Source organism: Vidua macroura, chromosome 6 (assembly GCF_024509145.1).
Source record: "Vidua macroura isolate BioBank_ID:100142 chromosome 6, ASM2450914v1, whole genome shotgun sequence".
NCBI lineage: Eukaryota > Metazoa > Chordata > Aves > Passeriformes > Viduidae > Vidua > Vidua macroura.
This window is the reverse complement of record NC_071576.1, coordinates 29,196,377-29,340,555: the sequence shown is the minus strand read 5'-3', so window position 1 is coordinate 29,340,555 and position 144,179 is coordinate 29,196,377. Positions and strand designations below refer to the sequence as shown.

The window sequence follows — 144,179 nt, the reverse complement described above, 5'->3', positions numbered from 1 at the left end:
CTTAGGAATAGACTTGTAAAATAGTTTGTGCTCTCTCCTTTAGGATCATGTGGCAGATCTAAGTCTAGATCTGAATCTATATGGGATTGACCTTGGTAGAGGAGTACAGAATCTCTCTGAATTAGTTTTTAAACTTAGAAGACCATATCTTTCAGAGAGAAAAGTAAATACATTAATGAATAGAATGATAGAGAATCCATCTTGACATGTCCTTCCAGTAGCTAGCTGTTCACATCACTAAAAATGCAAATAAACCTTCTGTGAAAATACCTGTTTTCAGCTTCCAGGCTGGATCCTTTCATACCTTTCTAGACTAGCCTGAGAACCCATTCTGTACCAGCTGTTTAGCCCCTTTGATCAAATCATCCTCTAATTTTTTTAGAGTTAGTGTGACTAGATATTACCTAGAACTTTTTTCTACTGGGAATGTTTTTCTGCTCTTTAAGGTGAAGGCCCTATTTGGACATTAAGAAAGTAGATATGGCAGACAACTGATGTCAGCAAAATGCCTTCAGGATGAACACTTGTGGCTTTGTCTGCTTACTTATGCTCTCCAGAAAAAAACAGGAGAGCAATTACTTGACTAGTGAATTCCAAAAAGCCCAAATCCCTATTTTCCATCAAAACTCTCTATCTTAAACACAACAGAAATCAGTTTAAGAGCAAAACTTTCAGGAACCACAGATACCAAAATATTTTCCTAAAAATATTAGCATTCCATCCAAGAATTATAAATAATTTTACTAGCAATCACACCCCATTTACGAACTAAGTATTCTCTTGCCTAAAGTCACAGTACTGTTCAGGAACTGATCTGGAAATAGGAGCAAACCTTCTCTTTAAATGGCTATCAGAGAGTGCATCAAGGGTTTTATATATGGTGGTTTAGTATACCTATTTAAACCACAAGTGAAATTTTTAAAAGCTGATCTCTCATTTAAATACTGAAATCAGGATTTCAATGGGTGTAGGCACACACAAATGATGGCTTCTGAAAACTAAGACATCCCAGAGAAAAATGCACTGAGATTTAAAACTAACTGTTTAACCATCACTTAAATGAAAGAGTTTCAGGGATGGGGAGGGAGGTTCCCTTTGCCATGATTTTTTTAAACTGAGTTCTAAATATATTGACTACTGAAATCTTATTTTTATTTTCTTTATGTCTAAGGATGTTTGGCCAGATGTGATTTCATCACCCGGCCCTTAGCATCAATAGACCAAATAAGTCTAACACTAGTGAATGAATAAATGCATACTTGTGGACATCCCGTGTCCTATTTTCATGCGGATGAAATTATGGGTTTTCTCAACAGCTGCTCATATGCACCAATAGTGCCCTCTGCAGTGTTATATAGTAGTTATATGCAGATAGCAGAGTTTTGAATGTTAAGGAGCCAAAGTGTGAGAAGAATATGCTATACAGTAATACAGAAACCAGAAGTATATATTTGATTCTCAAAGACTTAAAAATCAACAGCGAGATGCAATATGATTGCTGTTTGAATTAAGGGGCAAGCTGCTACAATGAAATCAGCTGCCAAAATAAATTAGAAGGCTGATGCTACATTATGATGGTAGCATGACATTGCTAGGAATACACATGGCTAAAGTGATTCAGCACCCAGTGATGACCTTGGAGGGCCTATTCGAATTATAAATGTTCTTGGTTTTGTGACGGTATTATTCTTACTCTCTGTTTTGAGCTCTGTCATCATCTCAGCTATTGATTTAATTTACTCCACTGGCTTTATCCTGCTTAACCACAGTAATCCCAAACCTGCTTACTCCCACATTCCTTTCTCCCATACCTAATAAAGTTATGCTGAATACATGTGCTGAATATTTGTCCTACTGTTTGTTTCTCATCAAAATCCTAAAACTGATACTTACACCTTTACACCATCAGCAGTAGAGAAGCACTCACTGCAAGACCCATAAATACCCCAAGATACCAATGCTAAGAGACAGGATATCTGCTCTGGCATTAGCTCACACTGGTCAACTGCTAAACTACTCATTGCTTGGTGTCAGATTTGCTTCCTGGATCATCTTGTGTCATGTCTTCTCCAGGAAATTGTCTTAATCAAGGCTGGGAATGGGGGATGCATAGCACTAACATGTCAGTTCCATCCAACTAGATTCGATTTTATAGGCTTTTATGTTTAAAAAATTTCTTCAAACACCTATGGGAAATGTTTTGCATATGCTTCTCATTTGCAAAACCTGAGGAGAAATCTCTAACATAGACCTGTTTGGATAATAAAATTACAAGAGAAGTGAAGTTTTCAGGTTAGAGAAGGCTGTGCAGAATATAAGAGATCATACATGAGTGCTGTTTGAAAGAAAAGACTAGGAAGGTGTTCTGCATTAGAGGGTAAATAAGGGAAGAAGTTCAGAATGAAGTAACTTGCTTATCAAGATTGTTTGCATATTCTTACAGAGAGTTATTTTGAGCTCTTGGACATTAAAATAACCTGTTTAGTACTATTGCAATTTTAGGCAAACCATAATATCAAAATGCAGAAATGTTTTTGCACTTCTGTTTATGTACAGGGTACATAGATGATAATCTGGGAAGTAGCAATTTTAAAATGTTTTAAATTCCTGAGATAATTTAGAAATAAACCGACAAAGTTAATGTTTTGGTCTAGCTGATTCTATGATTAAGATCAGGAGTAAAATGCACATAAAGATTTGACAAGTTATCCAGAATAATGTAAGAATAATGTCACATGAAAGAACAAAAAGGCATATTTCCATTGTCTTGGGAAAACACCTAAGACTGGATGGGGAACAGACAACTCAGAGTGAGAAGGTAACAAGTGTGAAGATGGCAGCCTGAGACATACTTTCTTGACTCCCTGAATTTACCAGTGAAGCTCAGTAAGATGCCACAAATCCAGGGCTTTGAAGGGGCCAAAGGTCGCTCAAGCATTTTTAGCACTTGAGATAAACAAAACTGCATAATGCCTCAGGATTTCCAGAATGGCAGCAGGCTAATCAAAATAATGTTTTTGTCCTAAAAAGAGCGGGCACATTATTGCCAGCAGGATGAAAATTTGTGAAACATGCTTGGATTCTCGGAAAAAAAAATAAAATCATAGACATGACTGGCAGTGAATGTAGGAGACCGAGTTGGATGGTTGGTTTGTGTAAGAGGTTTTGTTTGTGCAATCCTTTCACACATGGTTGAATTTTTATGGCCCTATCCAGGCTTAAAATTTAACTCTTACTCAGAGGTCACCTCCCACAGGACAGTATCCTGCAGCTACCAGTTGGTTTGCAGTAAGAATAACTTCTAGTAAGTCCAAGTATTTGGAACATTTCAGTAGACTGGACATTTAAAGAGGACCTTCACTTTCTGCATACATGGCTCTAAACTTTAATAACTATTTTAATAATTTTTATAACCTCTGGTCAAGTGAAAATCTGTTCAGCTCAATTTTTTCTCTCTGTTTAGGGCTGCTTTTTAAAAAGGCAATTTGTAAGACCATGAATAGAAGGCCCTGAGAAAATGGAGAACATTGGTTTCTAGCCAACACAGCTGCCTCAGGCTTTGGCCATAAGATGCTTCTCTTGGATTTTGGCCTACTACTGAGATAGCAGTGTTTTTATTAAGCTACAGTATACTCTAGGGCTGGTCAGAAAATCAAGAAGTTGGTGAGGTGGCAGTGGTGACCAAGGTGAGTCCAGGGCTGAGGGTTGCATTGAGCTGTGCACGGAGTTCCTGAGCTCAGGGACACCTGAGCAATGGCCCTACACCCCATGAGGACCTGGAGACCCTTGACAGCCAACAAGGCAAAATCAGTGCCATGGAAAGGGCCCTTCGGGTCCTGGTTGATGGCAAGTTGAACATGAGTCAGCAGTGCCCTGGCAGCCAGGAGGGCCACCTGTGTCCTGTGGGGCATCAGGCACAGCATCACAGCCGGGCAAGGGAGGGGATTGTCCTTCTCTGCTCTGCCCTGGTGGCCTCAGCTTGAGGCCTGTGTGCATTTTTGGGCACCACAATATAAGAAAGATATTAAGCTATTAGAGAGCATCCAAAGGAAAGCAACAAAGATGTTGAAGGGTGCTGAGGTATGAGGAGCAGCTGAAGTCACTCACCATATTCTGTGATTCTGTGAAATTTCTGTCCGTATATGCAAAAAGAATCCAAAACAACAGGAAATCTCAAGACCACCCTAAAATCACTTTTTAAAAGTTTGATGCCTGATAATATTTTTGCTTTTCCAAAACCAAAGTAGGCTGCTCCAGGGGCTCACTCCTGCACATAATTTACTAGGCTTTATTTACAGCTCCTGTTCTGTGCATGGAGTCTAAATAGTCACTGGCACACAAATGGGTAGCCAAAACTTGACAGCTGCATTAGAAGCTACAGTAAGGAAAGGTCTGGCCAAGATATAAGCATATCCTTTGAAAGTTATCTGCTCATCTGAAGTTGCACCTCTGATCCAGCTGAGGGGATCTCAATGGATAATTTAGCTGATTTTTGCTGAATGTGAGTCAGCACTGCGCTCTTGTGGCGACAGGCCTGTGTGTGTACCAGGCACAGAGAGGGATCACAGCCAACAGGCCTGGGAAGCGGCTGCTCACTGCTGCTTCCTTGGTACCCAGGAGGCCACTTCTGGTGTACCCAGTCCAGGCTGAGACCTCAGAACAAAGATACAGAGCAGGTGGAGAAAGACCTCTGGAGGGCCACCAAGATGACAAGGAGGATGCAAAGCATGCTCTTTGACAAGGAGCTGAAGGAGCTAGATTTCTTGAGCCTTTAAGGAAGAGGCTGAGGGGAGCAGCTGCAATCTTCCTAAGATTGTCTGAAGGAGAGTCAAAGAGAATCTGCAACTGAAAACAAATCTGGGGTTTGGTTTGTTAGTAAAAGAACTGTCACTCCCTTTCTGTGTTTCCTCAAATTTTGGAATTCTAAACAAATGCAAACATTTAGCTTATATGTAATAAAGCATTGCCTTCTTCATACTCTCAAGATTTACTAAATAGCATTGGTAATGAACCAACAGCAGTCAGGCATCAGAGGCTGAAGGTCCTTTCTAATTGACTGACACTTGCCCATTTAGATCACATTCCTCATCAGAAATGACATAATGGGACAGATAGTTAAGCTGAAAGATAGCTTTGGAAAGGATAATTTTTGACATGTTTGGACAACTGTATTTGCACTAATAGCCACCTCAAGGTTTGAATAGTATGGCAAATGCCTCACTGCCATTGGTGATAGAGCAGGAGTTAAGGAAGTTAACTCTGACTACTTAAACATATACTAAGTAATTTTATGTCTGCTCATGTAGTTTTAATTATCTGCTTCTCTAGTTTAGCTTTGCCTTCTGTTATTAACAGTATCTGAATTATTGTTGATACAATCCTTAACAGCTTTCACTTGAGAGCTATTTATCTGCTCCAGCAAATATAACTTCCTCATCTATATTTTTAAGCTCCAACTTACTGCTGCCTATATTTAACGAAAATGCCCAATCATATATTTATAAACCAGAGAATGGAAACTCTGAGCTCCTGGTGTGACTTATATGTCTACAGTCCTATGATTCACTAGCAAAGGTGCAGCTTCCCTACATCCCATCTACGTGAGGGCTGTGAGTACATTTATCTCCTGAAAATATCCCCTCACTTCATTATTTATTTTGTCTTGTCTTATCCCTAAGGCAAAATATCTGAATTTGCACCCAGATATATCTGCTAGGAAAATACCATCTGATGCTGTGGCCTATTTTTCTGCAGTAAAACTCTATTCTTTCTGATGGAAATGAAACAGTAAGGCCTTCCAGTTAAGGCCTACCTTGTTCTGCCTATTTTTGCATCACTAAGTGAAATAGAACTTTATTCCATTACTTCAATATGACTAATTGAATTAATATACAAGTTATATCTAACTGCTTAAGTTGGTGATTGCTAAAATATTGGGAAGAAATGCAATCTGCCTGTAATCCTCAATCAAAATAATCCAACAAAAAGCACTTCTTATGGCATGTAAGCATGTATTGGGATGGGGCTAGAAATCATAATACTAGATGATCACGTCCTTCATCACTTTTCTATAGCATTGAGAATGTTTTTCATTAAATGTCAGCCTTGACTGAATCTGATGGAGAACAACAAGTGAACAACCTGATTTTGTAAAATCTTTTAGGATACAGTAAGTTTATACTTTTTTTAAATTATCTTCTTTATCATATTTGTAATGAAAAAATAATCAGGTTTTATTTGATTTTTGTCTGCAATAAATCTTGGTCAAAAATTGAACCTGCATGACATTTTAAAGCCTCATATACTCTATGAATTATAATGCTACTTTTTATTGCTTTGGCCTTTTCAGTATTCAGCAATTTATCTGACTGATCACTTTTGCTTTCCTCTGTTTATAGCTTCATTGACTTCCCCGGTCATAATCCTAAGTAATCATATAAATATAGATTTTACATAGAACAAAATAAACAAAGCTTTCAAAATTAAAATTAGATCAGAAATAAAACCATACAGCTACTTCTCAAGTAGTCTCAAGTTGATACTGTGTCATGTGTAAGAAGGTCTCACACACATTGCCACACAATAAAATGTCAACTTGAGAACTGAACTAAATAGCTAGAAATTTATATTCACTGCAGAATCAAAACTGAGTATACCTTGAGTATTGCCACAATGTGCAACCCCCACCTCCATTTTACAAGATAACAATGAGCTGTGAGCTATATTAAGTGCTATGCCCAAGTATAATCCCTTTCTTCAAATGCAATTGTGTTCTGAGTTCGCACTGACAGATCTGAAGGGAACATACACACCAACCTAATACAACCCAGTAGCTTGTAGCATGAGGCTGCCTTTTATGAGCACATACCGTGCCAATTAAATGCCATAGATTTTCTATACTTTCTCACAATTGCCTATGAGGTCAGGAAATAATCCACCTTAAAAATTATTTCCTTAAAAACACTCACTACACAACCAATAGAATAGTTCAGTTTACTCAAGTGGATATGAATCCCAGCAGTCTTGCTGCCTTATGCTGTTGAGTACTGTGTGGGAGCCAATGTTGGCTGACTTGATCAGGAAAACTTTCTGGAAGATAATGTATTGCAACTACATAGTAACAATACACATTAAAAACTTGATACTTTCCAAAATACCTGGAGACATTACTGAAATTAACGCTGAGAAATTTACAGTGAGAAAACAGAAGACTATTGATCATATCCACTAAAGTGAGTTGACACTGTTCTGGTGATCCCTCTGAAGTGTATAGTCCTACCCACACACAGAAGAAAGAACAGAACTACTTGAGATAGTAGAGGGAAATGACAGGATGGAGACCTGGGAAATAGTATCTCAATACAGCCTTGGTATTTCATGAAGCAGTATTATGTCTTGTTTTTTGCTTGCTTGTTCTTTTGGTATTCTCCAGAATTTTGTTTTCTGAGGCGTTTAACAATATATGTGGCACCATCTAGTGGCCTCATAAAAATTTACTTAAATTGTGACCTGTTTTATAACAGTAATAGTTTTTAGAGACATCTAATGAGTTACTTAGGTATAGAAACCCTGATAAGCAAAACCTTGAACTTTTAATCAAAGCTGGCATGAAAGTTTTATCATTGACGAAAATTCAGAACCACGTGTTAGAAGCTTCTAATATAACACCTGTAATAATTTATCACTTTCTGATACTCGAATCTTGGATATCTGAATAAACGTGAATGCAAAGAGGATGCAGCATTCTTCTTTGTGGTGAAATTCCATTTATTCCATTCAAATAAATGGCAAAGCCAAAGGAGAAATTTACTAATTGGACTCTCATTTGATGCCCAGTTCTTGGATTTCTGCTGCAGTATTAACTCACTGATTCTAATATATATAATACAATGTATTACAGATCACACCTTATGTGTTATTGGCTTCTGAGTCATAGGTTTTTCCTTCTCCTCAGATCGCTCATCTTTGAAAACTAGATTAATGCTTTAGACTGGTAATGTAATGGATTTCTCCCTAAAATTCTTTTCAGAGCTTCCCTAAACTGAACTGATTTGTAGATCTGTATATCTGTCCTCAGCCACTGAGTAGTTTGCATACTTCTAAAATAATGCAGTTATATTGCTACTTTTCCTATGTCAGCTTTTCCTCAGTCTCACCTCACTTCTCAGGTAGGAAGTGAAGATTAGGTAATTCTGTGTCTTACCATCCTCATATACACACACATATATATAACACAAACTAAGTTACTGCTTTCCTAAAAAACATTGCTCTTCTTTAGGACTGATAAAATTGTCTTTCTGTATTATGCAGAACAAGATGCATGAAAGCAAGAATGTATTTGTACATAGTAGTAGTAGGTGAAATTACAAGAAAATTTTCAAGCTATACAAGGAAGATCTGCAATAGATGTAATTGTCACTGCAAAATCTTCATTTTAAACTGTCTTTATGAATGAAAACTATTTTCTACTGCAAGTTCCATTAAGTCTGTGCGCCTACACAAAATCTTTAGAAAGCAAATGTACTATTCCTTATTGTCTTTTCTCTGATTCATTTGTGGGGTTTATGAGAAGGTGTTTAAAATAATGATGTTATCTGTAATCCTAAACACTCAGCAAGGCACCAAAAACCTTCATATCAATTGAAAGTTTCTGAGCAAGGTTATTAAAAATCTGTAGAGTAATTATGTAACTTCTAGACACTACATGAATGGTGAAAGCAACCTGTATAAAAAGGAAGCTCATAAATTCCTGTTCATGTTGACTGACAAAATGATAGACTAAGATCAAAATTGCCTTCATAACAAAAAGTTAGATTACTTAAAGCTGTGAAGAGTTAAGGAATTTTCCTTCGATATTTCTTCTGCATGTGTCCATGGTCTGGTGCAGACAATCCCAGTCTCACTCAACCTGTACTTTGGAGCAACTTACCTTCAGGTTAGAAATGGTTAATCTCTCAGAAAAAACAATCTGTTTGTGTGATGTGCTACATTTACTCTGCTGCACTGCTTCTATCTAGCTTGGAGGTAGCTAGCTTAGAGACATTTTTAGTTTGTCCTATGCTATGGAGCTGGTTTATCCTAAATCTCCTTATCTGAGTGAAGTACAGTGTGTGGATTCAGCAGTCACACTTGAAATAGCAACTATTTACAATCTTGATTTTCCAAAAAAATAAAAAAGAAATTCCTCTCTGCCTTTTCTCTTATTTGCAGTCTGTACAAGTCTGCAACTGCCTTCAAATGTAATTATTGTTCAATTATTTTTCTCTAGAATTCCTATAGTATGAAACAGCACTCCTTCCTTATTGATTTCTAAATCTTTCTAAATTTGATCTCTTGTTAAGATAAATTTTCCATCATTAAATGACAATGAACAATGAAATGAAAAATAATTTAAGTAAAACCTTTCTAAAAATTTAGCTACCACATAGTGAGTCAAGCCCATATATATGCATTCTCTCCTCATTTAAAGCATCTTCAAACTAAACTAGCTGCTGTTGGCTTTGTTGCTACATCAGATTTAACTTAGGAAAGGTCATGGTAATGAAAACTGACAAGTGGGAATTCTCTGATTCAGAAACATCTAGAAATTCCCATGACAGGTAAAAAAAATCTAGTAATCTGCAAGCACCAGAGATGGCCATGTAGCTGGGATGAAAAATAAAGACTCCTTTCTGTCGGCAAGAAATACTCATGACTTTGCTAGAGGCAATTGAAAAGAAGGTTGAAACAAATCCAGAGGTGGCAAAATGTATAAAGTATAGACGTCAGAAGTCTTTATGAATACTTAATTTCAGAAGGATATGAATATCATGGCGTTCCATGTGAAACAACAGATGTGAAAATCAGACCCCAGAGTAATGGCAGTTTAGCATTTGAACTTTCCAAATGGAATAATGGAATAATTCTTGCATATATTCAGTCTTATTAAAATTTTCCTTACTCCTCTGGAGAAAATTTCAAGGAATCCAATACTAGAAATTGTTTGCTAAGTTACTTGAGGCTGTACTTTCAAATCCTAGGAACAATTCATTATGGTTCCCTACATCCACTTTGCTCAAGCTTTTAGAAATCAGCTAATGTAACTCATGTAATGTTAGCAGCCAATGAATTTACAGGAACACATTATTTTCTCAGTTGTTAGATTGTGAGGCTGGAGGCATAAGGCTCATAGGAGTTTGGGATGCCAACCTGCTGCAGCGCTTGGTTTCTTTTTGTCTGTTCTGCTGCCCAGTGCAACTCACAATGATCTTATAAAAATTGAGAGAGAGAAAGAGAGAAAGGCTAGCAGGAATTAGCCAGTGTAAATTCCCTTTGCACTTGCATGCAGTGCTGAAACCTGAGACACGGAATAAAATCTGCTGGCTGATTTGAAGCCTTGTTTATATTAGTAAAAATGTGAAGCTACAAGGATCACAAACAATAACCAAATGAATGACCAGAATGACCAAATCCACTGCTGTTCAGGAGTTACAGTCCAAAATTCTGTATGGTCATTGTGGGATAACCCATGTCAGCAGCTCGGCCCTACTCAGCCACTTATTCTTTCCAAGAATGGGGAAGAGAATTGGGACAGTAAAAATGAGAAAAATTATGCCTTGTGCATTAACAGTTTAATAGGTAAAGCAAAATCTGGGTATGCATGAAAAGTAAAATAAGAATTTATTCATCAATTCCCCTGGGCAGGCAGGTGTTCAGCAATCCCCAGGAAAGCAGAGCTGCATCACACAGGATGATTACTTGGGAAAACACCGTTATCTTGGAATGCTCCCCCTTTCCTCTTCTTTCACCCAGGTTTTCTTGGTGAGCATGATGTTTGTGAGCATGACCCCTTTGGTCATTTGAGGTCAGCTGTCCTGACTGTGTCTCCTCACAGATTCGTGTACTCCCCAGCCCACTTGCTGGCGAGGAGGTGAGAAAAACAGAAAAAATCTTCATGCTGTGCATGCACTGCTCAACAATGGCTAAAGCATTCCTGAGTTACCAACGTTGTTTTCATCACAGATCAGAAATACAGATCCACAATATGAAGAAAAATAGCTCTATCTTAGCCCAAACCAGTACAGTCATACAGAAATTATATAATAATATAATGATTTTGTCACAGGCAGACTCAAGGTTACACAGCAGTGTTTCAAAATTAATGAGGTTAAAATTGCAAACACCTGCTTGGACTTTCTGACCCAATATAGCATGACTGTGTGAGAGAAGGGAGATAAAAGGAAGAGCAGTTCTTCTCTGGCTCCATGCTGGGATCTTTCCAGACCTCCTTTGTCTACCAGCAGGAGGATGAGGGAAAACAAAGCCAGGGAGTGGGATAAATTTTCTCATTACTGAGGCTGAGAAGATTGTATAATCTCAACAGACCAGGTGGTGCCTGGGGGAGCTGCTCTGCAATCACTGTGATTTTTGTGTCTCTTTTGCTGCCTTAGGCAACTGCTTACATGGTCTGGGCCTACAGCTGCCCCCTGCCTTGGCAGATATGCTCCATATAATTAATATGCCAGGCTTACAAATTTCACTGCGGAGATGTCTCATTGTTAATTATGTTTTTGATTTACAAGTATGAAAAACTGTATTATTTTGAATGACTATTAAACTAAAAAATGTTTGTTTGTTTATAGACAATATGCCAGTGACACAGAAGATACTGCAAAAAGATAAGTGCTCATAGTTGCTGCTTCTCTGTTAAGAAGCACTAAGAATCCCACTGCCATCCTGACAGGGAGTCATGAGAACTGTGCTGACTTCCCAGAGCTGAGGTGTTGCTGAGAGAGTGCCGCTACTTGTCAAGATCACAGACAACTCTCAGTTGCTGTTCTTTCATATGGGCATGAATGACAGTGCAAGCTGGAACCTGGGCAAAGTTAAGGAAAACTACAAAGTCCTGGGAGCACAAGCATGAAGTATTGGTGCATAAGTTACTTTTTCTTTCATTTTTCTGGTTAGAGAAAAGGGTGCAGCCAGAAATAGATGGATAATGCAAATCAACTACTGGCTTTGAGGGGTAGGTTCACAAGGTTTTTGGGTTTTATAACAACAGGGATTCTTCAGTGACTATAGCCTGTTAGAGAGGGATGGGATCCACTTCTCTAGAAGAGACAAGGCAATCTTTGGCAGCAGACTGGCCAACGTGGTATGATGGGCTTTAAACCTAAGGACTTGGGGGACAAGGTCCAAGGTGGCAATGCTCATGCCATGGCAACAAACTGGGGATAAACCAAGCCAACTAGAGCAGTGGCAAATATTCCTGAGCTACCTCCCAAGATGAGAACCAGAAGAGACTGTTAGAGGTGGTTACGTGGAGTGTATGCATACATGCACATAACAGCCTGGGGGAAAACCAGGAGGAACTGGAGCTCCACATGCACTCAGAAAGTTATGATCTCATAGGAATAACTGAAATTTGGTGCGCTGACTCACATGAAGGATTATGTTGAATGGCTATACTTTTTAATAGAGAGAGGCAGAAAAGAAGAGGAGGACTCACTCTCTGTGTTATGGAGAACCTTGGATGTGCATTTGTTGGAAGAACATTACAGCAGTTCACACATCATCCATCACATTTCCAGAATGCATAGAGGACTGCTTCTTCTTAAAAACATCAGATGTGAGAAGCAGGAATGAAGTGCTGCTGGACTTGCTACTCACAAACCAAGAAAAACTGTGTAATATCTCAGTTACTGATAGTCTTGGCTGCAGTGATCACAATATTGTGGAGTTCGGAATCCTGATGAGTACACTGAAGGTTTTTACTATGACACAGGTTTTAGATTTTAGAAGAGCAGATGCCAACTCAGAGCTCACATAAGGGGTGTTTGATGAGACACTTCCATGAAGAATAAAGGAGCTATAAAGTGATGGGAATTTTGCAAGAACCCTCTCCTAGAAACAGAAAAGCAGTTTATCCTCTTTAAAAGTAAGGGAAGCAGGTGGCACAAGCGACCTCCTTGGCTTAACTGTGAGTTTCTGAATCTGCCCTAAACCAAAAAAGAAGCAATTCAGGGATGGATGAGCAGATGTACACCTGTTGGGAACTACAAAGGTATTTTGGAGTTTTCTCAGTAGTTAGAGATAGTCCTGTTCTTAACTGTCTCTTCACTGAAGTAATTCTGAGATATGTCATCTACATGCTAAAGAAAAAAGATCTGAAATAGATATAAATAAATATTGGGTCTGAGTCCAGATAATATGTGAAGGGGACCACTCAAGTGCTTTAATAAAAAAGATAAAACTGCATGTGGTTAATTATGACTGGAAAATGACACATTCTTCTTGTCATAATTTCATTTTCTTAAAACCACAGATAACAGGTCTGCAGTGGAACATGTTGCTATGAATTAGTTCAGTGGTTGTTCCTGTTTCATTATGAGGATTGAAGCTTTCAGCAAATGTCATGACAATTAGCATTTTATGCAGTGCCATGAAGAAATGGCTGTCGGAAAAATTAACAGCTTTTCTAAAAGTCAACCTTTTCTAAAAGGCACCTTTTCCCTGTCTCTATGAAACCACTGGTCACTCTGGAATATTAAGTGACATCATTGCTGCAACAATTATGTCTCTGTGTGATGTTTGGCTTGGGCACTTGGTCATTACAGAACCGACACTGCCAACAGTTGTGATAGCAGTCTTCACCACTGCACGCGGGTATGGTTCAATCGTCCATTTCCAAATGGCAAATAGGTCTACTTCAGGGAAAGTAATCTTTTAATAGTAATATTTTCTCTTTTAATTTGCTCCAGAGATACTTGCTCTAAGACATTGTTTGTGCAGGAGCATGTACTGATTGGTGATTCCTTCTTGCTTTCCACCATGAATGTCTCTAGTCCCTCTCTGACAAAGCTGTAAAGACAGCCTCTTCATGCATGAAACCTGTGCATCCATTATAAATGTTCCCATTGGCAAACACTGAAACCTGATGCTCTCTCACCAATATGGTCATGTGAAGGAGAAAAATAGAGCTGCACTTCAATAAAAGCTCTGCTCTCTGTGTTTATAAGATCTATGGTAGCCAACGTTAGCAACATCAGAAAACTCAAAACTGTGTTTTATTCCATATTTGCTTCTTTTGGACTCAAGAAACAATTTTGCCAGAGAGAGCCTGCCAACAACAAACGGCCCCAAAACACATGACAGAGTTATACATGCAAAGAAAAACCTCAGCCCATTCTGGAAGTGCATGCACCACTGATGTTACCTACAGCTATCACAATAATGTAACTATGCCAGTAAAATGAAGATGATTTTGACATCAACTGACACTAAGCAGTGTTTGACAGGGCAAAACATCAAAGAAAAATACAGTTTCTGACCAGAATGCTTGGAACATTTAATAGAAAGTATATTCTTTAGGTTGACCATAAAACTGTGCAATGCATTTCATCAAACTTTACAGCCCTCTAACCATGAGTCTCTTCTCAGAAGAGTCAGCTTCCTTATTGTAAAATATCCATTTCAACTGGGAATACACAAAAATTTATTACCTGTTTTACAACAACTCAGAACTACATCTGTGCTCTTACATAGGCCATGTCTGGAAATAAAACCTCAACCTATTGGTCTACACAGCTGTAATGAGAAGCATATGCTACACGATATGCAAATATGAGACTGGCTTTTAACAGAATGAACACACATCTGGTTTCAGAAAGAGTCCATGCTAATTCCTCTGTTCCACTAAAAGCAGTGACAGAACTGAGACACTCACTATTTCAAAGCAAAGGGGTAATTTAGAGCATTTCACAGGTTTAGTTTTCCTGACTCTTGAATGAAATGTATTTATTAGCTGTCCCAGAGTCATCCCCTGTGTTTCCTTGGCCCTGCCTGGTTCAGGCAGTCAGGCACTGTGAGGCACACCTGCAGCAGCAGAGGTGAGCTGTGAAGGAAAACATCTCCATGGGGTGGCCAGTCCTTCAAAAAACTTATTGTCATCATCATTTTTTGTCATAAGAAGGCAAATTGCAAAAATTGAACTTACAAACTTTTAGGACATTTAGGTTATACTCATATTGCAAAGCTCTGTCTGTACACATCACTTTAATTTACAAATCAGAAATATTCTGTTTCTTTAAAATGTGTTCATTTAACATTCACTCACACTGCAAGAAAATAAATACAAAGTTCTCTCATTGTCACCACATTTCACAGTGCATACTGAGATATTTTATCCCATAATAGTAAACAGAAATACTGTATAAGTAGGTCGCAGACCTCTTACCACAGGGTTTCTTCATTCATATTAGCACTCTGAGCTTGACTGCTGCTTCTTTTTGTACATCTGTACCCAGGCAACAGGTCATTAAGTTAGTTTTATGATATGTAAATATCCACTGTAATTTGTCAGCTAGAGTAGATTTTAATAAACACCACTTTTTTGAAAACTAGCGTAACTGAAATGTTTACCTATGACAAGATTACTAATAGCCAGTACAAGTAGCTTAGAAAGAAGACAGTAAATAAGCTCTGTAATTGGAAATGTTATGTGTTCTGTTGGAAGAAAATGTCATTTTACCAATTACTTCAGAGTTATTGGACAGATTTCACTCCACAGGCCAGATAATTTCTTTGCAGAACAAGTGCAGTAGTAGGTAAGTGACAGTAGAAGATGATGCCAAATTGTACTGAGACAAGTTCAGGACTGAGCCAAATCTGCTGTGTGCAATGGCTCTGATTCTTAAGAACAATCACTGCAACTACGCACACAAGATAACGTTAAACACTGACACATTTTTTTTTTTCAGAGCTGGGAAAAACACAATGCATAAAGTAAGGACATTATTTGCTTAAAACGAATTACTAAAAATAGTTACAATAGGGGCAGCTTTGCTGTCATTATTTTATTGTAGCATAACTGAGCTGCTGTTTTCATTCAAGTAAATAGGCAAGTTATAAGCTGGTTCTCCTTTTGTTTTAAATTAAGATACTAGAGGCTCTTTTATTATTTGGTTTTGTTCAATATTTCATCCCCATTGTTTTCCAGTTGCATTGGACATATATCAACTTACACATCAGAATTTAACACGAACTTCAGAGATTTATTTTCTTACTTCTGGGCTTACAATCTTTATTTTATGACTCGCTGGCTCTCCCCTCATCACAGCTTGAAATGGAGTAAAATTGAATAGGACTTCTTGTGACAATCTGCTAAACACACAGAAGAACAATACAATAGAGATGTTGGAGTTTACTTCTGATACTAAAAATTATTCCTAAAGTGGCTTTTGAAAATAACACTAACTGATTTAAAACTATTGTTCAGAATTCTATTAATGGACATAACTTACCACCAAACCCTCTTGATGAATGCTATTGATGATAACAATATTACATTGGAACAAACTAGGAGCTAGAGAACGTTGCATGAACTGTCAGAGTTCATTTTGCTGGGACGCTGGTAAAGTTTGCCTTGTAAAATTTTATACACCTAACAAAGAACTTTAGTTAGAAAACAATTGTCTCTAGGAGTCTTTTAGACAGTAGTAAGCAATATTTCTGTTCTGAATTATCTTCCAGAGGACTCAGAGCCTTTTTGCTACTGTGCACAGGCAGAGTCCAGTCTCTTTGCAGTTAAAACCAGGGAGATGGGGTTCAAGACTTCCAGCCTTTAGGTTCCAGACACTGGCCAACACTTCAACCTGAGCTAGAGAATCCACCCACTGGTTTCACATAATTCCTGGTTCCTGTTCAGGGTCAGTAGCCTCACAGGCAACTTGACTTAATTGCCAGTTTTACACCTTTCATTATACATGTTTTGGCACTTGGCAGACACATGAAATGTATGCAGGTCTTTTCAGCTAAAAAAACTTGAAAACTGTATAGTGTGCAGTATCTAATGTGTAGGAGAGTTTTCCCTGCATATTTTGAACAATTATTCTTTACATGAAAAAGATTTTCTTTCCAAATAATCTTCTCTTTCTACTTCCTACTACTACTACTACTATTGCTACTACTATTATTACTACTGCTATAATTATTACTACTATTATTATTATTACTATTATTATTATTATTAAAGAAATCTGAACTATTGTGTTTCTGAAAGCTCCTAGCACTTTAATAGAGGTGTTGTACATGACTGGTAGCTGTGGTACAGCTGGTAGAATAGCTGTATAATTTCTTCCTTCCTCATAAAGGTACAGAGGCCAAACATTGCCACAAGTAAGGGAAATATTGTTTATTTTTAAATTACCGGATAGTTTTCTAATTTTAATCCAAAGACAGTAAAACAGTTTTTGAAAAGCACTAAAGCCTCACTATCTTTTCCAGATGTTACCATTACAGAGGGGCTATATCAACTAAAAGATGTTGATATCTAATGTGGTTGCTTAAGTGCTTACTGCCAAACTTGACAGAATAAATTAAGATGCAGTAATTTTCGTGCACTCTTATTTTTGCCACCAGGCTTGCCTCAGTGAAAGAAATCCTTGCCAAACATAACTAACTGCAGCTACAACTCTCATCTAGCCTCTTATGAGGTGAGGGCATAGTTGATTTCATCTGTGGTACTTGGCATTCCTGAGAATCCCTTGTTCAATAACTGTGAAAGAGGACATTCCTTCACCCAGAGCTTAATGGACAATGACTGTAATGGGAAGTTACAGCAGCTTTTTTTTTTTTTTTTTTTCCTCTTGTCTGGGGAGGCTTCATTTAACATCAACCTTCAAGCAGAAAAGTGACTTTCCTGCAGGAAAAATCTAAAAGGATCTCTCTTGGTTGAAGACTTTCCATTTTGTACAAAACAAATATCACTGACACAGAAACAGAATCTCAGGTATAAAAGTGTGACCACTCTGCAGAAGGTCTAAGGTTACAAAAGCCTCCTAGTTGTGCTTTCGCCATAGATAAACAAAAGGGAGCTTAAATGCGTATTTTTTCATGCCATCATAGAATATAAATTAGAGTTTTTAACATTTTAAGCAGAATAAAACTGAAAATAGGAAAGCAATTTTTTTAAATATCCAGGCCTGATTCCAGAGAACTCACCCAAGTCACAGAAAACTAGGTGCAGTTCCTTCTGGTCCTGAGGGAGTTCCTCCTCCCTCAACTCTGTCCAGTCTGCTCCCCATTTCTCTTCATGGCAGTAGGATCTCCTCTTGGTCTTCACTTCTCCAGGCTGGTCAAGCCCAGTCCGTGTTGCCTCTCTATCATGATCTAAGAAGTTGCATTCTTTCTGGGTAAAAATAAAAAATGTCAAAGGACATCAAGAGCGAGTCTGAGAACATTTGTTTATTAAATGGGTGTCTCACTCTTAGATTTTTTTCTATAAGAAAGCTACTGATGCACAAGAGGGCAGTATGTCACAGGGAAATCTAGCATTGGCATTACACTGTACACTGCTGCTGTTTCTGGCAAAAAAAATTATTTGGGGCTGATATATCACCTCAGTTATTTTAAATCCAGCCATTGAGCCAATTTAATGAGCCCAAGGAACTAAGCAAATTAACCATGTTTTCCTTCATTTTTTCCAGACTTTACATCTTTATTGACTATAGAGGCTTTTTAAATACCATTTCATACTAATGCATATAGGGAATTCTGCCAGGAGTGACAATATTACAGTGCTGCTGCAAGCTGCAGCCAAAGTGTGATCATGGCAACGATTGCCTCGGCAGAAAGTGCTGGCTCTGATGATTCAAGGTCACCTCTCAGTCACAGCAGATGGACTTCCAAAAAGTGGTGTTTCACCACCCTAAGGAATCCAGAATTGAGTTTTTCCTCCTGTGTAATTTCAGAAGATTTAAAGTCGATTTGTGATGAATATTCAGATGGAGTATTTTAACTTACCTGCACATGAAATTAACTTTCGTTGTGTCTGGGATTCAATATGACAAATTAATTTCGGTCTTACTGCATTTTTAAGCTTCTTGAGACACCAAACTATGTAATTATCACCGTCTTGTCTATTCAGTGTTCTGTTTTACATTTTGAGAACACCTCTGTGGTGCAGTAATGACATTACTAATATGTCTGGTTTTATGGTATATAAAAGCTGGGACTGTCCACAAACATGTTTATGCTGCAGGTCTGGAGAGCAATATTTGAATGCTGTCATAATTCATTATCTTAAAGACCATTGTAAACTTTTACCCATAGAGTAAAACATCCAAGTACATCAACATTCCTCATGATACCTCTTCTACTGAGGCCAGTGACTGGGCTTTTATAAGCCAACATACAGGTGCACTAAAATCACAGTGAAAGAAAGCCTATGAAGTATCTTCTCAAAACATCTGGCTCACACCAATATTGTTATTCAAAACGGATAAGTGCAAAATGAACAAATTGTCAGTGCCCTACATTAGAAATCCTTTAAAGGAACCAATATTACAGAAATGTAGAACACTGACATGCTGGGGCGAAAAAGACAAAAAACTAGCTAATGGAATATCACTAATTTGCTTTTAAAGTATCGTTCTCAGGATTCACTGCATGTGGAATCCTGACAAATATAATAATGCTCTTCCTGTTGGGCAAGCTATTCATTATTTTGTACTCTTCAGTTCAAATGTTGCCTTAACAAAAGAGTATTGTGCCCAGACTCTCAGCAGAGAGAAGGGCAATGAGGAGGGGGAAGGAAAAGCAAAGCTTAAATTTCTTCTGCTGTGTCTTAGGTGTTTTGGTCTTTAATCTCTTTTTCAAAAACAGACTGTAGTCAGTGCAGCCACAAGACATCCTCAGCAACCTTGGAACACTAGTGGAACATTAATTTGAAAATATGTTTGGAAACTTATTTAAAGATACCTTTTTTTGCAAGAAGAATCATTGAAATTGCAATCTTCCCTTCCATACAATCCTTTCCAGAGGATAAATTCTCCACACTGGCAGATGCAGTCACTCAAGTGAATATAGCTCATTTGACATCAAGTAGCTTGCAAAATAGAAAGAATACACCATCCAGCAAATAGACATGCTTGAAATGAGAACGATCTTGCATTCTTAGGTACCATGAAGCTGAAAAACTATTCTCTTAAATTTCCTACTTTATTCCCTGAAGCTGGGAAATTTCTAAACTGGGCTGAAAAACCATTTAAGCTATATGAAAGGAATCAGTTCCTGAATGCTTAGAAATATAAATCAGCCTGTTCATTTGAAAACATTTTCAAACTTGACACTTTTTATGGATATTCCTTTGCCCAATAGGTAATTAGAACCCTTACTCTAATCACATTTTCTACCATACAGTACAAAACTGTCTTCTTCATATCACACTTCCAGTATAAAACCTCTTAGTAGTCTCCACTTGGGATAGTCGGAGTAATTTGAATTTTTTCAGTGCTTCATTTCTTTGTCTTCAAAGAAACTGCTTTGAATTCAGTCATGTATTTATTTCTGGTGTGTGAGACTGGAAATATTTCTGACAAATCTGAAAACACAATCACTGCTAAGTTTTCAAGATCTATCCTCAAGCTGAGAAAAAATCCAGTCAAGACCCACATCTAAGCTTTTCTTCCCTTTCAGTAATTTGTGTTAAACCTGGATGCAAATTTAGCAGCATTTATGTTAGCTTCATCTACTCCAATTTGTAATAGAGACAAAACTACGTTATCCTATCCTGTGCTTTCACATACTTGTAGTAAAACCTTGATATAGATGAAAATATAACTGCAAATGTCAGTCAGTTGGCATGAAAATAAAAGCTGAACGCCTATTTCTAAAATATTAATTTTTATTCTCGCCAGTGGAATTTTCTTATTTTTGCACACATACACTATAAATACCTATTATTAGATTGCTAAAACATCTCACTTTTAATCTTTTTAAAAATTCATTGAAACATATATTATTTTTATTGGGTAAGTATTATTAGAAAATACATGTTTTAAAAGCAATTATTTTATCATAGGACTAAAAATCTAACATATTCCCTATTTCTTTCCCCAAGAAGAGAAGTCCCTGGTAAACATGACTAAAGTTGGTGATGGGGCAGTACTAATAGGAAGGTTCTGGAAAGTTCACTTACACTCAGTCTACATCTATTTGCAGAAAATACAATGTTGGCTGTTTGCATTGTAAGGTTGCCAGCGTCTGTATATGCAGAACTGGCAAATAGAAAATGCCTCAATCACAGGCAGTTCACAAACATAGGCTTTAACAAAAAAGCTTCCTCAGTCTGTGGAACCACCTCAACAATCATTTCCTCGATAACCACCAGACCACAAAAATGGCAAGATCCATGGATTTCTCAGAAATGTTGCCACAGAGCAATGGAAATCTCTCTGCTCTGGACGTCATTCTTCTGTAAAAGACTATGTGGGGGGGGGTTTGCAACTTCTTCTCATACAATCTCATTGATTCAAAATTTGCACTCTTAGAAGAGCAGCTGTCCCTTTTCAATTGGTGGAGTTGGTAAAGATGTCTCTTTTGAAATTACCTTTTGGATTTTTTAAAATTATTTCTATTTTCAAGGTGCTTTGCATAATTTTCTCATGTTTCCCTGTCAATGATATTTCAAAATCCTACCCCATTGCTCATTTTCTTTCTATTTTATATATTATGTGGCTATACTTATTTAATTCAGGGTTACAGAGAACTGAGCGGCACCTATAGTTTCTCCCACAACGTCTTGTATTTATTCAGTTCACAGCTCTCCAGGTGAAACTGAAAAACAATTTTAGTGTGAGACTAAAGACTGTCAACTGTGACAATGAAGAAGGAAAGTCAGATGTTGTATTGAAGCTCATTATATTATAACCACTATATAAAAGATTAGTGTACTTTATAAGCATTAGTACTCATTTCCACCATTATCTGTTATTGTGTTTTGCAAAGACCATCGAGTTACCAAGAAAGATTTTGCAATGTGTCAATTTGCAAGGAATTCCATCCAGCTTCTAGTGTATATTCTGTTATCCACATTGCCCTGCACAGGGGAGAGGAATAATTGCCTTTCTGACTTTGTCTCCTAACCACGTGAATAGCATAGTACATGATCAGGTTAAAAAGCATTTTGGTGATGTCCATGGAATGTCCATGTAAACCTGAGTCCTACAGTTAGAAAGGCCTAATAAATTACCTGGTAATTACTGCTGTCCACACACCCTTCTCCCAAGACCAGGAAAACTCTCCAGTGTGGAAACCTGATGGGATTTATCAGGTGATATGCCCAGACACTGGAATGGGACTGAACAAAAACACACACCTTTATTCATATATATTCATATATATTCATAATCAGGTACAATTCCTGTGCTAATTTATGAGCATAGACAAATACTTTGTCATTGGAATATATCACAGAGCACAATAATATGTTCTTAAAAAAAACACTCAACAAAAAAATCAGGTGAATGAGAAATGATGAAATGAATGGAAATTGCATATATCCCATGATTTCATCTGGAAATGTATTGAATGAAGAAAAAAAATGTGGCTAAGGAAGAAGACCATAATTCACGGTTTACCTTTTTAGTATATACATTTTTTCATCTCATTGTATTATTTTTATGTTTTAAAAGATGCAGTAATGTGCTTTCAGAAAAAAAAAATCTTCTGAATGTTCTATTGTAGAAAACAAAAGGAAAAACTGGGCAGAGGATGGCTCATGAATTTCAAAAATAACTCATGAATTTGCAAATGTGCCTGCTTAGTGCAGATTGTGGGAACACCTCCTCAGACATCATGCTCTATAATGCACTTCAACATGGTTACTTGAGAGGTAGTAAATGAATTGCAGTCCTTGTCCCCTATGTTTAATCAAAAGCAAACAGTCAAAATTGTGCCAGGCTTAATTCACAAGAAAAAAAAAAAATAAAAAGCACAGAGGAAATTAATGCGAGCATATCAAGTCTCTAAAAAGATGCCATGAACCTTTCTAGGACATCAGCGTTTGCACAGCAAACCATCCAGAGGCTGGAAACCAATTTAAGAAAATAGAAAGTATCTATCGTTTGCACCAGCTGGGCTGCGGTGTGGTGACACAATAAAATGTTCAATCTGAACAGCTATTAGCAGGATGTCACAACAGACTTTATTTCAGAATCTTCAGGGCTTATGACTGTATTTTATAATAAAAAGTACAGTTAGAGGTTGACTCGTTCTCCAAACAGAAAAAATATTAATAGCCTTCCTTATTCAGCTAGCCTTTTGCTTTACTCATTATATTTTGATTAAGTATTAAAATACAGAGCTTCTGAACTATACCTCTGTCGCTGTTGAGGCAGGACGGGAACAGAAAAACTCCAGTTAGAAGGTGAGAAGGAAAACTCTACTGATTTATTTCAAATACATCACTCTATTTATAGAGAACATTGTGCAGACTAATTTCATTGGTCTTAAAGTACAAACATCTCACACCATTGGTGCGCTCTGAATGACGCACAGTGGCAGAACATATCTATAAACAATGTGAACAACAAGAGAGATAGAGAATTATTTACATTCCTTTGAAACTCTTTCCCAGGCCCAGCCTGGTTAGAAACCTCTCTTTTTCTCTCTGACTGAACTGAGAATATCCATATACCTCGAAAAAAGAATATAGAAATCTCAGATGTGTCTCCACCAGCTTCAGTGAGAGGCAATATCTGCCTATCTTTTTATAATACCGGGATTTTAAGGTCACCACTTTTTTTTTCCCCTGAGCTCTAATTTTTTTTTTTTTTAAAACATATTTCTTTCTTTTTAAAATAGGATAACCAGACTGCAAACTAAGAAATTCAGTGTTTTCAGAATAGCAAAAACCAACTATATGAAAGTAAATTAAAAAATAATTAGAAAATTTCTGATTATTCTTTTATTTAACTGGCCACTGTGAGTACTTCTAAAAGCAAAATGAAAATGATAAATAACATTTTTAATACCTATTGTCACACACCCAGTCTTAGTTGTTCTCCTAACGGATTACACAATAACAGTATAGAATAATACAGATGTTAGTCTGTATACAAGAATGCTTTCTCAGTTCCTGCAAGCTGATCCATGTGAATGTCATGAGAGCTGCACATGCATACAAGTGTTTTTCAGAATTCAGCTGTGCTGTCAAGGTCTGACTACACTAATTTCCTTACAGCATCTAATAGAAGTCTAGCATTTTGGAAAAAGAATTGTAATTAATTATTGAAATAATATTACTGGTTTCAAAATATTTGATACATCTCTAGAAATTCCAGTTGCTAGAGACCTGTGATTATGAAATGCTTTTGTCCTTCCTTGAGAAACATGCCTTTCACAATGTCCAAGGTTGAAGGAAAGCTTGTATACATGACTTCATTGTATACTGGCAGCTCAACACTAGTCTGAAAAAAAAATCATAGAATGGTTTGGGTTAGGAGGGCCCTTAAAGATCATCCAATTCCAACCCCTCTCTCTTGGGCAGCAACAGCTCTCACTAGACAGGTTACTCAGAGTGCCATCCAGTCTGGTCTTGAACACTTCCAGGAATAGGGAGTCAACAGTCTATCTGGGCAATGTGTGCCAGCACTTCTCTACCCTTACAAAAAAGCATTTCTTCCTAATCCCCAATCAAAACCAACCCTGCTTCATCTTTAGGCCATCTCCCCCTGTCCTGTTGCTACATGCCCTTGTGAAAAGTCCCTCTCCAGACTTCTTGTTACCCCCTTTAGGTGCTGGAAGGTGCTGGAAGGTCTTCCCAGAGCCTTCTCTTCTCCAGGCTGAACAGCCCCAGCTCTCTCAGCCTGTCTTCATAGGAAGAGGTGCCCCAGCCTTGTAATCAACTTGGTGGCCCTTCTCTGGACTTGTTCCAATAGATCAATGTCTTTCTTGTGTTGGAGGCTCCAGAGATGGATGCAGCACTCCGGGTAGGATTCACAAGAGTGGAGCAGAGGGGCAGAATCCCCTCCCTCACACTGCTGGGCACGCTGCTTTGAATGCAGCCCAGGATGCTGTTGGCTTTCTGGGCTGTGAGCACAAATTGTCAAATCTCCTTGAGGTTTTAATCCAAAACCAGCCCCAAAGAAAAAAAAATGACTAAATGACTTTTCTGCTACTAAACTTTCCAGAAACCACATATTACTGCAAGAAGTATTTCCCTGCAGATCTGTGATATTTTATGCTTTTCATAATGCACATTTACTATTTGGCATTTAGCTGCATGTAAGGAAACAACAAAGCAGCAATTTTTGGTTTTGTTTTTAATGTCGTGTTTAGGCTGTCAGTCCCTACTTTGTATGTGATCCATCATCCAAACTATTCTGAACAGTGAATGATGAGTTTGGCTACGATTTCTCTGTGGTGTTTATCCCTGAATATAGTCCAAGTCCTTCTCAAGTAGTATTGATTTTTCAGAGCACTTACTAGGGTGGGAAACAATATTTCCCACTTTATTTGTAGACTAAAAAAGCCCCCACATTATTACTTTTAGGTTCATGAATTGGAAAATTTATGGGACCTCAGTTTTTGAGCATCATAACATTTTCTAATACTCACTGTGGTTGAAGGGCAGCTGTATCGGTGTATACTCGGAAAAGTGAACCTTGAGGCATTAGAAAGAAATGCATTGGATTAAATAGGGACAGAATCACACTCACATCAGATGAAATAACAGGGACAGAAACCCATTCCCCAAGGAAATCATTACCTGCCTGAACCCTGCAGTCATCTTTTCTCATTCTTCAGCCACTGTATCTAAAAGGCCTAAAAGATGGATGAAAATTCCACAGTTATATCTGCAATACAATCATGCCTGGAACTAAGCCAGAGATCTGTGGAGAAAAGTTGGTGACGTGACTGCAAATACTGAACCATAAACCTAAGAAAGTTAATTACAGTTTGATAGTACATAAACAGACTGGCTCTTTCTAACTATCAAAAGCCTGATCTTGCAAATTTAGGGTCTATGTACACATATAGATATGCACATGTGCATATTATCTGCATATTTATATCAAACTTGCATACACACAAAAGCATCTCAAAAATGCTGACTTAAATGTATTAACAAGATTACCATTTCTTTATTGCTATAGGCATTTCATCTCTTTCAACCTATTCTACCTATGATAAAGAATATCACATCCAATTAAAATTGCAATGAGAATTTGATCAGGGAGGATGTGGCTATACATTGTGATCAAGCTTGTTGAAGAGGAGAGTCTTGCTTTTACAAAATGCATAATGGGATCCCAAAAAACCAAATGTGGTCAGAATCTAGCTTGAATCTCCTGCCTAAATGCTATCTACATATCTCATCATTAACATCCAAGACTACAGTGAAATTATTTAAGAAATTGAATGTGAAAAGTCTAAAGGAAACTGAGAGAGCTAGCAAGAAAACCTGTCACATTTTTTTGTGCCTAACCTTTGACCTCTATCTTAAAGGGATGTATTCTTTCATTTCTGTCAGAATTTGCTTCTTGGTCTACACTGAATCAGTTGCAATTTTAGATAAGAAAGTGTAGAGTTGTCTTCAGCTTCTGCATAGTTAGCTAGGAGGACAAAGTTGTTAATCAGGACATCTTAAGCCAAATTCTCCCCTCATGTACATTAGTGCAAACACATAACTCACTGAAGATAACATGGAAGTAGTTTTAATCATGAACAAAATTAATTTAAATGTGTGGGCTTATTCCTATAAATCCAAAGGTGATTTATGCCTTCGGATTTGAATTATCACCTTCTCCAAAAAGCAAGATCTGCTTTATGAAAACAGCAGGTTACCAATGACAAGTAAAAATCCAGAAACCCTGAACTCGGTAAGTATTATGTGACAAAATCATTCACTGACAGTCACAGAGCTGCATCAGGTAGAAATGTAACCCCTTAAGCATATTTCTACAAATAGCTTTGAAGTGTTATCCTGTTAAATTCAAACACCATTGGTAGAAAGGACAATTTTTTTGCTCTTGATTTTTGGATACATTTTAACAGGAAGAGGAAAAAAAGATTTCAGCAAAAGTACCCACTGTTCCAATCGCTTGCAAAACAGTAGGAGTCATTTTAATGGACATGATTTAAAGTAGAGCTTTACCAAGCATGACCTTCAATTTAAAACTGAAAAATATAATGAAGTAATTCTCATGTTAAAATATAGCTAAGAAAAATGCATAAAATAAGAGCATAGAGTTCAAATATTTAAACTTAAGAATAATTCTTTAATGCACTGTCTTACCAGACAATTAATCTTGTTTCTTTCAGAAAGTGAAAAGAAACCAATCACAGCCACTAATTCACTCATTTCTGAGCACTTTTGGTTTTGTAAAATAAAGCTAATAGCAATTGAATTTAATCTTTTGGCATTTACTAACCCCCCTTACTTCCATTCACAGGAGTTAAAGATATGGTGCATTGGATAAGAGGTCAGAACCACATGTTTAATTGCAAGGTTAATCTTGTATATATTTGCCCATCAACTACTTCTAGATATTAAACAATGTAGGAAATAAATGCACAAGATGTAGATTGATGGCTGTAGGACTTAGTAAAAATAATCAACAAACAATTACTCATTAAAAATTATATTTGTGATTTAAGCCATCTGAATCTTAATTAAAAAAAATAAGAAATAGTGCTAGTATTGTTTGGAATTTTGTCTATTTCCTTTAATTTTTTAATGAACAAAATTTAAATTTTTGTCTATTTACTTTTAAAAGTGACTAAGGCTTATCATACATTATCAGAGGTTCAGAAGGAAGCTAGTTTCTTTGGCTAAGGAGCAGATACATAAGAAGCAACAGCAATGGAAATTTTTCCTCCCTGCCATGTACCTTAGCTTCTGAAGGCCTGACAATGTTACCAGGATATTCACCTCATCTGTTAGCTGAGATACTATCCCATATTTAAGGGATCAAACATGGCTGGGAGTGGGACATACTGAGATGCTCCTTATCATTACTGGCTTCTGAAAAAATGAACATCAGAAAAGTTTGTAGATCAAAATCTCTAGGTCACTACTTTTGACCCACTAGGCAATATCAGACACTGACATGCACAAAATTGCATGTGAAACATCTAATTCAAACATGAGTTCTAAAAGCATATAATGTATTCAACTGCACATAGGGTAAGGTAGAACTGTTTAATAGAAATTTATACACTTCACTCTTATGTCTTTCTTCTGCTCTTGATGTTTGGAGATACAATCTAAAACACTAGATGTTCTATATGTAGTGAACAAAAAAGCAGTCTAGCAATTCCTTTCTGAGAATTTTTAGATTTTTTTACATTCAGAAAAAGCTTTACAGAAGTTTTTACATTCATGCTCACTATTATGTGTGAGTAAGATAAGGAAAGTAGAGAAAAATAACATAGTAATGATGCTAGGCATGGAGTCACATCCATGTTTTGTACTGTTACAACTTAGCTGTTTAGTTACACTCACAAAGATCTTAACAAGTCAGTTTTGATTAAAGGCAACTGTGGACTTCAGACCCTGCTTACAGTGTTCAGTGACAAGATGATTCAGAAGTATGACAAGCCAATCAATCTTATTTTTTTTCCCTCATCCTTGATCTTCATACGTTTCATTCCTCCTAATTTCCAAGAAACCTTAGAGAGAGAGATGTAGCTTGTAGTAACTTCAATAGATTTTTCTACAATGCCGTGTACTGAACTGACACTTTATAGCAGTCCTCAAGGATAGGTCACTTACAGTTTAATTTAATACATGATGTAATGAGTACATTTGAGGAGCCAGTACAAGGATAATGATGATGTGAAATCCAGTTTGATGGAGTCTATTTAAGTGAACAGTTAATAGAAAAGAGATCAGAAGTCATGGAACCATTAATGATATGGATGAAAAGGATATTGAGGTTATCTGCCCCGAGAGAAAATAAATCATAGCGCCATTATTTTTGGTTTTCATAAATGTAATGCAGTAATGCCCATTCAACTGTATTTGCTCCACTAAGAAATATTTTCTATTGTCTAACTTAAATCTGTTTCCTGAATTGTAATACCATGGCTTCTAAAGCTATCTGTTATGAAACACTTTATTGCTTTTGTTCTTCATGTTGTCTTTTCATATATTTGAAAGCCATCATGTATTCTCTCATTTTCTTTGCTACAATAAATGACTTGAATACATTCAGACTTTCCCCATTGTTTACATGTTACAGATAATTTTTCTTGTCCTGCAGTTCCAGGCAACTCTTTACTCATGTCAGACCTCTCTTTGTGGAAGAGAGAATGAGTGCACAAGCAATATTGAAATTTTTTTCTTTTACATAACAAAAGTAACAAAAAGATTTTGTGACTTTGTGAACAATAAGTTGTTTAGAGTTTTTTACCTGGAGAAAAAAAAAAAAACAAAAACCAAACCTCAAACCATAGGAACTTCATAGTCTGTTTTGTAGTGAAAGAGAAATGATGAAGAGGAGGATGCTGGGGATTAAAGGATAGCAAAACTGTATTAAGCAAAAGAGATGGTATAAGGATAATAGCAGCATATTCCAGCACTGATAGTTTGAATGTTGCATACACTTGGGTGAAAGGAACTGTTTCAGAAAAACTAAATTATTGCTCAGGTAAGATATCAGAAAAAACAAACAAAAGAGGTTAAAAAATAGCCAACAGAACTACTTTGAGAGAAAATTGCATCTATTTGAAAAAATTTGTTACTTTCTGCAGGAAAAAAAATATTTATTCACATGGAATTAATACCCCAGATGGTTTTTATCTCATATTTCTTGTCATGGTGAGGCATTAGCTATGGTGTTTCATAGCCATATGTTTTTCTGCTGGTCAAATACATGAGACAGCTTTTTAACATATAAATCTTACCTCTGCTTTGTTAAAAAACAAACTTTCATGGCAAGCTCCTTAAAATATATTCAATGCAAACAACATGGCTGTTTGGATGAGTGTTAGAAAGATGTAATTTTAAAGAATTGATGTGCTTACCAGATCTTGAGCAAAATTCCCTGTACAGTGTCCCAGGTCCTTCCATATGGCTACAATAAAACTGCAAAAGCTGAATAGCTTCACCAGCCTTCTGTTTTTTGGGCTAACCAGACAACCTGAGTGCACATGAAGGCTTCTTTGGATAAAGGCAACAGTTATTGCAGCAATATTCCTGCCTCCTCTTGTACATTTAACAAGCTGCTGTCCTTCCAATTTGCTGGAATAATCCTTCCCAACAATACAGCACCAGCCAGTAATTGGCATGTAGTAACAGACAAACCACAGAGGTTTCTTGCTGCTCAGCCTTGCATTCTCTTCCCCATCTCACCAAGTGTGTTAGGGAAGGGGAAATGATCGAGTGGCTGCATGATATTTAGCTGCCAGCTGAGGTTAAACCATAACAGCATTGTATTACTATATTATTTCTAGGAACTGAATTATTAAAAAAAATCTAAAATTGAAAGATTCAAAGTTAAGGTTAGTTTTTTGAGAGGGAAGGGGGCTTGTTTGGGGTTGGTTTTGTTTGGTTGGTTTTTTTTGGTGGGTTGTTTTTTTTTTTTTTTTTTGGTTGTTATTGTTGTTTGGGGGTGGTTTTTCTTTTTGTCCAGGCACAATTAACACTCTTTTGTGTACCTTTGTTTAGTGTGTTTCATAGAAACATTCATAAATACCATAAATATATATTTCTAAAGTCAGAGAAAATATCAATGCAAAGTCTTGGGTAATCAAAGAACATGCTTCACACAGCAGCTTGAATTGACTTCTTGGTTGAAGGTCAGAGCTATCATCTCCTTAAACTTCATTCTGCGTGCCCTGATCAATCTGTCAGAACTCCTGTATGTGACTGAACAGAAGCTGAATTGAACAGAGAGCAGGTAATCAATACCAGTTATGTACTGTAGCAAGGTGAGAAGGCACATTATTTGTGAAGGATGTGTAAGGAAAAAGTGAATTATCTCCAACAACCAGCTATATCAGGTTAAAGATCAATTAATAAAACACTGTAGTTCAGAAACACATCTGAAATTAAATTCTGATAGGAAAATTCTTTTTTTTTTTTCTACATTATTTTTTTACTGGTAATGCATTAACTGTATACTAATCCTTCCTATATTGTATAGAAAGACTAAGACAATTTATCTTAAAGATTTAAAGACTTTAGAGTTTTTTTCAATTAAAATTAATATCGCTATGATAAGCAAAAATGACTTCATAGATGAGTGCATCAACAGCTGATTGCTAAAGACTTATTGTGACATACACAAATACCTACTGTTTCAGAACTAATTTTGTTAGACAATCTTCAAATTTTTCAGTTTCCTGGTTCAAGTGACCTCATCATTTATCTTACTGAGATACAAATGAAAAACTGGGATACAAGTTAAAAAACTCTGCAGGAAAGTAGAAGGTTTTTATGTGCAAAATGAGTCACATTGTGGCAATATTACAAATTAGAGATATAATGTATTGGAGTATGTTGCATGAGCATATGTAATGGAAATTCTACAAACCCATTCTTGAATTGCTTTGAATTGCATTTTTGAATTGTTTCCTTTGCCATAAAAAGCCAGGAAGAAGTACTAGATGGGTGTGAGTGAGACTTGTACAGTTTTGCAGTCAATTCCAAACTCCAGGGACAGCGCTTGAGAGATAAATGATGAACATTTACATAAAAAACTGACATAATTTTGTTTGAGAAAAGTGAATAGACAAGCAAGGGGATGGGGAAAAAAAACCTATCTGCGGCGTTAGCTTTCATTCTCCCTGGCTGCATGCAGCTCTTGGGAGCCTGACTGTGGCGTAGCTTCACGTGCTGCCGGGGTTTTCTGCTGTGGGTTCCCGGACACGGCTCCGTGTCTCGGGAGCGTGCGCTGGCCAGCTGCTGTTACCGTGCGCTAGGGATCCAGTAAAGAGGTAAGGAATTTGTCCATTTACTCCGTGCTTGGCAGGAACGGTTTATTGGTCACATGGCGCGGTTCAATGGAAGGATGCGACTGCTCCCGGCACTCACATGGGAGAAAATGGCGCCTGGGCGCAGGTGGGGTAGGATTTTATGGAGGGGCGGGGCGAGAGGATCCATGGCCTGCCGGCCCATAGGGGCGGCTGCTGTGGCGGTGATGCCACAACAGCGACCAACCAGAGAACCCCGCAGGGGTGGGCACCGAGCCTTGGGCTGAGCGGGATCGTGTGGCTTGGGGTGGCAGGCACGGGGTTTCCCGGGGCCGGATGGGGGGGGTGGTTACAGGGGCGGCAGAGGGGGAAGATCTGGCAGCAGGCAGCATGGGGCCCGAAACCGCGGGGGGGAACAACACGGGGGAAGCGTGGGGGTACACAGGACTCAGCTAGCTAGCACAAACAAGAACCCCTAGAACCCAATCCCAGGATGCAACACCTATCCAAACAGAAAAAAACCCACTAAACATCCAAAGAGAGGCTCCCTCATGCCAGTGTTGTTGCAGCATTGTTCTGTTTGGAAATCAGTAAAGATGTAATTTATTTGAAATGGAAAGTAACAGCTGTGCCTGCAGAGGCTAATGATCATGGTAAGTTGATCCAGTGCATGCATTGCCATGTCTAACTCTATTGTGACCCAAAGCTATGTTGATCAAGACATTTAATTTTTAATTCCTCTGATTTTAAATGGACATTAGAATTCCAACTTTAGCAACCATTGCAGTTAAGAAGGTAGATTTCTTCGTATCTTTTCCTCAGATGCTCCAGAAAGCCTGGCAAGCCCCTTTTAATTTCTTATAACAATCACAATTTGGAAACCTCTCACTTTTCAGATCTTAATCCCAGAACAGAAAGACCTGCTTTTTTTTCTTTATTCTGTCTTTCATTCTTTACCTATGCTTCACAAGCCATTCTATGGTGATCTCAGAAATAATCTACTTCTTGGTTTCTACTTCCTGTAACTCACATTTTTGAGACATAAACAATATTAACTTTTCAAGCTTTTCAAAGAAGTACTAAATAACACAATTTATCATATTGGGCAGGGTAGTCTCAATCTCTCTGCTTTGTCACCAATGAAGAAAAATGTGCTACACCACTTATCCCATTTGCTCTTTTCCTTGGGCATCTCAAAAGGGCTTCAAAACACGTGGCTCAGTGCCATCCTGTGTGGCCAGGTACCATTCTTTCAAATGGAATGCAGCAGCTCAAAGGGAAAGCAAAAGAGGAGAAGGACTATTTGTTACCTAACTCAAGAATTATATCCAGGCTAAAGTTCCACTCCAAAAACTGAAATCTCAAATCCAGAGGTGTCCAAGTGTATCCTTGATCACAAGTCAATTTTAATTATCATGCTAAGAACACCTACAGCAATAAAAAATTGTACTATAGAATCTGTACTGTATTTGTAGTTTGCAACATTTAAGAGGCCAAATTAAAAAATTGAAAGTTATTTTCTATATCATTGAATGAACTTGCAACACTACAAAAAAGACCATCACAAAATTCCATGTACTTCAGCAAAATAGTCCTTCAAAGCAGACATAGTGTTAAATTCACCACATTTATGTCTTAATTACTAAAACACACAGAGAAGATTGACAAAATATACTTAATGCACAGACAAGAGCAGCAGCAAAACCAACCAATTAAGCACACATTGCAATAAATAAAAAAAAATTCTGAGAATTTCTCTCTAAATAAGTGCGACTGCATAAAAAGACACTGTATTTGCATGTCTTGTTTTAGACATATCATATAAAATCTTTGAAAGTTTTCCTGGACAGCATGCTGTTTTCTGTACATCGAATTCAGAAGCGCCTTAATGTATTGTGCTGCAACTCATAAAAATATCAGAGCTGAAGCTGGGGCACAGAAATTGCCTAGGGAATTTATGACTATACAAACAACCCTTACCTATCATAACCTCTAGAAAGCCCCTGCCCTGTGCTCTCTAGAGATTCCAGCCAACCCTTCTCTTCAATTAAAAAAAATAAAAGACCTTATTACTACCATTCCCTAAGCATTTCCATCAATGTTTTACATTGATTTAGCAAGAAAACTCCTGAAGCTATTTTATTTGGAGAGATTCCTAGGTTCCCCTGGCACAAGTAGCTGCCTTTGCAGTTTGACTTGGGGAATCACTGACTGTCTGGCAAAATGCTACTCTGTTGATTTACAATCCTTGGAATGTAAAAGGTATGACAGATTTTAATACAAGTTCTACTAAGAGAGGAATTAATATTTACCAGTATAAAGTGTTTGATTAAAACTTGACAACATTACATTGGTTTGACAAGTCATTGCAGCTCATAGCACAAGCTGTCATTCCCTAAATCCATGATAGTGTATTTCAGATAGAAAAAATTATGCTTCATAATAACAAAATAGAGACACAGACTTTATATTATTTTAGTAGTAATATTAAAAAAAAAAAATCTCAAAACTGAAAAATTCCAGATGTGAAAACTAGTATCTGGAAGCAGATACTAGAAGCTTTTATTCAACCCTCCTACAGGACAAGAAATCTTAGCAGAGCTGGTAAAATATTAAACTGTCAACACTGCTAAGATCTTTCATGTGGAAGGGATGACCAATTAACAGCTTCTTGTATTTTCTGACTATTTAGAAGGAAAATTAGGACATCTGTTTGCTTTTCATTTGGGTTAAACTAAGCTCTATTACATTAGCATTTGATTAGGAATGGAAAAGTTGCTTTGAGCATTACACTTGAAAATGGCTGAGTTAAAGCCATTATGAGCATATCTTAAAATGAAGTTACCTATGCTGGTAATTAGAGACAGCCAAACTGGTGTTAAAAAACAAAGTCTCCCTACTTTTCTGTTCATAACTTCTCTTAAATTCCATAAGATCATGCATTCTACATGAATGCCTTGATCATTCCCTTCATGACAGCCACAAATAACATATTTTTCACATCCTGAAATGCTGAGTTCTGTTGCCCATTTATGTTCAAGGTGGCCCAGTCTATCCTCATTTCGTTAGCATGACTGGTGTTTCTATTGCCTCCAGTGTTCACCACATGACTCCCCTATGGGTCACATACATGGGTAGTGGTAAGTCTTGTTTTTATGAGTACTTTCATCCTATTTGTATCACATTGTTCTTTTGTAATATACCTTTCAACTGAAAATCACAATGCTTGATTTCTAAATTCCAAATGAAGGGACAGAAAATACTGTGAAGTATGTTTTAATTTCATTCTGCTGAGATGAGAAAACTGCTCAAGTTTGACTACCTGAAATACTTTTTGTAGTATGAATTCCTATAGCAAATACCATTGTAGAATATGAGTGATTCTGATGCTTTATTACGGTGTATTTCCTTTTCCTTGAATTAATTTTCCCATGCTTTTAGGAGGGAGGGTTTACGCGTTTCAAAATGGCAGTTTAATGGAAGCTGACACTGACTAAGCACTGTGTGTCTTTGACACAGAGATCCTTTTGTCCTTAGACTAAATCAGAGAATGTCAGAGAACTGTTTGAGCACAAGGCAATAGACATTTTTTCCTCACAGCTGCTGAAGCCTGTGACAAGAGGCATACACACACAGCATTCCCTGAAATGCCTTAAACTGGCTTCTTTCATTGATACAAAGGCATTCAGCCTGAAAGCTGACTTTTGCTCTTGCAGTGCAAAATCCAAGTAGAGGAGCAATGAGATTTTATTGTTGCTTTTTCTCAGCTTTCCTTTCATGCCTCTTTTTCTCCAGATATGTTTTACAACAACAGATTGATCCTTGCAAACAGCATATACTGCATGCCATGAAGGATACTATACTGCTAGAGCAGGATGAAAAAATGTCTGTGAATTTGTTGGTTTTGGCTGGGGTAGAGTTGATTTCCTTGACAATGGTTAGTGTACGGCTGTGTTTTGGATTTGTGCTAAACACAAGGTTGATAAATTAGAGGTGTTTTTTTTATTGCTGAGCAGGGCTTAAAGCCAAGGCCTTTTCTGCTTCTCATACTGCCAAGCTGGTGAGGGGGCTGGGGGTGCATGGGAGGCTGGGAGGAGACACAGCTGGGACAGGTGACCCCAACTGACTAAAGGGACATTCCAGACCATATGGTGCCACACTCAGCATATAAAGCCAGGGGAAGAAGGAGGAGGCGGGGACATTTGGAGTGATTTGGAGTGATTCCTTTCTTGCATTGCTTGTGTGCTTGGTTTTTACTTCATCTATTAAACTGTCTCTATATCAACCCACAGTTTTCTAACTTTTGTTCTTCAGATTCTCTCCCAGTCTCACTGGAGGAGGATTGAGTGGCTGCATAATGCTTGGTTGCTAAGAGGGTGAAAGCAAGACAGAGAGAAGCATACTTTTGTATCTAATTTTTTTAACAAATCAAGAAACTAGAAGTATTTCCATTATAATCCTGAAATTTTCTATTAAGACTGGAGAAACTCAGGTTTATATTCTCAGATCTCAACTCTACTCTGCTCCATTAATTTACTGTAAATTACTTACTTCCAGGGCTTATTTTATACCTATATGAAAGAAATTTGGTATTTCTCTCTGAATTCTTGTAGGGTGAAACCCGCTACATTTAAGATAAATACTTAGTATCATTTATTACAGCTTCATCACAGACTTCGGAAAAAAAGACTTTTGAAAGAATAAGGAAGAAACACTTCAGTTGGTGATCCAGCACTCTGAATTTCTGACTGCAAAATCTTATCCTAAATTTTTCAGACATGCTGAAACACCTTCACTACAAATTTGCCCTTGTGATGTGAAGTATCCTCATTTCATGTGCAGTACATGCCTACATCTTCATCTACAAACAGCAACAATCTGCAGTTAATAAATAATGCAAGAGGAGCTATTCAAACACCAAAGAGCAAACACTAAAGATCGTACTTCATGCTGGCCTTAGAAATCCTGATAGCTCAGCTGTGGAGCCACCTCTTAGGATGAAATACTTTCAAGTGAGCAATATGACAAAAACACGACACTGAATATTGAAGTTTATTCAAAAGTGGGAACTAGGTAGGACAGTTGGGGTATTAAAGGAAGCCACAGATAACCTTGCACATGTACTGTACTAGACAGAGGAACAGATTCTATGAAGCCTACCCAGTTAATGAATATAAACACATAACCTCTTTGTTCCCACCTCCCCTTCCCTTTTCAGTGTCATTGCAGAGATTATCATCTAGAATAGACGTGAAAAAAAAAAAAAAAAAAACATAAAAAGGGATTTTAATCTAACATCTTCTAAGTTTAGGTAATTAGCAAATAGCTAACCATTAATGATGCTTTTGGCAAGAATGGATGCCAAAAGTTGTGAAACCTTGCCTGGTAGATAAATGGTACCATTCTCAGCCATCTATCTTACAAATGATCCTATATCTACAGCTATTATTTCACTCAGACACTGGAAGCTCTGCAATTGTTCATGGCCTCAGTGAAGAATAATACCTGTCATGCAGTTTCATTGCTCTGACTTTTAACAGACCTGTTTTCAGCTTATCTCAAATACTGAACAAATGCACATAGGGAAGCACCAGAAAAGAACAGGTAAGATAAAAGATCAAGGGCGCTCACATTTCTCTCTATGTAGGTTTAAAACACCTCAGAACTGTCCTGAAGAAAATTGCTGCTAAAATTGCAAATGGTTCTTTATCCATTTGTGAGAAAACACTAAACAGTCTGCTGCTTTTGCTGGTATAGTTTTCTTCACAGAAGCAAGTAAGGGGCTGTGTTTTAAATCTGTGCTGGAAAGAGTGCTAATAATTGAAGGATGTTTTAGTTATTACTGAACAGGCCTTGCATATTTCTGTTTCTTGTACCACCCTCAAAGAGGCTGAGGTTAAACAAAAAAGTGGGAGGGGACACAGGCAGGACACCTGACCCCAGCTGACCAGAGGGATAATTCTACACCATGCAGTTGTGTGCTCAACATATAAAGCTGGGAGAAGTGGGGGGAAGACACACACTGGGAGTGACGGCAGTGTCTTCCCAAGTAAGGGGTACGTTTCTCTTCTTCCCTGGGACTCTCATCACCTCCTCTGACTTGCTTGCCTGGTGATGCAGAAGTCTGCAATCTGTCCCTCATCTTTCACAACCTCTCCTCAGGTTCAGGGAGATTGGCAGCATGAACAGTGCTTACACTCCCTTATTGCTAAAAAGTAATAGTGTGACACTTTTGACTAGTCTCTTACAATCCTCAAATAAATGCAGCAATCTATTGTTAAATCTCATAGCCTTCTCTTTTATGTTTCCTTATTCTATGTTTTCTCACAGAAACAAATAAATGTTTCCAAATGCTATTTTTCATAAAACCAGCAAAAGTTTTGGAAAGGATTCTTATTAAAATCTTAATAGTTCTGACAAGTAAAGGTGTTTTCTGCAGAAGTCCTAGTTTCAGGATCATGCCAAAGCAAAGAAAGCTCTCCTATGTCTATTCTTTCTGAAATAAGAAAACACCCCAACTGCTTTGGCTGCAAACCAGCATGATGATTATTGTTAGTTGCACAGTTTGAAGAATTTGTTTTCAATACAGTATGAAACACTATCAATGTTTTATCATTTTTTTTTTTTTTTACCACATTTTCTTTCTCTTCTCTCCAGGAAAGAATACTTGACACAAATGAAAACTGTTTCCCCCTCGTTAGCACCAACAGAATTTCAACACAATACAGGCTTCAAGTCCTCTGTGTAAGTTATCACCCTTTTAGCTACCAGAAACCTCTGAAACTGTTTGAAATATCAATTAGTATTTTATTAGATATCTATTTTCTACACTTCTAAAGCCATCTGACTTGCCTAGTTAACGAAGTTACTTTCCTACTCTGGATACTGGGCCTGAACACTGAAGATCTAACATAATACTATGCCTCCATGTAACAGACCTTTACACTCAGTTTACCTTTGTTCAGTCATTGCAAAAATAAATAGTGAAATACTTTTTGGGCCTGTAATCCCATGTCAACCCCTGAAAAAGCTAGCCACCATCACTAAAAAATGTTGCCACAACTTAGACTGCATGAGGTAACAGCAAACAAAAAGACAGTAACAGCTCAAATAGAAAAAATATAAATGAAACACATTAAATACCATTCAGCATTTCCAGATGATGAGTTGCATCCTGGGGTTCGGGTTTAGATTAGGGGTTTTTAATTTATGTTAGATAGCCAAGTTCTGAAATCCCGCGCACCCCCTGTGTTTTCCCCTCCCCGCGGTGGTTCGCTCCTTGCTGTGTGCTATTGGAGCTTACCCCAGTCACTCCTGCAGACACTCCCTGTCCTGTCCAGAGAGTTCCCTGCCAGTCACCCCGATCCCACAACCCCATTAGCCCAGGGACCTGGGAACCGCCCCAGCCCTGTCTCGGTTGGTTGCTGTGGTCGACGTCACCACCACGGCAGCTGCCTCTATTGGACAAGAGGCTGTGGGTCCTCTTGTCCTGCCCCCCATAAAACCCTACACCACCAGAACCCCGGCACCATTTTCTCCCATGCGAGTGCTGGGAGCGGTCGCGTCTTTCCACCGAACCGTGCCGCGTGACCAATAAACTGTTCCTGCCAAGCACGGAGTAAATGGACAAATTCCTTACTTCTTTACCGGATCCCTAGCGCATGGTTACAGCAGCTGGCCAGCCCACGTGCCTGGATATGGAAGCCGTGTCCGGGAACCTGCGGCAGAAAACCCGAGCAGCACGTGGAAGCTACGCCACAGCTGGGCTCCCAAGAGCTGCGTGCGGCCGGGGAAAACAAAGCAACGCTGCATAGTGGTGCCCAATGTGGGGCGCCACTTGCGGCGTTCTGGTGTCTCTCCCGGCTCTGGGGCACTGTGGCTGCTCCGGAGCCGGGAGAGACACCATAACGCCGCAATGATACACAAAACAGGCTGTAATGATGTGCTAAAAAGTAGAAGTTGATGCTTTGAAATTATTAGGGAAGTTACTGTTTATATAATGTCGCCGTTGAGCAGGACAGGAACAAGGACTCCAAGTTAGTAGGCAAAGAGAATGAACTCTGATTTATTTCAAATGTACTGCTCTATATATAGAGAACATCGTGAAGACTAATTTCATTGGTCTTAGAGTAAAAACATCTCACACGATTGGTGTGCAGTGAATGATGCATGGTGGCAGAACATATCTATAAACAATGTGAACAAGATAGATTAGAGAATTATTTACATTCTTTCCCAACTGCTTTCCAGGCTCTCACCTGGTTAGAAAACCCTTTTCTCTTTCTCTCTGACTGAGCTGAGAATATCCACAATATAAATTCATATCATTACCCGAGTGGTAGTTGACCACTTCCATGAGGGATTAACTTTCAAATAAGAGAAAGCCATTTTTAATCTGAGACATTGCAATCCTTTTTGAGTACTGGACAGCACTCCTGCTCACTACCTTAAATAGTGTGTACCTGTATCTTCACAGATACGACTTGTAGCTGAAGAACAATTTTCTCAGTCAAATATTATCCCTTCAGGAACATACTAACATACTTAGGAAACCTAACATATTGAATCAGCAAACCCATGCTTGAGCTTCTTTCATGAATCAAAGATGACAAACAAAGCCCTATCATCTTTTCCTTAATTTATACACAGCAACAAATAAGGCTGATGAGTTATGAAAGTCATAACATCAATTTAAAAAAATGACATGGTGAAATTGATCTAAAAGAATGTTCAAAAATGAACTGAACATTTTCTTTCTATCCTATAGGATAAACATATAAAAACAATAGAAAAGAACTGACAAATAGTTATGTTCAATCTACAACAAAATGCTGTCCAGATCAAATTAGCTTCTGATCCACCAGAGATCTATTTCTTTCACTAAGAGGTTCATACAGGTTGGGCACTGGGGATGTATGATACTCAACATCTATGGATAGCATGAATTCAAGTTAAACTTACCTAGTAACTAGAGTAATTGAACTTTTGCCAGTACTTGCCAACAAGAAATTTTTGAGATTATGATTGCAGAGATCACATTTAAGCCTGAAAAGAGAGATGGCAGCAAAGTCAGTTTGTACTGGATATGGTTCTTGTGCAAGTAGACCTCATTTGAATCCAAGGGATTGCTTCTCTGTGTGTAGAAGAATTCTACCTTTATAGTTTTATTCTTATAGGGTAATTAAAATTCCTTGTGCTTTGATAAAAAAATTATCAGTAAAATTATACAGCAAAAAGAAGATATTAACAACTTGAAAATAAGCATTTCAAAAGAAAGCAAAGTAAATTATCAGGATTCTTTTTAACCTACACAGCCTTTAGGTAGGGTTCTAACTTCAACCTATGGTAATTATTCTTTGGAATTTGCTTAGACAGGAAATGCTTTAACCTAGTTTCCACTACTTCTTTTAATTACAGTACTCTAGTGAAAATTTTTATCACTATAGCAGAAAACAATTTTTATTCAGTTTTGCTAAGATTCAATATAATTTTGCTAGCGTGAAATACAAAAACCTAACTCAAAAACAACTGATATTTTGAATAGAGAACTCCAATAATCCCAAGACAGTTTTCATCACAGTAAAGTATTTAATGACAAAAATCAGGGTTTCCAGTAGTGAGTCAAGAGAGCAGGTCCCACTTTTATTTTTTCTCTCCCCAGAATGGCACAAAATAATTTCTACATCTTTGAGAACTTCCAAGGAATTGTTTACAATAGATATCAGCAAATATTACAATTCTGGCAAATCATGGCAAAACCTACCTACCTTTAAGATTGGTTTTAAGAGCGCACGTTTTTGTTAATATTTCACATAATACACAACTTTTGCTAGACACAAAAGTAACCTTTAAAGACAAAGTTTGCAGTACAGCAGTCAAGTCTAACAATACATTATTTTTATTCTGTTCAGAACTTTAAAAAGATAAAGAAACTATTAATATTGTTACAATTTACAAATACATTCTTTCATATGAAACATTAACCTGAATCATAGTATATATTATGTACATGACTATCTAATAATACTAGGTTCTATACACTACAAGCTAAGTTCCAGAAGGAAACTGCAATGCTCTAAGATTTACCTTTGGATAAACATTTATACACCTTGATTCTTTTTCCTAAAACCTACCAAACCTTGTAGTTTAATGAACAGAAACAACAGAGTAAACAGGCAAACCACTTCTCCTTCATTCAGAAGACTTAGGTTACCTAAAGTTCCCATAGTAAATGGCTTTTGATGGTTGGATTAAAGTCCTGAGTTATGATAAAAACAATACACTTAACTGGAAGATATGAAAAAACCCAAAATGCTGAAAAACTCAGGTGGTACTAAACCAATGTTTTAGTACAGTTCAGCTCACAAGAGGTCTGGAACTTGGCAATGCAATTATGATCTTGTCCTGTCCAGCTGATATTTATGTAAACACTCAAAAATATATGCCTTTTTATCTAAATTTAGACAACTAATTATTTTCAGGTTTATCTGACCTGGGTTTTAGACATTTCTTCTAATTATTTGCAAGCTTAGAGGACTGGCTTGATTACAGCACCTTCTCTCGAGAGAAAGACTTGTGAGCTTAGCAGCAGAATATAGTTTTAAAAGAATGGAAAATATGACAAGAAGATAGCTATATGGTCATAAATGTACTCCCTGACTGATTTATAATCCATGTTAAAAAAAAATAGCCTAAAATTTTGTATCTAGCAGAAGTTTAATTTCTGTTTAAAAAACAGATACTTTTTTCCTGGTTAACTGCAGAAATAGCCAGTCATTACAGTAGCATTCAGACATTTCCAGGACAAGCATTACTTACACATAGCTCAACATACTGTTCAGAACTTGTGTTGTTAATGAACCTCTTCTGATTTATAACCAAAGTGGTCAAATTCCCTTTCAGTAGGTGCTAGATTTGGTAACTGTTGGAGCTAGTGCCAAATAGAGCTAAATGATCCTATGGTACTACACAAATGACCCATTCTCTCAACCCCCTGTGTGATATTAAATAAAAAGCTTCATACAAAACTGTTTAAATTACAGGAAAAAAAAAAAAAACCACAAAACAGATGTTAAGTTGGAATGCAATTAGCTAACTAGACAGTGTCCTTAGTTCAAATGAGAATACTTTCCTAAAGGCAAGCATCTTTTTATGAAATGGGCATTTCCATGAAATTTTCAGTTATTTCAGCTTGCAGTAAGTAAAATATTCTCAATTACTACAGTAGTTTTTATCTCTCTTGCAAGCACTGCTCTGAGGATTTTAGAGTGTTATGTCATTAATAATGCAAAAATCATATTCTGCAATGAATACAGTACATTCACATAATGCCAGCTTTTCTCTGGTAAGATGAGGGCAAAAATGAAGAGCAGGGATTTTCAGAAGATGAAGGTTGTACCTTCTGCAAGGATTTATTTTCTAGCTTACTGGTTTAAAAAAAGAAAAAAAGCAACATCTTTTTCTCTTTTTTTTTTCCTTTTCATTCTTGAAGCACATTAGACCATCTTAAAAATGTTAAGGAAACAGCTGTGAAGGAAAAAGGTAACCTACTTATTTTTGTAAGAGAAATACAGTGCATATATTGTATATAATGAATACAGATGAAGTAGAATCATCCTTCCAGTGATAACATTGAAAGCTGAGACTCAAACTAGAAGTTGATTCTAATGTACCAAGACATGCTTTTTTGAAAGCCTCTATATTAAAAATCAGACAACTTGCTATCACACAAGTCATTAAAATCTGACACATTTTTGAAGTGTTCCAAAAACTGGAGAATTTATGAAAAACAGATGTCTTGAAAATAGTGCACTCTCATCTTCCCAGGCCTTTGCATTCTCATTTTAATGGGCCTTTAGCCACACAATCACAGGTATAAAGAAATGCTATTTTATATCAAGACTGCTAAATTATAGATTGTGTTTGAGGCACAGCTATGTGCGTATAGATGTAAAAATTACTTTTTTCCTCTATTTTGAAACCTCAAGCATACATTCTCTAGGTTTCAGTATACTCTTCAAATAATCAGTCTGAAAGTGAACACAGGAATATGTAAAATGCTGATATGAATGAAATTCAGATATGCATTTCTGAATGCTGGTGCACATGCAACACTTTCCTACATTAGAAGAAACAATTGTTTTCTGTTTCCCAGGACAAAGCAGTTTGTCCTCCACTATAGCTACAACCCCAGATGTTTAATTCTAACATTCATTCACATTCTGCTGATGCTACATTAAATGAAGAAAATTATACCCCTTCTTTGGATTTTATTTCCACACACATGTCCACAATCAGTTCAATCTTTTTTTTTTGTACAACCATGAAAGAATATTACTATTTTAATCCTGATCAGCTTGTCATTTGGTCCTTTTCAATGTCTACTTTCACTCCTGTAACAACTGAAATACAGGTAGGAAGTACCGCAGGACTGTGTAGCAATATTAAAAAAGAGGAACAAAAGGAAGTCAGAAAAGTAGAAACGCAACACTTTTTCCTGCACAGAAACTGAAAGAACGCATCTCCACTGAACGGGAAGGAAAAAGCACACAGAAGACTGAATCTCCTGTAAAAGTTGCTGATCGTAGCCTTTTCAGCTTCTCTTGAGAAGATTTCAGCTTTGGGCAGTATCTCAGCATTTGTGCTTCATGGCAAGCTGAAAAAGAAAGAAAAAAATTAATTAAAGAGATATCACCAAGAACGACAGCTGATCAACCTAATGTGGCTAGTCTGGATAAGAAAAGTTTGTAAGACAAATTCTTCAAAAGACGCCTAGGGATATTCAGTCATTCCCCTTCCTGGGACACACAGGCAAAGCCTCTCTGCCATGCTGAGGACACAGGATTTATCTCTTTCCCAGCTATGTTTCCTAGTATTCCATTATTTTGCTATCTGTGAGGAAGGCTAGAGCAAGACACCAGAAACAAAGACATGCTTAGAACAACAGTAATTTTGACCCAATGATTTTGATTATTAACTACAATCAGAAATTCCAGAGAAGTAATTCAGAACACCTATTTAGGAGCTCTGCCACTACATAATGATGAAAAATAAAGGACTGATTGCCTTTCCACCTCCGTGATTACCAATTATTTCCATTTCAAATAATTCAAAAATGCACTTAACTGGGAATGAGAGGGAGAAGAAAGAAAGAGATGAAGTGAGTTAAAACCTGTATAAAATGTGTAGACAGACTTTGCAAACCAAGCAGAGAGCTTAAGGTTAGGTTCCATATAATAAAAGATTGCTATCTGTAGATAATAATTTCCTCTGGGATATCATCTAGAAAACAGAACTGGTAGGGGCAGTTAAAATTCACTCATTTGCTACCGGTGAAATGATGACCAAGAAATGACTCAAACTAAACTGACATAAACCTTTGATACTCAAGGATATGGTTGCAAATATTCTTTTTAAAGAAATTAATGTTTATAGTGATATACTAGAATTGCATTTCAGCATGAAACAACTTAAACCAATACTTTTTTTTCTTCCCTCAAACAGATTTTTTTTTTGTGTCATTGGCAGGCAATTCTGAGAAGTTTTTATTATACAGAATTTGTAAGTTTGAGATCCTGTTCGTGCAGTCACCAACAAATGGAAGGGATTTTTTAGAGGCAAAGAAGGTGCCACAAAGAGGATTTGATACATACCCTGAGCTAAGTTCAAGCCTTTATACAACTAAGTATAGATACATGCTTTCATAAAAACTCTGACAGCCAAATGTCTGACTTCAACCTACTGAGCCTTATCCTGCTAAAATCTTACCTTATGTGCAGTTTCTGCGAACTGCTGAGCACTGTTTTTCAGCTCTTCTGTCTTTTCTTCTGCACGACCTAGCCTTTCACCACGCTCATTCAAGGCCTGACTTGCCTTCTGTACTGCACTTGTCACACTGTCTGCTGCTGAATGAAGTATGCTGTTTCCTGCAACACCAAAAGAAGCCATTACAGCACTCAAGTATATATATGCTTTGCACTAAATACAATTAATTTAATTTATACTGTTCTAGAGCTGGTGTGCTATCTGGACTGGCCTCACTTCACTATAATCTCTCTTGAGGTGGCTGTAGAGAGTGATGAAATCTCCCCTGAGCCTCCTCAAGACTAAACAAGACTAAACAAGTCCAGCTCCCTCAGCTTTCCTCAAAAGACAAGTTCTCTAGATCTCTCATGAGCCTTGTTGCCCTTCACTGGACACACTCCAGTGCTTCAATGCTGTTTTTAAAGTGAGGGGCCCAAAACTCAAATGTGGCATTCGAGGTGTGGCCTTATCAGTGCTGAGTGCAGAGGGATGGTCACTTCCCTGGTCCTGCTGGCCACACAATTGCTGACACGGACCAAGATGCCACCAGCCTTCTTGGCCACCTGGGTGCAGTGCTGGCTCCCACTGAGCCTCTGCTGACCAGCACCCCCAGGCCCCTTTCTGCTGGACAGCCACTCTTGCCCCAGCCTGTAGCGCTGCCTGGGATTGCTGCGATGCAAGTGCAGGACTTGACACTTGGCCTTAGTGAACCTCATGCCACTGTCCTTAGCCCACTGACTGAGTCTGTCCAGATCCCTCTGTAGAACCTTCCTTCCCTCGAGAGGTCAATACTCCCACCCATCTTAGTATGATCTGTAAATCTACTGAGGGTGCCCTCAATCTCTACATCCAGATCATCAGTAAAGATGTTAAACAGGATTGGCACCAAAACTGAGCCCGGGATAACACTGCTAGCGATGGGTCACCAAGTGGATTTAGTTCCATTCACCACAACTCTCTGGGCCTGGACATCTACCCACATTTTTATCCATCAAAGAGTCCAGCCATCCAAGTCACAAGCAGCCAGCTGATCTAGGAGGATGCTGTGGTAGACAGTGTCAAGCACTCTACTGAGTCTAGATAAACAACATCCACAGCTTTCCCCTCATCTACTGAACAAGTCACTTTTTCATATAAGGATATCAGGAAGTCAAGCAGCACCTTCCTCTCATAAATCCATGTTGGCTGGACTTGATCTCCTGGTTGTTCTGGCTGTTCTCATTTTTTCCCACAGCATTAAAACCAAATATATAATGCTCTTAAATGAATTATTCTGGTAAAGGTATGAAACAAATTCAACACAGTCAAAGAGAGCACTACAGCAAATCTGCTGTTACAGTCTGTTTTTCTTATTAACATACAAAGACAAGTGAAAACAGACACAAACTACTTTTATCTGAGAAGTGAACCTACTTCAAAAATATTCTCGGGTTAAAAAAACCAAACCCAAACATTAATTTAAAGGGCTATTTCGCTACTACTTTGTTGGAGTTTAGCCCTAGCCAGCAACCAAGCACCACACAGCCTCTTGCTCACTCTCCCACTGTAGCAGTCAGAGGCCCTCTAAGGCCTCCATGGTGGTCACTCACCTAAGATAAGAAATGCAGAGTCATGATGAGTGGACCAGAGCTGCCCCTCTTCTGCACATCAGACCCCTGTTATCTCTTTTTAAGGCTATAGGTCGTATTCTTCTTGACCCTGGCCATTGGACAATTTCCAATCCCCCAGTAGCCTACTTAAACCCTCACCTCTGCCCAGTTCAGGGGAAGAGCTGTCACTGGAACCCTTTGCAGAAGCTGCCAATAAAGACATCTCTGCAGAACTTCACACAGCCTCTCCTCTCTCCATCCCTGTGTCTGCCAAGGCACTTTGCGAGCACAGAGCTGAAATCACTGAGAGCTGAACTCAGTAGAGCTGGAATCACTCCAGAATTGCTCGCTAAAGTCACCTGTGGCTCGGAGCTAGCCGGGGGGGCCAGACAGGCTGCGCCTCATCTGCACAGTGCTATCCGGGATACCTACGGCGGCAGCTGCCCGGGGGGCCGGATGGACCCCTGGGACCCCAGGCCACCATATCCCACCAGTAGGACCAGGGAGAGAACTAGAAAGGCAAAAATTAGAAAACAGATGGGGTGAGATACAGACAGTTTAATAATAATAGAGAAAGCAAAAGCTATGCACTAAAGTAAAGTAAAACAAGGAGTTAATTCACTCCTTCCCATTGGCAGGCAGGGGTTCAGCCATCTCCAGGACAGCAGGCACCCATCACACAGTAATAGTTCCTCATGAAAACAAACGTGATTACCCCAAACTTCCTCCCCTTCCTCCTTCTTCCTCTCACTTTATGTACTGAGCATCATGCCATATGGTCGGGATTATCCTTTTGGTCACCTGTCCAAGCTGTGTCTCATCCTCTCAACCTCCCATGCAGGGCCAACTTCCTCACCAGCATGGCCAGTACAAAAAGCAGAGAAGGCCTTGGTTCTGTGCAAGCCCAACTCAGCAATAACAAAAACATCTCCATATTATCAACTCCATGTTCAGCACACATCTATCACATTGCCCCGTACCAGCCACTGTGAAAAAAATTAACACAGCTGAAACTAGCACACAGTTTCATTAGAAAAAAGAACAATCCTTTCAGACACAATTTTCAAATAATAATCCTTTCCTTAGAAAGGCAAAACAAACAATGAATAGTGAAACTAAAAGCTGCCCTGAGTAGCCTGTGGAGCATGGTACAAGCTACATACGCAGGAATTCCTGAGATAAGGAAAACTGCCTTACAATTTTATTAAACTAAAACTCAAGTATTATATTATGGAGGTGAGGGAGACACTTAAGAACCTACACAAAGTGACTCACAGATGATGAGTCAATATGAGAAATAGCAAAAAAAATAACTTTTTTGGCTTCCTAAATACCAATATTTTTACATTTTGCACATCAGGAGTTAAAAAAAAAAAAAAAAGTAGATGTCGAACTGCTACAGGTTTGGGGTTTTGTTCTATTGTTGCATTTAGAAAAGGAATATAATAGCTGGCATTCTTGTTGAAGAGATTAATATCTAACAATACTGTGAGCTGGAACTTTGCAGAGACAGAAATTAATCTTTTCAAGTGATCTCCGTTCAGAACCTGAGGAGTTTGATTGTAAAACCAAACAACTTTACATCCTGCACACTTTCTTAATTTGAAATTTTTCAGTCAATTGCTATTTTGTTCATCATTTTTTTAAGGAGATTATTATCTTGGCTTCTGTTTTGGTAGCTTTTCCAATAAACACATGTACTGAGCAACACCACACTGGAAATAGTTTTCCTTTTTTGGTGGTGTGATCTAATGGCTTTGGCCTTTTGTATAGTGTTAGTTCTCTAGGACAAGAGTTTTAAAAGCTCCCAACACTGAATTAAATCTGTTTTTTACAACATCACAAAGCCTCTGCTGAATTCAAGGAAAGCAGGCTACATGGATAAACTTATAAAACTAAGCATCTTCCAAAGTCTTAAAATGTGTTGGGGAGCAGATTTTAACATATTGCTAACCTTCTGTCATGTCAATAGGAAACCACAGAACAAAAATATTTTTCATTTTCTATACTCCTAAAAATATTCTTTATTTTCTATACTCCTAAAACTGTTTGTAGATTTCTGGCCAAATACTGGTATCTATTTCTCCACATTATTTTCAACAAAGAAGAATGAACTTGAAAGTTTGGCACAGTGGCAGTAACTGTTTTGCCCTCTAGCTAACACAATATTGTGTTTACTCCAGGTAAGATCTGCTGTATTTTCTCATGAGCAGTGACTTGCAGAGAAGCTGCTATTCTGAGACTGTTCTGAAGAACTACTTCTGGAGTATCCTTACCAATGGAATGTCAGTAAAACAATAATAAAAAAAAATCTGCTCTCATCTATGAGCAACTCAGAAACCCACATGTCCGTTGTCTATGGAATTTCATCAGTGTATTTCTAGAGCATGTGTAGGTGGTTGCTGGTATGACTGACTATGCCTCATCCCTGTATTAGTATCACTGCTGGAATAGCAACACTTGCACTGGACATATTGGACAATCACTCCTATGAATAAATAATCTACAACCTGCAAAACCTTAAGCTGTTCTTCAGGAGGTAACTACTCTGATTCAAAATATCCTGAGAGACATTTTCCATGTTGATGGATTCCTTTAGGATTTCAGTAAAGCTTCTCATACTGTCTTTCACAGGATCCTTCTGGACAAAATGTCCAGCACACAGCTGGATAAACACATCATGTGACAGGTGGGCAACGGGTTCATGGCTCAAAGGGTTCAAAGGGTTCCAGTGAATGGGGTGACATTTGACTGGCGACCTGTCATTAGTGGGATTGTGCAGGGCCCAATTTTCAACGTCTTCAAAAAGGACTTGGATGCAGGACTTGTGTATACTGAGTAAGTTTTCAGACAATACTAAATTGGGAGGAGCTGTTGACTCCTTTGAAGGCAGAGAGGCCCTGCAGAAAGACCTTGAAAAATTAGAGGGCCATGTAATCACCAGCTACATGAAGTTCAACAAAGATGGATTCTGCACCTGGGATGGGGCAACATGGATTTATGTATAGACTGAGGAAGAAGATGCTGGAGTGCAGTGCCATGGAAAGATCCAGGTCAATGTCAAATTGAATCTGAGTCAGCAGTGCACTGGCAGCCAAGAGGGCCAACCCCATCCCGGGGTGCATCAGGCACAGCAGCACCAGCTGGGCAAGGGAGGGGATTGTCCTGCTCTGCTCACCTCAAGTCCTGTGTGCAGTTTTGGGCGCCACAACACTCAAAGGATATAAAGTTACTGGAGAGTGTCCAAAGAAGGACTACAAAGGTGGTCAAGGATCTAGGGGAGAAGCCATACAAGGAGTGGCTGAGGTCACTTGGCTTGTTCAGCCTGAAGGATACTGAAGGCAGACCTCACAGCAGCCTACTTCTCATGAGGGGAAGAAGAGGGGCAGGCACTGACCTCTTCAGTTTATTTTGGGTATTAGAAAAAGTTTTTTACCCAGAGGGTGGTAGGGCACTGGTCACAGCACCAGCCTGACAGAGTTCAAGTAGCATTTAGACAATGTTCTCAGGCACATGGTGTGACTCTTGGGGGGTCCTGTGCAAAGCCAGGAGCTGAACTTTGATGATCCTTGTAGGTCCCTTCCAACTCAGCATATTCTACAATTCAAGCTGTATCAATAGGCTCTTGCACCCTATGAAGTCAGCTTTAGGACTTCTATCATGCAGAATGAAAAGTACATCCTTTAGCCACCATACCCAATACCTGAAAGATAGAAGAATACTGTCATAATCAAGTATGTGAAGAAACTAATTGGTCTCTAGAGACACCATTATTTAGATGGCATCATTTGTTTTATCACACATTCATAAAAGGTTCATCGCATTCTCTATTAGCCGTATCAAATACATTTCAGCTCAATGCAGAGATTCATCTTGAGATTAGTTATCAGACTCTACAGTGACTGATTTGCAAACATGAGCATTCAATTTTAATTGTACATGGATTAATAAAACATTTAGAAACTACCTACTTCTGAGAATGAAATAAATGCAGTTAGCTTTTATTATTTGTTATTAGTATTCTTGCTGTTACTGTTCATTTTCTTACTGTTGCTTTCAGTAAAATTTTCTCATCTCAACCCCTAATCTTGGCCTTTTGTGCTTTCTGCTGGAGGAGGAGGGGAAGCAAATGCTGTCGCAGTTTTGGTTGGAAATTCCTAGAGAGAGGAATACCATTCCTAAACCGCAATGTTGCTACAGAAGACAAAATACAAGACTAAATACATTTTGCAGTGATCTGATCTGAATGTTGTGTTTCAGGAAAACTTCTGAAGATGTTAACAAAAATCAGTGGATAATTATGAAAATTACAAAAATGCAAGAATCACCAGACATTTTCAATAAACTTTTTAGAGCAAAATAAATATATAGTGATACTTATCTAGTATATTTTCCAAGTCTACAATACTGTTTGTGGCTTTGGGGTTCTCTTGAGTCAGAGTACATTTCATATATCTTGACTAAATTATTTCCATAAGCTTTTCCAAAAAAATAACCACTCCTACTTTTAGCTCAAACAGTATCATCTCCAACATATCAAATACATCTGGATGATTTCTGCTGTTTTAATTCCCCCATTTAAATATATGCAAACCAGAAACACAGAAATTAAAGAAAATCAACATAGCCTGAAACACAGCAGATAATTAGCTGACAAAAAGCCAAAAGCAGCACATGAACAGAAAGAATGACTTCTGCAAACCATAGGAAATAAAATTTAATTAAGTCGTGAAGATGAGGTCTTAAAAAAAAACCCAAAAACATGACAAAATAAATTACCTAAATTACCTTAAGGGTTCAACAGTTCAGTATTTTTATTGCTTAGCAAACACAGTGTATTCACATTTCTCAGTGTGGCTTGCAAAATCTCAGATCTAGAAACAGCTGTATTACAAAAAAAACCAACCCTTGTTATGGTTCTGCAAGGCACTAGAAATATTTTTTCTATGGGCAGTTAAGTAGAACAAGCTTTCCTGCTACAGTCATAAGAAAAAGGAAGTTTTATCTCTGATGCTAGTTTCTTTTTATTTTAAATAGTGATATAGGGGCCATTAGAGTAATACAAGAAATACTTTTTTCATTTATGAGGTATCTTGATAACTAAAATACCTCCTGCTCTCCTGAGATTTTCTTTTATTCAGTACTCCACAGCAATGATATAATGTAAATTATTCATACTTTTGAACAGCTTAACTAATTACAGAGTGAAATTTCAAGCAGTAGAATAATAAAAATTACTTCAGCATTATCTTCGCATCATTCTATTATAGGAATTTGTCACTTATCATTACTCTGGTCAAAATGTTGTTATCGTTGGGGTGGGGGTGAGGTATGTGGATCATGCTGTGAGGCAGCTACCTGCCATGACCTCAAGCAGACGAGATGAGCCGGCTAGCACTGTCCGTGTGAGGCTGGGTGGCCGCCATGTGAGAGGGCACCCCAGGGGAATGGCGTCTGCCACCCTGGTAGTGCTGAGTGCTGCGGCGTGGGTTACGCAGCTTTGGTAGCTTTACATGCTGAGAGGAGATGAAGAGATGAGAAAAGGATGCTTGCGAGCCCAAAGAGTCTTTATTCCCCCAGGAATAAAGGGAGAGGTGAGAAGATCGAGAGGTAACTGTGGATCTGAGTGGCAGGAACTCTCAGGGCAAACAACTTGGAACAAACCACTCTAAGGGGAAAAATAGGGGAGTACAATAACAAACCTAACTAATATTAATAAAACAACTGTCTAAATAAAACCAAACTACAATGCTGTTACTTTAACTGTATTTTCAGCAAATTTATTCTTTTAAAGCAAATATCTTCTTATAGATATATACCAACAAATTAAAATCAGTATTAAATTACATTCAATCATGATGATTAATATTAAATTGGGGGATTAGGTTAGTTGAGCTCCAGAGGTCCCTTCCAACCCTAACAATTCTGTGACTAGTGCTTATATTAATGATAAACCATTATAGTCAAGATTATTAAGTTCACATAAATTTGCACCTTTGGGAAAAACTTCATCTCTGAAGATCCAAATGTGAAAAAACTTTGTATGTAATAACTTTGAAAACCCTGCAGGAAGAAATTCTGATTTGTTCTCTAGAAAGGGTAATTTCTTTGGGACTATAAAATCAATAATGTCCAAAAATCTTACTGTGCAGTGACATTTACCCATTACAACAATTCTGTGTTAAAGAGGCTTACTCTGGAAAAGTTCTGGAATTCAGTAGGATCTCATATTACAGCCAACCTGACAAGAAGCAGAATGTATAATTAAAACAAAGAACAGCAGCTACGCACCATGGCAAACTACTGTTTGAGAATGACCTGACAAATTTAAATATTAATCTTAAATGCTGCTCCCCTGGGGTCACAAGTGAGAGCTCTGACTGAAAAAACCTGCAAACTTTTCTGATTTTGATCAGCTGACAGGTAAAATAACCTGGAAATGGGATAACTCCCATGTCAATTTTTACTGATATTGATGTCATCCTATAAAGAAAAAGTATGACTTTTTTTTTGTTAAATTCTTCCAGCCATTTCTGCCATTAGCAAAATGCTGTTCTTACTACATATTTCATGACTATGAGCTGAAATATTCAAACAAGTTTGATTCAAAATCAGAATATTTTTCCATAGGAAATATTCAGAACGATGAAACTTTTCATATAGAATAAGAAAATCCCTCAACCAGTGACTACTATTAAAGAGTTATATTTAATATTTAAAAGAAAAAAAAAATCTATTTTTAATGAAAGCCTATAGTACAAATGATGGAAAAAGAATCAGTCACCACCCAACACTCACCACTCAGCAATGTCTACCTTGGGAAAAGGCAGTTTCCCCTCCAGTTTTATTGCTGAGCATGCTGTTACATGGCATGGAGCATATCCCTGGTCAGTTTTGGTAAGCTTCCCTGTTTGTGTCCCCTCCCAGGCCATTTGCTGTGGGGCAGGCAAAAGGAGGAGACCATGAAGGTCTTGACACTGTGTAAGCACACCTCACTTAAACTCGCTCAGGTAACACACCTGGTGTGTTACCAACGCAGTTTTGGTCACAAATCTAAAATAAAACACTGTACTGGCTGTTATGAAGAAAAATAAGCTCCATCCCTGCCAAAACCAATAGAAAACCTAATACACTTTTCCCTGCCAAGGCAGTCCAAAGTGTTAACACATCTCGTGATGCAATTTTGTTGTTTTGTTTCACATTGAATTCACCAAAGTATTGACATTTCTTTCAGGGTGGGTAGGAGATTTAGACAGCCACATGCCCTGAAAATGAATCACAGGATTTTTCTAAACAAAGGTAATTCTTGCAGACATTGTGTCAATACTATTGACTGAGCTTCTGCTTAAGTAGTGTTAATTATTATTGAGAAACATAATGCATTAACCCGCTACAATGGAGGCATGGAACTCAGTGTATTTGTCAACAGATTCCTAGTTCTTCATCAGCTAAATGACTTTGAAAATTCTGTGTTTGCTATTTAAGCAACATATTCAAAATCACCAACTTCTATTACCACATAAACTGAAAATAAAGTTATGACTCATGAGTAAGAATGAAGACTGTGTAAGAACTCGTCAAGATCAGGATGAAATCAGTCAAGAGCAATGGCTGCAAAACAGCAAATAAAAAATGCAGCATCTGACCTGAGAGTGACTGGCTGTGCCAGCCCTTCCTCAGGGTAATCCAGGAGCTATATGTTTATGGGCAATATTTTAGCACCATCCCAATCACCTAAGATTGGCATAAGTTTATGCCTGAATAGTTTTTTCTGCTAATTATGCACATTACTCTCATCTGTTTCAATTAACCACTGTCAATAAAAAACAGTTTGAATATTGCTCTTATAGACAGCATTTTACAAAAACTTGATCTCTTCTTCCACCCTCCAAACTGTACTGAATCACTGAAAACAACACTTTAGAATGAAGCAAGTGACCACAGAAAGCTCAAGAGGCAATTACTGATTTTGCTAATCTGAAAGTTTCTCCTGGTGTGTCAAGGTTCATGTGACTCCCAAATATTAGCTATATTCACCAATCAAAATCATACATTTGGCTGGAAGAAAGAATTATGCCATAAAAAAATAAATTAAGAGCTGCTCATTACTGCAACACAGCACATGAGGCAAACCTCTTCCACTGCTAAGACTGCCATGAAAGTGCTCACAATAAGGAACAACTTAGTCTGGAACAATACCTGAGAAACACCACACACCACAATAATTATAAAGGATTAAGTGAACTCTAGGCATCTAACTCAGGATGCTACAGTATTTCAAAATCAACATATTTAGATTGATGAAGTTTCAACAGATGCAACATATTTAGACTGATGAAGTTTCAACAGATGCTGGCACTTCACACATCCATTAGCTGCCTCTCCTTGCTGAGCATATTTGTTTTGTTGAAATCATCATTACCAGAGACTTACATTTCCTAGACTAACGTTAACCCAAGGCTCTCCATCACATCTGTAACACAATAGCTGATTATAAAGGTCCACAGGACAAACATATTCTTCCCCTCCTACTTCATCCCTGTCACCTCCCTGCCAACTGTTACACATCCTTTCATGCATATTGGTGCTGTGCTGACAGCCTTGGTTAAGAGCTCTCTTGAATAAAAGAAGGAAGAGCTACTACAAAGACCCAAACAGAAAAAAAACCATTTCTGACCTCTCTTAAACAGCCATGTGAAAGCCTTATTAAACAGCTTGAGATAATGCGTAGAAGATTATAGAAACAGTACTTCTGTGATTGTAATCCTGTAAGATTATACACTCCTACAACTTAATGAATTCCTGTATCACACAAATGGAATGTTCTCCAGATAATTTCAATATTTAAATTATCATCCAGAAAGGACAACTAAGTGATCTGAAAGACAGAACATTTATAAAAAGTAGAATCTTCACTGGATTTCCAGCTTTGAAAACTTGAATCCGAACTTAAAACTGAGCATCCAACTTCTCAATTTATCTTTCAAAGATAACTTACTTCCCAACTTATATTTGATCTATAAAATCTAGAAGTCTCAGAGCCTGGAGTGGAGGATTGCCATGAACTTTCACTTTCTTTGAAAGTAAATAAAAACACTTCTGTAAGTCTTTGCACCTGAATCTGGAAAATTTATGACCTTCAAAAAGTATCAGTTACCAATTCTGCTAACTATTTTGATGTAAGTGGTACATTTTCTGCTCTTAATTTAGCCTTTACCAATCATGCAACATTAAGAGTCATTGTACTCCCAAGGGACACAATTAATGGTTCCACCTTTGTGAAAATATTATTCTGTCCTGAAAAGTAATACAGGTTTCAGAGTAAGAACTGATCTCAAATTTAAGCTGGTTACAGTACTTTCCCCTGTTCCCATGTGGGCTAGGCAATTTCTTCTGACACATCTGGATCTTTTAATATCCATCAATACCAAAAATGGCCAGGAACAAATTTAAATATAAAAAGATGGGCAAATATTGTGTATTATGTTGATGCAAAGAGATTTAAAAATTCATCTAATCAGATATTTTGTCCAAAGCATGTAAGATAGAAAAAAAGAAACAACAGTGTATTATAATCGCTCTTTAAACTTCAATAAAACTATTCAGATTTGACCCCATACATTTCTGTCTTCTTGATTTGCAACACATGAAAAAAAACCTATAATATCAGTCATAGTAACGTAGAATATTTTATACTGTAGCATGTTTAATACAACCCTAGTTTGTCACTTCATTGCTTCTGAACATTATTTACATCTCCACACGATTTATGTTGGTGTATCTGAAATCTTGTACTTTTAAGGCCAAAACAGGGCAAATTTATCTCAACTCTTATATGAAGAAAAAGCATATTTTTTTTTCTTGCTAGTAGTTAAATAATACCTATGACCCTGGGAGTTAAACAGATGCTTGCAAATTATTTCTAACAATAACAAAGAACACCCTGTGCATCATAACATGATACTTTTAGAAAGGTCCTACCAATTACAGAGGATGTAGAAGGCAAAATGATCATCCCGACTGTTCAGCATCTTCATTAGCAAGCAGCAAAACAAGATAAGCCTTACTGACAACAGAGATAAATTTCTTCCTCTGCTCTTATTAGCCATGTCAGCTCCTTAGATTTGCAAGGTACATTTTATGATGGCAAAAAAATAAAATCAGTCTAGTGGGTAACATCCCAGTTCTTGTTTTGATCTTGAGTTTAACCTATTTTCCACCAAAAAAAGCCAAAAAAAAAAGAAAGGTACATGCTTTTCCTGGATTGACTGACTGAAGAATGTGTGTATATTTCAGATTCCTGCAATGCCTGCAGCCTACGTAGCCATTCCAGAGGTGGACTGCTTCCTATCCAGGGTCTTGTGAACAATATTGTCACAGCTGCACCCAGAAGAAGCTGTGAAGTCTATCTGGGGACTTGAGTAAATGCTCTTATTTCCGGACTGTAATAACTCGATTAAGGCTAGTACTCTACTCACTAGCTGAATTATGCTTGACATGTTTTCACGAGCTTTATTAATCACAACTTTGTGAAAATCTTCTAAATGAGAAACTAACAGAATAAACTTTTGCATCACTGTCAAGCATGAACCTTGCAGAGCAATCACAGTATCCAGGTTCTCAACAGCCAACCAATTGTGAGCTGAAGTTAACAGTGAATGAAGAGCAAATAGTAAATAAGACTATCCAAACAAGGTCTTCTACTTTCTTATGTCAATATGGGAACTGTGAAAGGTAAAGAAAATTCTAAAATGCTTCAGAAGAGAAATGACCTATGCTATCAAAGTAGAAAGAGAGCCACTATACATAGTGAACTGATCCTAACTGTGTCAACAGAAGAAGTTCAGAAGACTGAAAACATCAACACTAATGAATTCCTGCTAGTCATGAGAAACTACAATGTACTAAGTTTATAATGATTTTTGGAATTGAGACAATGCTGGCCAACAAATACAAGATAATTCACACTTCCTACTGACTTTGTTCCAATATATAGTAATGTCATTGCCTTGTGACTTTCATAGGGACTGATAATGAAAAACATGGTATACAGAATTTTCATACAGAAGATCAAGAAGTGATTCTTTAGAGAGATCCTTTCTGACAGACACTGGAAAGAATTCAAATTCAAAAAGGTAACAAAAGGATAACTCTGCAGCAACTATACAGAAATTCATTAAGCACAATATATGTCTGCTTATTTCAAATGAGCTAGTGGCTGTGTGATTTACAAACAAGACGAGGTCAAATATTCAGAGCAGGGTCATTAAGACAAAGCTCTTATTTAATGCTTACTTTGAGTTTTCTGTTCTCAAGTAACCTGAGAATTTATGTGAATTCTTAGACCCTTATTCTCAAGGGTCAAAGAAGCTCAGAAATATTGAGAAATGGATCTGGGTTCATTCAACAAAGTATGTTCCATAGAGGTATTTTGAATAGCTATTACTATTGATGCACCACTTGCATTCACTTTCCAGACTGGGAAAAATGCTGCATTAAATGACGTAACAGTGAACAAACGTGGAAACATAGGAAGTACCGAGTTGCAGGAACAGAAAAGGAAGATTTTAGTTTTTGAAACGGTTGGGCATTCAGGTGGCGGATTTTTCCCTTTTACCGATGTGTCTATCAACCAAGGCTTCTTTTTTTCCTTCTTTGTAAGAAATATAAAAGCAATTCTATTTTACATTTCTAATAGTTCTGAAGTCGTTATGAACATGGACAATCACCTTCCCACATCAGAGATCAGCCAGATTAAAGGAAGTTTTATATAGGATGAAAAAACTCTGTCTGGTCTTGCTTGGTTGCACACAATGGTGACCAGAAAATAGCTTTCACCAATCAAGTAATGCTCAGCAGCACAAAACAGAACTGGCATCCATCTCATTTTAAGCAAAAACTGATGAATTCCAAAATGCTGTAAAATGTATATTCAAACCCAAGCCTATGTTTTATCCACACAAAAACGTAGCTATGTAAGTATGAATATACTGAGTGTGTGTAAATCGGACTTGTAACTGCAAAATCTATCAAAACTACTAAACTAATGAAGCTAGGTGAGGTGAAACAGTGAAAGATATCTTAGTAAAAGAAATCAGGGTAAAACTGGCAGTGAATAGCTCTGCCACTATGATCATAAATTACATTCAAGACAAGCTCCATCTCTGGGTAAAATGGCCTCAAGAAGTCCTTGAGGTGGGCTGACAGGACTGACAAACTAAGTGGTTTTTCTTTCTTACAAGCTTTCCCTTTTAGAAGTTAATTTAGAGCTCAGATTATATGCCAAATTTCTATGGAAAAAGATCCCAACTATTCTTATCCATTCTAATCTCAATTCATGGTTTTTATGTTTAAGATCACATAAAACACATATAGTTAAGTAAAACTGCAAAGCAGAATTAATCTTGACATGAATATCCAGGGCATAAAAGCAAGCATGTGAAATGTTTTTGGCAGTAAAAAATTATGTTTCTAATATTTTAATCTCTAGAATGCAGTAACTGAGTATTTGGTATATGTTGGCAAGAAATACCTAAATAAACTGCAAAAAAAATTGTTTCTTTATGGGAACATGGCTAAATTTGATGGGTCATTTCAAACCAGCAAAACATCACCAAAATAACAGATACTGCAGATAATTCACCTTTGTTGTTGTTGTTTTTTGTTTGTTTTTTAAATTTTGGGGGGTCAAATTCATTTCTATCAGAATTAATTTACATGTGAATGTCTGCAAGAGTAATATGTTCAGCTACACACTTTTTTCAATGTCTATCAGGTGAGAACTGAAACAAACAACCAACTATGAAGTATTTGACAGGAGGGAGGGCAACAATTTTTTTTTTTTTCCCATCCTAATTCACAGAATCATATAATGGCCTGGGTGGGAAGTGACCTTAAAGATGATCTATTTCCAAACCCTCACCACAGACAGGGATGCCACCCACTAGATCAGGATGCTCGGGGCAATTTCTAACACAAGTTTTCGTTCGTCTCCTTTAGTATCAGCCATTCATCTTGCTTTGTATGGTAAACAGCACTATCTGCTCAGCAGGTCTCAAATGTGGTAAGCCAACATGAGTAATACTGTATGGAAAAAGTACTCATTACCATTCTCACACTGGCATTTTATTCTTGGAGGAAAAATAGTGATTCATTAATAACTCCTGCAGGGTGTCCTACAGAAAAGGTCACAAAGGTAAAGATGTCATCATTTTGGGTTCCCAAGAATATTTTGATTAATTCAGCAGAACAATTGTTAAATACCAATGTGTAGAGGTAGGACAAAGCTTAAAACCAAATGCATTTCTAATATGCATCTAAAGGTGGCAGCAAATGTTTGTTCTTTATTATAGGGCCAGAGTTAATCTCTAAAGAGCTTCTATAGCTGTATCTCAAGGTTCTATCCAGAAATGAGAGTCAAATGCATCCTCAATGTCAGTTTAATGCTATGTCAAGAATCAAGCTGTTCCAATGAACACAACCTCTAAGGGATGAAATTTCTGCACACCAGCCATCTCCAACTTTGCTTTGTATAAGTTATACAACCTGACTAACATGGCCACCAAATAACAACATAACACAGATACTCCAATTACGCACATTCCACTATCAGAACCTGTATGTTATAAATTTCCACAAGGGGAAAAATCAGTCAAAAAAAGCCCTCTAGCCCCAAAGCCTGCCTTTCTTCTCCACCATAACATCCAGAATGCATGTAAGCTACGGAGAGGGCTCACCTAAATTCTAAACAAAAGACAAACCTGAAATATTTAGTGTAAGACACTAGTAGGAGGAGTCTTGTTACAGTCTGCCTAAACTTGAATTTGTTCTTTGTTCTCAGATTAGCACCCACACCTTCAGTCAGTTCTCATTATTGCTGCAAGTACTGATGTCATTAATCAAGTTACAGAGAACAGTCTAGCCTATTTAACTCTGCAGACTATAATTACATGACATGCAAATGAAAATAAGGTAAAAAATGATTCTGCAGAAGGAGAGTCAGTGGCAGGGCTCTGGTCTACAGGGGAAAGTGTGTGTGTGTTTGTGTGTGAGAGAGAAAGGAGGTAAAAGGAGGAAGGCCATGAAGAGGGTCTGGAGCTCCACAGGAACACCCTTATTTACTTAAAGCTAAGATCCTAAGCACTTCCTGCAGAAACAAGAGCAGCATGAATTTCACTTTCTTCACTCTTATCCTTTAGGAAGGAATAAGGTTCAATAAGATAAGTAGGCTTGTAAACAAGCCCTTCAAGTTCTTTCATCTTCAGTTCCACTTAAGAAAAAATGTTCTTCAGTGGCAATTTTATTTTTTAAAATCTGTATTAGCTACAAGATATAGATTACACATATGATGGGAGTATTTATATAATGACTTAAAAAAACATGTGGGTGCATTAATATATATATATATTAATAATTTTTTTTATATTTTGTAGAGTATTAGATGTTAAACTGCCTAACCATCCAAAAGAAAAAGTATTACTTTTCACATCCCCAGAAAGTTCACAAGAATATCACTTAAAATGTTATGCTGCCTTGGCTGAGGAGATGAAACGACAAGCCTCATCTTGAAATCTGACTGCACTAAGAGTAAAGTATGATTTGAATATACTGCTTTGACTAGTTAGCAAAATACACCAACATAACAGCAACAACAAAATAACCCAAGTCATAAATTCTCAACTGGATACAACACATTTCAAACTATATTCTCAGGTCTCTATGTTCTTTGGTTTGCTTAGCTATATTTGGACCTTACTTTCTCTAGTCAGGATGAATTTGAGCTTGACAATACATTTCAACATATATTCCAGAAAATAACTCTTGGTATTTCAGGTTTTGGACTAAATGGGTTTTGATACAAACAGCTGGCTCAGTGAGGCTGACACACAGCAAGTCACTGAAATTTAGGGTCAACTAGTACTTGGTTTACAGCTCGTACAGGTTCTGTCAAATTTAAACCTACCCACAGGAAGCGTACCACCCAGTATGAGGAAAAAGTTGATAGTGTGAAGAACAGCAGAAGCACTGCATCTGTGAGGAGATTTATTAGGTCCTATACAATGGCTATATGCAGCACTGTGTGTGTACATACACAGACCAGATGTGTGCCCAGTCAGAATGACATGCAAGGAATATGGAAATGGTCACCATCCACTATCAGAGGATTACTGAATACTCCCACTTTATCTAGGAAGTTGTCAAAGGCAGAATGTGGGTATGCTTCATGGGACATGGTAGGGTCTAGTGTGTGTTGAAAAAGTAGAAGTTAAGCATATATTTATGAACCTCAGTAGTAATTTTTTTCCACTGTGATGACACTTGTTCAGGATAAAGTTTATACTGGGTCAGTTTAATCAGGAACTCAATTTTGGACAGTTCAAGCTTAGAAGAATAATACAAGTTCAAAGGCAAGATGTGTTGTGGTTTATTAATAACAACTTATTTGCAGGAAGGATGGAAGTGAGAAACAATAGCAATCAGATAACCAACATGAGACTTCACATATGAAATAGAAAAATTGTAGACGGCATCTTCACCCATTAATGCAGCTCCCTCCTCACCACCACAACAAAAACAAAGGAAATCCTATTAATGTGAAAAAGGAAAGAATGAGAGAAGATGCAAGAAATTTTGCACATTTTTTCTTCGTTTGAAAAGACCCTAAAAGAAAACTATTGATCGACAAAGTTATCTGTATCTGTTATCAGTTTCAGTAGCTAAAATGAAAGGAATGACAAGGTAACAAGAGTGTGATGTGGTGCTTGGTGCAGAAATGCTAGAAGTTTACTGCTAAGTTAGCATATCAGACCCATGATTTCAAGATGTCATTAGGCTGCAAGCTTATCTGAACAGAGAATAAATCACATGCAAATCATTTCACATGCAACTGCAAAGTATTAAGCTTTGATTCACTTACCTCCCATAATTTTAGACTGGCAGTTGATAAATTCTGGCTTCTTGTCTGTAAGATATCGCTGACAAGTGTGATGTAGAACCTGAAAGAACGTGCATTTTTCTGAAGCTGTGTTTGCTACCCATTGGTCAAACGCATTTTCAAATAGTAAATCAAATTCTGGGGAATCCTGGAAGAAAAAAAAATAGACTTTTGTTATTCCAGTTTTAAAAATGATTTGAAGAAAGGTATTTTTTAAAATGTACTGTGTTGCAAAAAATTGAAAGGTCATGCAACTAATAGCCATCCTGGTATTACTGCCTATTTTTGAATGAAAAAACCCAAACAAGCAGGAAGGTTTATTTTACTGTTATTTTTAATGAGGAATAGTCAGCTTTGAAAAAAATATCTGAAAACAAAAATAATTTAGATCAAAACATTAAAAGCCAAATTCTCATAAGAAACCATTGCTATCTTCAGATATATAGTTATTTGAGTCTTCTATATTATGCAAGCATTTATATATCTCCACACAAAATCTATGGTCACACTATTTTATAGAAGATGTGGCTCTGCCCTCCATGCTCAACCAAACAAATAAACTAAGTCCTAAGCAAATAAGTCTTAGTTATTGTATTTAATGCATTTTTATGAAGTGTTGCAAAGGACTCAGGATAACATGAGCAAAAGTCCATTCCCAGAACAAATCACAGTGCAGCTCTATACCAGATTTGGCTGCCAAAATAAAATAATTTTATGCAGGAAGTCAGCTATATATTTCATATTTGTGAGCCTTTGTTTTGCAATATAATCTAGCAAATGTTTTTTTCCAACTCATGACACTAGGAATTCACAGGAAGATAAGTTTGAAAGAAACATTTCTAAGCTTAAGAGCTTGGTAGGACTTTCAAACTGTTATGTACATAGCTGCATAGCAGATGCTGTAAAAGGCCCTAAAACTCTTATCCCCTATCTATTTGTCATTTTGCTTGTTTTCATAGTTCCTTTACCCACAGAAAATATAATTTCACTCCTTGCATTTCATAGGGCAGTGGCCAAGGGCTTCTTTTTTGTACCAAGTTTTAGGTAATAACTAGACTTGTTACTAAGCACTTAAGAACTAATCAAGACTGACAGAGACAGAATTTGGTGCACCATAGTTAAGACACTTAGGTGGCTGATCAGAGCTCAACTTTGAAGGAACCAAGGGAGTTAGTCACAAAAATATTTTGCTATAAAAAGAACACTAAATCACTTTGTGAGCACATAGTATGAGCCACATTTTTAACTCCTAAGTATGTTGTTTTAGTACTGGAGAATTGTATTCATAAGTCTAACACATATTAGTACAACTTTGTCTTGAGATAGCTCATGGTGAGCTGCATAGCCCAAATTAAAGGAATAATTCCACAGCTATTTAATACAGGGTTGATTTGCTTTATTTTATTTTTGGTAGTTTTTTTTTGTTTAAATCAGTGTTCATTTGCCTTTTGCAGCTAAAGGACATAACCACATTTTCTAGCATAAGATAAGGAATGTCAAAATATCTGAGGAAAGGACTGTCCTAGAAAAAATGTAGGATTCACAAGATTTCACAAACTTGAATCTCAGCAACCTCTTCTGTCCTTACTTCTACCTATTGCTCTATCTCACAGCACAGCTGCATGCCAAAGTAGACCCCAAGAGGCTTAAAGCTGAATCAAAAAAGACTCTTTGCTCTTCACAAAGAAAAGAGAAAGCAGTAAGGAAAGTATGGAAAGACAAGAAGAAAAAAATCCATATGACTGAGCTTTAGCCTCCTCCCATGTTTCCCATTAAAATTTACTTCACATATTCCACTTATTTCTTTTTCGAGAATTTGCACTTAAACCTCTATCTTATATTTCCAGATGCCTTTTGAATAGATGCCTTTTGAAAGAATGCCTGGTTCATAAATCAGTTACATAACAGCTCAATTTTAATTTTCTAGGAAACTGCTCAAACTCACCCGATTAGGGTCTATGCCATTGACCTGGCGAAGCTGCTCGAGCATCCACTGTGTTCTCCTGACAAACGATGTGGAGCCTTCAAATTGCTTCACCTTTGTAATAGATGCTTGAGTTGGTTTCTTGTTCGTCACTGAACATATAGAAAAACAAATAACTGAAATGGGCTTTGGGATTCAGGAACATGCTGTTTACTGCACTTATCAGTAGCTGTTTTGCTGGTGTATTTTCTATAGTGTCCTACAAAGCAAATATATGTCACCGATTCTGACAGCAGAATGCATTATCTTTCCAGGATAACATACTGAAAAGCATATTCCTTATTGTCAGAATGGTGGTATGATACCAAACAAGCTGTTTAGTAATCAAAACTGGATATATTTTAGCCGTTATCAACTTAAGTTACCAACATCCTGTAAAAAACCCCAGAACTAGAAAAAAGGTCTTTCCATTCCATTCTTACAATCGCAGAACCACAGAATGGCCTGGGTTTGAAGGGACCTTAAACATCATCCAGTTCCTATCTCCCTGCCATGGTCAGGGACACTTGTCACTAGACCAGGTTGCTCAGAGCTCCATCCAGTCTGTCCTAAACACTTCTAGAGACAGGGCATCGATCACCTTTCTGGGCAACCTGTTCCAGTGCCTCACCACCCTCCCAGTAAAGACTTTTTTTTCCTAATATCTAACCTATATCTACTCTCTTTCAGTATGAAGCCATTTCCCCTTGTCCTATCACTACATGCTCTTGTAGAAGTCCCTCTCCAGATTTCTTGGAAGCTCTCAGGTACTGGAAGGCTGCAATTAGGTAATTCCAAAGCATTTGCTTCTTCAGGCTGAAAAAACCCAATTCTTTCAGACTTTCCTCATAGGAGAGGTGCACCATCAATTACCTTACTGTTCTCTTTTCCCCGTACTAATTTAAGTTTCTCATATTCAGCACTGAGTATTAATAATTACTTTGTCATCATCTCAATTTAGGAAAACAGAGAAGGGAAAAAGAACAACCATATGACCATGTAAGTATATGCACCTTATAAAAAAAACCTGTTACTTTAGACTGAATTTCATATTGCTGATCAGAAAAACAAAGTATTTTACCAGTCTTTTCACAACATGGTACACATAGGTAATGTTTGCATAACACCACCAGCATTTGTGACATTTGATTGCCAGCCAAGAGACACAGGTATATGCACTTACTACACTGTAAATCCATCAAGGCAGAAAATAGTCTGTGAAAAACACAGGTGTAAGAATTAAGAAACTAAAGTTTGTTTGGCACTTCTCCTTCCCAATATTAGGTACCAAAAACAACATCTATGAATAATAATGATATTACTTAATATAAACAAAATGTATGTTAAAAACCACAAAAAAGGAAGACTGCTCTGATTTTGGAAAATAGTAAAAAAGGCAATATAATGCTCAAATTAGTGTATCATTCAGTCAGAATCGGGTTTTCAAAGAGTACTTAGTAAGGCTAACTTTTCAACAGCAGGAAAATTAACTTCCTGCATTAGATGTTTTCTCTAAACAAATATTCTTTTAATCAGTATAACTCCATGGAAATTCTATAAGCAGCTTTAGACACTTTCAGTAGTCAAATGTGTATTTTATTTACATGTTACTTTTCTGTTGCTGTATGTTAAGTCACTCCCAAACACATTTCCACTTTCTGTGAAGAAATAATTTGTATGATCTACTAAAGCTGGTGTGTCATCTATTTTTTTTTCTACCTAAACTCTTTCCAAAAATAATTTTACCTATATGGTCCGCCAAATAAGAGTATTATTGGAAAAGTTTCTTTTCTCTGCTTTTAGATGCTGGCAGTTAAAGACCGCTTCTAAAATAATCAAGACTTAAACAGCAAGATTGCTTATTTTTGTGCATCCCATTTGCCCAAATAACCAGGAAAAGTAACAGGCTTCCCACTCTGAAAATACATGCTGCATGCACTTCTGCACCCAGAGACACAGTTAAATGCTACATAAATACTCATGTAATACCTTATCATTCTTTGAAGTCAAAAAGTTAATATTAATTCTTAGGATGAAAATTTTAAAACACACAGATCTGTGTCTTGTTGTTAAATGTACTTTGGAATACATTAGCAAAAGCAGATTAATATGAAAAGCTCTTTTCAGTATCTCAAATTTAGATGTTTTCAGTTCTGAGTGTGTCTGTGAAAGTCCAAATATCCTTATGAGAACTAAACTTGATAAACACAAAATTCATTCCAAGGAAATTTTAGCAGGGAAAAAGAAAAAAAAGAGATACTAGCATTCCACAAGGGAGATAATTGTTTTTAAGAAACAACCTTGGAATAGAAAGCACAGCTGGACTCAGTATATTGATCAGCCTATTGACAGGAATGTAGTAAACAAATTGCCAGAGATCTCATTGACAGTGGAAGCACTGAGAGCCAAACGGGTGCATGGTGAAGTACATGATTTAGAATCCTACATCAAATGCTACAGAAAACAGAAGATCAATGTAGTATCAGAAAAGCAGTACCAAAATTAGACCAGAATGACTACTGAAAAGCAAAGACTGCTATTACTAAGAAGTGAGATTAGTATTAAAGATTTGTTACTTGCTCCATGGCTCATGCATGCAAATATAACAATCCCAATAAAGCAGGGGTGTCAGGAAACCTATCTATACCTACAGGGTATTTACAGGTTCTGTTTCTACTTCAAACCTACACAGTAGTGAGTGTGAAACAAACTCAAAAATGGTACAAGTTTATGTGCCTATCTTCCCTATATTTACTCTTTGTATGTATTCAAACACTTTACAGCATTCTACTAGACGAAGTTTCACATATCTTCTATAAATCAGTAATAATTGAAGGCTATTTAACAGTGCCTCAATTTTTATGGCCTGTGGATTATTCTCTTCCCATGCAAAATAGGCAATGATATACTGCTAAATGAGCTATTTATTAAAAAGAAAAAATTGTGCATACTATATGTAAGTCACACATATAATTAACACTAGCACCTCTGCAAAACAAAGGGTTAGACACCAGGAAGCACTAGATGGATTGTGTGATCAAACACTTGTTTTTCCCCCTCAGAGTCTCATGGGTAACCAATCATGAAATGTATAGCCTTAAACTTTAATACAGCAAACTTTTTATTGTTCTGAAGGCTTAAACATGACATACATATTTAAGTGCTCTTGAAAACAGGGGGCATTGATCTTTCAAGGTGAGAACATAAAATTTTACAGATAATATTTAAATACTAAATGTCTAATCTCTCCATCTCCAGAAACTGGTTCATTTGACATATCTAGCTCTCCAAACTTCTCTATATAGGACTTTTAATAATCAATAAACAGCAGCTTTGTATTCAGAGCCATTAGTGCTCTGCACTGCAGTGAGAGATTCACATTACATTTCCAAACTTCATCACCTCCCAAAAATGCCTATTAGTGATCAACTATAGAAGCATCTTGATTAGATGATTGTTTCTGTATCATCCACCACAACTCTGGGAGAGGCCAAGAGGGCTACTCTTCTATGGAGCTACCTACAAGGACCTTGAGTACGTCATCACCTTAGGCAGAAATTCAGTCTTAAGCTAAATGGTGCAATCCCCTTAGGAAAACAGCAGCTCCTCCTTTACATCTCATACTCATGATTACTATGCACAGCCAAACAGATCTAGTTGCATTTCACCTTTCGTGTCTTAGTATTTTAGGAAACAGCCAGCATTTCTATAGCATTCAAAAAACCAGCTACTCACGAACCCACCAAACATGCTTTAAAACCATCACTTAGTCCGTGACAGCTTGACAGTAATATGGCAGTCACTGTAACTCTGAGAAACCCTTTGGCAGCTGGGAAAACCATCCTCACTAGCTGCTCATTAAATTGCTTAAAAAACTAGAGCACTTCACCAGCCACTGAGTGGGAGTTATCTTGCAAACACGTAAAAAGTTTTTTCTAAAAAAAATGAAAAAATGTGGAAGCAATTACATATACCTAGACACATTCTCTCTCTGACAAATCATTTAGGCATTTTTGCTAAGATCTTACATAGTCATGATCTATCTTAATAAAGGCCAATACTGAAGTTATGCTTCAATTTTAAGTGGTTTTTTTGTTTGCTTTGCCTTTTTTAAAAACTGTAACACTATGCCTTCAAATTAAAAAGCTGTAGCAGCATGGACAAAATACATTTCTTTGGAACTCATCAATAAATGGTAAGTTCATACAGCATTTCTGCATGTCATACATGGAAATAAGATTTCTTCTTTTTAAGCACCATACAGTTATTGGTGAAGTAAGAAAATGTGTGAGAAATCAGCTACAGCAATTTATGATGGAAGACATTGTGAGGTTTGGTGCCTTTTTTGTATCTTTGTCCAGTTGCTACTCAATTCTGCAACCTTGTCTCAGAGGACAAAGCACAAGTAACTTGTAGAAATGCCCTAGAAGTTTGAGAAAGAAATATTTCTTGGGTTTTCTTTCAAATGTCAAAGGCTCAAAGAAAAGACACTAAGATATCTATGAGGGCTGGCCCCCATTTACTATTCTCACCTATGTAACTCCAAAGCAAAAGGCAAGAAAAGATGATCTATCTCTATTCCTCCAGCATAAGAAGCTCTTTCTACTGTCAGTAAGACAACCTTACAATTGTTTCCCCCCCCCTTTTCAAAATCTTTTCCTCCCTATTTTCTTCCCAAAGCAAGGAAATGAAGGCCAGGCAGGGGAAAGGACACTAACATATCCACTTAATCCTTACTATAGAAGTTTGTATTACTCTATTCTGCAAGGCTACAAGATATTTCAAGCTACTACTGTTCAGGTCACATGGTCCCCAAAGTATGGTCCTGGCAAGAAACTTCCAGATTTTCCTACAATAACTTTCCAACAATAAGAAAAACGAAGCTGAGAATTAAGATAGAGCAAACAGGTGCATTCTGACTTACTTAGGTCAAGAGGAGTAAGATCCAGATATTCATGAAACTGTCTTAGGATACCATGTGAATTTTAGGAAAACTGTTTCTAGTCTGCTTTACATGATGGCTGTGAGCTTTGCTACCTATTAATTCTGGCTTTGAATTTGAGCACCAAAACTTGCAGTGTTTCATGTTTTCTCAGAACAGTTTCAACTAATACTGACTTAATGTGCAGTCTGAATTAATTCTAGAACCTTGAGCCTTCCTACTGTGATTGTCCAACTATTACCTCCTGCACACCTGCCACACTTCTTAGACCTCAACTATCTATAATACAAAGGGATGCTCTGAGAAGACTGTGGCAAAAAGAATTTAGACTTACGTTGCCACTTCCAGGATTAATGTTTTTTTTTTAGATACAGAGAAAAGAAAGGATATGTCTGCAGCAAAAGACAGCTAGCCTGACTGAAAATAAACAAAACCAGCTAAAACTGGGGCAGGTTTAAATTCCCACTTGCTGGTCAAGTCTTGCCAGGTGTCAAAATGTTCATAAGTTGAGGCCTGACTTCTCAGAATGGTATCTCCTATTTTTGCCCATATTTCCTCTTTCCTTCATTTGACAGTGCTGCTTTCTCACCATCTGGGATCTAAGGAGCTGAAAGCAGGGACAAGCTGCACAGTCCCACCTTCTCCACTTGCCAAATAGGACACGAGGATGTAAATGGCTCTAAATACATAGCAGTGTAACCAAACATTAATTCCTTCTGTTTCTTTAGGCACAGCATAATGTTTTGACATCAAATTGGAAGAAAGAGAAGCTTTCAGATACAAAAGAGGCAAACTGCTCCTAAGTCTAAACACATACTGGTTTTCCCACAGCCCCTCCCAGTAGTTCAGATAACAATACACATCATCTGTCTGCTTAAATCAGCTCTACTGCATCACTGCCCGTAACAAGTTGCCAGCCTCATGCTGCAGGATAAAAATGTATTAAATGCCTCTCTCTTAATTAACATATATTCATACACTGTTTGAAATGAAGTTTTATGTAAGTAATAAATTTTCTTTCTACATGCAAATAGAATAGTAAAAGAAAAATCAAATACTAAAAAAAAATTGGTTAACCGGGTTAAGATATTTGCTGTATCTTCCCAAGATAAAGGACTAGACAAATAGTGTCCTGGTGACTTTAAATTAAAAAAAAAAAAAATGTTGCTTTGAGTTGCAATGAAAAAATACATTTTTTTGTTCATGCGTGTGACACCATGAAGTGTTATAAGCCTGAAGTGAGAGCCTGTATGCTTTCCAATATGACTGTATTAATAAAAACCTACTACACAGAGGCAAAATGCTTTGCCTTTTGTTTTTTCCCCTAGATATTTTTATTTTTCACAGAACCATGTAAATACTTATCCTTAAAAACAGATTTTATGACTATTCAAACACCTGAAGCCCCCATCATCCATATCCATTACAGAAGACTCATCCTTCATTTCTATCCAAATTTTATTCTTCAAATACTACAGCAATATAGTTTAAGATACTGATATCAAGGCAACTGCTTTTCATAGTGGCAGTTATACAGACAAATGTAGGTAACAGTGGCAAGAATGGCAGACGTCATTTTGTCTCCAGAGAGAAAGCTTCTGCTTAACTGCAAATATCTGCAAAGGAATCTTATTAAACACATTTTCACTTCCAGAATGATGACTGAACTTCCAGGTTTTGTTTGAATTGCCTTTTACTACTTTATATTGCAAAGCAGCCAACTTTCAAACTTTTCCCACCTCCTTTTTCCTGAGCAGAGTCAGTTGCATTTGAGGACTCAAGACATTTCTAGTCAAAACCAGCAGATTTATTGTGTGTATGTTTTTAGTTAAAACCTAGTTGAGAGGACAGCATGGTGCTCAAGCAGATCTACCAAAGCAGGGTCACTGTAGGGAAAACTAATAGACATTCCAGCCAGATCCCAGGGAACAATGATGAATTTCTCACAACCCAGACACCAAAATCTTCATCAGGGACCTCTCAATTAGAATAGAGCTCCAGCTGATCCTGACCTAGAGCATTTTATAGTAGTAGCTCACCTTGTCCTGGCATGATAGAACCTCGTCTCTTAATTGGAGAGTATTTGGTGATTAAGAATTTCAGTTCACTCTATTTTTCTGGATCACTTATACCTTCAATCTTCTTTGCTCTCTTTTCCTTAAAAGGAAGGCAGCATTCTACACAGACTTTGCTGAACAGCAAGCATACTTTAAAATCACCAATAAGCATGTATGCACACTGCATAAAATCTCACTTCGATTTAGCTTAGAAATCAAGGCTCAAGACACAGATCATAGTGAATACATGTGTGGGTTGTCCTTTTATCACATTCTGGTTACTTCAGCACCTGAAACTGTGGGGAACCAATTAAAATCAATACCACAAAAGTACTTGTGAACTTAAGTGGAATTTGGCATAATTCCCGTGCAAGTTAACAGATGTGCATCCTTAGCAGAGAGTACACTAGGAATTACCTCACCAGCCTGAAAACAATGTTTGAACTTCACAGCAAGTGTCCTGAGAGGCAGGAAGAGGCTCTGGAAAATTAAAACCTGAATTTGTTGCTCAGTAACTCATACAAGGAGCATGGTATTTAACAAGTAGTGCTTCATTTCTAAGCTTGCTCAGATAACTTGTGAGGCTTCACGTTCTGAAACAAACTGGCCAACAACTTTTAAGATCCTACATTCTAAGAGAATCCTGTTGTAACAGGGTAGAGGGTTTAGTGGAGCTTTTAAAGTTACTTAGAAAACTGCTTTTCTTGATTTTGCACTGAATCAATGACCTAAAATACAGCAGATGAGAGTGCTACTAAAGAAAATACTTTCCATGAGCAGATGTAAGAAAGGACTATTACAGCCATTCAAGACAAAATCCCCAGCTTTTGCTGTACAATGGCCTCCGTCAGAACAACAGTGGGCAAACTATTCCATACACTTGTAACTCATACTGTCCGAGAGAATTCTAGAGAGCCCTTCACATACACACATGGTATGAAAACATCTACATCTCAGTATAGACAACTAAAAAAGCCTGTCAGACTTCAACCACTTAAAGCTATGAAGAAATTGAAATACACATACACACACATCCCCAACCCAATAAACACCCCAGAAATCTATCAGTGGGGAAGTACCTAAAGGTACAGCTGAAATGTGATATAAAGCCAAAAGAGAAAATAAATTTCAGTTTGGAAAGATTTTTAAGTTTTCTTTTGGGCTCCAGGTCAATACTGAAGTGTTATTCAACAAGTCTGTGCAGACGGAACTGATTTTGTCCATCATCTGTAAATGCCAACAATAGAAGCTACAACTACATACGTACATTCCAGTTTTGCTCTACCAAGTAACAATTATCAAAAAAACCCAATCTGAAACAAAAAACTGCCATGAAGCCAGAAATAAACCTATGTCTGTTAAAAGTACTACTGCTGGAATTTTTTCTTTTGAAGTACCTGAACAATAGGATTTTATCTGCCCAAGTAGATAAGTATGAATTATTTGAAAGTATGTGTTTGACTGACTGTATTGGACCAATTTCCTACCAGAAAACAGCCAGTGAAAGTATAAATTAGTTGACAGTACACAAAGGATAAGGTAAAGGAAACTTATACTGAGGGAAGTATACTTTTTTTAAAGCAATATCCATTAGTGTTCCTAGACACAGTACACTAATAACAGCCCTTGAGAGGGGAAAACCTAATTATTCTCTTTTGCAGATTTTGTGTATTAGTAATACATTTATATTTATAGTCAAATTAAAAACAGGTGGAAGGAAAAAAGAAGAGTTCCTCAGATCCGGATTTCTCCTACATTCGAAAGGTTAAGACTAAACATATTCTGAAGCAGATAAATGCAACAGTTTGAAAGACTGTGAAAGGAGAAAAAAAATACCCAAAGAACAGGCATGAAACATATAGAAAATCTGAATCAGAGAGATCTATAATCTCAAATATTTAAAGTAGTTGCACTATCTAGGACACTCAGCAGTTTGAACTTGACATCAGACATGCCCATTTAGCTTCCAGCCATGCTGTGAATGTTGGTACAAGATCTATAATGGATGGAGCTGCCTTCTGTCTTGGTGGGTGGTTCTACAGAGAACATTAGTAGTACTGCAGTCAAATTTAAAAAAAGCTCCTCCGTATATCAGGAGAGGAAAAATACAATGTTACAACAGTGCAAAAAATTCCAAAACCATATTAGCATCTGGAGGACAGATAATTCTCCAAACTAGGAGAAATACAGTAGAATCACTTTAAAGAGGGGAGGGGTAAAAGAAAAAAAAAGAAAAAGGCCATAAGAACACAGCCTGGGTATGAAGAAATGCTGAAAAATTGCCAACAATCTGAACATACAGAGAACTGATACTACAAGCAACACTATAATATCTTGAAGGTTTGTTCCTACTTTTGTCACTATGCATTCATGTAAAATGCAATGAGAAGGATATATTTTACAGTGCTCATTACATCTCCCTGTACTTAGCCCTTCTAACTGATTTTCAGCTTTCCTACAGTAGAAATTGAGGTGCAGACCAGCATATGATAAGGCAAATTTGGTACCTGGCAAGACTGTAAAAATGTGAAAAAACCCACAAAAAATATTGGCAGGTTTTCTGAAACTACGTATTTGAATTTATGAACTCTAAACACAAGCAGACTGAAATACATGCACAACCTGAAAAATGAAATCTGACATTGCAGCTTTTTTGTCTCATGACATTTTATCATCTTGTGACTGACCTTCTTCAGTCCTTCGCAGCTCATTGGAGGTAACATATACCATGCTACGTGAGTGGATAACACACCACGCTACATGTTTCACAAGAAACTCTGGAAACACACTTGATATGGAAAACACATTTGATTTCTTCCACCAAGCCACTAGAAGGTTCAAACTAGACCAGATGAAAATAATTATTCTGATTTGTTTAAAATGGAAGATCCTAAATAAGGTTACTTCTTGTATCTACCATAACCTGTTGGGAAGGTTCAGCATACTTCTTGCCTAAATAATGACAAATGGGTAATTTGTGTTCACTTTCATACATCTGTTGCCACACTTAACCTAAAGTAGAACACATCAGGTCCACCCATTGTACACAGGATACAGAAACACACCAAATAAAAACACGTCCATTCGCTATATTCAGAATTAACATGTAATATCCACCACTGAAAAACAAAGTAAGATTCAAATACCAACTTTAATAAGTAAGACTTGACTGTGGGATTTTCTCACAAGTGAAATTACTCTGGAAAATTAAAATCAACTGCAATTTCTTTCACAGCATAATACTGTTCCAATCTTGCCATACTACACTGCTAAATTTTGGAAAAGATAACCAACTAATTTATGATTGAGCAGAGATACTTTTGGCAATACTTAGAAGAATCAAGTATAAAACCAAGTTAGTTTTTTTTTGATAGAACCTTTCATCTCTCACTAGATGTCTTGCATTTACCAGCATCCTAGTTCTTATGTATTGTACTTGTCATTCAAAGAAAAGTCAATTCAGGACTAACATGACTAACTATCCCAACTCAATCCTCAGGAAAAAAATGTCCACTGGTATATGACAGTCTTAGAAAGCATCCAGCTTGTTGTCAGAGATTTAATCTGAATCTAATATTCTATTCTTTCTGCAGAAAAGTTTATGCTGTTTGTCCCAATTCCATCATGAAACTCTAAGAAGCCTGTACACAGCACTCAGATTACCAAAGCATTCCTGATTTCATGACAGACTGGAATTACTTTTTCAAAACATGCCAGAATTCCTTCATAGCTTCCTACTCATTTATACAATTCAGAATCATAAAAGTTAATCTGACCTCTCAAGGTCACCTAGTTAAACCCCTGCTCAAAGTGGGGCAAACATTATCATTCAGTGAGGTTTCTTAATTGCAAAAGACAGTACATCAAATGAAGAACTTCACTTTACTATGGGGATTTTTTTCCTCTCCTCTCCAGACTTGACAGGCAGCCCTCCACCCCAGGCAGTGGATTATTCCAGCTCAGGCGCAGGATTTCACACTTGTCTCGGCCAAACATCAGGAAGTCCCTTCCTGTTGCCCCATTCCCACATCTAGAGCCACATTATTAAAAGTCCTACCTCCCTCTCCTTCAATTTGGTATCACCTGCAAACCTGAGGGTTTGCAGCACATCCTGTTATCCTAGCAATGGAAATGAACCAGGACTGGCTGCAGGATCAGCTTCCACACCTCCATGCCACCAGCAGCCATCCCATTATGACACTGAGCCACTGAGTAGACACAGAATCACACCTTAGAGCCCCGTGGTCCTCTCAGCTCTTCCCCTCACCTCGTAGTCCACCTCTGCTATACAAATGACCCCATCTGCCTACAAGGACAGTGAAAGCTGTGCTACACTGCTACATGACTCTATTCCCATCTGAATGAGTGATATTAGATCTACTCAGATATTCATAAATTCCTTTACAAGCATCAATTTACTGCTGTAATGTAGTATATTAATGTAATGAGCTACAGATATTCTGTCTTCTAGTGTCAGTTTTATGTAACACGTATTTTTTTCCCTCAGAAATATTTTACTTTAGCATTACTTAATTATTGAAAGCTCCAGGTCTAACACTTAAAATCAGACCAATTCTGTAATGCCAAAGATAGTGTTTAAGGGCCTAGCACTGAGCAGATTTGCAAATTAAATTTTATTTGCAATTTTCAATTTAAGTAATTTTTCCATAAGCTTATAGAGAAAGCTTGAATGAACTCTAAAAATACACAGAAATTACACACTACTCTGTGTGAATAACAGAAATAACTCTGTTATTCAATTTAACTGCCCTCTTGCTGTCAGCATTTTCTTCTGATCAAGTTCTATATTCTTAACATTTATTTCAGTCATTTTTACTGTGCTGACCACTCTGTAAAAACTGCAAGCACTTTAAGGGAGGGGAATAAAGTAAAAGAAAAAATCCACAGTATTTCTACCAGACTATAAATTTTTTATCTTCCCTCCTTTCAAAATTAAACTTATATAAAGAAACGGAAGAATCTCCAAACACCAGGACTAAACAACTAGACTTTCAACATATATAAAACAATTGCTATTTTTGTTGTATGAAATGTTTTACTATGAAACTTACATGCAGTTTTGTATTTGCAGTAGTCTTTGTAAAAAAGGATTTTTTGTCAGTTGGTTATGACTTCTTGGGAGTATTTTTTATTCTCTGCTTCATATACTTCTAATATGGAAAATTCCCATCCTGAAAGAAAAGGTCCTCTGTTTCTTCTGAAGTTTTATGACTAGTAGAGCATTTGCTTGATTTTTCTGTCCTCTAATAAACAGTATAAATATAATCTATTATTCTGAGCTTCATAACTTGTAAATTTGCTGCTAATAGCTTCTTCCCACTGCACAGTTACAGTCAAAAATCACCATGACTGTTGGCTTGTCTGCTGCCTAGGCCATGAAGGCTGTCCCATAATTAACCTGTTAAGAGTCATCCATAAATACTCATTGATAAAACCAGACAAATGGTGTGGCAAAGAAGAAAATCTGTCATCTTGACTGTAAATTGCTTAGCTTGGAACTACACTAAAATTTGATGTTTAAGACATGAACAGAATGGCTTTAACTTGAGCTACAGTAGTAGTAATAATATCACTACAGGTTTTTCACTTTCCTTAAGCCATTACTCTTTGTGAAATAAAATTCTTTCTAAGCTTGCCAAAAGCTTGCCAGAAGTCTTGAACGTATAAAACCTTTATAGTGGTAGCTACTGAGACCAACTGCTAGCCATGTTCTTCTCAAAAGTAACTGACCTTTACAAAATAAAAAAGTCTAATATAAAATTTTATTATAAAAATTTAAATGAAAATCCAGTTGCATTACTGGAATTATTAACAGCTGCAGACAAAAACATGAGACTGTGTCCTGAGTAATACCTTTGCAAAGCAAATCAGTACCACTGCAACACATGCAGCATATTCAGCTTTGGCAATTCAGAAAGTAAATTCTGAATTGAATTTACTGATCAGAAGTTACTTCAAAGCACTTCCCTTAAGATATTCCATGAACTATTTCTGCTTATTCTACATGAATTAAGGATGTATTTTAGAAGATACTGCGAAATTTTACTGCATTCTATGCTTCTTTGTTGTCAATCTCTATACTAGAGCAATATTGCAAGTGTACAAATGTACAAAGTTAATTATTGCCCCAGATTTTTATATTATTCCAAGTCTAAAAAAAACCTTTCCAATGACACCACCATAAAGAAAATTGACACTACTTTCTTAACCTCCTATTAGTAATGCTATTATGTATTTTCACTGCAGATTAGTAATTTCCTGGTAAATCAATTAATGATACAGATGTTAAGTCAATGTAAAGAAAAGTTTACTGCCTAATGTCCTTTGAAATTACATTTGCCATGTGATCAAACAATCAACTAAGAACTAAAGTCATAACATTCAGAATGTAATTTACATGTATTGACTTCTGAGCTTAAGAGCATTAAGAAATAAAAAGGTAAAATTATAGATCAACGGCACATATAGCTATTTTTTACACTTAACATTCAAAAATCATATGATGAGAGCTGACCAACAAAAACAGGTCAAAACTTCCTGAAGAAAATAATTTTCCTTTAAAGTTACAGATTAAAGTTAGGTTAAGCTTCAACAACTTTGTCCAGTGATTTACATTACAAAATTGATCCCTCAAAAGATTTCATTTTAGTGAATAACACTTTTATAATTCCACACAAAAAATGACACTGTCGACTCAGATTTAAAAAAATTAAATACTGTGAAATTTTAAGTTTCTGGTGTATCACTATCAATACATTAAAAGTAAAACTGACTTAACTAAAGATACCCTATTTACTGAGAACTTCAGCATTTACTGAAGACAGAAGACATGAAGTCCCTCTCCACAGACTACGATATATTATACAATCTGTCCAGCTAGTCAACAGGCTGTGAAAAGGTGTAAGTCCCAGTCCACTCCTAATTTACACACATGGCCTTTATACCCACTCATCAACTGATGCAATCAATACCAATCCTTTCATGACTGTCTATACCAAGGACTTAAGATTGGATGTTTTATCGATTAAATAAGCAAAAGAACAACAAAGTTCAGCCAAAGCAAGAAGAGAAGTAACTTCAGCGTCATAAGCAGTTCCAGTGAATGTTGTTTAAGATTTATATAGAACCCTCAAATTTATAAAAAATAAGTCATGGAGAACAGTGTAACAGGACAGTTAAATAAATGTAAGCATTACAAGCAATCTATTTCTAGTTTCTAATGCCTAAATGCCACTTAAACAGTTGAACCAGGATTCACTTCAGAGAATAGTGACTTACGTAAAAGCCAAAGAATGGCTGTTTCTAGTAAACAGGTTTTAGACCCCTCTCCTCTGCCCCTTACCCCAACCGTCTCAATTTAGATGAGTTTGATTTTTTTTGCATTTTTAGCCAGGATGCATATTTTTGAAGTTATGCCAAAAATTAAGAAAAATGCATATCTTATCTTGAAACACATCATTTTCTAAGTATAACACTGTTTTACATTTTTTCTGAATATAGAGAATTTAACACTGAATTATCTGTGCTTCCTTTGCCCCATGCTCCTCTCCTCCCCTTGCCACGGTTAAAGAACTTACTAGGACTTCATAGCCATGATCAGAGGCTTCTTTTCTCAGTGCAACTCTATTAAGACCACTCCCATCTACATAAGAAAAAAAAGCCCTTTAATCAATATTCTTGTATAATACCTTTTTCTCATGCAGAGACAATTTTACATATTCAAGAGTGACTATTCTAGCCTGGAAGCCAGCTATACTGCTGAATCTTTTATGAACAAGGCATTATTGGTACCACAGCAACAAATCCATATAACACCACTTAAAAAGTTCAAGCTTAGAAGCAAAACCAGAAATACGAAACCCAATATGTGAATCAAAACGTTTGTAAAGACTGTACTATCATCAATTTTAAAAGGAATCACTTATCATTTCAACAAGATATATTATCCAATACTAAAAAGGAAAGAAATATAAAAAGGAGAGAAGATTAAATAACCATTATCTGACAAAGACAGACTCAACGTGGCTAAAGGAAAATGCTGAGCAGTGAAAAGAACATTGTAAAAATCTAAAGCATACTGGTATGAGCAAGTTAAAGTCGCATTTAAAATCAAAGGTTATTTACTTTACTGGGCTCAGCTCTACACAGTTTCAGGAAGTGGGGCTGGGAGATCCAGGACTGCAGCCCATCTATCACTGTTTCTCAATGCTTAGAGCCACACGTTTGTATTACACATCACTACTGTCTGCACAGTTCAGACTCCTAACACTTCCCTCTCCTATCAGAGCACTGCAACAACAGTAAGACAATCTTCTTAAGTCAAGATAAAAGGAGAACAGACAAGGAGCTTTGTCACAATCTATTTTCTCCTAATGGTTCTCTTCCACACCATTTCCCAGCCAGCCAGGCCCAGACATCAAGAGAAAACTGGATCAGAGTTTCAATGTCTCTGCCCAACGTTTCAGGAGAAAACAGCTCTAGACCACTGTCTTAAACACATGGCCTAAGGCTAATATTTTGTGCTTGTATAAATTGAGGACAATTTCATCCATGCAGTGCCAAACTGTGTCCTGCTTCAAGTAATAAATAACTGCTTTGATTTGTTCAGCCTGGAAGAACTCACTACATTGCATCAAGACCTGTTTTATTATTAAGATCTATATTTTGTGGTTGGCTCTCTCAATACTAGGAATCAATTTTTTGTACAAATAAGCTCTAAACAATGAATCACTTTAATGTTTTGTTTCTTTCAGATAAGCACACATCTTAAGGAGACAGAGGTAATTCAAAGCAAGCCAAACATGGTGCCTTCATAGCTGGTTTCTCTGTCCTTTACTCACCAAGAAAATACAGTGCACTTCCAGACCTTTTCCTTCTAGAAAACTCAGAGTATTTATTGAATTCCTTAGAAACTAAAAAAATTAAACAGAATGGTTGCTGAAGAATTTCTGTTAGAGAAGGGAAAAGCATTTACTATTTTTCCATAGGAGCAATAAAAATCACAAATTAGTCCCTGCAAAGACAAACCTATTCAACAAACCTTTATCTTGCTTTCTTTTGCATACTAGAACCTTACTGAATAAATACATTTCAGATTAGGGTTATAAGCTGGAAACAGAATTGAAATTTAGAAAATGCTTGAAACAAAAATGCAAAAATCTGTGTACTTAAAAAAACACACAGGGTTTGCTTCGCACTCTAAAGACTTGTTTTCACAGCTTTGAAGAATTTACGATACAAGCATCTTGTCAACAGCTATCATAATTTCTGCAGGTCTGACCCCGTCTCCTAGTGAAGATTGGAAAATCAGGTGGATATTTCCAAATCCCAAGACTGTAGCAATAAAGCTATCATATCATGTAAGTTGCTCCAGAGTGAAATTTAAGAGAAATTTGCTAGAAACACAATTTTTAAAAATTATCAGTACTCAACAGCTTACTTACCCCTAAGCATATATTAATAGTAGGACTTAAGACATAGCACCTTAAAAAGGGGGGTGGGGGAAGGGAGAAAACATCCCCACAGCCCACCCTAAAGGCTAATTCTACTAATGAGAAATCTTACAGTGTTTCACAAATATTAATTTCCACTACCTTTTCCATCCGGTAGTTATTCCCAGTTAGCGACCCGTTGCAAATACAGCCATTTCAGCTTATACTCACTCAGAACAGCATTCTGCTACTAGGTAAGATGTTCTACTAAAACCAAAGTAGTTGTGCTTCACCCTGGAATACATAAATAAAAGATCAAGAATAGGACCTCTTGCTTTAAGGGGTTTAATTCCCCATTCCATCTTTCACACGTTCATTTGAGAACTCAAAAAATTTAATTAAAATTACATATTGTAATCATTACAACATCCCTATTTGAGTTCTTCCTTACTTGACACTTTTTCTGTCACTAGCATTTTAAGAAGCAACAACCTGTCTTTCAAAACTTAAGTCTCTGTCCATGAAACAGTAAATGGGACATGAGAATACCTGAGAACCACTGGGACACAGTAATTAATACCTATCATTTGATTTGCCGAACTACTGAAAGGGCTGTTCATAACCCTGGCCGCAAAATTTCCTGTGGCATCAGCAAGAGATGCCCACTGAACCCTTCTGTCCTCCCAAGCTTGAGAAAACTGAAATTGTTTTCTCTTACATGAACTAAAATCTTAAATCCACACAATTACCTACGAATCTAAAAAAGGTTTCGTCTGTTAGAGACAGCTATGTAGAAGCAGTACATTGCAGCATCAGCTGGTTTAACAGTTCTTAAGTGAACACATCTGCATCCCAGTTCTTGGTTTCCACAGACTGACTATCACAGCTATACAGAATATGCTATTTGATACTAAAAGAAATGAGCACTACCCTAGAAAATTTAGATATTATAAGGGACAGGTATTCAAGTACTTAATAATTTGGCACTGCTAAAAGTACAGGGGTGTGTCCCTATTAGCATGTCAGGACAAAAAATGATGGTAATGAGGCCTTCAAAAGGCTCTTTAGAAGTCGATTTAGCCTTTTCAGAGATTTATTGAATGCGGTATAATTGCAAAGACTGCCAACACAAGAAGTTGAATGTGATCCAGAATATAGCTATAGAAACTACATCATGGAAAGAAAGCAAAGGCATTTGGACTAAAAGGATACAAGGACTAAAATTACAGGGGAAGGGAGCAGAGCAGCCTTATCCCATTTGAAGGTTTCCGTCTTAATGTCTTGCTCTCCCTAGTAAAACTCAGCAGCATGATGTACAGTAATGATGAACAGACTTTTAAAAGATGCTTCTCAATAGCTTACAAATGCTCAAGGATTACTGGACAATAACATGGGAATAGTAAGGTCTCTAGGTTTTAATTTTATTTTAAAGGGATGTCTGCTTCAGTCGTATTTTATGTGCCAAGTTATGCTGGAACATTCCCTGACTAACAGGTATTGAATATGACTAGCAAAAGCATATGAAGACAACCAGGATCAGATTACTTAAAGCAAATAATTAAACCACATCCATTTATCTTAAGGAGAGCTGAAATGCATAATCAGCCAAGTGATGTTTCACAGCTACAACACCCCTACATACCAGGCATTTAAGAAAGGATCTAAAAAAAGGGGCAGAAACATTTCCACACTTCTGTGTTGGTCAAATTATCCAGATATAAGTTATTAAATTAATTTTAAAAAGACCTTGCAGAAAGGTCATCCCAGCATCTGCCTGCCCATGGGAACACACCCTTTAGTATTGTACTCCTATGAAAAAGGGTGCTATCTGATGCAATAGTTCTGCTTTAGAAAGAAGCAGTCCTTTACTGATATCCTACCATAAGATACTCACAAGGATTAGAATGTGACAATAAAAATAATTGTGTATGCTCTCCCCAACTCATGTGATGCTGCCAATCAGAATCAACATTTCCCCTTACAAAGATAAGGATATATTATACATCTATTTTTGCAATACATGACATATTATGTTAATTAATTGCAATGCAGATGCAAATGAAGATTTGAGACTATCAACAATGTTGACACTTAGTAAGTCTTCATTCATTGGCAAATAAAGTACAATAGTTTGAGGAAATAAATAATATATTTTATATAAATCTGGCAGAAATAAATGTTTTAAGTCAGGTATCCGCTTTACAATGGGCTAGTCATCTGTGAGGTTTAGGTGATTGAACCAGAACACTTATTTATTTGGGTTGTGAGCTGTTAATTCTGTTGCTGAGAATGCTCTGCTGCTCGTGAACATATTCTTTCATGTAATGGGATGTTATGTCACTCAGTTCCTCTGAGTGTATATCCTAGTACATATAACTGATTCATCAAGGGGAGCCTATGGAAATTCCTATTTTAGTATAAGGGGGGGAAGCACATTTGAAGTAAGCAGTAGGGTAACACCACTATTTGCTGCTTAGGAAAGCCCATGCATAGTAAATCAGCCTTATGAATTTCACTTTGTTCCTGTTTTGATTATTAAAACATAATATTTTTATTTTTTACTTTTAATAAATGCATAACTTGTTTATGAAGACACCATTTGGTCTCAATACATTCAAATACAGATTTGGACAAATGCATGGAATCAATTTGTCCAGGATTTGTACCAACACCAAGCAAGCGCGACAGTGCGGAGGCAGCAGAGGTCATGGTCAGAAGTTTGGTACCTCTATGGCATAAATCAGGTACTGCTGTCAGGTGCCTCCTCCCATTGCCTTGGCTTTCACTCTGTCCCATGCCATAGCTTTCAGTCACAGGCGGAACCAGACTGCAGAGTGAGCAGGATGAAAAAGAACACAGGAAAAGAAAAATATTTCTCAGCTGAATCAGTTCCTGACCTGGATCAGTAATACGACTGCACAAACTGCAGTGCCATTGGAGAGGGAGAGAATAGCAACTCCCTAGAGTCACCAAAGAAATAAAAGTGAAGACTTATGCTGAAGGACTTGCTTTGCAGATTCCTTTCAGACTTGTATTTCTTGTTTTTACTTGTGTGGCTTTTCTGTTCTGTTGTTTTTTTTTTGTTTTGTTTTTTTTTTTTTTTTTTTGTTTTTGTTTTTTTTTTGTTTGTTTGTTTTTTTGTTTTGTTTTGTTTTTTGGGGTTTTTTTTGTGTGCTTTTTTTTCATTCTGACACCTAGTACATTATTGAGCTAATTGTATTGTATTTCATGACTTGGACTATGTCAGTCCCCACTAGGTCAGATAAGAGCTGACTAAATATCAGTTAAACATCAATTTGGTGGACAGACTTTTTTCTAATCTAATGTTTTGTAAGTTCTGCTTCAAGCTGTGGTCTACCTGTTGATTTAAAGCTTGTTTAAAACTATTTCAAGAGAGAAAAAGTAAAAACAACCAATACTTAGCAGCTTGAGTGAGAAGCTATGAAGTTGTCAAAAGTTATATCACAGTAATTCACTTTCATAAAGAAAACAGACCATACTAATCTAAAAGATTCTTGACCTGTGTTTCCTATAATACTTTTCAAGATACTATATATGACTTGAACTCTATCTTCTGCCATGAAATTAATTTAAGTATTTTACCTAATAACTTTATCTGAAATTATGACAGCTTAACATACGAGATTAAAAGAAGGGGTCTATATCTTTCAGCAAACAGTTAAATATGAAGCTATCATGAAGCAACTCAATTCCTTCGTTTTTATAAATGCAATTGCAGAATAACTCTTCTTGCCTTAGGATCCTATCCACTTTCCAATTCACCACAATGTGATACCATTAAAAAAATAGCATGTGAATTTTGTTCATGTTTTACATCTAACCTATCTTTTACTGCTAGATTAGCCAGACACTTCTCTCCTTAACAAAACCACTGACAATAGAGCACTAAGTACACTCTTCCATGGCAGCACTGCCAATTAGAACTTGGTTGTAACAGTTACAAAAAAAGACAGCATGAAATAGATAATTAAAATCTTACAACTACCAGTACAATAAGCACCACTGGATATATTACTAAATTCATCCAATGTATCTATATTAATGCTGAGGCAAGTTCCCTGGATTATTGCTAGAGATAATGCTGTTCAGACAGGAATGCGAACACATGGCTTTATGGAGCTGCTTAAGATACTGTATTTCACATATGCCTGAAGGGGATTCACCAGATGCATTTAATTGCAGATCACAGTAAGAAGATAAAGCACTCTAATCTGGAAAATCAAATTAAAACACAAATACATTCACACTACGGTCACAGAATTTTAGAATGGTTTGGATTGTAAGAGACCATAAAGATCATCTAGCTCCATCTTCCTGTGCTATGGGCAGGCTAGATCAGGTTGCCCAAAGTCCCATCCAAACTGGTCTTGAACCCTTCCAGGGATGGGGCATCCACAACTTCTCAGGATAACCAAATCCTAACACACAATATATGAGTATACTTTTAAAAAATTCTACTTTAGTATCTAATAATTGATCTATTGCAGATCAATTATTTTAACATTATCAAACAAGGCTATTATTTCAGGATTTTCTTCATAAACCAAGTCAATTGCCAGAAAGCTGAAAATAAAACAAATCTAAGCAACAGACCCGCCCTGTGTTCAGCCTCAGATACATGCTTCCCTTTCTCCACCTTGAAGTCTTCCCTATACATAAGATCCTGACTTTTAACATTTGCAAGTTTCCCCACACAATTTCTGCACTAGGGGTGAGACTAGGGGTTTGAACTACATACCAGGATCCTGAGAAACACCAATGTGTGCCCTTTCATACCTATTTGTCTAGAAATTCCATGTATAAACAACTTGAATTCTGTTTAAGAACGTCTGGAGTCCTCCTCAATACTACAAAAATCTCAAGTTCTACTTCACTGAGAAAGATAAAGAGCTATCAGAGTTGCATGTACTTCTCTCAGTGAAGCAAGTAAACATGGATTCAAAAGCCCATGGCCTGGAATAACATTAGTTCAAGTTCCTGGAGTAGAAACATACTGATACTTGGCTGAGTTATTCTCCATCCCCGCTTGTAGCTGTTTGAGAAAAATCAGCCATCTCAACATCTACTTCAAGTTCCTGTAATTCCTTACCCTTCCACATACACAGTTCAGACCAACATCTGTGTTGAATAAGTCTCAGAAGGGGTTGTTTCTTGAGAAATTATAACATGTACAGTATTACAGACAGTGTTTTGCAGGAGGGGTAGCTCTTCTATTTTTTTAAATTTTGCATGAACAAGCAAGAAATCCTGATACCCTAAGTATTAAAGATAATTGGACTTTTCAACAGATTATTTTCAAATCAGAATCTTATACTATACATACTACCATTCCTCTAAGATTAATATCTCTTTCAGGGCTTTCCTTCACCAGTATAGTATACTAATCAGTTAGCTTTAATAGGAATCCCAGACTTTACCAACTCATTCTTTCTTTCCAGACTTAAATTTAATTTAAGAAACTACACAGCAAATTCATAGTGGATTATTGCTGTATTAATGATTATGAACTTTAGAACTGAACACAAAATGAAGCACAAGACTATACAAATTGTATCTGTATATCCCAGACTGCAGTAGATTTCTCTTGCCATTGTTATTAAATATATTTTTATTTATCCTTCTGTAATGAATACATAATGAAAAGGATTCAATAACATAAGTAGCAGCTGCATCTTGAAAGGTTACACAAATGCTACCCACAGAGATGCTATAGAATATGTAATACAAACAAGATACAGCCAAAACTGATTATCATATGAATGACCCTGCAGAGTTAAAAAACCCCCAGCAATGCATAAGCAGAAAACCATTAGATTTTATTACTGCATTATGACAATGGTGATCCATAGACTGAGGTTTTACAGACTACACAAGTGTAATCAATTGTACATCACCCATTTACCAGTACAACCCAAAAGTCAGGGAAGACAAGAAAGTAATTTTGAAACATTCTCTGCACTTCAGAGCAACAAAACAATCCCAAAGGTGCACATATGAAAAGGGTTAACCCATGACATCACTCTGCATTTCCTTTGAAAGTACACCCAATTCTTTAGAGATGTACATAAGAAACACCTTTCCCCGCTCAAATATTATATGATCCCTTCCAGATTCTAAGCCTTACCAACACATGGTTTGCATCTATTAATAAACATCAGATTAGTACATCAACCTCTTTTTACATGCCTCAGTTTGCTTGTTCAATTCATTACTGTCAACACTGAAAGGAATGCAAGTTCATTTATTACTGCTATTACTTCTACTGTTCACTCGTTTCATACTGTATTATACTGGTGAAGAAACTCCTATAGATCGTCATGGCATTTAAAACATCCAGAAACAGTATCTCGATGCCTTGCTTAATCACATTTTGGATGTTCTGCAGCCATCATAATTTCCAGTGAATAATATTCTTTGTGGTGCATACTAATTTACGCTGCTTAGTCCCTTAATCCAGACTCCATTTCAATACAATGACTACCAAAAGCTAAAATACCAAATCTATGAACATGTGCCCCAGAGGTTCTGAGCCTCACTCACCTGTGGCTGATTATTCTATGCTTAAAAAGATGTGGCCAGAAAGCAGGTGTGAGCGGAGGAGTTACACAGCTGCACCATAAGATGCAGGCTGCACACTGTACTGAGCACACCTTGCATAGTATGGCATCAATTTGTCCTGACACTTCCAGACTTCTGTACCTCTCCAAGATCCTGTTCCACTTGCTTTAAAAAATGAAACTAAGCATTAGCTAACACTTAGGGTAATAAGGAAGTACCACACCTTGTGGAAAGGCAATCCTACAATCAACTACATTATGATTCGAGGATTCTTGTAAGGTATCTTTTGGTACTCACCATCCAAATAAGATAAACTAAATTCTGTACAAATCACAGCCACATCAGTATCAAACAATTAACCTGAAAAGTTAGACAAGAATTCTTAGATTTATACTGGAAACATCAGAAGTGGGCAGTCTACCCCTTTACTTTACAGTACTAATTACCCCTTATGCAAGCTTATAGTCACATAGCAACTTGGTGGTAACTGCCTTTGTTTCAAGAATATTGATAACTAGATTATGAAACTACTGATTCAGTAAAAATAACATCTTAAAATAAAGGACATGTCAGTCAAGTTACTCCTATTCTAGGAGTAACTGTGTGTACTCTGAGTCAGATTGCTTTGACAGATAAAGCACATAGTCACGAAATAGCTTGACAAAGTTGCATGTGCCTATATTAAGTTTTCAGAATTTTATGAATATCAATTCCATCCAATTCTTGAGATGTTTGTAATATGCTCAAAATGAAACAAAGCCCATGCTTTAAAAAACATTTCTATAACTATAGGAAAACAATTTTAATATCAGCCCTTAAACAGGGCAATTTTAATAAAAACAATTTTAGTATCAGCCCTCAACAGCATTCCTGTTATGAATTAAATTAAATTTTCTGCTTAGGCAGCACTTAAAAGCAGAAAGAATTTTCATTTCTTCTATTTTCTATATACATGCAGATGTTTGACAAACTGTTTTATTAACATACCACACTATTAAAGTGTTTTATGAAAAAATTTATAACAAATAGAGGAACTAGGTCTAAAGCTAATTTTAAAACATATGAAGGTGTATGTGTTGAATTCAGTTTGTACCCCTCTCTTCCATGTTTACTTAAGCCTCAGCACATGGACAATTTAATAGACTATTTGTTATACAAATAGTCAAAGAACTATTTGTAGAGAACAAAAAAGCTAAAGAGTCTGTAAATTCTCTTTTCATTGAGATTAATAGGCAAAAGAGAATGAAACATGAACAATAAAGCCAAAAAGCTTTCCTAGAGGGAAGGAGACACTTGAACAGGTGGAAAGGAAGCCAGAGCACAGGCACAGAAGTCTACAGCTGAATGTCAAACATTTAAAAGAATGCAACACAGTTGTTTCCAGCACTCCATCCCTACAAATGTTTCCTAATGAACACTCATTAACAGACAAAAATACAGCTCTACAAGGCTGCTCTAGTAATCATTATTTCTTCACTATTCTGTGAGCTTCTTACTTTTTTCAAAAAGTTTTAAAACCTAGCTCTATGGTCAAAAAAAAATCCAACCATTTTTTAGGAACAGTTTCTCTGCCCTTCTGTTATGTGCAGAAGCTTCCTGCACAGAGCTGACAAGCAACTCCTAGGACTGCTTTAATAAAATATTGCACAAATCGACTGAACACCTTTTGATCCCCTATTAGACAATCACTGATAAAACATGGAGTTCACAAAACTTGCCAGAAACATCAAACATCCAACTGAAGTGCAGACAAAGTGTTCAGGGAAAATAAGAAATAGAAATTATGCATTCCAAATGATTCCTCCTGAACCTGGAATGAAGCCAAGTGATAGCATATCAAATTTTCACGGAAATGGCATAGCGGAAGCCTGGGTTCACAGCTGCAGCAGGATTCTAAAAACAAAAGGAAAAACAAAGGAAAACAAAAATATGGTCCAAAAGAGCAGATGAAGTATTGAAAATTAAGAGCTTGACTTCAAGATGGAAAAGCCAGAAAGCAGATTCTTTAAAAAGAGCAGGAAGATAAAAGGGGATGGAATAATCACATGAGGTTAACAATCAGCAACATTACTAGTGTGTGTTAGGAACAAAAGAAGTTGGCATAAGTAGAGGAGGATTAGTGTTATGTTTTGTTTGAAAAAAGGATAGATTCTTGCACAGAGCTGGACAGCTGGAGATTGAGTTAAGCAGAACTAGCGCCAAGTGGACAATGGCTTGTTACTAGTGAATATTCACATTCAGGAAGGAAGTGCGCAAAATTAAAACAAGAATTAAGTTGAAGTGAAACAACTATGTTTAGTCACTGAAACCTTTCCAAGAAGCAATAGCCATGGCTAAATAATGCAATTAATTAATCATAAAGAAAAAGGCATATTTTAGAATTAGAAGTAACAAACAGAAACCTTGCCAAAGTAAAACGTTGACAAATCAGAAGACTAAAAGAAGTTGTCCACAACTGATTTGTTTCAGAATAGGAGCTACTCACAGAAAGAGGGAATTTCAAACATTTTTCTCATCTTCTAAAGGCATTACAGATGTGCAAAAAGGAGAAAGACATCATGAAACAAAGCTGATCGCCCTAAATTATGCAGGTGTTTTTTTAAAGAGAGAAAAAAGTAAATTGAAAAAAAGAAATGCTGTTTGAATAGGCCCACATTAAGCAGACCTGAGAACCATATGAAACCCTTTAAAGAAGTGACTGAGCTGAAACAGTGAGAAACCACGGGTTATGGATAAACACAACAGAAAAAGCAGAACAGTAGATAGTCACAGATACATGCACTTTTTACAAGATTTTCTAGACATCATTAAATTTTGAGTCCAAAGCAGCAGTACACCTCTGGTCATTCAAGTCTTTGAGACTGTGCTACCTACCTAAATGAATGGTTAAAACACTATTCTTGACACCATTTCTACTTGTTTAGGCTGCTGCTCTGGATAATTCCAGCAGACAGTCTGAACAACACCAGTGCCTCACTACACACTATTTTTTTTTTTTTATATTAGTTAACAAATAAAGGCTGGACCAGATGATTATTAGTCTCCTTTCAACCTGGGCTGTTCTGTCATTCTCTGATTAGTGTAACATAAGGACTGAAAAATTACTAAAGAAGGAAATATTCTTATCATATTTAAAAGGCAGTTAAAGTCTTTAATGAAAAGTTCTTTCTCATCACATGGATCACAAAGCCTCACAACCATGACGTACTTTAGACGTACTTTAGACATACTTTAGTAAAGTCCATACTTTACTTTCGTAAAGACTGAATACAGCCTCATACTTTAGTATCTCAGTACAGACTGAAAGCCCTAACTTGCAAAATGGCAACATCATGTTCCAACACATCATTAGAGGCAAGAGAAGTATGTGGTTCAACCAGCTTGTGTAGTTGCATGCATTTATTCTTTCTGTTCTGTTCCTGCCCTCCTCACCCTTCTCCCTGGCCAGAACAAAAGCTATTTGACCTAAGCACAAAAATATTTTATTGGGATATATCAGATTCTAGCTGGAACACAAACAAACCTCACTCTTAGTTAAAAATGATACAAACACAGATCACAGAATATATCCCTGGAGATGTGAAAAAATGACTGGACATGGTGTGCTACAATTTAGCTGACAAGGTGATGACTGGTCAAAGTCGGACTCAATGATCTTAGAGATCTTTTCCAACCTAAATGATTATGTGATTCAATACTTCCAAAGTACAACACAAAATCCAAAGGCAAACTTGCTTACTTTTTATCTCTGGATGGTCAGGGGAAAACAAAAGACAAAAGGAAAACATACTTTTTAATTTAAATTTTTTTAAAAACTTATTTTGGAGTCCAGATGAATAAAATATTAATTGCTTTATCAGTCAATCCATACAGTGGTTTATCAGTTTAGACTCTTCCTATTGCCACTGTAAAACCCTCCCTTTTTCCAGTTCCTAACAAATTTCAAAGCATCTCCTCAACCCATTTTCTGTTCCCCATAGCTAAAGACATTTTTTGTTCTTTTGTTTCCCAGCTATCTTTCATTACAGATTGAACACTGGGCAAAAAAGCAGCATTCCCTGAAATGGTACAGCTGAAGGATTGTTTGCACATTTGTACAGCAAACTTATGTGTGCTAAACCTAAGAAAACTATTCTTAAAAGAAATCATGATATGTGAGTACAAAAATAAAGGAGAACAGAAATTATTCCAGAACTCTTAAGAGTTCTCTACCTAGATGTTTTCTTTTGAAGTAAATTCAACAAATTTCAGCTGCCTAAAATAGTACTAAAATAGTACTCAGATAGTATTCAAGACAACTTTAGATATTCCCACTTAAACAGCCAAGTTTTCTTTAGCAATCTGTCATTAATGCAAGTGAATAAATATAATGTATGGAGGTTGAAATCTTTTGTTTACTTCAGCTTCCAATTTTTTGCCTCACTCAGAAAAAGCATACTTTGTGTAAATGCTTTAAATACATGTTGTAAACACTTCTCTCGCTAGAAATAAGAGAATATTCTTTAAACAGTTCTATTTCCTTCCAAGTCATTGATCCAACCACAGCAAACTGCTCTTGCCATTGCTATGTGTATTCCACACTATCTGTGTTCCACAGAGTGACATGAGGCACAAGTTTAAGAAAACTAACACAGCAGGGGCTGCTATCATATTATCCAGGAAAAGCATTTACCAGTTATTTCATCCAGCAAGACGTTTATGTTGCAGCTTCCCTTCCAGCTGAGCCTCTCAAGACAGGTCTAAGTAGACAATATGAAAAGAGAATGAAATGCTTAATTTTCCAATAACTATTTAGAATTAGGGGCTAAAAATGCCCAAAGAACTTCACTGCCTGACAAGTATGTTCCACAATGTTATAGTTTTCTCAGGCTCAGACCCTAAAAAATTTCACCCAAATTAAATTTTCTTTAAAACAGTAACATTAGACAATTTGTAGGGCTTTAAATTTGTCATTCCCTGAGGCTACTGAGAGTTACTGTGTGCTGCTGAGCTCTAATGAACAGAAAAGCAGCTGACTGGGTGTGCCAGACTTTCTCTGTGAAGTTGTTCCAGCTAAACAGTTACTAGAGATTGTTTTAACTTGGACTAATGGGTAGGCTCCTCCCTGATACAAGGCCAACAAAACTTTGCATAGTTTATATTCTCTCACAGCCTCCCCACCCTTCGTATGTTGTTTTTTCCTTCTTGTTAGGATATGCATAATCAGAGTACAAAAACAAGTTACTAAAAATCTCAATGTAAGTAGGCTGGAGGAAAAACAATGCCTGCTGTAAATGCAGAGCACTTATTCACAGGAGCACATATATATGCATACATGAGAATATGAGCTTGTTTTTATTGCAACAGTCTGAAACGTTCAGCTATTATAACAGTGAGGGACAATCAGACAGACTTAGTTCATTAACTAATTCCCCCCTACTGTGTTTTTCAGGTATCTTGCTACTTAACTGGTACATGAGCTCCTGTGGCAGCAGTTTGCATAAACTGGGGGATACTGGCGAAACACACCAGAAAATCAATCGTCAGTTCTGATCTGTTCTTTTTCAATTTTACTTGCTTTAAAAGGATTATTTTCAGATTAAAGTCCCAAACAGAAAATATTTAGACATCAGAACTGCATTATTAATATTTTTCTTTGTCAAGGCAACAATAAAATCTACCTAATGATAGAGAAGCTTGATGTAGTACTCTGATCAGCTTAGCAGTTCCTTTATTAAGTATTTCTTACGTGCTGCTCTGCACTGAAAATTATTTGATAGTACAGTATTTAAAGGCCAGATGTATGGTGAAAACTTGCAGGATTTGACTCATACAGCTTGGAGTACTATAAAAGGATAAGATTTTAATCTGATATTTATCTATTAAAAGAGTCTGTAATACAGTAAGCACTGGTCAGGGAGAAAGAGAACTTCTAGTTTTGTTCACAAGATGATATTACTTCTAAGAGCAGAACTAGACAACAATCAACAGAAATGCTTTCTGAAATACAACATCAAGGGAACATTCCAGATGTTTTCTGCCCAGTATGATTCAAGTTCAGCAATCCATAATGCAGTGAGTCAGGGTATTATATATACTACACTCCAGCACTACAGAAACTAAGAAAACTGTTTGGAATGAATCCTATTGCAAAGCAAAACACAGCAGTTTTAACTGTTATGGTACCACAAGAATATCTTCTGCCAAGCTAGGAATGAGGGGATACTCACACAGGTCTTATGTGCATGGTTGCTGTACTTCAACTTAAAGGAAGAGTTACCATGGAAATTTGTTAAGTAGAGCCTTTACAGCTCTGCATTTTTATCACATACAATATAGCAAAAAACCCTGCCAAAAGCCTCACTTGGACAAAGAATGAACAAACTATTTCCAAAGACATCATGACATTCAAACATTTTAACCTGGCATTAAACTTGATACAAGCATCTGCCATGTTCTGGGATAAACATGGCATTGAAATACATCATCACCACTGAAATAAGGTGCTGCCAGCTCTTGAGTACAAGTAGCCAGCACAAGTAATTACAAGAAATGGATCAAACTCTACAGAGGCCCCATTCTCTTCTGAACATGGAGGGGAGCGAGGGGGTCTGCAACATAACTATTTTGTGTAGTAATTGTCACAGCAATTTTTGCAAACCTCCATGAAAAAAGCCAGGAAGTCCTACTACTAATCTCATCAAGTTTCTTTTATGACGAATGAGGCAACAAGCAGCTCCCAATGCACAACTTCCAGTATACAGTTTTACAATCAATTTGTTTTATCCATAAATTTTGCTGCATCAAAACTGTCTTTGTATTTATGAATATTGAATTTATTCCTTTTAATTACTGCAAATTTACATACGACTGAATAAACAGATCACAAATGCCTCACATTTCCCATCAAGTTTTCAGTGCCTTTGTTTTGCTCATATTTTTTTCTTTCTTGTTTTTCCAAGATATCTCATTTGAGATTTTGGAAATCTTTTCAAGGAGTTTATGTCTGGTTGAGGTGGAAGGAAAAATAATTTCAAGAGGTCAAGTCTGAATAGAATTGAAAGCAACATTAGTAACAGAAATTCTGTGTATTGACACATTTTAAAAACTGAAAGTGCCCAGAAAACGACAGAATCATTTAGATTGGAGAACACCTCAGATCACTAAGTCCAACCTTTGACCGAACATCACCATGTCAGCTATGCCACGGCACTAAGCGCCACATCCGGTCATTTCTTTTGAACACCTCCAGGGATGGCAACTCCACCACCACCCTGAGCGGTTCATTCCAGTGTTTAAGAAACCCCTGTTGTGAAGAAGTTCCTCCTGATGTCCAGCCCGAACCTCTCTGGCATAGCTTGAGGCCATTTTCTTGTCTTATCACTGGTTGCCTGGGAGAAGAGGTTGACCCCCACCTTGTTACAACCTCCTTTCAAGCAGTCGTAGAGACTGCCATCTTGCTCCATCTTCCTTGAGCATCCTTTTCTCCAGGTTAAACAAACACAATTCCCTCAGCTGCTTCTCATAGGCATTACCCTCTAGAACCTTCACCAGCTTCGTTACCCTTCTCTGGACATGCTCCAGCACCTCAATGTCTTCCTTGCAGTGACAGGCCTAGAACTGAACACAGGACTTCAAGTGCAGCCTCACAAATGCTGAGTACAGAGGGATTGCTGTGGTCCTGCTGCCCACACTGTTGGTGATACAGACCTGGCTGCCATTGACCTTCTTGGCCACCTGGACACACACTGGAACATGTTCATCCAGCTGTTGACCAGCACTCCTAGATCCTTTGCCACCTTACATCTTCCTAGCCACTCTATCTCCAGCCTGTAGTGCTGCCTGGGATTCTTGTGCTCCAAGTGCAGGATCTGGCACTTGACTTTGTTGAATCTCATCCCATTGGCCTTGGCCCATCAATCCAGCCTGCCCAGATCCCTCTGCAGAGCCTTCTTGCCCTTCAGATGATCAACACTCCTGCCCAGCTTGATGCCCAGCCTGTAATCTGTCTGAGGAAGCACCTGATCCCCTCATCCAGATGATAAATAAAGGTATTAATCAGGACTGGGTGCAATACTGAGCTCTGGGGAACAATACTGATGCACAGTAAACTGGTAAGTTTTATCAATCTGTTACAATTCTATTCTGAAGGATTTGAGGAAAAAAAAAAGAGTGCTAAACAGCAGACACATAACTGCACACCTTTAGCTTGCCATTTAGAAAATACTTTCTGCACATGAATAAGATCAAGTAGGGTAGTGGGAGGATGCACAGGAGCACACATACATTCCTCCTCCACCTTGAGAAAAAAAAAAAACCAAAAAAAAAACCAAAACACACCAATCTTAAGACTAAATGCTTTCAAATACATAATTTTGTAGCTTTGCTGCAAAAAGATGCCCTCCTACACAAAATTCTTGTGGAAAAGGACTGGTTATATTATGTTGGACAGCTCAGAATCAGGAGGGATCAAAGCATCAAGACATATTAAGGATATAACAATAAAAGCATTCTACCCTCCAAAGTAGTTAATCATTTTCCCTTCTATTTCAATATATACAGAAAGATCAATAATGAAGAAGAGAAGGTTAATCTGGCTTCCACTCAAAATGCACCAGTTTTGTTTTTCAAAGACCCTTAAGAAAATATTTTAAAATTTCTTTTATAGAATGGAGTTTGAAATTTATTATCATTAGGAGCAACTGATATTTGACCATATAAAACTCCTTATGGGAACCCTGGAAAAATACCAGAAGTACCTAACAAAGACAAAGTATGTTCTAACAAAGGAAGGAAAAGAGTCTTGGTTGAGAACTATATTCAGTATCATAATAATTTATTATAAGTAGATGAAGGCAATTATGTTTTGACAGCTTAATATTAGCACTAGAAGGTACATGCTGTATGTCTATATTTAATAGATATTTATTTAGACACACAAAATACAGTACATGAATGTAACCATGCTGTGCGACAATTCGAACAACATCAGTGATTTCCATTATCCAACTTATGGCCAGTTTAAAGCAGTAAATATAGGCCACTGAGCACACAGCAAGAGGAGCTGGACATTATTTGCCCTACAGATACCTGAACTATTAAACCTTCACCTTAAAGAAGACATTACCAAGGTAAGATAGTGAAGAAAGAAGCTTGTTTGGTTTTTTCCTCTGCTCTGAAAAAAGGAATTTGAATTTTGACAACAAAACACAATACAAGCCTTGTACTGGACTCTGTTCAGTCCTTGCTGAACATCCTAGTCTGTTCAGCCATGATCCAGTCTGGGTCCATAGGGCTGGGCAAAGCACCACAACTGGCCTGCAGCTGTCTGCAAACAACTGTCTAGGTCAGAGCTTGCAGAAGACTGGACCACCATTTGGATGGTGTGCTCTTCTAGGCTGACCAAATCTCTTATGTCAGTCATGACCTTTTTTGTATAAATAATCAAATATTCAGTAGAGTCTGACATCTAAGTGGGTCAGATTGAAAGTGAATATGATGAACACTGAAGTAACATTCTCACAGCATTTAAACAGAGGGGAAAATACTCTTTGGTGAGTAGGCCAATGACCTATACTTCTGAAGTGACTGTTTAAGTATTTTATACTTAATTCAGAATTCTAAATAAGGCTAAGAACTATTTTAAAAATTATGTTTCAATTACGTAAGACAATGGTGACAAAATTAAAACTTAGACCTGATCCAATAACTCTCACTAGGTCTGCTAGTGTGGAGGAGGTGATAAATATCCACTTTCAGCTTTGAATTTCTTGTCTTTTCTCTGTGTTAAATCCTCTTTTACATTACAAAAAATCCCAGTGTTCATTTTCTCTGTTCTGCCTACAGCCACCCCACCTCTGTGTTTCCCATCTGTCTACTCCTTTCTTGTTCTTCTTCAACTAAATAATTCCTTAAAGATCTGTTTTGGCTCTATTTGCCAATTTAACTTGGCTAGCTCCAACACTAGGCTAGAAAGCTGCAGGTAACCCAGCTGCTTGGCTTCCACCAGGCTGTCAAGCAGTCTTGCTATAGGTTTCTTAGATTAATCTGTATCCCATTTCAGATTACAGGCTTTAGCTATACCTCTTTCAAGCATTAATGTTTACTTCTAACCATTTCAGTATTCAATATTTTAAATAAAAAAACCCAGTATACCAATACATACAATACTTGAAATACCAATAATAAGGAAGAATCTTCCTTACTCTCCCATCTTGCTTTGCTCAGTATTTGATTCTTCTAATGGTTCACTGTCCCATCTCTGAGGCTAACGGCCTCAGAGACAGCTGACAGCATTCTCTCTGCTCAGCATCTCTATCCACGCTTACAGAAATTCAAATAAACAGCTATGATAAAATGTCTTTTCAACACCAAACTTCAGTTCAGCACTGAAAGGAAAACATTTAACTCTGGTTATAACAATTTGTGTAATTTCTCAGTTTCAAAGTGAGCAGTAAATAGAAGTAGCTGTCACAGTGGCTGATGTATGATTTTCTGTAACGTATCTTGGATGAAACTACAACTAGACAAGATGTTTTATATTTATAGCCCCTAAGGATATAAGGAGTCAGTTTCTATTCTTTCAACTGACAAATTCTGTTCTAAAGAGTAAATTATCAAATTCCTTTCAGCAAAAGCCAAACTGAATTAGTCCAAGAAACTATGAATACACAGATATTCCAGTCACTTTGTTTACCTAATATATAGCAAACCTGGCAAAAATGGGACAAGAGTCAAAAGCTGATAAAGGCATTTCCAGGGAAGAGGTTGCAACACTCAGCACACTAAAGCACGTGTTGCCTGAAATGTAAATACAAATCCAGAGCTAGCCACCATTGTGACTGCTTCACTGTACACATTACATCAAAAAGGGAAGGTAATCAAGTGTATTCTGCTGTCCCAAGATACAATCCATCTTGGACTGTTTGGGGCACAGCTAATTTGCCATGACGACATTAACTTAACCTTACTAAACAGAAACTTTTTCTGTAACAACTTTGTGCTGCAACTAAAACCATTATTGCTTCGCAGCCATTAGGAATAGGCAAAAATTACAGTTTATCCTCATCACAATTTCTTTTAAAAACACAGTGGCAGAAACATGCACTCCCTAATGCATGGCTTTGTACATTAGATGATTCCTGACTATGTAACTAATTGCACTTGACCCTACTGTATTGCATAATCTTGCTGAGCAGACTGTTTGGAATGTGACATCAAACATAGCCAGGCAGTCCTCTCCCTACTCATTTTGTTGCCTACTGATATTACCAATCATACTGTACTCTCATAACAAACTATAAATGTATATGAGAAAACCTGGTCTCAGATCTGTGCAAAACCCCATGAACAGTGAGCCACATGTGAGGGTTCTGGCAATACCAATATGCAGCTTTTCAGTGTCTGCCACAAAGTAACTTTATTTAGATCCTGAATACTTCTTATCACAAGTGACAAACTCTGCTTAAGTCAGGACATCCACTATTTCTTCCTTACTCATAATATGCTGTGGCAGTAAAACAGTAAAAGCATTAAGACCATTCACTGTCTTAAAATCCATATTGACTGACACATTTGAATATGGAGTGGGGGAGCGGAAGGAGGGCTAAGTTTTACAGAATGGCAATTAAAAAAAAAAGAAAAAATCCACCTATTGAAGAGTTAACCTACAGAAAATTGTAAGCATAGGGCACATCTTTAATCGTGAGTGAGCAGATCTCTAACCTTTAATCATGAACATGGGTATCAAACACCTGTGTATCCCAAAACTTACTGCGCAGACCTAGAACATGATTGCTCTTTACAAGAAGACTTAGAAAAAAAACTGGACTGACTTTTGAAAAATAAGACTGCTGAAAGAAGGAGAGTTTAGCTTTGCTTAAAAGCATTAGTGATTGGAACATTTCTTTAAGAGTTGAGAGGCCTAGATTAGTTTCCCCCACCCCTTGAGAAGACTAAAGCATGCAATTCTTACATCCAGAGTATCCCAACTACAAGTCTACAGAACAGCCTAGGGGAATCAATTTTTAAATCCTTCCTTGAAGCTCTCTATGTGGGGAGAATGGCTGAGGTCACTTGGCTTGCTCAGACTAGAAAATAGGAGACTGAGGGAAAACCTCATGGTGGTCTACAGCTTCCCAAGGAGGGGAAGCAGAGGGTTACACATTGATCTTTTCACTCTCATAACCACTGATAGGACCTGAGGAAATAGCATGAAACTCTCTAAGGGAAGGCTTAGGCTGGGTATCAGAAAAAGATTCTTTATTCAGAGGGTGTTCAAACCCTTGAACGGGGCTCCCCAGGGAACTGGTCACAGCACTAAGCCTGGCACAGCTCACAAAGCATTTGGAAATGCTTTCAGACACATGGTGCCATTTTTGGGTTTACCAAAATGCAGGGCCAGGAGTTGGCCTCAATGATCCTTGTAGGTCACTTCCAACTTGGGATATTCTATGATTCTACAATGACAAGCAAAATACTCAGCTGTAAATGAAAGGTCTTCTGTTTTGTCTCACTGACCTCAGTATGCGTGTGCAATTCCGCTGCAGCTTGTGTTTTAACAGAAGTATTTGTACATATGTATCTGAATAGCATATCATGCAATATCATTCAATAAATGTACACGTTTTGGGCAGATGTGTGATGTGCTAGAACAGTAGTAGAGTCACTGAATTTCACCTCCTATGCTTTGAAAGTTTTAACATTATTTAAAAAAATAACAGCACAATTTGAAAGAGTCATGAAAATCTCTCATTTAGTCCAAAAATAATTGTACTCTTCTGAGAGTCATAGAACATTTCTTCTGGCCACTAGCTGTACTTCCAGCAAAATGCATACACTGAAAGGGAGCAACTGATAAGCCTAAAAATGCAAGTGACTAAATCACCCTAAAATACCAAAGATATTCACACATGCTCAGTTGGCAGACATTGAAACCTGGCATAAAAAATTACATTGTATATCACTTTAATGTCCTGAAAAGTTTATCCTTCTAAGAAATATCTTACTCTGACTAAGGAAAGACTGTTACCAAATATTCTATTTATTCATACTCTGCAGTTGTGCTATGAGAGAACATCTAGGCATTTTTAAACAATTAAACCACTTGTTCAACTTATTATAATATATAAACAGCCAAGAGCACATGGTTCTTCAAGATAAAAGGTCTAAGTGCTATAATTCTCATTACATTATGAAGATTGGAATCACCCAGCTCCTTATGGCAACAGACAACAGCTAATCAGTTAATCAAAGATAGACCTAAACAAATTACTGGATGTCAAAAGTCATTAAACTTACCTGACAGGCAGATATATGTTAAATATTCACCCTGACCCCCAGTAGCTAGAAAAGGAATCTTTTTTTTTGTTCTTCTTTTCACTTGAACAGCCCCCAGCATCCTTTCATCATGTGGGGCAAAAATCTCTTTGCTGATTGCAGATTTGGCATTCATTGTAGATCACAGGTATATAATAGACTGGTGGTGTCTAAAAATAAAATCATAAATATGAAACAATATTAGAAACTCTTAATTTATATCAAAGTCCACTTAACTTACTGAGGCATTAAAAACTCTGACCTTCAAAGAAAGTTTTTAATGCTTCAAGAATTTAGAAAATAATTTCATATTCTTAAAGGCAGAATTTTCAAAGTATTTAAGTGTCTTCACTGAAGTTGTTCACCACACTTCTTAAATTTGCTTATACTAGCTTAGATTATTTTGGGCAGAAGCACCTAGCACTTCAGTATGTTGCAAAATCTTCTCAGAGAAACACCCTGTTTAACTTCATGCAGCAAAAAATGCTTCATTAATTCCCCCTGTGATAACAGAGGGCAACTCAGATCTGTGTCCCACATACACAGGGAAAGCACCGCAAGGGCATAGGGAAGGAGCACTGTGGTTGTGCTGGCACACAATAAGTCACATTTACGGAGGACAGAGACAGCATCAGACTTGGTGAGATTGTTCTTCAGGAGCACTGCTCCTGTGACAGCACTTGATTGCACAGCTCTTGCACCTCTTGCAGCTTTAGCACCTCATCCCCTCAACTCTGGAATTACTGACTGGGCAACTGCACAGGAAACCATGTCAGAGACACCATCGGGGTCAACGCAGACAAAACCACACCTCTACTTTTGGGCTGTGTAATTTTGACCCAGGTCAGTTCCTCAACGTGTTTTGTAACAAAACAGCACAGTTGTCTTAGGAGAGACATTTGTCTCAGGAGAGACATACACGTTCGTAGAGGAAAAAAAATTATTGCAGAGAACAGGGAGGGAGGAGGGAAGCTGCTTAGTCATGCACATCCCAAAAAACAACCTCATCACAGCTTGCAGAAGAGCCTAACTAAAGGAGGGAGAACTCAGAGGGCACATTAGCAGGTTCTTGGTATAAGCTGTAACTCCAATTAGTTCTGCACTGATGTCTTCTAACACATACACAGGACCCCATTTATGGAAACTACTGAATAACACCTTTAATTGTTCCAATATAATGACACTCCAATGCACATGGATTAATTTACACATTTCTGTATTACTAAGACTTTCAAGCTGTCTTTTTGACATCCTTAGCTTTCTTAGTATGAAGATGATTATACTCAGGCCTGAACTACCTGATTATTCTGCCTGTGGGATCATTTGATATTTGCCAAAATTTAAAATAAATGTAAATAAACTACAGTCAAATTAGATTATGAAACCAAGAGTGTCATAGATCCTTTTTTTTTTGTGTGCATACTACCAGCAAAGTAATTGCCTTAACACTTTCAGTCTCAATGTTTTATTAACACTATTTATGACATTCCCTTATCTTAAAAAATGGGAAAATTTTAAAAAAAAGTACATGTGAGACAGCACAACTTCATCCAAACTGAATTCACCACCTGCTAATTTTGGGATGCAAACAGAATCCTGTGCCAAAATGATCTGTAACAGTATACCTCAGTTAACCAACACAGAGGTATTTGAATTCTGACATGTTTTTACATCAGGTCATTTTACATGAACAAAAGTGAATTACATTTAAAAATTGTCTCAATCAAAAGAAAAATCCAGACCAATTTCAAGGGAACAAAGAATGTATAGCTCCTGACAAGGTGTGATCTCATAAGTCCCGATATCTTAGCTACCTATCCTTTAACAGTGAATAAATCAACATGAGAACAGAATCAAAAGAATAAACTTACATGGTAGTTACTTAGAAAAAAGTTGTGAAAGAAAATGCATTGTTTTCACATTCATCACATACTTCTCTCTTCCTCTGTGTTATAGAAATATTTGCAGAGTACATCATACCAGCATTTAAACTGTTGGGACATTGCAAGTAGCTTTGGGGTTAATTTCTTTTTTTTTTTTTTTTTTTTTTTTAATTCAAGGCCACCGTTAACTACTACAAATTTAAACACATAGACCTCCTCCTGACTGAGCTAGAGACTGATAATCTTTGCAAAACCCAGACCTTCATGTGCCTAAAGAATTTTCAATGAATAGCTTTTTGGGAAAACACACAGAAGTGCTATCAGGTTAAAAGACACTCAAGTGACTTTCAACTGAAACAGTGCTTTCCAGATTGCAATGATCTGATGCTGTTAATTCTGAAACTGAGTTGTTGAACAGATGTTTTCAGACATTTTCTTAATGGTCACGGACTCTAAAATAAGATAGGACTTCAAAAATTACTCAGGGATGTAAAGTCTTCCTGGATTAAGAGAAGATGCAAGTTTTTCTTACCTACAGTATCATAAAATGTTAGTGGTTTATTGCTGCATGCTGCGACTGGCTTTGACATTAAGCTGGTTTTGTATACATCTACCAGAATCTGTACACAGACACAGTAGATACCTGGACTGTGACCAGAACCTCCAACTAAAGTGTGGACTCCTGGCTTCAGAGAAGGTGACCCTTCTGTTCCCAGAACTTGGGTTGACAACAGCTCCAGAAGCAATATTCAAACAATTAATCTAACACTGTGTACTTGACACAACTGCCAAATCTGATGTGAAAACTGACACTAACATAAATCCCAGAAGCCTGTTTATCTAAAGAAGAAAATAACTAACTGTGCCTGTGTACAAACAGACTTCTGAGATTGAGATGTCAATATAGTTTAGATGAAGTTGTTTTTCATAGGTCAAAAAATCAGCAGCTGAATTAAAGTAGGCAACCTTCTCCTATGCACTAGTAGATGCATGCAAAAGACATCTGTTTAAATAAGTAAAGCCTTCCAGTGCTCCTTGTTTTCACAAGTGGAGATAATACAATCTCTGGCAGTTTTACTTAAAAAAAAAATACATACTTCCTTACAGAACATGAATAAGTCTCATTTTTCCCATTCTCCAACAAAATCCCTCTTTTCATTAAAAAAAAAAAACCCAAACCACTGCCTGTACATGCACAGCTTCATGTTGTATATGCATATTTCTTTGCACAATAATGTTTTCTCTTGGTGCACATTCCAGGACAAATTCAAAACATCAGCAGTTTCTACTCAAGGCCCATATGAACTCATGCACTGGAACACAAACTTTTTCCTCCCATTTGTACTCAAATACAAAATAAAAAGCCTTGAAGAAACTTTGTTGGAGGATCTCTGAGCACTCTCAGACCATGCATTACTGCTTGCAACATTAACCCCTCTGAGGTAAGCGGAATTTAAAGGTTTCAGTAAACCTAAGAGTTCAGAGAGACCACATTTCCTACCTCACGTCCTTTGTTCCACATATTTACTTCCACTCAAATTATTATATTCATGCTTTTGGCTAAACAAAGACCCCATTTTTCTTCTTCAATTTTTCACTCCATCTACTATAGCATTATGGAACAGGATGTCAGCATTTACACTGTGCCCCCAGCACATGAAAGAAATACAGAGAGGGAAGATTCCTGTGTGGATTTGAAAAAGGGCCTGCAATGCGCTACTCATTTGCATCTTCTCAATCTTTCTCTACTACACTTCCTCTCCATTATATTTCTATCACTAAAAGCTCCCTCTGTGAACAGCTGACTTATTCCTCTAGAAGTATGTGAGGGATGAACAATTAAAGGCAATTTCTTAAAAAGAAGATTAAATAAAACCAGGATAATTAAGCTGAATCCTTAATGGATTGTTTAATAACAAAACAAACAAAAAAAAACCAACCCCCCCCCCCCCCCAAAAAAAAAAAAAAACTGGACAGTTTTCTGGTCAGCCAGAATCTCAGATGGAGATGGCTTTCAGGCACACAGCCAGCAAACAGCTAATTTATCTTTACACCCACATGTTTCATAGGACTCAATGCAAATAAGCGGAAAAAGGGGGATTTACAGTATCTTTGTTGAGGGTATAGGTATGCAGAAAAAAAACTAATCCTCAGCATGTAGAATTCAAATAGGAGTAAATTACAATACAAAGCAAGAGCTGGAAAAGGACCTAAAGGTTTCCAAAAAAAGGCAAAAATGTTCAGTATGCTAAGCCTGGCTGTTTTCAAGGATCTTTAGTTTAATTACAAACAGGGATAGGCTCACAGGACAGGCTAACCACTGAAATGCTGCCTGCAGTGTGCAATCATCTGAGCAACTAACTATTCTTGGAATAGTAACTCTAGCAAGCACTCAAATCTGCTTTTAATAAAGCCACTATCCTAAAAGATGACATCTACTTAAGGAAATCATTGCAAGACACTGTTGCCAAAAGAACAGCTTTTGCTATTGTGATAGTTGCCTGGTATTTACTTGCTGGAAGCATTTAAACTACTTTTAATATTACAGGTCATCTCAAATAACTAGTACAATTCTGAAAAAAGCAGAAATACATTTTAAACCCAAGGCAACTAATTTATAAATCTTTAAAGAACAAATATTAGAACATACAACTTTTAAAAGTTGGTTTGCAATACATTTATTAAGCGTACCTTTATCCTAGAGGAATAACCAAATTTCATTAGCTCTGCAAACAAGGATCAAATCAGATCAACCTTATTCTGAAACAGTCAAGGTAAAATCTTTAAAATGCTTGAACATAAAAAGTAAATCAGATCATCTTCTGTCATCCTTCTATTTTCAAATCTAACTTTGCTTGAAAGATATTTATTTTAATTAGGACAATAGCAGCAGCCACTGCAGCAGCCAGAAAAAATCTATTACTTCCTACTAACACGGGCATACAACTTTTATAAGTATTTACTGAAAAAACCTCAATCGTTCTCCGGAGTTATTTGTAGGCTGTCCAATTTATTTGTAGGCATTTCCAATTTATTTTTCCAAACAACCTCTCAGCCATGACTGGTTCATTTGAATAACGTATTAATTGCAAAATATGAAAATTACAAAATTGGAACTGTATTTCTAGCAGTTCAAACTAGAAACAAGAAATGTGTTTTCACTTACATATGTAATTACAAAATAAACTGCCCAATCAAGTTGAACAGGACATAAGCAGGCTTCAGAGAGCAGCAGCTCCTAAATCCAAAATTTGAATCTTACATGCTAAAGAACTTCTGTCTTTTAAGTGAAGCTTTTTATTGTATCCCACCTAATCCAAGACCAACACATGGAAGAATTCACTGTAAATTTGAAATAAAAGTCTTAACTTTGTTTTTAATCAAGACATTGTTTGATTATGGGAATTTAGCAGCGTTGTTTACTGAAACCCTCAAGAAGCCTTGTTTGAATCACTGAATTTCTCAAAAGCTCCTAGAATAAGCAAAAGAAACAGCAAAGACTGTACTGGCTACCATACTGTGTGGCCTGAGAACATGTGATGTTTTTGGTCAAGGAAAAAAAAAATAGGAAAGGAGAAGTGCACAGTAATAGGATCTTACAGTCAGACAGAAGCAGTAAATACCTCAATGCTTGACACATTTCTTCACCTGAGGCCCTGAGCATTTCCTATAACCTTTCATTACAATGGGAGGTGATTTGAATTCTGTGCAAGTTGTACAGACCTACAGATTTAAAGAGATAAAGAGCTCTAAATAAAATACATATTTATAAAAAGAGAGTAAAAAAAAAGGAAGGTACTTTTGAGTTTCATCTGTAACACAATCTTAAAAAAAAAAAAATACACCTAGAAGTTTGGTACACCTTCCTCTATCACCCTGCAAAAAACCCAAACATCTTACAAAGACAGATGATCAAGGACACCACAGAAAACCCATAAATGGGCAAATGAGAACCAGTCCCACTTTAATGTGGAAGTCAGAGCAGCTGCTTTCATTTTTGCACTCTGCTCTGCTGAGCAAAATACATACATAGAGCATCCTGGTAAGTGATACCTGTACTTCCTCAAGGCAGATGTAGCAAAAGCAGAAGATGCAGTATCACTTGGTTCTTTTGAGACTGTGCCCCTAAACTGTCTCCAAATGGTACAGAAAATTAAGTAGGAGGTGACATAAGAAAGCACCAGAAACATATTGTGGGATGGGTTGCTATATATTCCAGGTCATATTTCATGTTCTGAAAAGAAAACAGCAATTCCAGATCTAGAAGCTAATGTCCTAGTAAACAGTATCACAGATCTCACCTCACAAAAAGAATGTAATACTGAAATGAACCTAAAATACTGCAATCTGGGAAAATCCAACTCAAATATAAGACATAACATTTCTGTACTGTGATTCTGTAGCTGCAGACCATTAGTAGATTGTTTTAAATAGGTGTGCAAGAAAACAAATATATATTCAAAAACTGCAGCAAATTAAAATTAATTTCTGCTTCTGTTTTCACAGCATTCTGGATCAAGACTATACTCATAAGAAATTAATAACATAATAATGCAAGGATCAGTGAACACTGATTCTTTCAGCATTTTCTGAACTGCCAAAAGCAGCTGTGTTCCCTAAATGCCCTCCCCTGGAAGCAGTATGAAAAGCTGAAGGTGTTTCTGAGAGTTGCCCCAGGGAGGCAAAGGCATCTCTGTGGAGGTGGTACAGCCCACTCCAGGTTTTTCTCAGTGAAGAGCAACAGCTAGAGACCCACTCAGATTCTCCTTGTAACAATCTGAAAGTCATTATTTCGAAAATATAAAAATTTAAGAGAAAGATGGACAACACCACATTAAACAGCACCACCCAATCTACAAAACTGTTTACCAAAAGTCAGTCAAGAACTTCTTGGGAAGACTGCGCTGGGGTCATCCTCTTAAAACAGGAACATTTTGAATCACACAGATTCACCAAGAAATTTAGGCACTACCAGATGTTATAATAAAGCCACAGAGAGACCAGATTTGCATTTGTAGAAATTTGCCCTCAGGACACTGGGACATTCACAACAGTAAGAACTATTACTGTTGCATAATAACATTGAAAATCATAGTCTTAAGAGGTTAGCTTAAGTCTTATGACCTTTCATTAGTGTTTAGATCTTAAGACCAGTCATTACACCCAAGCTTAAGACTTTCATTTGCAGGAGGGACTGTCACAGTTTCTTCTGCCATTCCTCACTGTTTTCTTCCTCCAAACACCTCACCTCTCTAGACTTTTTCCCATTAGCCTGCATCTTTTCTGCAATGCAATCCTCAAGTCTGGACTCACAGTTTCATTGATTGCACAAGAGTCAACTGAAAGAACTATTTGTTCGGTCTTTGGAACAGGCTCCTCAACAAGTGGTCACCTCACCAAGCCTGTCAGAGTTCAAGGAGCATCTGGACAATATCATATGCTTTAGTTTTAGGTAGTCCTGTGAGGAGCAAGGAGTTGAACTTAGTAACCCTTATGGGCCCCTACCAACTCAAGATCTACAGACTTCTATAAGGAGTGAATACTCCTTATACAGCTACTGCCATACATAGTCAGCAAAACACAAGAGCTTCAGTTCAACATCTACCATGTTCTTCAATCTTTTTGTGGGGAAGGAAAAAAAAAAGACATTTGACATCTGAATAACTAATTATTCCAACTTAACAGGGGATTTTTGTACTTACTGCTTTAAGGCTATTTCTCTTACTGTATAATAGTTTTACAGTCCAATTCTGTCTTTTAACACTTGCAGTTCTCTAGATTAACACCCACCAAAAGTCAGGAGGTACATTCTGTGTGCCATCACTTTGGACAGTTAAAATTGTTTGAGACCTAACACAGCTTCCTTTGACTCCTCCAGTAAGAACTAGAAAGATACCAACTCCTTAGAATACACTTCTAAATAATTTCTGGTTTTCTACATCTTATGCTATTTTCATATGAACCTTATTTCTTTAGTTAATCCAATGTGACTAATATCACATGAGACAGCATCAGAGGCACCATTAAAGCAGTTCTAACTTATTCACATGGCCTAATACTTTATCACAAACCCAATCAACTGGTCTGAAATTGCATTTGAGCTATTATTACTTGTTCAATTGTTTGTCCATATTTTGGCAAAGAAAAATCACTAAAAATATGAAATTAAAGAATACTGGTGAGGAGCAGCTATGTTCCTCGAGGAAAGGGGAACTAGTTGAAAGGACTCTAGTTAAGAACATGCACAGTTTCTTTCAGTAGTTTGTGTTACTTCTCATTTAACTTATGACCACCTCGAGCACTTGTACTGGCAGAAATTATTGATTTCATTTTGTACTTCTCTTCCTTATGACAGCATAAATGCTTCTGTGGTAGTGTAGTGAACTAGACGAGAATTAATCCAGTTTTAAGCTATCTTTAAAAAAATAGTGATTACTTTTGGTTTTACTCAGATCAAGCTCCCTGATACAGTGCACTCCACAGCTGTGTGTCAGCACACGGGAATGAAGTGCAGGTGATAAGATTAGGGCCCCCAGCAGTGTTAGTTTACAAGGATCATGAAATTATGCTTTAAAGAGAGAACCCCAAATGTCATGTAGTTTCATCAAATATTGAAATCATTGACTGAAGACATGGCATGGAGCCAATCTAGACAAAATTTTTTAAAATCAAACTTTGCCACAAAGAACCGAACTTACTAAAAAGTGCTAAAATAGGAGTTCATATGGGGCTTCTCCTTGATAAGAAAAAATGGGGCTCAAGATAATATACAATTTCTTGGTATACTGACTCCATTATTTGTTGGCTTAAACAGAGGAGTATCAAAAAGCCAGGCTCTGTTACACAGCTATCGGAACTGTTGCCTATAGAAATATACAAAACAAATGATGCAATGCTTTTACTGCCGTATAGCACCCATAACTACAACACACTAACTCACATCACCTATTCTATCAAGACATCTCACAGGAACCAGATTCTGACTTAAGTACTGATAATTGAAAAAACACATTAAATGGATTCATAATTTAGTGTACAGGTTGCCAGAGAGACAGGTTATTCATACAGCATCAGCTGAAGGTGTTTTAAAGAAAGAAAATATAAAACCCCACAAATTTTTTTTGAACAGCTGGCACATAGTACTCTTACCACTTGCTTTCTCCAACTAGTATAATTTAGTACATTCTGAAATCAGGTTTTACAAATCCTCCCAGCTCCATTTCCATTCCTCCTCACATAACTGATATTGGTACAAGTTGCAGTCATCCATTAAATTAAATATCCCAAAAGAGAAGGAGGGAACAAAATCAGGCCTCTCAGGCTAAATATTTTCAATTTTCTAAACTGCAACCTGCAACACCCAGATCAGGGAAAAAAAAAAAAAAAAGTTCCTTTATATTACTTTAATGTTGGGGAAAAGCGGGAAAAGCACAACAGCACAGTAATACACTGGGACAAGACAATAAAACATAACATCAAGGCGTCAAAGCATTTTATTCCATCCATTTAAGGTGAATCAACATTCCTCGTTAAGTATAAATAGTGGTTTTTTTCAATCACTCCAAATGCCTAAGAAGAAAAACTAACTGGCAAAATGCATAATGCTTTTAAGAATGAAATACATGTGGTTCTGGGGATATTAAAATCTCTAAGAGCAGACACACCTCTATGAACTACTACATTAATGTTTTGCTTGAGGGAAAACAAGCACTATGTAAAAGTAGTAAACCATCTGTTGGCAGTGTAATGATACTTTGTAGCAGTTAAATAAATAATTTTCTTTTTGGCAAATAACACAACCTGAACACATTTCTGACATGCTGCATGCTTCTTTCCAAGAATCTTCCAGCAATTACAAGCATCACTCACTTCAAAATGGGTGAGTTCAACAAATCTTGTAAAATTGCAGAGTGCTCTGCAAACTTAAGAAATTGCAAACAAAAATAAAATGGCCTCATCCAGTGTTTTGTTCAAGGGATATTATCATCTCAGAAATTATTAAAAATGTCATCCATGGCTTCTAGCCCCCACCGTGTTTGATAGCTGAGTTCTGCTCTCCTTACAGAATCGAGTTAGGAAAACCATGACTGCAAACAGACCTTGTACATTTGAAATTTATGGGGTTTCGTGGAGGTTTTTTGGTTTTTGGTTTTGGGGGTTTTTTGTTTTTGGTTGGTTGGGATTTTTAAGGATTGACCTGTTCAGTCTCAGAGAAAGCTGAGAAAAACTTAAAAAGGAAACTACTGGCTTTTCTTCTCTCCTCTCAAGTAAGTCCTCCTTAATTATTTTCATAGTAATAGTAATTTCCAATCAGTGATCAGTGGCAGAATTATTTTATTTTAATAGCTAGAAAGTTTCCATCAAACATGGAGATGGTAATGCAGAAATTTTGTCAAGTGATAGCCCCTTAGGAACAAAACAGTCTTCTTTCAAATTAAAAATATAAATAAAATACCCCTTTCACTCTTCACTCCTTGCAGGAACTTCTTAAGGTAGGGGAAGATTTCATCAGCTTTAGGGATCTGGACAAACCATTATGTTTTAGATTAGTATCTCTTACAGATCAGTGTGGTATTAATCAATGTATGGGATACCTGTTGCAGTTCTACATTAAATTCTGAGAACAACAGTATAACAGCACAGTGAAGGATGAAAGAACTATGGTGACCTAGATAGCCCAAGCAAACAAAAAACATCCTTCTCTATTACTATTATGTCTTTTTATATTTTGCCAAGGAAGAGACTGGAATGCCTTTATTTGAAGTAAAAGCATTAGGAGAATCAGGTCTGTTTTGCATGCCTGAAACCAAGACAATATGACATGAGGGTATGAGAAGTTGGACCAAGGAGTAACACCTACATTTGTTAGAAGCATCCTGTCCAGGGAGTGGGGACACAGCAAGACAATACAACACAAACCCCCTGTATCATTCACTTCATATATTTAGGAGTGGTTCTATCCTTATTTCACATAGCACTTAGACTTACAGGCAACAGGCATCTACCCATTTCATATGTCAAAGTAAGAGGGCTGTTTTAAAAAAAAAAAACTAAACCAAACAACAAACATGGCAAAATAGACAACGTATGTCTTCCTTTAGACAAATCCCAGAAGACACCAGCTCAATCAATGCATCAGACACCCAACTTAAATGTCAACCACAACTTTGCAATTAATAATTTATGCTGTCTCTAAAGAGCAGGCACAGCTATGGACCCTGAAATAACATAATCTCTCAGTATATCTTCACAGGCTTATGAAAAGGTAATTTTAGCACCAAATGCACACTTGATTGATAAATACACATTTTAAAATTGAGTGGCATTTTTAATTTTCCCCTATCAGATTCGTACGTATAGTAACTGACAATGTCCACAGCAACAAATCCTCCGCAACAATTCTGTGCCAAAATCAACTTCATACAGCCCACATCATATTTTACATGGCCACACCCCTAGATAAAATGGCATCCAACCAAAAGAACAAGCACGTATTCCATATAGAATTATGACTTTAATTCCACAAATACATTCTGCATCAACAACAGGAAGAAATATATTCCATCTTTAACTAAGACATCTGAATACAAGGTAAGGGAAAACTGACAGCCATGCAGCCCTGGTTGTGTTGTGCAGCCTAGAAAACAAATTCACATAGATACAGATGTGTTTATCTCAAATAATTCTTTTTCTACCATAAACAGCCTTATGAAAATCCTCCTCCTACGCAAAACTTCACCACCACTACACAATAGTAGCAACTCATACAATTGTTCAAGGACAGAAATTTCCAGTTACAGACAGGAGTACTGTTTCACAGAGAATAAATCTAATCCTGTCCTCAACCAAAAGAAGCTTTTCAGTAGTGGCTTATGCCAGATAAATTGTGGGATTTTGCCAAATGAAGGGGTCAACATCTTTCATCTCCCAGTATTCTCCTGATTCATTAGAACACTCAACCTATACTAAAATTTGCAGCTGCACATTAGTATCAAAACAGTGAGACTGTGGGTAGAATATGCACTACTCTTGGCAGTAATCTACACTTCACTAGGTTAATTCATTCTTCAAACCTTACCCTCATCTCTGCACATTCCTTTAGAACCAAGCCCTAAAATGACATTCTTAAACTTTATCATTTTTGTATTCTGAACTCATCTCAGAGACAATGATATCCTGTGTTACAATGAACATATAGACTCCTCTGCACAGTTTTTATCTTTTTCTTTCTTTACTCAACAGGACCCATAACATCTACTACTCCTAACACCATACTGTATTAAAAACTATTAATCTACTTTGCCTTTCCAATACAACAATCAACATAAGTAGTTAAAAGCAATTCCTTAATTCAGTAATTAACTGCTTACATACAGCACCCAGAAAATTTTATATGTACATCTTATGTTAAATCAAATGGTGTTTTTGCTATATGTTTTTCCTTTCATATATTTTGCAGACATTGTAACAACAAAACCCATAAAATTCATAAAAGTTATCAGTAGCATTATCTCCAGACTTGTAACTCCTCAAAACTACCCATCAAGAAATCAGCTACATTGAAAGAGAATGGTTAATCTAACAACATGAATGATTCAATCAAGCTTCACTTTACCCTTTACTTTTCATTTCACACAGTTAGTAGGTAAATAAACATGACTTTATAACCTGATACTTGGCCATTCATTAGACTTAATTACTCTAACAATTTACTTCAAACATAGTCATTTCATAATGGCTAACACGACAGGCAAAGACGCTTAAGAACTTACACAGGTGGCTTTAATTTCACAATAAACATTTACACTTCCAAAACCTAAAATATGCTCACGTGTTTAAGGTATATAAGAACTTATTAAGACAAACAACATACTTTGAGAAACTGACATTAAGGCTTATTTCTGTGTCTTGTTAATCCTCAGTGAAAACAGCACTTTGCCAACATTAAGTACATAATAAATGAAAAGCTCACTACATCTGCCTTAAAGCACTAGCCATCCAGATAGGCACCATGAGCACAGGTACAAGGAAAGTAAGATGTAGGTGAAAAATATGTGTTTGTAAAAAGAGTATGGGTACAGCCAAGAAACTTCAGAGTAATCCCAGCTTCTAGTGAAGAAGGAATGGGACACAGAGAATATCTGTTGAAATACCAGCAAAAATCAAGTACAATTCCAAGCACAAGACGCCCTTGATTTAAAAGCATTTGGCAAGTGACACAGTAACAAACTACTTTACCACAAGAGATTAACAAAGATGTCTTCGCATTCCAGGCAAAAGTGTAAAACTTCTTTTACCCACATAACATAGCCATCTCCTAGCAGAGAGCAGAAAGGACCCAAACTCTACCAGAAGAAACTAACTAATAACATAAGTTATTTGTAATAACTCATGGAATAACAGAAATATCATAGGTTATGATAAAAAGGGGAGGGGCAAAGCCCCACTTCTCAGAATGCTACGATGACACCAGAAGATAAGTACATTGCACTGGGAGTATATATCTTGTCATTTTGTTCAGCCTCCACAAGTCTCCTCTCATGCACTGAGGAAGATGTTTCTTGTACTGCAGGAACTCCTGTGCTAGTGGAAGCAAGCCTCTCCACTCAGAAGCACTGAAGGTGGTCCCCACAGGCCGTACTATGGAGTGTGAGCGTGTGTGGTGAAATCCAGGACTGGGCTTTACCACGCTGGACTACAGTTACGCCAGGGGCTGCCTAGATAAGGGAACGACAGAAAGACATGGGAAGCAATTCACTCTTGTGCCCTAGTAGCCTTGCCAAGGATAAAAGCAACAGTTCATGCTCCAAAAGTCTTAGGATAAGTCTTCTTCCTCAATTTCTATGCATCTAAGACATATTAACATACATAAAATAAACTTCAAAAATTAAAACTCCCATAGAAAATCCCACTCTAAAGAGGAAAAAAACTATGCAAGGGCCTTTCACTAATAAATGGAGCACAGGAGCCCACTGCTCAATGAGATTGCCATAGATTGTGATAGAGAATTTCAGAGTGAGAATATATGCAAGAGACATGGAGGCAGTGCCACTGACCACCAGTAATAAAATATCTGAAACGCAGGATCCAGTGGCTAAGGTACCCTTCTTTTAAGGGCCTGAGACTGGATCAGTTTCTATAAAAACCAAATTTATAGAATTTTATGAAGTGTCAGGAAGGAAAGTTCAAGTGCAAAGTGATTGTGCTAACATGACTGCATGCATTTCTGCCAACAAAATTACTGACTGTTCTCACCTTAAGAACTACAGAACCAAATCTAGAGAATACAGATGCAATAGCCTTGCTAGACAGTATTAAAAAACCTGCCACAACTCCTACAAAAGTTAGAAGGAATTAACTGAGTCAATTCAATTTGACTGAGCAGCAGTCAAAGCACTGAGTCACTTCAATTTCTTCTTGTAAGTAAATCATAGATAAATAGATATTTATTTATCATAGATAAATAAACTAACATTTCATAAATAAAACCTCAGAAAAGGCAAGTGCAGAAGAATACAGCTTCATTTCTATGACTATTTTCCATCTCCTAGTGCCACAATACAGTTTTTCAAGTAATTTACAGTTAAATTTTCTTTGAAACATTTTCTTTGAAACATTTCTGGACTACTTTTAGTCAGTCAACTCAATGTTTTTCCCTCAATAATGGTATTTACCCATATATAAATTTAGGCCAAAACTGAATTGGCAACAACATACTACTCCTTACCACTCCTGACATTTTTAATTCTCTCATCTCATTCAGATTGTTAACTTTTACTAGTACAGAAAGTCTTGTCCAAATCCCTTTAATGCTTTTATTGGAGAATAAGAGGAAACTGCTCTCCTGGAAGACAGTTCCCAATATCATAAAGGCATAAAAGTAGGTGGCCATGTGCAAATGTAAAAGGAGGGTAAGTTTTACTAACTTCACAATATATTTTTTTTCTTTCTGGAAAGCACAGTGAAAATCCTTAAGTCGTCTGGTGATCTCATTGCGCTGAGACCAGCACAGTTCCCAAACCCATGACTCATTCCAATCCCAGCAAAAAAATTGCTGGAGACAGATGTTTTGTTTATGAATTAATTCCTTCAGTATGTCCTGCTCATTATAAAAAAATAATCAGGCTTTACTTTGTATACAAAAGATAAAGCATGACAGTCATATTCCTGCATCACTCTTTTCTAAAGGGCTCGTCTCCAGCTCCCTCCAGGTGGCCACAGGCCCCACCAAGCCAGTCCCACCTGTGGGCCCACATCCCAGCCTGGCCTCAGGCCATCTCTACAGCCCTGTGTGACCACAGCTCCACTCAGCAGAACTTCTTCTGATCCAGCCCCCCCATCTGCTGGTGGGCTGATACCCCAGCCTGGGCTTGACCCCATCCCCAGGGAGGTGTCCATGCCCCAGGCTGAGGCCACTCAACAGGCTGGACCCCAAGGAGCCCTCACCACTCCTGGTGCCACAACCACAGGGAACCTCCAGTTCACAGGGCACCTGGGCAGGTTTAACCAACGGGAGAAACGAATGATCAACTTAAAACCACCAGCAGCTGTTTGCACAAGGAACACCAGCAACCGCTTGAGTAAACGCAATAAGCAGCAAACAGGATCCAAAGCCTGTGCTTACTCAAGCCTTTTGCAGTTATTCCAAATTCATACGGACAGGGGAAGGGAAAACAAAGGAATCAAGCAAACAAAACTTATTTTTACTCTCTTTTAGAAGGTTTTAAGTAATGGATGGCAGATCATGAGAGAGACTACTGCAGAAGTTACCAGCAAAGGACAGGCCAAGCGTTGAGAGTAGAGAAGCACAAGGAAGGAAAGTCAGAACACCTAATCATCGCCTGCACACAGTAATGAAGCAGCAGTAGCCAGCTGGAGCTATTTCTTCTTCAAATAAAAGGTAACTATGCAAGAGACTGCCCAGCTGAGCAGTGGGAAAGAAGACAACATGCATCTGAAAAGCTACACCACTGAATCAAAAACTTTCTGCTTATATGTGGTTAGCAAGGGCAGCAAGGACTTCAAAACTGCAGATGGAGATCTTCAGAGGGAGGGCTGCAAAACTTCTGCAGAATGACAGCAGCAGCCTGATTTTGACGATGACCTAAAAAGGCTGTAGAATCTCCCTTAGTCACTACATCTCCTGTAGGCAAGCCTTAATGCACAGAGCCAAAGTAACTAATGACGTTCTTCAAAACACCAGCATGGCAAGGACATACGTAATCCTACTGACAAACTCTGAGCTGAGATTTAGTAGAAAAGAAAAATGATACAAGCAATTCTAGTCCAATAAGAGCACATTAAAAATTGCTTCAGTGACACTGGCAAGAAACCCAAATTTGATAGGAGGCAAAGGAGCTGCCAAGCCTTGACAGTTCTTCCACTCTAAGTCAAGATAACAAGATAACCACTTCAACAACAGTATGATAATTAGAGAGACAAGCACATCCTTTATATGTCAATAAAAATTCCTGGTTATTCAAATACAACAGTTCATGCATAACAGTGCTCAGACTACAACTCATCAACATTTATCAACATCCTAAGAGCATAATCCCATTCTATTAAAATGATAAATAGAGCAGGCCAAAAAAGAGAATTATACACAATATGGTCTCGCTCACAGTTAAGAATGGTTCCTGTTCCATATGGGCCACCAATAGGCAGTCATCTGAATTTAAGAAAGTCTGGAAACTTGAAATTAGAACAGAAAATAAACCCTTGAACCTATAACCACATCTAAACAGAAAGAAAAAAAAGTTCAAATATTTAGCATTGCTATTGTGTACAGATAAGAGTGGAACTAACACTTAAAATCAGATTTTTGAGCAATTTGTGCAGTAGTTCAAAAAAAGTAAAAGCAGTTTCACAGATATTCTGGTTTCACTAGAACATGTAACTATCCGTAAGACCCTAGGCTACAAGCCTCAATAATTCCATCTTTCAAAATGCTGGGTATATAAAAAAATAAGACTGCAACTTCTCTCTGAACAGTTATGAGAAATTTTGAGGTAATATTTCAAAATAAACCTTGCTGAATTTCAAAGGCTTATTTTCCACAGGTTTTTCCACAGGTTTGCTCCCTGTTTGGTCAGAGAATATATAAAATGACAAGCACAACTGCCCATTGTAAACCAGCACTCTTATATCCACTTATAGATAAAACAGATTCTTTACAGCATTCTCTGTTGCATAAGGAGGCGTCATTTTGAAATTCAAAGCAAAAAATATTAATAAAACCTAAATAAACGGATACCAATGACAGGCAAAATTTCAGTTAAGATTTACTCATAGTAGAACACCAAAAACAATGGATCAACTTAATTCTGGTGACAGAAGAATGAGGAAGTTTTTGTTCAGAAAGAAGTTTAACTCTACTGAAACTCAGAAAAGGATTTCAAAAGCATTTCAAAAGATCCAGTCCCTAATGGGGGTAACTCAAACATATATTATTTACAACTGATATTTCTCTAAGCAGTTAACACCAACTCAAGGTAACCTCCTGTGGGAAATAGTAAAGGTAAAAAGATTTTCAGAAAGCTGGGAAAGCAGGCCTTAGAAATAGAAAGAACAGAGAACTAGCTACACCTACATCTGTCTAAATCAAAGGAAACCCACTTTAAGCATATGAGATATAAATAAATAAATAAATAAATAAATAAATGGAACAAGCAATTGCTTGGCTTGTTTTAATATCCTTTAGTCTAACTTACTACTAATGTCATTTATACAATTTATACCTCAGCTGCATCTGCATAATACTTCAAACTCACAAGCACTGCCAGAGTGAATAAATGCATTAAAAGGTAGTAATGAAACTAGTAATCTGACATTTCAAAATCAGAAACTATTGTCCCTGTCTTGATGGATACAATTAGTTTGAACAGCATTAGAAGAAATACAGATTAAAATCTTCAAATTTCAAATTTAAAACTGAAAAAAGTAAGAGCTTTCTATTTAGCACATGAAAATCCTGTTATTTAGCAATTGACAGATCAAAAACGCCAAATATCTGTCCATGCAAAGGATGAGCACTTACTTGGACATTTTGGTTGCAGAATATACAGCTCATATTTGACAGATGGACATGTCCTGTTTGAGCCATGCTTAATTACAGTGCTCTGCCAAGCATTCCTCTGTTACTTGAGCATTCCTTGTTACACACCAGGTTCATGCCTGTGCTTGTGACACATAAGCATGAGGTAACTGCAGGGCTTATGCACAAGATAAAGGTATGCAACAGACTCATAAGTCACATGTATTCATGCTGGGATAGCTCAGCACTTTTGCAGAAAACCACAGACAGTACAATGGGCAAAGGATAAATGGTGATCCTGACAAGTGTTTTATCCTTGCCACTTGCTGAAGAGATCCCACAGAGCCATTAAAAGCACTGCAAGGGGTTTGATATAATCTACAAGGAATTTGGAAAATTCATATCTATTTAAAAGTGGATTTGAAAACTGTCACTTATACTGAAGTTGTCATTTTCACTCAAATAAAAATCCACAATGACAGCCATCAAGCATTCCCAAAGGAGAATAAACTAGAAACATAGAGCATATTCATAAAAAGAGGTTAGGTGAAGAAATGAAGCCAGTCAAGTCTTTAGTGACTTTAGTTGAAATCAAATGAAAAACCTAAGATTCCAACTCCTATTGAGTTTTCCCTTACAGTTATTAATTTTTTCAAATACAAATTACAAGTCTTTAGGCAGAAAGCTTAATTGCTTGCTTTGTATCAAGCAAGTTCCAGACAGAAACAGACAATTTTACTTCTTTTCCAAAATCAGGCTTTGACTGAACAGAATTTCTAAGATGATGAAACATGCTTACCAAGCACTGCTCAAAGAGAAATTCCATGTAACTTCCTTTTGGTTTCCTTTGCATTTCTGCACATGTGAATTAGTTACCTTGAAGAACAGCAGATGGTATTAACTACAAGGCATTCTTAAATAGTACAAAAAAGCAAAGTGTCAGTTACCACCTTCTAGCACAATCATACAAAACAAAGAGGTTATCAATGAGCAGAGAGCATAGCTCTTCCTTCAAGCCAAAGCAGCAAAAGATAGTCTCAACCTCACTGACAAACTGTTACATTTTAGGTGGTCTAAGAATACAAAATGCTCTAAAATACAAAATAAAGAAACCCAATTGAATGGTCAATCCTAAAGTAATGAGTGGTAATTCTGTGCCAAGTACATAAACAGATGCAAACTGAAAGTATACTGAAATAAAACACTAGATTTGAAAACACACATTTATAAATTGTATCCAAACCATTCTCATCTGAGTACAGGGACAGTATCCATAGGGGAAGGTTCCCTTTCTCTTCCTGCTCTCTTTCAAAATCACCTTTCTTTGATTACCTTCATAAACTTGTTTTGCTAAATTGGAAATATCTACAAACATTGCTGTGCCCACTGGTGGAAAATGGTAGGCAAAAGGACCTTCTTCAGTCACTCTGAATCTTGAACATTGAAAATAATGCAGAAAAGAGTATCCAGAAGAGCATCCATTTCTATTTCCATAAAATGATGTACAGTATCTGCACTACCAGTGAAGTCTAGAATTTAGAACAGCTCATAGAAATAATATGTATTAGGCAGCCACCACTGGCATTATGCAAGCTTCAGCGTGACATCAATGTTCTTCTTTTAAAACTTGAGCCACTAAACAGGACTGATGCCTACTGACTTGTGGATTAAAAGAAACTGATTGCAATGAAGCATTTGGTTGACTTAAAGAGATTGCATTTTTAGAAAACTATTTTTTGGCAGTCTCACTTTGCACACATTAACAGAAGATCTCAGAAATCATATCCTAAGAGAGGAATTGCCACCTCCACTTTAGAAAGGAAAAAAAAAATCCCAACTAACTTTATCAATATAGTTCTAATTCTAGTGTCTGGCAGGAACCGTCTGTCTCTTACTGTAGTGTTTCCTCTCATTATGCAGTTTAAGAAAAAGAGGTTTGTCTATGCTAAATCAGCCCAAATATCCTTCAAAATTATTATGATAATCTAGGCACATAATTATTTTTCACCACAGTACTACATTCTGTTCAACACCTCTACTTCAACTCCATCAAGCTGTAACGCCTGTCCTGTGCTTACTGTTTTGATATAGTTTTGAGGAATGTCTTGAGCAATTCAAATCTGCAAATTTCATACCACAACCTGAATTCACAGAAGTGATAATGAACGTAGCTGGTTACAGGAGACAAAATCATTTCCCAATTTATGGATCTCCAGTATGTATTTTTTGCGGGGGGGGAGGAGTGGATAGTACCATGCAGCTGATACAGAAGAAAAGGAATTAGGAGCAAAGTGTTGGATCTGAATACCATAACTGTGGAATATTACCAGTTCTGATCCACACAACACTGCTTTTATTAGCTTTTTGAGTGCATTTCCCAAAGAAGACATAAAAAGAAATTACCTACTATCACTTTTTACATAAACTTAGTTTCGGTAAGAGCTTACACTACTTCGTGCCTGATCTGTGTCCTCTAGTTCACGCATATTGGAGTATTTCAGTTTTGTTTGAAGAACAATGTTTTGATGAGAGAGAAATCTAGGACAGCTTCACAGCTTTAATAAAATGCCCTCATTGTTATTATTCAACAACACACTTTCAATGAAAATAGGAATGATGTCATTTTTCTTACCTTTATTTAAGGAGGCAGAAACCTACAACACTGCAATCACACATGACAGAAATTGGTGGTACAATCCCAATATAATTTCAAAATGTGAAGAGAAGGGTGTAGGTGAAAGGGAGAACAACATTCCCAATTTGTTTGAAGTTACCCAAGTTTCATGAACAAATGTGATTCTATGTATTTCAGGGCTTTTAAATCTACACTGAGCAGTCTAGTTGAAATTAACATGTTATTCTGGCTATTTCTGCTGTAATTGACAAGAAGATGAATTTCATCTTCCCTTCAAGCCCATGTAATCTTTATTCATTTGCAATTTGTCAACATCCCGAAGATATTAACCATAGCCTTCAGGTCTATTCCCAGGCTATATTATTGCTGGGACAGAAGTCGACAGAACATTTTCATACAGTGCTTTCAAACCCAATCAGCGTGGCCTCCAAAGCTCTCAGAAGAAGGCTACCTCAATCTCTCTTCCCTTGTGCTGCAAAGACGATGCTAACTGCATTTCACACACAGAAAGAACTAGGTCCTTCAAACATCACCAGGTTTTCTCTGCCTTCTGTCAGGAGAACTCACCCTTCGCAGGATCTTATCTCCCAGTAGTCAGAAGGGTAGTACAGCTGTATTCACACTGAAGAGATGTGTTTTCAATGTACCAGCACATTTGGTGACTTTTAAGTTTACTCTATGACCTGTCAGGTTTCCTAAAATAATGTACATATGTTTGCTGAGCATTCAAATGTGAGCAGTATTCCTTCTAGCTTTTGCAGATATATTAACTGCTTCAAGGTATCTGACACCCAGTAAGTCCAAGGTGCAAACACCAGAAGAAAGGCATAAAAGGAAACTCAAATTGCTCACCTTATCACCAAAAGTTCCTGCTCTTCTACAATCAAAGCAAATAGCCTTGTTAAATAAACTATGTAAATCAGGTTCAAGATCAAATGCAAACGTTTACTGTCTTTTGTCTTTCCTGGTATACAACAGAACGATTTACTGCTCTTTACGATGCCTTTTCACAACTGTAATACGAACATTTCAGATTCAGTACTTCCTTGTACACAGCTCTGTCTTCACCAGAAACACAATTCCCTCCTCTATTCATTCCTGAAAGGAATCAAAAATGGCTTTACTCAGGGGATGTAAGCCCTGTTACAATACAGTGGCAAGGCTAGAGAAGTGTGAAAATGTACACTGAAGTCAGAAGGAAAATATTTTTAAGCAAATTTGCATCAGCTAGGATCTTGTTCTAGAATTGTTAAAATCTTATCCAGATTATTGTTATTAATACACTTCTGTGATCAGTACATTTTACTGAAGTGTGCACGGCATTCTGCACCTTGTTAAATATGAAGGTTCTTTACATTTTTGCTGGTAGCTTAACACTTTTCTTTGAAATCTTCTCCTTTCAATATTAAGCTTTCACAATAATCATGCTGTAACCCAAATAGGCAACCTGATGCAACTACAGTCTTTTTAATCACCCATACCTGTGTGAAATTTGGTGAAGGGATGGAATAGAAGATAAAAGAAAGGCAATCCAAGTATGTAACACCAGAACATTGAGAAAGAAACTTAAGAAAGAAGGAAACAAGAAAAAGAAGGGAATCCCCTACTAATTTTTATATGAAGACAAATGTGTAACAGTGACAGGACAGACTTAAAAGAAAGGAGAAATATCTTCCTCAAAGAGGAATAAAATCAGTAAGTGTCATTCATTCAACAGAGACCCAGAATCCTGTGAGGCACACAAGTATCTTTAAAGTTAATGATGGTCTGTGCTCATTATGTTCAACAACTGGAGAAATCCCTGAGAGAGATCTTCAGGACAGGTAGGTAAAGCCTCACAGATAATTACTTATACTTAAGAGCTCTTTCAGTAGCTTTCCCATTATGCAAGGATTCAGCCATGCATTTTATGATGGATGTTATCACTAATAAAATACATTAAACACAGTATAAACAAAAGACAAAAGCAAAAAAAAAACCCAAACAAACAAAAAATTCCCCATACCCCACAGAGATAAGGCAGACCTGTTTGATTTTGCACACATTCACTTTGCAAATAGCATTTTCATCCTTTCCCAGTAAGTATCAGCTATCATGTTACCATCACAACAGCTTCTCAGGGCTGCATATGTAAGTTTCAGTCTTCAGGCAAAACAACCCATCCACTCAAAGGTCTGAATCCAAGCCTTGGTAGATATAAGAAATACTAAAATGTTGTTTGGGTTTTTTTAATAGTGAGTTTACATAAAATGCAGATGTGCAGTATACATTTCAAGGGTGATGCTGAGTCAGAATATACACTAACAGCCTTTATTCAGCCTGACAAGTACAGCGAGGCCACCAATGAAATACAATGTATACAGATAGGCAGGGAAGTTTCAAAAAAAGAGACCGACTAAGCAATATCCTTATTCTGGTCTTAGTGCACCCTAAATGAAAGCTACATGTGCTTTATTCTGGTCATTCATCACTAAAATAGCTGAACTTAGTATTCCACAAGTTCATATGCTTTCAAGAGTCCAACAGAACTAATCACTTTCTGAAAAGTGGGATATTATCAGGATTGCAGTAATTTAAAAAAATTACTATTCCTGTCTACATGTTAGAAAGTTTTCAAAGATGAAAAGTCAACTACATTTTTAAAGTTAATATCCCAAAATACTTGGGGCAGGGGGAAAAGGAGGGAAAGGGAAGCTTAGGGTTTTGGTTTTTTCTTCAAAAAAGGATTTGCATTACTCCATTTGCTGAAAAAAGAAAGAAACATTTCATTTGCAAAGTACACATGTTAGGGACTACAAGATCTATTAGTATTTTAGAATTTTCTGTCTCTCCAAGAAAATTTCATACAGAAAGGTTTCAAAGGACAGGCAACTCTGTAAAAACCAACATCTATAATACAAGAGCCATGAGTGTAGGCACATAGCACATGGTACAAATATTGTTCTTACAACTTCTTAAAAAGCTTTCATCTAGCTTTTACAAGGATACTAATTTCTCAAAAGCTACATCATTAGAAGAGCTGCTTCTAAATCCTCATAAGAAAAAGATTCTGAAATTAAGAAAGAGAGTGTTAAGCATTCTGTGCTTTTATCTACTATGCCTACTGATGTTTCAGTCTTTCTTCAAAGAGCAATCTTTTGTATGGCCATCTGCACAGCAAGTAAAGAAAGCATGAGATGTTTTCCCAAATAAAGATATCACAAAACTGTGGGTATAGCCCTAATAGCCAGATGCATACTTGGAATTCTTTGCAACTCATTAGTTTTAGTTCCTCACTCAGCTTGACAATTCTAGCATCATTTATACTTGAGAGACTATTTTATTACTGTAGGAAAAAACAATTTCATAGGACCCCCAAGAGAACTGAGAGATTTCCATCTGGAATCAAGCAAGGATCTACTACTAATAAACTTTCCAATTTTTTTTTTTTTCTCAGAAGTCCATTCAGGCCAAAGACCAAAAAAAAAAAAAACCCAAAAAACAAAAAAAAAAACCCACAAAAAAAACCCCAAAAAACAAAAACAAAAACAAACAAACAAAAACCACAAACAAAAACAAACAAACAAACAAAAAACAAAACACAAAAAAAACCCCAAAAATATTGTGGTTATGCATAGATGCAAATTCACCTCTTAAAAAGCAAAAATTTCAGGTACACATAAATATGTAATTAATTTACAAATTATGTATACTAAAGGTAACCTTTAACCAACAATTTTGAAGAAACACAATAGAAAATTCAAAGTACTACATAGACATTACCCATACTTAAAGTGCTCAGCCATTTAGAACAATGAAAAATGCCAACCAGAAGCAGCCCTTCAGTGTCCTGTACCTTGTAATACAGATAATCCTACACTGAAATCAATTGCTCCATTCAATGAAAGATTGAAAGATAACAGATGCATTTCTCTGGCCTTTGTATGTACACTACTCACATTTTAAGCTTAATTAAATACAGAATACTCTGCACATAATAAAGTATATTAGATTTGCCAGCACCATACTGAAGCAAACAACCTCCCACAATTTCAAATTTGTCTTTTTCTTTTCAGTGACCCTTTAGCACTGGCAAAGCATTGGCTTCTTTTGTTCCACAGCAGAGTAAGAAGCAACCATTTAATTAGATATCTAACATAATTCCAGGTCCTTCCTTATTCTATCTACATTTCTTCAGGCTTTTCATTTTAAGATGTTCAGAAACAAGTTATCCAGCTCAGCTAATTTAAAAGCATTTCTTCGTGTGTGTGGAATATTTCACATCCTGTCACAGAGTGTAATAACACATCTGGAAAGATCCAGAACAGACCACAGTGGCATTCGTAGAACCTTACCTTTCATTCCTTATCATCAATAACTTTGTTGTTTCATTTCAAGCATGCAACTCAGAAGAAAAGTTGTGAAAGGGGAGTAGAATTGAAAGTACAGGGAAATGGAAACTACAAAGTAAGTCACACAACTGCAGAACTATTGAATGGCTTGGGTTGAAGGGACCATAAAGAATATCCAATTCCAGCACACATGGCTGGGTTATGTCCAGCCTCTCAGCCAGCAGCACCCCCCAAGTCCTTCTGGGCAGGGCTGCTCTCCATCTGTTCATCCCCAGCCTGAGCTGATACCAAGGGTTGTCCCAACCAGTTGCAGCACCAGCACTTGGTCTTGTTAAAACTCCTGAGATTCCCATGAGCACAGTTCATGAGCTTGTCCAGTCCCTCTGGATGGCATCCCATCCTTCAGCTATGTCAACCACACCACTCAGCTCGGTGTCATCTGCAAACTTGCTGAGGATACACTCAATCCCTCTGTCTATGTCAATGATAAAGACACTAAATAACACAGTTTACAGATCCCTAAGGGACACCACTTGTCACTGATCTCCCTTGGGACTCTGAGCTGTTGACTACTACCCTCTGAATAGGACCGTCTTATCCGTTTAACAGTCCACCTAGCAAATCCTTCTCTCTCCAATTTAAACAGAAGGATATTGGGGAGGACCTTGTCAAAGGTCCAGATAAACGACATCTGTAGCTTCCCTTGTCCACTGATGGAGTCACTCCAACATAGGCCACTTGATCAGGCAGGACCTGCCCTGGGTGAAGTCATGCTGGCTGTCTCAAGTCACCTTCCCATCCTCAGTGTGCCCTAGCATGGCTTCTAGGAGGATCTGTTCCATGACCTCAGACAGGCGAGTTGGTAGCTTCCAGGATCCTCCTTTCTATCCTTTTTCAAGATGGGCACAATCCTTCTCCTTTTCCAGTCATCTGGGTCACATTTTACTCTTCCCAAAAGTTACCTAGTTTCTAAAATAAACTAGAAAAGTATAATTATTTAAATGAGGAAAAAAGAACATGAAGAAAGGTGAGAAAACAGAGGAAATCAACCTCTAGTCAAATTTCTTTGACCAAAGATGCCAAAGTTAATGTTTAAACTGACACATGATAGGGTAATACACACCTATTAAGTCCCTTAAGAGGTCCCTGGGGACTGCTAAATGAGGTTTGAAAGAGAACAGCCTCATGATTAAAATCACATACAAGGGTTTCTACGATAAAAAAATGAGGAAGAAACAGACAAAATTATAAAGGCAGAAAACAAAGAGTGAGATTAGAAGGAGATTAGACACAGCTGAGACCATGTTACAGAAATAATCCTTGTCCATGGAAGACAGCTGAACCAGTGCTACTGGTTCATTAATCAGATAAATACCTCCCATAGCTCCCACACCTCAAAAGACAACTCATTGCACCTCTCTTTGTTTCAGTGGTACTGAACTCTTATTTCCTCCCATCTCAGACATGTTTCTAGGGGAATTGCTGCACTTCCTGGGAGTCGTCTAATATTTCTTTTCTATTTTCAGAAAATTTTATTCAACATAACATACTACAATACATTATATCACAGTCTGAATTCCATTTTTCTGATCCCTACTATCCCCTCCTCAGCATAGCTCAATGAGTGAAATGAAAAGGACTCTTACTACAAGCTAAAATATGTAGGTATTTACCCCTCTATCAGAAAAGCAAGACTCCCTTTTAGTCATAACAGACCACCTCACCTCATGCCACCCTTTTGGAAAGGAAGGGATGAGAAATGTTTATATGAAAAGGCAAAAATAAGTATGAGTGCTCATGTCGAAGCTGGAAACCCCTTGAAGTTCAGATAAGCCTGTGCTGTAAGAACATGAAATAAATCCACATAGTGGGGGGAACATAGAGAAAAGCAATCTGGGATTTACTGCTTTGTCACCAGCAGGAAGTGAGAAAACGTTCATAGCCACCAAACCATCTCCCTGTGAAACACCCAGACACTACACCTTCACACACTTCACCTTGGCTTTTATTGCTCCACCTGTGAAAATTCATTTCCCTCTGTGCAGAGATATGCACAGACTATGTGTGGGGTACATGCACAAACTATGTCAGACACAGAGGAAGACACAACAGATGCACCATGAAAGAGACAGAAAAACAGTCCACTGTTTTTATACATCACTGCCTGTTTTACTCTATAAACCTAAGTAACTGGTTTGTTACAACTGGAAAGGGAAGATGTTTGTGTTATACATTGGGCAAGATTCTCCATGGGATGAATTCACAAATTTTTAAGAGGCCTTCAAATGCACACTGAGCTGATTACAAGTTTCTTATTGAATTGCTTAAAAGATGAGGTCTGATATGCTGATAATCTATAAAAACAGAATTAGAAAGATGTATTATTATCACAGTTTTACCACAGATACCACCTTGAACAACTCATTTAAGATCATTTCCTTCTGCAGAAAATGAGGGGTCACCACACCCAGCTCATGAATGTATGCTCTGCTGGCACCTGCTAAGCACTTATGGGACCACCCGGTCAGTGTTACAGGGCTGCACAAATGCATTCTTCAGCTTAACCACTGCTCAGAGAGAGCTGTAAGGAAGCCTCACTTAGCACCCAAAGTGGTACTTGGGTTACTGTCAAAGACAATCCATTCCTGCACTTTCCACTGTAACCAAAAGGAATAGAAGAAACAAAAAACAAAACTGCAAATTTAGCTTTTGAATGAATAACGAGCCTACTTTCACACACAAAACCAGTCAGTATTCTCAAGATTTGAAGACATCAGCTATTACTGTTTGAAATAAGCAACTAATCACAAGCTATGTCAGCGTCTTGGCTATATCCTGCTTCACAAGTTTCCATAGGGGACAAACATGAATAAGTGTAGATACTACTGGAGAATTCCCAGTTTTCTTTACCCAAACATCCAGAAAACCAAATCAGCTCCATAATAAACTAGTGAAGAGGAACAGAAAGCAGAGCTGCAAACATGGTCTTATCACCCCCTTAAGAGGAATGCAGAAGCACTGTTATTGCACTCCAAGGACAACAGGATCAAGCCTTGCCTCAGCCCAGACCTGCCCACTTTCACAAATACACAGTCATTTCTACAAGAATAAATGAGTAGATTTATACAGAAGTAACTAGGAGTAGAATTGGGTCCACAGGCATCTGGAACCATCATAAGGCCTTACACTCCCACTCCAAAACACTGTTGTATCTTTCACCACCAAAAAAAGGGGCAGTTTAATGCACTGTTGTTTTACATGACATGACTAAATCCAGTATATTTCTTAGTTTACAGAGCTTATCTTTGAAGTTTTCTTTTTAGGAGGTTAAAATGCATAATGTTTACCCCAAAAAAATTAAAAGTTAATGAAGTCTAATATTTTTTAATTGCATACTTCTTGTCCTCTAAAATGAAACATCATCTAGCAACCAAGCAGAACCTGAAACTAGTCTTTTATGTAATTCTTTCAAGGATCTGAAGGTGCCCTATACACAGCTCCTATCTACTAAATTCCTTAATTGAGGTATAGGCATACTGGTTTCTTAATCCTTTAAAGGCTGTAACATTAGCCTTTGGTCAGATAAGGGCTCTGAGTTAAAATATCATATTGGACACAAAGCATTTACTTTTAAGACACTAAATGTCATATTTCAGATCCCATAAAATCATTAAAGTAAGTTAGAGGTCCTAAGTCCTAGCTTCCTCCAGAAAAAAAACACAGATAATCAATTAGCTTACCTTCCCAAAGCTTTCTCAAGAGACACCCCCATGCAACTGATATCCTGGGCTGGGGACAAGAACTGCCCACAATTCAATATGACCTTGGCAAACTGGGGCAAGCAGGGACAGTGGTGTGTCAAGATATGTAAATGAGGTGTAACCCAACAGACACAGCTACCTTCAGCTAACACAGTAGTCACAAATTTGTATTGCCTTACTCCCAGCGCACATAAAAGCTATTCCTGTTCATGCTTTTTAATACTTCTTACTGAAGTAATGTCATTGCTATTTTGTGAAACACTACAATGCTGTGATTCATGCCCCCAAGGCTTTCAACTCCTTCCACTGACTTGACAGGAAATGTGGACGCTGCAGGTCAGAAGACAATCAGGTGCCTAAGTAGAGAGCATTAACTCACAAGTCAATGCAGAACTGACATAAAGACTCTAGTTTTAAGCCCAGACTCAATCACAAGCACAATCTGTGTCTAAGTGCAGGTTAATTAACAATTCTGCAAGGTACAACTGATCACCTGTGGTAAATCCTTAATCTTGTATTTGGATATTTAAACAGTAGATTATAAACTGTAACTGTGTCTCAGCATCTAAGAAACACATTACCTAGTCCTATAGTTACATACTAAAGGAACATCTGAAGCCTTACTAGATACATAGGAAACAGAAACATTAAAGCAACTCTATGGGACAAAGCTTGCCTATCTGCTCTGCTCAAATGAAGTCAGCTACAGCCTTTAGCTTTCACAGGAGTTAAATCAGAATCTTCAAAACAAACACTTCCATCGTGAATTTCTGTATGTATATTTCAGACCCTGGTAAACTGAAAGTGATCCAAATACCCTAACTTAGAACAAATGCAGTCTGATATTATAGTCAAACTAGTCAATTGCCCAAAAAAATCCATTAAAACATGTAAATATCCAGTCTTGGTTACATTTTTCAAATACAGATCATACATTACCAATGATGTGGGAAGCATCCAGCACCTCATATGCTGTTGAATCATTCTTTGCTCCTCTGACAGTCACGTCTGAACAGCTGCAAATGCACACAGGCTACAGTAAAACCAACATTTTAACTAAACAATTGACATATTAATTTTCCTAAGTTGTGAGTTTTACTAAAATCAGTTAAGAATAATGCTTTTTCAAAGAACATATTGAAAGTGTGTTTATACTGAAACTGAAATTCTGTACTGATCGAGACAAAAATTAATAGCTTGGGCACAAAGTAAGATGATTCTAAGAGGTCCCCATTTAAGGCTCAAAAAATGTAAGTTAGGAAAATTTCAGTTCCAGTAACCAAGAACTCCATTCCATCTGTGAATGTGCCTCTGACTTCACTCAGCTGTCTGCTTACAAAACAAAGTCTTCTTTGTTTGACATCCCCTCATACTAGTGAGCCTCTATATTTACAAGCTGCAACTTCCTTTCTATAACTCCCAAAACAAATCATAGAACATCCTGAGTTGGAATAGACCCTCAAAGATCATGAAGTCAAACTCCTGGCCTTGCAGAGACAAGCCCAAGAATCACACCATGGGCCTGAGAGCACCGTCCAAAAAAAGCTAAGCTTAACACAGCTCTTCTCCTAAAGAGAATGGTATAATAAAACTGTAAAAAGGAACTTCCAGAGGTCCCATCCCAACTCAGCTCTTCTACGGTTCTGTGATCTTCTGGGGGTTTTTGTACTTTAATGTCAGACTGCTTCTTTAAGGCAACCCCTTCAGCATAGATCTAGATTTTAAAATGACAAAACTAAGTTGTAATTTTGAGTTTAAACACTCACCTTTAAATCTTTCCTTAAGACACTAAGGGCAGCTGAATACAAGTTTTTTTGTTGTCCCTTTCTTGTGGAAAGACACCAGACACTTCTTGTCTCCCTGAATCTTGTAACTTTCATTCAATGAAGAATGTGGCAAAGGCCCAGGTGCAGAGCCCACCTGCAGTGGATGCCTACCAGCAAGGAACTGGCACCATTTTCATGTCTACAGCAAGACTAGTACCAAGTTTAAAGCGCATAAAAACCCCAAGTTCAGCTTTCAGTGCTGGACTTTAATCCGCAGTTCATAAACATAAAGCCTTCAGTAACTTGTATTCATAGCCACTGGTAAGAATTCTGCACCACTGAGCAACCTTGAACTCCCACAATGCTCCTGTTTTATTAAGGAAAATGCTACAGAACACAAATGTCTGGATTTTTTTCCCTTGGGGCTGTTGACAGTAGATTACCACTGTTATCTACATATAAAAGTCTGAAACTGACAACACACACATAGAGAAACTTGGATCTTCCAAGCATCAGAAATCCAATACAATTGCTGTCTTTTAAAGAACACAGCCCATCCTTCCAGGAACATTACAGTCCAAACTGTTCCCAGACCTGCAGCACTTCAGCACAGCAGGAATCCTTTCCCAAAACTATCTGCAAAGAAAAATTATGAAGGGGAAGGTAGGAATATGTAATATATCAAGCTAACTCACAGTCATGCAATCCCATTTACAAAGGAATCTTTTAAATTATGACAAAGAAGACCCACAGCACTGTCTGTGTCAGAAACCTCAGGTGAAGAGGATGTCTGCCTAAGCTTAAGATGGAAAAAGGTAGCTTAATATTGAACTATGAGCTCTAGAGCACCACAATGAACAACACATGCCAGAAGTCAACTGGGCCTCCAACAAATGTATACTGGAAAAAGAAAATGGATGACTGGGAAAAGATTTTGTCAGGATGGAAGAGGATACTGGCAGTTTTGAAAGTTTGAATACAATGATTTTGTTAAATGGTCTAATATCTTTTTGGCCCTCAGTTACCCAGTGAATACATTTCATGAGTTTATTTCTGCTATAAATAGCTTCAGAAATGCATTTGCTTTTGAAAAATCATCATTCCTTTCTGTGATAGCAGATTACACAGAGGAGGAAAAAAGAGGTAGTAAGATGAAATGTCCTTCCTCCCACTTCCCTAAAACCAGAGATCCTCCCTGCACACCACATCCTAAATGTTCTATGACATCATTTAAGCAGGAAAACCAATAGTCCCTTCTCTTGTTAACATAGTTCTTGTTTTGAATTATTATTACTATTTTCCTCTCCTTTTCTCCAAGCTTAAGAAATCTGTTGGGGATAAGATTAAAGATCTGTAATGCTACAAAACAAGAAACTGTAAACAATCACACAGTGTTTATTAGCACTGATAAAATACTAGACACATCCTAGTTTGCATATCCTGACTCAGAATAACAAGAAATAGGAAAACCAAAAGCCTAAATTTAAACATGCTTCTATACAGTTAAACTAGCACTAACTGCTGCAGTCATATGCAAAAGTGTATTAATTAATTCACTGGCATGTCTGAATACAATATAAATTAATGTCAAGGCTTTTCAGTTCATCCATTTTTCAAATCTCCAACATCAGTAGATCACCAGCCAGGACTAGGAAAAATAAGTGTTCCCTTGAAGGGCTTGATTTTTCTCTGCACACATGTTAGCTATAGCATTCCTGCTTGGTTAAAAGGAGAAAACAAGTTTGTCTTACCATCATATTATCCAAACACCTGTGATTAAAACACTTTTGTACAACCTTGGCAATGTCAGCTTACCAGCTGGACACTGCAAATAGACATTAAGCTACAAGGAAAGAAGAAAGAAAGAACAAATGCACTATTACTTCAGCATGCTTCTCCCCAAAGGAGACTAACAGCTACTATTTTACAGAGCTGGCATTTAATAGAATTTTACTCATAATAAAACAGAAGACATCTTATCCCATATAGTCTTATAAGATGCATTTTTTAAAAAAGGTATTTTTAAGTTTTCTAAAATGTATGCTTTAATCTAATAACAACACTACAAACACAAGAAGTACCTATTAATGAATTAATCTTACTTAAGAAGTGAACTTCTAGTAAAAGTAGCCTTAAGTAGCACAAAAAAGAAATATTCAGCTAGGTGGAAAAAAAAAACACTTCATACTGAAAACTTTATAAATGGCTTTTATTATCTTCACTGTCTAAACATCCCACATCCACACAGGACCGAGGTGATCTGAAGACAAATCTGGAAGAAAAAATAAAACAAAGTACTTCTCTTTGACCCTTCTATAGCTCATAACACCATGTTATTATCATCACACTTCCCTGACTTTACATGCTCTTATCCAGACCATGTCTAGGAGACACTCAGAAACTTGAGAATAAATGAAATAGAGATAAGCAATCAACATGCACAAGTTAACAGAAATCTCAGTTACCACAGCAAACATTCTTACTCAAGGGTAAGATACCCCTTACTTTCCTTCGCACAATTCTTCACAGCCTTTTTTTTCCACCTGGAAAGTCCTTCACATGAGGAAACTATCACAAAATGGTGATTGGGCTAACTTCCAAAATAGTGCTTTCACTCTACACTCAAAACGTTACAGTACTTTTTATTTTCATTGTTTTACCTTAGTGCATTTTTAAAGGTGCCATGCAACTTTTAAGGCATAGTCCTGAAGAAAATCAAGAGTAATAGATGGGAAATTAGGGGGCATGACTACAATGTAACTGCATTTCCTCAAGCAGAAAGGCCTTAAACATTTCACTGAAAGTGATTTTTTCAAGTATTTACTAAGCAGACTAACATCAACTCCACAGGGAACAGTCTTCCTAACGTTAAGAAGTTGTAAATTTCTATTCACAGAGCATGGGGAAAAAAAAAATAATGCCCAGCTCCCCATTATGATTACTTGCATTCAAACTACCACAAGTATTCTTCTGTGTTCATTATGTTCTGAGTTCTTAGGGCCTCATTAAAATAACTTACTAGAATTACAGAAGAAATCAGGGGTAAAGTGTGCTTGGAAACTACAGATTTGAAAAAGAAACCCCTGAGTAGCTAACGCAATGCATCACCAGCAAGATGCAACTTCCCTGCCCTCTGCTTACTCCTCCCTTAGAAGAGATGACACGTTACAGACCTCCTCTACAGTTAGTCACTGCAGCACTGATTATATGTCATAATCAAAAGAAAAATCAAGATACCGTATCATCATCCTCCAGTATTTTAGGCTGGAAAAGGTCCTGTCTGCCTCAGTAATGTTAAGCAGAGTTGCCAGATGATCTCCATCATATGAGCAACAACTCTTAAGACTCTTAAGAGAGGTGTCATGGGTCTGTGGAGCCCGTTCAAGAATGAAAAGCAGTAATACTAGCTCTGACTCACAAAAGGAAAACAGCCAAGTTGAAGACATCCTAAAAGACAGCTTATATTTAGAGAAAGATAGAGGGATTTGCAAAGTGATGTAATTCCTTAAACATAAACTCCTCTGTTTGACAGGGGGCAAAATATGATGAAAAACGAATAACACATTTCTCTAAATAATGGTAAATATTTCCTTGAACTTCAGATTTCATCAGCATTAGCACAAGACAAGTGGATAATGACGACAGCTATTGTAGATTTTACTTTTCCATTAGCAAAGCTGGCTCAAACAGCTTTCAGGGAAGGTGGTGGTGGCCGTTTCACTGGACTGTCAAGGTTACTCTTGAAACATCGCGTTGGAAGGGGACCAGTACATCAGCTTAACGTTTACTGGCCGGTTCCGTGCTGCTCTTTACCACCCGCAGAACCTCCCGAGGACGGTCCACAGGGACCGACCACCGCCGGGGCTGTACTAGCGGCTCCAGACAGCGCAGACTTCGGGGCCGGTGTCAGAGCAAAGCCTCCTGTGCCGGGGGGTGCCTGCGGGGCCGCCCCCCACCCCCGCTCCCACAGCCTCCGACGGCGAGGGCTGAAGGGCTGCCCGGACGCACCGCCCGCCTCGCCCCAGCCGCGCCGCAGACGGCGCCCGGCGGAGCTGCGCGGCTCCGGCAGCGCCGCCCCCGCCCGCGGGAATGGCCGCCTCCCCCCGGGGTGCAGACCCGGCAGCCTCGGCCCGGCATCCCGGCGCGCCCAGGAGGTCCCGGCGCCGTGCCGGGGCGGAGGGCGCCACCGCGGAGTTGATCACTAACTTGCTGCCCCGCTCCCTCCGAGAGCTCCGCCCGCGGGCGCCGCGCAGCCGGCAGCCCCAACGAGGCGAGCGAGGCGCGCCACCGAGGGAGCCGATGGGCACATCGCCCCCGCCCACCCCACGGCCACCGCGACCCGCAGCGCGGCTGTCTGCCGCCCCCACACCCACCTTTCCGCAGGCTCGGCCTGACTCCTCTCTCTCCCCTCCCCGCCGCAGCGCCGCGTGCGTTGCGCGGAGACCCGCGCGGAGCGGAGCCCGGTGCGCCCCCCGCCCTGCCCTGCCGTGCCCCGCGGCGGCGGCCGCGCTGCCAGCGCCGAGGCGAGAGGGCGGCCCCACGTGCGCCGGCTGCGCCAATCGCGGCCGCCCGCGGGCCGCCCACCGCCCCCGCCGCCACCGTCCCGGGCCGCCCGCGAACCGGCGGCGCGGCGCGGCGAGGCGAGGCGGGATGCCGGGGAGAAGCGGTGGCAGCGCGGGCAGGAAGCTGGCTTGGAAGGCAGGAGGAAATCAGCGCGTTGGAGCAGAGTTTGGGATCGCTGAAGGGAGGGAACCCCAAACGCTGCTGCTCGGGGGCTGCGCGCCGCTTCCGCGCCCGCGGGACCGCCGTGGAGCCGGGCTGGTGTCAGCGCCGCTGCGCGGGAGCGCTCCGCGGGAGAGGCGTGCGCCCGCCGCGGCCGGGGAGCCTCCCGCGGGCCGGGTTCCGCCGCGGCCGGAGTCCCGCCGGAGCCGCTCGGGCAGGCGGAGGCGCCCGGCGCCGGGATTGAGAGTTTAGACGGGCAAACCTCCAAAATTAACGTATAAAGCGCCCTTTCAGTTCTCTGACGAGTTTTGCAGCGCTGAACGTGCTGGGAACAGAAACACGTTCTCACCTTGTCACAGAAAGCCCGCGGGGCGGGAGTCGGGTTCGGCTCTTCCTAGCGGCCCGCGGATAACGCCGAGCCAAAGCACGGAGAGCCTGGGATCGGTCAGGTGTGCGATGGCTGCTCAGGCCCCCAGCGACGTTCCTGAAAGGCATTGTCTCCTACAAAAGCGTCACACGAATAACAGAGGGCTGTTTCTCCACACTCACAGGATAAGGCTGGAAATAAATTCTGCTATTGTATTTTCTACATTGGGTGTCAGTGACGTGTCCAGATCCTGGGCCACACACGTTGCTGTGCGTCCACTGTTGCAATGCTGGGAATGTAATGCTTGGAAATAATAAACTGGTTAGTTAGAAAAGAAACGTTCACGACATAGCAAAATATTTTTGTACTTTGTTTTACAATGTTTAACCCTGAGTTTTTGTATGATTGTCAACGTGAATTGTAGTTGGTACAACTACAATTCCGTTAGTGAATAGAAATGTAAGTTGACTCTTTCCTCAGGGGGTATGTATTTTGATCCTGTCATTTAATCTAATGGTTGTTGATGTTACATAGTGGCAGTTCCCTACAGCTTCAGTTTTTCAGACCATTACACTCAGTTGTATTGCTGTTCCTTTAGAGCTCTCTTAGAAATGCTGTGAAATCCATTCAGTGACTCATACTAATTCAAATAAATTTTCTACAGATATCATGGAAATAGGTCAATCTACTTTTGTTGTAGGCAACAACCTCCTACAAATGCCTTCTTATCTTATTATTAAAAGGTTCAACCCCCAGTGGCCTTCAGCTGCTCCTCTGTATTAAAACAAATATTTCAAAAGATGGATCCCTTTTTCTCTGTGAGTATGATTGCCAGTAGAGTTCAGTGTCTCTTCAGACCAGATGAACAGCCATGAACAGAAAACAGAGAGGACAGCCACAGTTAGGAAAGGCAAAGTTGGAAACAATGGGGTTTTTTTTCATTTTTTCTGATGAGTCTGGGCATTGAGACCTTCAAAGAGTTCAGCATGACCTTTTTTTTAGAAAGATAAACTTGGGAACATCCAGATAAGTGGTCCATTTTTATCTACTATCTAAATACCGAGTCATTTAAAATGTTATTTTCTAATTTTTCTGCAGCCATACAGACCAGTAATGCTGAAGTTATGATGGGTATTTAATTGCCTGATTACAGAAACCAAGAGAAAAACTGAATATGCCTTCATGAACACAAATAATGATGCTTTTCAGCCCTTCAACCTTTCACTTCTTTTTTCTTCTCTTTTCAGTGTGTTTTGATGAGATTTGGGGTTTGGGATTTTTTCTTGTTTAGTTGGGGTTTGTTTTGGTTTGTTTTATTTTTGTTTTTTTCCTCTTCTTTTGTTTTCTGGTTTTTTTTTTTCCTCTTGTAGGTTCTTGCAGGCAATGTGTTTTAAGTAAGAGTAGAAATTAAAGTCAAGCTTTTATTCTTGCAGCTGTTAAGACTTTTCAAATTTGTCTCATTTTTGCTTCCATTGTCTTTCGTACTGCTAATATTTAATTTGAGTTACTGGATTGGTGTTGCTAGAAATGCTAAATTGTATTGATGGTCTTGAGTTTATATTTAAGCATATAACCTGTCATTTCCAGTGACATGTATGCTTGTAAAATGTCTTCTTCAGTGTCCTTGGGCTTGTCAGGCTGAGTGGCATGCTTGGGCTCAGCCATTGTTCGCCTCCTAAGGCTGGAAAATTTATTAGTTAGACAGATTTAGCATACAAAAACTCTCCAGCAGATTTCAACCTGCATGCCAAACAGGTCTAGGAAAGCAAGTGGGTTTCCACATGGAAGTAGCTGTAAACAACACAAAAAAAAATGTGTCAGTCAACTATGTAAAATTATTTGAGTGCCTAAGGGGTCCAGTTAGATGAATGCATTTGAAAGGTTAATGCCCACTGCAGTATGCCAGACTTCTTCACAGAGCTTACCATCTTCATAGTAGAACAGGATATGTTTGTGTCTCTCCTGCCCCAATTCAGTCTGTTATCTCAGTACAAACAAACCTCACCTCTAACTTAAACATTCCTTGCAGCAATCTCTGGCCAGGAGGCAGAGCTTAAACCGAGGAAGTGATAGTGTTTTAAATAATTTTAAATGATTGTACCAAAGCACATCTCTGAGAACCATAGTGTTTGCAGGAGTGAGATCTGGGAAACAAACTCAGAGCTTGCCTGTATGTCCTGTTATCCTGTGGGATCAGGAGAGAGGTCCAGACTCAGAAAGCTTCCCTTTTCGTCAGTTCCACCAGAATAAAGATGAAATAGAGATATTGGTGGTTATCTGGATCTAAGACCCACCTCAGTATTCAAAAGCAAACCTTAACCTTTGCTCCAGGAACTCATGAGGCTACTGAAATGGTTTGTGTGCAAGATACTTAAAATTACAATTAGATAATAAACTGTTTCTGAGAAATATGACCTCAGAATTAAGACTAAAGAAGTGTTTTGCAGACCTGGAGAGCAGAAGTCTGACTGTTACAGTTATGCAGTTGAACCACCAGAATGTCACAGATAAGCCGCTTGATAAAGGACTAACAAGCGGAATACCTACAATTCCTCACAGCACTAACAGTGCAGGACACCTGAAGTCTTATATAGGAAATAATTTTTAAACATATTATTTAAAGATACATAGCATAAACTGAATGTGCAAGGCTGCTAATGACAAGTGCTGGACCTAATGCTTAGTGCATAGCTAAAGTCATTAAGCAATGTAAGTGCTTTACAGTTGCAAGACGGAGAAAATAGATCGTAAGAAAGTGTGTGATGCAATTTACTGATGAACTATATAGAGAGGGGAGCTGTGTCCTGGACTTTAGGGTTTCTCAGGCTCCAGTGCTATAGGAGCCAACACTGGGTTCTGAGTCACCTGCATACACTGCCCCCCTAGCTAATTGTTCTAGTCCTCAGATCATAAAACCCCTCATAGCCATCAAGTCTATGGCTAAAAATAAAGAGAGTCAGGGACTGGGTGGTGGCAGGGGAAGTCTCTAGGGCAGCCGGTGTTCCTGTTGCCCAGTGGGAAAGCAGCCAGTCTTGAAGAGTCAAGGAGGGGGGCCCTTTGAAGAGCTGATGGCAGGAGTGGTAAAACCTTGTGCAGCATAGATAAAAGCAGAAACTACTCATCTGTGACAAATGCATATGTACTGCAAAACTACAGCACATCCCCAGTGTCTCATCTGAAGGACCACCATTGTTTTTCTTTTTGCTTCAGAATGAAATAAGTTGTGTTGTTTCTTCTAATGATGAAAGAATGCGTCCATACATACAAAAGTAAGTGGATAGATTTGCTTCTGTATTTTTGTAAAAGATACAAATAAAATTTTAACATAAAAGGATACTTCCCATGATCCTTGCTGAGTCATAATTTCTTGTAGAAGTCCTCAGTTTTAGCAAGCGTTGCTTAACAAAAAGTAATTTAGTACAACCCGATACATAGAATTAATATGATTTACTACTGTTTGCGAAAAAAGCATTATGTATCTATGCACTGCAAAATTAATGTTTATATTAATAGATACAGACTTCTGGTGATAGTAAGGTCATTTGACAAATTGCTTCTAGCTCTTTCTTACCCATGGAGGAAGCATTCAGGAATTCTGCACTTCTTTCAGCAGCAGAATGCTTTGGCAGGTAGCAAAGGATGCATTCCTTCTCTCTTATCTTCAGGACTGTTCCTTTCCCGTATAATAAAAACATATCTCCCGTCAAATACCTTCCTGAAAGTATTCCTATGCAGCTGAAAGAACAGCCACAAGGATTGAGCACAGGGAGCAAGACAGGTTGAGGAAAAACCATGTCAGGATATGGGATATTCCACAGCAGGATCTATGTGACATGTAAAGCAAAGAAAGTTCATTGCAGGCCGCTCATCTTATGGCACCATAAAACAAGGGCAGGGAATTTCACTACTCCAATATGTCAATAAAAGAAAAACATGTGGAGAATGCTGTTCTACATTCAAAAGATGGTTTTATCTTTCTTTAAGACAGACAAAATGAGACAAGAAAAAAAATCACCATTTTACTGTTCAGTCTTTATTCACTGATATCTTCTGATATTTATTAATTTCCTGTTTACACTAAAAACAATATCTCTAACTGCAAACTCAGATCTCCTCTAAGCCTGCCAATTGAAAATTAAAATGTTTAATTAAGTAGGAGCATTGTCCAAAATAAATAGCCCTTAATTCAAATTAATTAAGATAACATCAAGATATACAGAGACATAGATATATGTGTATCTTTATGTGGAAAATCCAAATCCCTAATTACTGGGATACATTAAAATTGTCCTAGTTCCTGCAATGAAGGTACTGGATCTTGTTGTCAGAACATGCTTGGACCAGTTTAAAAATAACTATGTGAAAATGAGATGAGTAATTGCCTTCATTAACCAATGATAACTCAAAAGATTTGCAGGCACAGCAAGGCAGAGCAGGGTGAAGGGGCACAAGTAAGCCTCAGACATCTTGGAAATGTTTGTGATATTTTCCTAAATTTTTTTTAGAACATGCACTTTTCTGAAAAGACATACACTGTGTTAGGCAGCAGTGGGAGCTTTTAAGGGATTTGATTTTTCCATGCTTATAGGACTGGAAAGACCCTGTTATTTTATTCGATCTGGTTGGCTTAGTCACTAATTACAGGTTTCTTTTGACCAGCAGATAAAATCTGTGCATAATGCTTATGATTATCAGGGGAGTGACATCATGTGCTGCCTGGCCTAGCACAGTATATGACCTAACCACAGAAATTCTACTGTGATTTCTAATAGGGTATGGGGAATGCAACATAAAATTATATATCATTTGCACAGCATGCCTTACTATTTATCATCACTTAATGGTTAGTATCATAGCCATGTGGATATTGGTGTTAAATATCACGGGTCTGAGTATGACATCCAAGGACTTTAGAAAAGCTAGAAATATGCTTTCATGACAGATAATTAAAAAATTTTTACATTTTACTATTTGCTTTAGAGTCAAGAATTTGTAGAAAGTTTACAGCAATTATTTGAAAAAATACCCTTCTTGGTAAAGGGGAGAAAAAGCAAATAGCACTGCATAATTTACTGTGATGCCTGTACAAAGCACTTGTGTAATGTTTTATCAGCTCCATAGTATTCTTTACTAAATTATGTCCCAGACTAGATAATACAAATGAAAGAAACAAGTTTATTTTTCTATTCAGCTTGCAGCTGTGAATAAAAAAGGAGAAAAATCTGATTGCTTTGTGAAAGTTTTGTTCTTCTAGAAAACCATTACTTTGTGTTCTTTTACCCTAATTTTATTTAATGTGTAAACCATTATATGGTTTTATATTTGAAATATTAAATGGACATTAAATATATTTTCCTCAAATAGGTATTATTTTTTAAGTAGTATATTTGAAATAGCTTGACGGTAATGAGAGGTAGTTTTAAAGACCATATGCGTAGATAACTGAAGATATGTGCTACTATATGCTAGAGAAGGCATTGAAAATAGATTTCTGGAAACTGTAGTATTTTTGTCAATATCATATTGTTGTTTTTTGTTTATTTTGTTTTTTTGTTTATTTTGGTTTTTTGTTTATTAAGATGCCAAGTTTTCAAAGCTGCCTCAATCTGACTTTTATTTTTGCATATACAAGTGACAAAATTAAGGCCAAACCACCTTGTCTTTCAGTTGGCTTTGAAAGCTATCTGAATGCTTTTGCCCGTGTGTGCAACTGCCTGGATTCATAGCTAGTTCATACTTATATATATGTACAAACACTCTGAATTTCAATTAAAAGAAAAATGTTAGGCAGAGTCTTACATTCCATTTAAAGTGTAATTCTTTGAGACAGTCAAAGCTATAAACACAAATATTTACAGAAAATTGGCAATGCAAAGGAATTCATACTTAATAATACATTGTACCTAAAAAAGAAGCATCTCATATTTCTTGTCTGAATACAACTCAGAATTAGAAGAGCACCCTGTACTTCCTAGTTGTGAGATTAACAGACTTTCTGATATATTTGGAGCCATGGATGAGAGCTGTGGATAACATGTGCTCCAGAGCAGTTATAGGTATTTTGAAGGTGAAAGAAGTGCTTTTAGTGAAAATCCACAGGTAATGACAGGTTAAATTCACAATTCTAAACCAATAAGCAGGATTGCTCCAATTTGTGACAAATGGCATGCATAATAGTCTATAAAGTATATTTTATCTTTTCAAGTAAAGAAGTAAAGGCCAGACATGCAAAAAACTGCATCTTAGACTTGAAGAAGCATTTTAAATGCATAAAATAATATACAAGAATAAGAAATGTAAAGTTAGAAGTATATTTTAAAAGTGTGGCCATGATTTCAAGGCAGCTGGTAGGTTTGAAACAGTACATTTTGTTCTGTAACTTTGGGGTTAAGGGGGACTTGTTTTCTTAATGAGATTCACCGATGTAACTATAATAATTTTTCCTCAACTACAGTATTGTACATAGACACATCTGTAACTAAATTCTTGGGCATGAGAGTGATGATACACTCTCAGAACCAAGGGAGAAGTTGCTCAGGGGAGCAGTGAAATAGCCAATACTAGAGTGGGCAAATTTATCTTTCAAGTGAGCCCTGCTTTGGGTTTGGACAAAATTACCTCTGAAGGTCTCGACCTAATAATATTTTCCTGACATTCCATGACTGAGTTAGATTCAAGTGTCTACCTGAGGAACTGGGAGTAGGATCTGTCTGAGGCTAGCACAGACATTCAAAATCTGCCTGAGAAGGTTTTTTCCTGACACAGTGCAGCTTTGCGTTGTTTTTCCCAGGCAGCTCCAGAGAGCCCGGCAAGGGTGCTGCTTCTTGGCGGGACCGGGATGCCGCTTCCTTCTGGGCGCTTCTGCTTTCTGCGCACCGGGGTGGGGCTGGCCATGTTCTGCTGCCGGCGCGAGGGGCGAGACAAAGAGGGAAGGCATGTCCAGTTATTCTGCGTGGCTAGCTGGAGAGCTTTTATTGTTGCGTGGAGCTGCGACGGAGAAGCGCGACTCGCTCCCCAGCGCCGCATGGACAAAATGGCGCTGGGACTGGGGAGGCGTGGGATTTTATAGGGGGCGGGCCGAGGAGGGCAGAAGCCCTCCTGCCCACTGGGGACAGGCACTGTGACGGTGACGTGGACCACAGTTACCAACGGGGACGCAACAGGGGTGGACACAGGGCTCTGGGACAAACGGGGACACGGGGATGGGGTAACTGACAGGGAAGTTTCAGGAAGGGATGGGGGGTGGTTACTGGAGTGATGTGGGGAAGCTCCAATGGCAGGCAGCCTGGAGCGAACCATCGCGGGGGGAACAGGGGTGTACAAAGGGGTACACAGAACCGGCTAACTTAACATTATAAAACCCCTAATCTGAATGCAGCCCAG

At 37.6% G+C, this 144,179-nt stretch overlaps 1 protein-coding gene across 5 annotated transcripts; it reads right to left on the bottom strand.

Annotated features, from left to right (window-relative positions):
• Positions 1-41,248: 41,248 nt before the first annotated feature.
• STXBP6 (syntaxin binding protein 6) lies at positions 41,249-136,165 on the bottom strand. Of its 5 annotated transcripts, none has more exons than XM_053981219.1 (6): positions 136,081-136,165; positions 101,278-101,465; positions 64,952-65,082; positions 62,989-63,154; positions 45,448-45,605; positions 41,249-44,335 (listed from the first exon to the last, which is right to left on the bottom strand). In XM_053981219.1, exons 2-6 carry the CDS (start codon positions 101,429-101,431, stop codon positions 44,312-44,314), a joined length of 633 nt encoding a protein of 210 aa, XP_053837194.1. In that variant the 5' UTR covers positions 101,432-101,465; positions 136,081-136,165; the 3' UTR covers positions 41,249-44,311. The 5 variants fall into 5 exon arrangements, with proteins under 5 accessions (XP_053837194.1, XP_053837195.1, XP_053837196.1 ...); XM_053981220.1 differs by lacking the exon at positions 136,081-136,165 and adding an exon at positions 106,802-106,860; XM_053981221.1 differs by lacking the exon at positions 136,081-136,165 and adding an exon at positions 104,680-104,745.
• Positions 136,166-144,179: the final 8,014 nt, after the last annotated feature.

What these genes read in the sequence shown, in the direction of transcription:
- STXBP6 (XM_053981219.1), bottom strand. Translation starts at nt 101,431, where the DNA reads ATGAATGCCAAATCTGCAATCAGCAAAGAGATTTTTGCCCCACATGAT. An exon ending in CCAGTCTAAAATTATGGGAG is followed by an intron (nt 45,606 to 62,988) that starts GTAAGTGAATCA and finishes TTGGTGTTGCAG; the next exon opens with GAAACAGCATACTTCATTCA. An exon ending in TCGCAGAAACTGCACATAAG is followed by an intron (nt 44,336 to 45,447) that starts GTAAGATTTTAG and finishes TTTCTTTTTCAG; the next exon opens with CTTGCCATGAAGCACAAATG.